Source organism: Pseudochaenichthys georgianus, chromosome 11, assembly GCF_902827115.2.
Source record: "Pseudochaenichthys georgianus chromosome 11, fPseGeo1.2, whole genome shotgun sequence".
Taxonomy (NCBI): Eukaryota; Metazoa; Chordata; class Actinopteri; order Perciformes; family Channichthyidae; genus Pseudochaenichthys; species Pseudochaenichthys georgianus.
The window spans coordinates 18,115,653-18,230,360 of record NC_047513.1 but is presented as its reverse complement, the minus strand read 5'-3'; the positions used below and the strand labels follow the sequence as shown (position 1 = coordinate 18,230,360).

Below are 114,708 nucleotides of genomic sequence, written 5' to 3'. Positions count from 1 at the left end.
TATTTTAGCCGGGCCAACTAAAATGATTGGTCATGCTTTTTACAGTACTACAGCTTCCACAGATGACATTTTTATGGATTTTTTGTCAAAGCACTTAAGATATTCATTGCTATCGGGATGTTAAGAGCATTCCATGGAATATAACAAAAAGTGTATCTCGAGCCGGTTTCTCAAACTTACCTACCCCACCTTTAACTTCTAGCTTTTTAGGGTTTGTTGGTCCATTTACTTTTACTGCCAGTTCAATATTTACAGTCCATTAAAATTGACCACATTGTTCTGCTCCTCCGCTCACATAGTGTAACTTCATTTTTCTTCCCAATTTGTAATTTGTAGCCTTTATTTAACCAGGTGAAAGCCCCTTGAGATCAAAAGATCTCTTTTTCAAGGGTGACCTGCAGGACATTAGTTATACATGTAACATAAAAACAACAGAACAACAATAAGGATGACATACAACATAATGTACAGTTTACAAAACTCTATTTACAGTGACAGGTACCATGAGTATCAAACAGCATGTCACCCAGTTGAGTTTTAAAATGATGCAGGGGAACCAAAGTGCTCAGTTTTAAACAGGTTTGCAGACTGTTCCAAGTTAGTGGAGCTGCACATCTAAAAGCTTTCTTCCCTAAGACAGTCCTAGCACTTGGCACATTTAATAAAACAACATGAGATCTCAGGCAATTCGTCGAGAGATCAGAGAGCAGATATAAAAAGGTAGTTTACCCAACATGGCTTTATAAATGAACATGTACCAATGACTGAGCCTCCGTACAGTTAGTGAAGGCAGACCTGCCTTGGCATACAGGATACAGTGATGAGTAAGTGCAATATGTCAGTGTGTAGTCGTTCTTGGACATCAGCTGCAGTCACCTCTAAATATGCAATCATTTATGAAGAATGATAGATAATAGTATTCATAATATTGCGTTAAGCCATCGGTAGGAAAAAGGTAATTGACATCTGACTTGGAAGTCATGCCAGGTGGCCAATCTACTCTAATGTGCCGATTTTTGTCATCTTGCCTTTTTAGGAAAACATTACACTGCGGGTACTTTTCTCTCGGGTAAATTGCAAAAATCTGAATTTGATGTTGGATCATCATAAAAAGCTTGAACCTTCATTTGCAGGAATAATCTTACACCATACTATAATTGAAGCATCTTGTTGATGGCTACTATAAATGTAAACCTTTTTCAAAATGAAAACATTACTTGATGCAAAAGTAGCAACGCTAAATCTGAAATATGGTTTCAAGTTGTTATGCGATGGAAACAAACTGTCATAAAAGCTTTGCATCATCTGCTGCTGTCAACATGAAATGACTTGAACTGCACCACATTATAATTAGCTAAATCAATTAATGCTGTGTGAACCGATAAGTAATTTCAGCTGCTGAAAATATTGTCTTCGACTCTTTTTCTTCACAAGCATTCATTTCCTCCGATCTCCTTTTTCCAGGTGACAGATGCTTCAGTTCAGCTCTGACTGTGACTGTAAATGTGGGATGTGTTGTCCCACTGTACACAAATAATGAACTGCAGCATTGCATTCACTGGTGTTACCCGCATGCCTTGTATTCACAATGTCTGAGTCTGAGAAATAACGTTGTTTTCCTGTTTAATCTGAGTATTCAGAAGAACAGAGAAAAAAACCAGTGCCATGCTGCATGTTTTTCAGTGAGTGGCTCACCCAAATGAGTCATCAGTCTGTCAACATAACCTTCATTTATTAAAAAAAAAAATGAGGGTTGACAGACTACACCTAGCAATTATGGTCATTATCGATTAATATATGAGTCAAAAAGAAATGATTGTTAATTTAATGTGTAATCTTATGTGATGTATTTACTATGCCAATAGTGCGTGCAAGGAGTTCTCAGTTTTAAATCAAATAGTCTTAGAAAGTATTTTTTAGGTTATTTTTCCTTTGTGATCAAAGAAACACCAACTTCAAAGTGAACACGTATAGATATAATCTCTAAAGAGAGACCGTTTCCATAGTAACTGCTAACATTTAGACACTGTACGGTAGATGGGGAAAGATCATTTTTGATTTGCATTATTGTTTTGTCCCCTAAATTAGATCAATAACATAACAAATTCAGTTTTTGGAATGTTTATAAAAGATGGAGCCACACGTGACATGACTTAGCAAAAAATAACCTACATGATTCTTCTTGACGTTTTTTTACATAATAATAATAATAATAATAATAAATAATAATTTATCATTTGTAAAAAAAAACACAACTGAATTTCGTCTAGTATTTTTTTAGCAGCACGTCAAACGCTGTTTAGGTTTTTTTTTTTTTTTACTTCATACAACAATATTTAAAACCTTGTAGATTTACAAGAGATATATAAGACCGTAACAAATAGTAGCCTATGTTCTAAACTATTCCTACAGTAATATGGGAATTAGAATAACATAAGATTGTTGGAAACTTAATTAAAACATAAAAGATCCACCGACTGTTTCCATGGCTTTACATTTTTTGCCTCTAAATGTGGTTGCCCGAGCAACCTGAGTCTGACGTCATCGTCCCAGACCGTGCTGCTGTGTCTTTGATTGGAGGGAAACCCCGTGGACGAGCGGGAGTGATCATCAGCTGTGCGGCGGGGAATCAGGAACAACATCATCTAACTCCACTCGCAGGTTAGTTCTCCTATTTACTCCTCATTATCGCTGCTATTATGAAGATAAGAATTTTAAGATAAGTTATTTTGTACGCCGTGAGCTTAGACAGCTCTTTAAATGTAGCTTGAATCGTTGCTACTGTGGACTGTAAGAGGAAACCAGTGATGCTCCGCTTACTCAGTCATTGTTCGCCGCTTAACGTACTGAATGTGGAGTCTTACTGCAGTTGTAACCCATCTATGTATTTTACACACTGTGTTTAGAAGGCTGATTTTGAGTGTACCCCATTCTCTTTTTACAAAATGAAGCAAGCCGACATTAATGTATAATGCTCGCTGAAATCATTTGCTCTGGGTGTTTTCCGGGAAGCGAAAAAGGGCGTTCACTTTGGACTGAAATAAGCAAAGCTCCTTTCATTCCGGTTAAACCGAGTCTGTCACACCATTATTGGGGTTTATTTGCATATTGTAAAAATATTTAGAATAGTTTGTGTGCGTGGGTGTGTGTGTGTGTGTGTGTGTGTGTGTGTGTGTGTGTGTGTGTGTGTGTGTGTGTGTGTGTGTGTGTGTGTGTGTGTGTGTGTGTGTGTGTGTGTGTGCCGCCGACATTCCTCTGAAGGGTGCAGGTGTCTGCTGGTAAATCTGACTCACTGATCGTGGGATTTTTGAAAAATTAGTCTCCTGCGAATTTCACATGGAGATAATAAATGTTAAGCGATAATTAGCAAATGATGTACTTATTTCTATGCAGTTTACAGCCCTGTAGTTATGGTAAATGTGTTACAACTATTACTAATACTTATGTCCTATCAATGGACAGAACATACATTTGTAAGTAAAGTTATAAGATGTTTGTCATGTCATGTTATTAAGCAAAAATGAAGAACACACTGGTTTCGGCTTTAGTTTTATAACCATATCCTGTTTGTTTTTTTGTTAAACACATGCATGATGATTTCCGAAATGATTTAGAGTTTTTCACTCTGACATAACATTTTATGGACAAATTGACTAATATTTATGAAGGATATACTAATTGATACTTGTGCCATGGGAATCTTGTTTTACAATTAACATGTCAAACAACTAATCTAGAGAGAATCTCCAGATTAATCAAATATATAAGTGGCTCTTTCAAATAGAGGCAGCCTGAAAATTGGACGGATAAGGAAAACAATTATGTTGCAATGGCACTTTCAATATAGTTGCCCTACTATAACCACCTTTTTATTTTATTTGATATATCATACTATCTTTTCAAATTTCTGTTTCTTAATCCATTCTGATGTAAAACCCCTGTACATTATACCCTTCTCTTGTGGAATTTGTAACAACTTCGATGCCAATTCAACTTAGTTACCAGACTGAGTGCAGATAAACAAAGCTGGGTGAGATCCAACAGCTATTTAAAAAATCTGGTGTGTGTGCACACACCCTGAACATGTGAGAAATCCAAGCAGTGCGAGAAACGCTATAATAATATTACTTGAATAATGTCAGGTGATACAATCTTTCAACAAAGTGGAATTTGTGCCATAGACTGCGTGTTATATTCTCCAATTATATCAGAGATCACTTTTTAGTGCTATTCAGTGCATGGAAATCTCTTAAGCTTGTGTTAACCAGAAGCATCTAACCAGAACCCATTCAAAAAACCATTCACTTTGACACAGGGAAACTGTTAGTGGTAAAATGCAAATTGATTTCCTGGTTTAAGACTTGTTCCTTCAGCACACTTCCTTTCAACTGATTGCTATTTTGGTATCTCCAAATGTGTGTTTGCATGCATGCCAGAGAACAGGTTTCTTTAAAAAAAAACTTGATGACACAGGAAGGACAGTGTGTTTACATGTACTGTAGTCATCTGTCATTCAAGTTTAAGGATCATATCCCTCCCCCTTCTCACCGTGTTGCTCCCCTCTCTCTCTCCTTGTTCCTGCCCTCCCCCCAACTCTCTGTCTTCCTAATCCATCTCCTGTCCTCTTTGTGTTGTCCTTCCCGACCCCCTCTCCTCTGGCCTTCCTTCCTCAGCCTAGACAGGAGCCATGGCAAACCATGAGGAGAATGTACAGCAAGCCAAACTGTCGGAGCAGGCCGAGCGCTACGATGACATGGCTAAAGCTATGAAGGCTGTGACAGAGGAGTGCGAGGAGCTCAGCAACGAGGAGCGCAACCTGCTCTCTGTGGCCTACAAGAATGTGGTGGGGGCTCGGAGGTCCTCCTGGAGGGTGGTGTCCAGCATGGAGCACAAGACTGAGGACACCAAGAAATCTGCACAAGCCAAAGTGTACAGAGAGGCCATAGAGAAAGAGCTGAACGACATCTGCCAAGAAGTGCTGGTAAGCTGCAGAGATCATGTAGAGGTGCAAATGGGGTGAAAGGAAATGGAGAGCAAATGCTTGAACCGAGATTTACAGATGGGAAGCAAACAAATAAATCGGCTGTTTTTCTAGTGAGAACTTTAAGTGTTACAACACAGAATGAGTGAGGGACTGTATTTGGTTTTCCTGTCCATGACAACTGTATGCGACACCAGTCAAATGCACCTAACAGATGTATTTATTTCCAAGGTTGCTTGCTTTGATATAAACATTATAGCTATAACGCAGCGTCCACACGATGGCGTGTGTTGAAGCTTGCCGGTGGGCGTGTCTGAAACTCGACCAACAACCAATCACATGAATCTCCCGTCCCGGACACACAAGCATGCGGTTTGATTGGCTAGAGCTTATATTGGCATAGGATTTGAATGGCTGACGCTTCCGTCGAACGAAGCTTCAAAAGTAGAACATTGCTCTACTTTTGAAGCGAGCAAAGCGAAGCGACGGAACCACAATGCAGTTCGGCAAAGCGTGACGTCACCCCATTCAAAGTGAATGGGCAGAAGCGTTGAAGCTTCAACGCATGCCGCTGTGTGGATGGGACGTAAGGCCAATAATGAGTTTAATTTGGTTACTGCCTGTATGGGCTGGGGGTCACGTCAGTAAGAGCTACAACGTGTAGTCATGTGTTTCTGGATACGTCATATTTAGGAAAAAAAAGTTGGAATCAAATATTAAAGTATAGTGGACATAGTTAATGTGTAGGAGCCTTCACAACATGTATATTAGACTAGTTTGAGTCTCATGTTTTAAATCATTCTACCAAGATATGTTTCAAGCTAATGGAGGCTTCTCGCTGCCGCTCTAGATGTTCAGATAGCAGACAAACCGGTGAACTGTCAGTCTTGTAGATTTAGTTTTTGAAATGACGCCTCATTCACTGCGATTTAATTTTCTACAATTTGAACAAAAGGCTGTAATGTTTTGTATAGGAGTGAGATAATATAATTTTGTATGTGCCAATATGCTCTGTTTAATGTTTCCCATCAGTTTTATGATATCTTTCGTCCTGACTTTCTTGATTGTTTTTGTATAAGCTAATGAATGCAAGAAATGAGCAAATTTCAACAGTGAGGATGAGGTTATCCTTTAAAGCAAATTCATGACCATTGGTTAAAATGTTCAGGTTAAATACACCACTCAAAATTCTGTTAAGTTATTATCTTATTTCAAACTGCTTGTGCATTTGTTTGAGTTTCAAGATGCATTTCAACAATAATGTTGCACACCTTCATTGCAGGACCTGCTAGACAAACATCTGATCCCCAAAGCTACGCCTGCTGACAGCAAAGTCTTCTACCTGAAGATGAAGGGAGACTACTTCCGTTACCTGGCTGAGGTGGCAACCGGAGACAAAAAGCAGGGTGAGGAAAGCAGTAAAGCATTTTGAGGTTTTTTTTGGTCATCATACTTGCCATTAGCCTCTCCATTAACCCCGGTATTCACCCGGGACAGGGGAGTTATTATTAAGGTTTATGAGAAGTGCGTGAAACGTTGTTTTTTTTTCACATGATTCCACCTTTTGCTAAATACAAACATGTGTACTGATAAACAGTCCTTTAATTATTATGTTATATTACACATATTCTGTTAATTTACACATTCACATTTCGTATCCTTTAGCCTAGAATATGACCATGGCCTTAATCATGGCCTTAATCTTCCTCGTATGTGTGTAATATTATTTGACGATTAGTGCACCAAGCTTCGATTAGTTAGATGGTGCTTTTACACAAGGTGATCTTTTATCTCAAACTTTTTACAAGGTGTGCAGCATAAGATACCATGATGATCTACCCTGCTGGGAAATAACCAGAAGAGTTAACCCTGAAATGACCTTGCTGAACCCAAATCCTGCTTGTGGCCACTGGCTTGCCTCAGGTGTTGTTTGTGGCCAGAATACTTAAGACCATCCCCGTCTTTGACCTACAATTGTCAGCCGAAATACACACGAGGTCTGCTGCTTGGTTATCATGCCAACAGGAGCCTCACCATGTCGTTTGCTGCTACTGTTGAAGAAATATTTTTGAGTTTAGTTGTTTTTCCCTTAGTATTTATCCTTTTTCCTTCAATTTGTGATGAGCATTTTATAGCCTTTGTGGTTGGTGGGTCCAGGCCCGTCCCTCCCTACAGATCGATCATGCAGATTGCCTGGGGCCTCACCTTGCGGAGGGGGCCTCAACTCAGCTGAAAATGCGGCGCGCTTATGCGGCGCACCTATGCGCTTATGCGGCGCACCTATGCGCTTATGCGGCGCACCTATGCGCTTATGCGGCGCAATTAGTGTGGCGCTCGCGAAACAGAGGGCCTCAACAGATAACTTTGCGTGGGGCCTCATGTTGGCCAGGGACGGGGTGGGTCACATTGCTGAACTCTTTCTTTACTGTAAAATGCTGACCAGAGCCCAGTGTCTTTGCTAAGAGCTCAAATATCTGAAACTAGGGATGCTCCGATCGCCAATTTTGGGGCCGATCACTGATCGGCGAAATCAGTATTGGCCGATCCGATCGAGTGGGCGGGGCCTATGGGGATCTTCCATTTAAAGTGATGTTTAAAACTCAGTTAATGGGGCTCATTCACTGGCGCTTCCACAAACAACAACCAACATCATTATTACATTCAAATGAAGTACATTATTCAAGTTTACATTAACTTTGGATAATAACACGGGAGAAATGAGCGGAAGCGCTCTCTTTTTTTAACTAGTTTAGCTTGTTCCAGAGGTTGATAAAATAGCTAAGTGTGTTAGGTCTAACTCTTACGCCCCGTCTACACTACAGGCATCGGAAAATGCTTTCAACGCTTCGCCCATTCATTTGAATGGGGTGACGTAGAAGATTTTGAATCTTCGCCGAACTGCATTGTGGGGAGCATGGCTTTGCAAGCATCGTGAGCATCAAAAGTTGAGCAATGTTCAACTTTTGATGCTCCCGATGCTTTCGAAGCTGGCATCAGCCAATCAAATGCCGTTTATGCAAATCCCGCCAGTACAAGCACTAGCCAATCAAACTGCGTGCAAGCTGGGAGAGCCAGACCGCAGTTCATTTCCTCATATTCCAAACGAGAAATACGGTAGCAAATCACCCGGTTCTTTACGACCAGAACTATTTACCGGGATACAAACCGGAGGAACCAGGCATGGAGGGAGGTGGCAGAGACAGTGGGTGAAACTGGTAGGTTTTCGCCTGTTTGGGGAGTTTATATCCAGTTTACTTCGTTTTAACATTGCTATTATGCCGGGGGCGGGCGGGAGATTCCTGATTGGTTGTTGGTCGCCTTGGGCGCGAGAAATCGCCAAGCCTCAGACACGCCCAGCTTCAAGATTTTGATGCCTGTAGTGTAGACGGGCCGTTAGTGTGTGTGTTGCTCCGCTCACCGGTCCGTCACAGCGGGCGGAGCTGCAGGATTTCTGCTTCACACACGTTGCATACCGCTATTTGATTGTCCTTTTCGGACACCTTAAAATACTGCCAGACTGGTGAAGCCATTTTGGCGAGCTTGTTTTGCCGCGCACTGAGAAAAGTGTCATGTATTTTACGTCAGAATTCTTAGAGAGCACCGATCGATCGGTAGAGAGTGAGTATCGGCCGATATCGATCGGCGGCCGATTGATTGGAGCATCCCTAGCTGAAACAATTAACAAATGAGTTGATCAACATATTTATTACATTCTGTGGACCGAAATAATTATTTTCTGGAGGAAATAATCAGCAGGTTACTGGATAGTCATAAACAGCCCATCAATGTTTGCATAAGAAGGGCTTAGGTGACGTATCTATGAGTTTAACTGCAAACTTAATGATTAAATATTGGCATATGTGGGAGGCTGTGGCTCAGTGGTTAGTGCGCTGAACTTCAAATCAGGAGGTAGTAAGTTCGAGTCCCACTGCAGTCAGCATGTCGTTGTGTCCCTGGGCAAGACACCTCACCCCAAATTGCTCCTGTGGGGATTGCCCACAGTACTGTATGTAAGTCACTTTGGATAAAAGCGTCTAACAAGTGAAATGTAATATAATGATTGCCTGAAATACATTTTAGAAGCAGGAACATGCACCATCTTGCACATACAGATTCTGAACAAAGGAATGTACTCTTGTCCGGCAGTCAGCTATTAATGTGAACAAACCTCAACAGATAGCTCTTTCCCATTCAGTAAAATCTGCTAACTGATTGATCTCTCTTTCTATGTACAGCAACCATTACTAATTCACAAGAGGCCTACCAAAAAGCCTTTGATATCAGCATTGAAGAAATGCCGGCTACCCATCCCATCCGCCTAGGCCTCGCTCTCAACTTCTCTGTCTTCTTCTACGAGATCGTCAACTCGCCTGATAAAGCCTGCAAGCTGGCCAAGGAAGTAAGAACTGCCATTTTCTCATAACGGTTTCATTTCAACTTTTTTTATCTTGTGAAAAGCATTATATGATGTTAATGTGCGTTTGTGATTCTGTAACAAATTAGTTAAATTAAAAGCGGAAGTGTTTTTCCTGATGTTTGAATACAAAGGGACTTTTCACCTTTACTAATTCTAACTTGTCACAGGAAGACAAGTTTAAGTGACGAACAGGTGCATTATCACAAGTTTTTCGACAATTTTCAAACCTTGCATTGTTGTTTTCTGCCACAAGCTGTCATGAATCGACTTTTATTCAGACTTTAGCCGCATGTTTTCAAGACCCTTTTTGAATTTTTTTTGTTTTTAAATGCATGTTTTTACTGGCTCCCGGTACAAATAGAAAACAATGAAGTCATTCTAAATGGTAGAATCTGGCTGCAATGATAAACTACCATGGGCCGCTTCGCTGTTTGCTGTTAGTGTTCTGATTGATCCCCAAGCGATAGTAGGTACTTATTGTGTACATAATGAGCATTAGTACATCAGTCTTACACCATAACAAAAACCATAAAATACCTTGGTTTTTACTAATTTTCCGATGTACAGTTGTTGTTGGACAGAAATACATCATGTTAGCCCGTACCTTTGACACTGATGGCTGTCTGTGTCTCCTCCAGGCATTTGAACAAGCCCTTCCACAGCTGGACTCCCTCAACGCTGACTCCTACAAAGACTCCACCTTGATCATGCAGCTGCTCCGTGACAATCTGACAGTAAGTGTGTCATCTTCATTTCTGTGTCCTAAAATGTCACTTTCTGATCTCACTTATCTCTGCACTGGTTTGGTTGATTTTGACTTATAAGTCATCTAACTCTACTAAATGTTTGAAATATTGAATTGTTTCCCATGATTCTTAGTTTGCACTAATCTCAATATCACTTGCTCTATTGCAGCTGTGGCAGTCAGACGCCCAGGCTGAAGAGCAGGAGCAGGAGGAGGGGGACAAGGAGAAGGATGACAAAAAAGAAGAAGAAGAAGATAAGAAGGAGGATACAACTGAGTAAAACTAATCTTCAGAAGAAGAAAAAAAGCAAGAAAAACACACATGTTTTACCTCTCACCAGCCTAAGTTGTGTGTGTGTGTGTGTGTGTGTGTGTGTGTGTGTGTGTGTGTGTGTGTGTGTGTGGCTGTGTATGCACAGATATGTATGTTTACACTCCACTCACAATGTGTAAAGTACAGGATGTGTATGCAGATACACTGACGTGTATGTGTGTTACTTGTATGAGCACCTCCACAGAGAAAAGAATGGAATAGATCTATACTTGTTGTGTCAAACAGTGGATGTTTATTTTTTTGCTCATTGTTTAGTCCAAATGATGTCCCTTCGTTTAGATCCAAATCTGCCCCATGTTCTTTAACCTTATCACCGTAGCAAACTGCTGCTGTTGCAGGAAAACACAAACAAAAAAACCTCTAAGTGTAATTTTGATAATTTGTATGTTTTTACTTGAACTCAATATTTACAATCATTGTGACACGTGAGTCTAAAAAAATCCTTTGAAGCATATACACTGTTAAAATAAATTAAATTAAAAAAATATATATTGTTACAGCAATCAGAAGTCACTAAATTTAAGATCTCGTTTGAAAAAGCAGTGATCATATGATGGAGGGGTTTACCTTGGTAAAGGTCTAACCATATTGGCTGTATCCATCCCGCCCTGTCGGTGTAGCAGATGGTGTATTGATGGATGGTACACTTGTCATTGCTCTTTGTGCATTTGGGCATAGGAAAGGTTTTCTGTATGAATGGCCACTTGGGAATACTGTATTTAAACTTTGGTTTGGTTGAGGGTTACATTCCATTTTACTGACATCAATTTCAAACTCGGTGAAATGTGTACACTATAATTTCCTGCTGTTCTCAATAACACATGACAAGGTATGGAAAGCCTAAGATTGAGTGAACAACTTGACAAAAAGGTACAATACTGTAACTTTTGATATTTTATCTGTTCAGCAGTGCAGATGATACTTTTGCCATGTGCTCTCATGTGGCTTTCTACTCTTTTTCTATTCAGGTGTTTTGTATTTTCTTTTTGTGTATTTTATTCCCTTGAATATTGATTTGACTCCTGGAATGTATGTGGTTCTCAGTAGTATGGTGTGAGGGTTAGCCGTGCTTTGAAACTGGCAGTTTCTGCTTAGGATTTAGCTTGAACCAGGTGGTTTACAGTAACATTTACCTTCCTTGAAAGTACATTGTGAAAAACTAAAACATGCCTAAAATCAACTGATTATTAAAGTAACTTGGTAGGAAGCTGCGTTATGACAATTTAGTAGTAACAAAGTAGTGCCAGTTTCTTATAATTAACAGTATCTTGGTTTTAAAAAGATGGGATGCAGGATTCAGAATTAACACTGAGTATGTTATGTGCTTTCATGTAAGTGGAATTAAAACATTAAATCAAGTGTGCTGCGTTTGCTCTTTGTACATGTGGAATGACTTTTACAATGTATTAATGCAAATGATAAGCTGTGTGTCAAGTTTTACCATGCCAAGACATCCGAGTCTTGGCATGGTTCATACAACAACAACATGGGTTATCTTAGAATAACCCATGTAAAGGCATATTCCATCCAAAAAGGATAATTTCTCGCATGACTCCATTGTGAGCAAATAGCCAAAAAGTGGAGAAAAGTCAAGAAACATTGAAAAGAAGGACACCATTTTTATTTTTACATGGGGACATGAAAGAACAAACAGTTCAACTGAGTAATTGAAACAAATTGACATTTTGTGGGTGAAATGTTTCCAATAAAGCATTATACTTAGGTGATATAGCCGCTTGCAACGTCCTCTAAAAGCACACAGACCGCCTTCATTGAACAGTGGCTGATTTAATGTTAGAACTCTTATCTAACAAATCTAGACAGAACACTACTTTTGATTTCAAAGGATGAAAAGGCTTTATTTGTAATAATGCACAATAGCTGCTGTGTAGTTTTAGCAACAATGCGACATATAATAAACTAAAGACAAAATGATTCAAGTAAGTCGCCAGAACAGCAAAGAAAATAGAATAAGACAAGAACAGAATATACAATTAAGCTGATGCGAGGCCAATGGGACACTAAGGTACACTGATGAAAGACCTGTGAAATTAAAACATTATGAAGCTAATATCATTTTTTTTTTTATTCCATTACCTCCCTTGGTTCTGGTGAATTAAAACATAATCAGTAGAAAAGCACAATGGAAAAGGCAGCAGAGCTCTGGTTTGATTTCAGATGGATACTAGCTTTTCACTGACAACACTGCCCTCTGCAGATGGATATGGCTTTGTGGGCCATGTTGTGGTGCATGTATGGATGTCATTTTGTTCAAATTAAGCTTGACTCACTTTTTTAATCTGCAGTTCCCTGTCAGTGTTAAACTATGTGTTATTATGTTGCATTAGACTGCTGTAAATGTTGAAATGTGTGCTCTTTTTTACATGTTGGTATACGTTGAATCTACAGCAAAGCATAATTTTCTCTAGGATCATCATGCATCCCTAAAAAGTAAACTTGTCATGTGCTCAAAAAAGCATGTTTTGCACAAAAGGCACAAATTCAATGTTCAGGTTCACAAAAACGTATAGTCATCACATCTAGATGTTTTTCACTGCAGCAAGCCTCTGAAACATAGTATTATAAACATATATTCAAATAAGTGCAGAGTATATGTATTTATTCTACCATACTATAAAATATCAAGGGTTAAGTTTTCAATCAGTAGGCCCATTTCAGTGACATTTGTGAGCTAATCAGCTCAGATCAATGGCCAGAAACAGATATAGTGAAGTGAGTAATGTAGCTCTGTCTTCATTTTCACTCTGATAGCAGCTGATAACGCCATAAGAGTTACACCCCAACATATGATGTATGAAGGCTGAAGAAAGCATATGTTTATAATGGGAAGGATTTGTATAAGACAAAATAAAAACAGCACAGCTATTCATATAGGTAAACCTTTCAACTACATGGATATGAAATACACCTTTCACACATGACTCTTATTTGCACATAATAAGTGTACTCAATAATACACACATGGTGTGGCATTGTATAGGATCATGTAAAAAAGGAATATAAATGTCCAAGCATGAAATTGCAGGAAATAGTCTGTCACACGTGGTGGATGATGGTGTCAGAGACAAAAGCAATGTTATATATGCTTGGAAATCATGTGATGTAGTCTTGCACGATATCATATTTGCTAAATGCCCATGCACACGTTACGTATCAAATGCGGAATACCGTGTTGCGGTAAAAATCTCATAAGGCACGACAGGCCCATTACATCCTGACTGTAGCCTACTGTCTATATACTAGCGGGGATTTAGTTTCGCCTGTCGATCCTCTCAAATGCAGGGGGTTTCACGTCGCCCCCATGCAGCACCACTGAACAATGGCCTATTGTGGTCAACACAATAAGTCAATTTCACCCTTTAACAATTCGTTTTTACTTGATTTCATCATCATGCGTACAGTTGTGGTTCACGCCCCCTTGTTAACTTGTTTTACAAATATACTGGAACATGATTGGTCCGTTGCGGTGACGCGTCCTCTGGTATATATATAAACTCTTCCCGGTGTGTCCTCCCCCTCTACCCCGGCTGTTAGCGCTGTGTGAGTGCGTGTGTGCTCCTGAGCCCGCTCGGCACACGTTCTATAAAAAATAAAAAAAAAACAAAAAAAACTCAAAACATAAAATATACAAAAAATCATTTTTATTTCTTTTTGTAACAACGGTGAAGCTGGAGTAGACCCTGCGCATTGGACGGTAACGTATAAGATCGAGCTAGCTAACGTTTAAACCGAAGACATTTTTGTTTCAGTCGACGTCGTACCAGCTCCGAAGCGAGGCCTTAAGTCACGTTTATTCGCTTTTAACATCGCGTGTCGCATTGAGTTACAGTTTAAATTCATTAAGAAGCGGACATAGTTCGATTTTAAACGTATTTTGTTTACTCAAAAGGCGTAACACGCCAACGGTTGTAAACGTCTACCATCAGCATTCTGCTTAACTGACGTGACTTGTAGCAACCGTTGGAGAACCACACGTTCGAACAGACGACAAAAACTTTTGTCCGGTTATAAAATCTACAAAAATCAGTCTTCGTCCAAAAGAACTCCGCTAGACCATGAACCCCAGCGCTCCCAGCTACCCCATGGCATCCCTGTATGTCGGGGATCTGCACCAAGATGTGACCGAGGCCATGCTGTACGAGAAATTTAGCCCAGCCGGAGCTATCCTATCCATCAGGGTCTGCAGGGACATGATAACCCGGCGGTCCCTTGGATACGCCTATGTCAACTTCCAACAGCCAGCGGACGGTGAGTAATTTATTAAAATGCCGAATAAAATGTGTGAAAAAATGTCTGTTTTAACATGCCATGCGGTGATAAGCGAGAGCTAGCCTCCTTTTTTTTTTTTGCTACACGTGACTGCGGCCGACATGTTGTCGGTATAGGCAGGGTCTCCTCATGTGAACCTCCCAGCAGTGGCGTAGCAGAGAAGAACCCGGCCCTGTCCACCATAGTAATGTAGCAGCGTGCTGCTGAGAACTAAATGCCTCTTTATCTTTGTTCTGTAAGGACGACACCCAAACTGTTCGGCCTAAAGTGCTGCCTAAACCGTTTATTTAATCCTCCCTGAATGCTAACCGGTTAGCTTTGTTGTGGTATGAAAATTCAACTCTATTTCAAACGTTGTCGGTTAGTTGTTAGAATTTCAGACCTGCACACCCTCCAACATCGATGCATTCCCCCTTCAGAATTAATTAATTTCCCACGCACTGGGGATATTTACGGCATTAAAACAGCAGAAGTATAGTGCAGATAAAGGGAAGAACAAACACTTTGTAGTTGTTTAAAAAAAAAAAAAGGGAGGCTTAAAAAAACTAATTGCGGATAAGTTCACCATGGTCAAAAAGTAGCAGCACATTTGATTTATAAAGTGACCATATGAAATTGGCAAATAATAAAGTGTAAAATGCACCAGGGTAGATTCCAGTGTTATTGCAAATTATGGGTATTGCAGTCTATGTGGGTGGTGCATAGTTTATTTAGATTTTCCGAAATATAATCTGTGGAGGCTTTTGCACAACAACCCTTTTTAATACAGGAAGTATTAGGGTGGTGACTGTAGATCTAGCCCTTTCTAATGCATATGAAATAAACATATCCTGTTAATTTTTAATGTATCTGCAACTAACGGTTATTGTTTGTCGATGAAAAAAAAGCCCAATTTATTTCTAAAGAAAAAGGTTTTTACACTTGAACAAACAATGAAATGAGCATTAACATAATAATTTTATTTGAAACCCCCTTAGATGTACTGAATAATGTAACACGTGCTAATTGTGCTTCTCCCCTCAGCCGAGCGTGCACTGGACACCATGAACTTTGACGTGATCAAGGGGCGGCCTGTGCGCATCATGTGGTCGCAGCGCGATCCGTCACTGAGAAAGAGCGGTGTGGGAAACATCTTCATCAAGAATCTTGACAAGTCTATCGACAACAAGGCTCTATATGACACCTTCTCTGCTTTCGGCAACATCTTGTCATGCAAGGTAAAGGACAAGTGACCGACTCCGCCCCTTTTTGTTTCCAACCTGAAATATGGGGGTGCTCATGCAGAAGTCATTGTTATGCCAAAGTGGTCATTTGCATGTGTGTGCTATGTAAATGTACTAGAGTTTTTTTCATTGTAAAATACTTGCCCCCACTTTTTACCCCTCAACTGTCAGTTTCTGTTGCCTTCTGCCCATCAACCGAGCACTACATTTGTATGTAGATTAATATTAGATCAACTTTATATATTTTCCCATAGCAACCAAGCTACGAACCAAATTCATGCAACATTGTGGAAACAATTGAGATGTATAACAGCAACAGTCATTTACTGTTAATCAATTGTTGACTAAATGATTTACTTGTTCCTGAATACAAGGCATGCCACATGAAAAGACAGTATTATATAAAAATCTAATATTTGAAGTGTGGTTGAATTTACTGCATGCGTGTGTGGATTTTAAAAACAGCATGTGTTTTCTTTCTCTAAGGTGGTTTGTGACGAGAATGGCTCTAAAGGCTACGGGTTTGTGCATTTTGAGACTCAAGAGGCAGCTGAACGAGCCATTGAGAAAATGAATGGCATGCTCCTCAATGATCGAAAAGTGTAAGTTAAGGTTTAACACATTTAAAACCGTCGTGCATACTAATGTATGAAATGGGGAAACTTGAGTCTGTTCAATGAATGATGCTTGAGCAGTTTCAGTCGGGAATTCTTTGCAAAAGTGAGTTAATACATAGGTTTGGTAGATTAAGACGCAATAAAAAACAAAACAAATTATGATGCTTAACGTATGCAATTTGCATTACTATTTTGATGAGCAATATTTTGTCTTATTACTGTAGTGCAAGTGTTTTAATATGTTGCTAAATGTCCATTTGCAGATTCGTGGGGCGTTTCAAATCCCGCAAAGAGCGCGAGGCGGAGTTGGGTGCCCGCGCAAGAGAGTTTACAAACGTCTATGTTAAGAACTTTGGTGAAGACATGGATGAGGAGAAGCTGAGGGACGTCTTCAGTAAATACGGTCAGTCAGGGTGTCCATGTTTCAAAAATATTGATTCCTGTTCAAATTAATAGTGTTTTTATCCTCTGCAGTATAACATGGGGCAACTTTATAGTCCTTAAAGATCTTTTCTATGTTGTCTAGGGCAAGCCATGAGTATCCGAGTCATGACAGATGAGAGCGGAAAATCTCGAGGCTTCGGGTTTGTCAGCTTTGACAGGCATGAGGACGCCCAGCAGGTAAGAGTTGTGCCGACCCCCTCGATATATACATGCATGCGAATGAACGATAGTTTTAACAGAGTTGACTAAGTTTTCTTGTTTTTTCACAGGCAGTGGATGAGATGAACGGGAAAGAGTATAATGGCAAGCTCATCTACGTTGGCCGTGCCCAGAAAAAGATGGAGCGACAGACAGAGCTCAAGCGCAAGTTCGAGCAAATGAAACAAGACCGCATGACTCGCTACCAGGTCAGTTTCCTTTTCAAATTATGCATTTTATTCAAAGCTGCTTCTTATAAATCCCTTCTGTAATATTGTTTGGTCAAGCTTGTTGAAAGAATGCAGCTTTGTCAAATTCGGTGCTCTCTCATTAGTAGGTTGCACTGGCCAAAACAGCTGCAACAGTGACTGTAGTTCATGGGCCCCACATTTCTTCACCATGGATTTTGGGGATAAATATGTATTACAGACAAATACCTTTTTTAAATAAACAGTAAAAAAATGTCTTTCAGTCCATTGGCATTAGATAAAGCTTTTGTAATGAGTCATATTCTCAAAGTTAAAACTACTTTGTCTTTTTTTTTCAGGGTGTCAATCTGTACGTGAAGAACCTTGATGATGGACTTGACGACGAACGTCTGCGAAAGGAGTTCACACCGTTTGGCACAATAACCAGTGCCAAGGTAATGCCTCAGCTATTGGCTTATACTATATCATTTATAGATTTACCAGTGTCCAATTTCACTCATCTTTTCTTTCTTTTTTTGACACTCAGGTCATGATGGAAGGCGGACGCAGCAAAGGTTTCGGCTTTGTCTGCTTCTCGTCCCCGGAGGAGGCCACCAAAGCGGTGACAGAAATGAATGGACGCATCGTAGCCACCAAGCCATTGTATGTTGCCCTGGCACAGCGGAAAGAGGAGCGTCAAGCTCACTTGACCAACCAGTACATGCAGCGCATGGCCACTGTGCGCGCAGTGCCAAACCCAGTCATCAATCCCTACCAGCCAGCCCCGCCGTCTGGCTATTTCATGGCAGCCATACCTCAGGCCCAGAACCGTGCTGCTTACTACCCAGCTGCTGGGCAGATGGCCCAGATCCGCCCGAGTCCCCGCTGGGCCACACAAGGGGTCCGGCCACAACGTAAGTATCTCACACTTCCTCACATGTCTGTTCATTGTGTGTATTCACTGTAACAAAATAAGTTGTTTGTCTCGTGTATGGTACCATTGTGCTTTTGTGCTCATAGATTTCCAGAACATGCCAGGTGCGATGCGTCCCTCAGCACCACGCCCTCAGACCTTCGGTGCCATGCGGCCGTCCTCCCAGATGCCCCGCATGATGTCCACCCAGCGTGTTGGTAGGTCACCTATACCAAGTCAATATTCCATCCAACTAAACACAAAATAAAGCTTACCTGTATGGCTGCTGCTTTTGTCTTATGCGTTATTTTTCTGTCCCTCTTGCTGTAGCTCAGCCCATGGGCCCCCGGCCAGCTGCTGCAGCCGCAGTTCCTGTGCGCGGAGTCCCTCAGTACAAATATGCTCCAGGAGTCCGCAATCCCCAGCAGCACATGCCTGCGCAGCAACAAGTTGCCATGCAGCAGGTACGAATGCACATTTTTCAAAAGGCCACACTGACTGACCCATGCATCCCTGCACATTAGAAAAAGTTCAGTATGGACCCAAATGTTTTTGTTTATCTGACTTTTAATCCCTCCCATCAGCCTGCTGTCCATGTTCAGGGACAGGAGCCTCTGACATCCTCCATGCTGGCCGCCGCTCCCCCGCAGGAGCAGAAGCAGATGCTGGGTAAGTGTCACCAACAGCTCTACACAAACACATACTATGTTAGCCTGCCTTCAGCTCTCTGTCCTTATTCTTCCATCTCTGACTCTATCCCCCACTTTACCTTCTTCGCTGTATTAAATACATATGTATATAACATGTATTTTACGTGTTGTCTCTCTTAACGGGTCCTTGGTGAGTAGTTTCCTCTGTATTAAATCATTGTCTGTCACACCTCTAGGTGAGCGTTTGTTCCCAATGATCCAGAACATGCACCTAGGTTTGGCCGGGAAGATCACTGGCATGTTGCTGGAAATTGACAACTCAGAGCTGCTCCACATGCTGGAGTCCCCAGAGTCTCTCCGCTCAAAGGTAAGAACTTGAGGAACATTTCCACCAAAGGATGAGTTTATTAAGTTTAAGAATGCATCTTGCCTAGTTTGCACTTTTTAAGATGCAGGAAAGATCTTGTGGCAAACGGAGCACTTTAGAGATGACCCCATGATGTTTTGCTAACAATCTACAACCGTATCTTTGCAGGTGGATGAGGCGGTGGCTGTGCTTCAGGCCCACCAGGCTAAGGAAGCCACCCAGAAGCCTGTGCCAACCCCAGCTGGAGTCGCTACTGCCTAAAACCATGGTAGGACTACCTTTCCAAAGAAGGAAATGACTTCTCATCTCTCATTTCTGTCACTTGTGTACTTGACGAGTTATTCGTATCACTGATTGTATTTTTGTGTTTTCACAGGTGTTGGACATCTTGAGACTAGCTTCACCGATGGACAAAATAAATAAACAATGAAAAAAATGAAAATACACAAAACAAAGTAAAAATAAGTGAAATGATATAATAAAAAATGCCTATGGTAACAAGTCTCCAACCAGGCCTAGATGAACAAACACCAGGCCTGGTTTGTTGAGTTAAAATGAGAAAATAAACAAAAAATGGAAAAAGTTAAAATCAAAAACTACCAGTTCATGGAGGGTTTTAGAAGAGAATTCTGTGACATTGAATCATTCCTTTCTGCCATTTTATCCCTTTTAAATGTTTGGATGTGTGGGCTTTAGAAGCCTTTTATTGTGAAATGTCTTATGACCTTTGCTTGCTTCAATAAATCTTGGAAAAATATTCAGTGTGTCTGTCATCCTTCTGATGTGAAACTACAGAAAAATACCATAAGCCAGGTGTGAAATATATTTACATTTGCCATTCCTGGTAAGAGTTTTAATAGAATTGGAGGATGAAACTCAGTTTGTCACTCATACATGCACACAGTGAAATGTGGTCTCTGCATTTAACCCATCTCAGTACTAAGAGTTGTGGGGTGGGGGCTTTGCTCAAGGGCACCCCAGGAGGTGAACTGGGACCTCTGCAAGTAGCAGTCCACACTCCATATTTAGGTCTGATCGGGGACTTGAACCGGCAACCCTATGGCTCACAGTCCACAGCCCCTACTGAGCCAATGCTGGAAATGTTGGCATATTCACAACTCCAATTATACTAGATCAGGGGTCAGCAACAGGCGGACCGCGGTCCGGATCCGGACCCAGACGCCGACCTATACGGACCCGGAGCTATAATCAATACATTAATAGGGGATTTTTCGGCGCCTCCCTCTTTTTTAACGCTGATTTGGGTGACTTGTGTAATTCGTTGAGAACCGAAGAGTTTTCGTTTTGGGGGAGGGAGTCCGTCAGTCCGACTGACGGACAACTTCTCACTTCACAAAAGAAGAAGAAATACAGACCGCAAAAATAATTAAGCGAGTAGTGTTTTTCCTGGCCAAGGACAGGTTCATTGAACACAACACGAGCGTAACGTGTCTTCCGTGTATTCACGTGGTTTGTCTCGTCTGAAAGGAGTGCTGAGCACCGGAACGCCGCTCCAGCCCTTAAAATATTGCATATAAGGATAATAATCCATAAGGAGCCGTACACATGCCGCAGTGTTTGCGTGGCTGTGTCTTTAGTTGTAAACACAGTGGCGATCTGTTATTCGCATCTGGTTAGCTAGCTATGCTAACAATGTTTTCTTTTCTACAACCAGGTGGAAGAGAGCTAGATGTTGAGGCTTAAATAACCTCAGCTCAGTGAGGTTAAGGCACACCTTGATATGATCATTATAGTTATTAATGAGACTAAAGGAAAAACTGGTATAAAATACTATATGACAGTAACAAAAAAGTTGTTAAAAATAACAAGAATAGAGTTTAAAAGGGGAGTGATTTGTAAAATATCCAAAAAGAAAAATATGCTTACAGTTCTGTTTCATATGGATGTTGAGAGATGTATCCATAGATCTCTTAATGTTGCTCTCAAAGTGTACCAGATTGATGCTTTTAACTTCAATATTTTAAGCAAAGGTTGAGTTCAATCATTTGTACGACCCTCGGAGGATGTTGTAAAAATTGAAAGGAAAAAGGTTCCCCACCCCTGCTGTAAATAATAATAAAAACCCTTGATTTTTAACTTAAAGGTGGGGTAGGTAAGTTTCAGAAACCGGCTCGAGATACACTTTTTGTTATAATCCATGGAATGCTCTTAACATCCCGATAGCAATGAATATCTGAAGTGCTTTGACAAAAAATCCATAAAAAAATGTCCTCTGTAGAAGCCGTAATACTGTAAAAAGTACAACTTGACTCGATGATCAGCCCAGATTTACAAACTCCTGGCAGGAAAAGCTCCAGCTCAATTCTCACACTGAATTTAAAAAAAGTGAGCGGGGGACTGCAATATAAGAGAGAAAGAAAGAGAAACTTTGAAACTGTTAAATTGTTATGATGTGTAAAGACTGATATTGTTCTATAATCGGCTGAAACTGTTAAGTCATGATGTGAAATGGGTAACAAAGAAAAAGGGAAACTCAAGCTGCTGCTACACTTTATTTGATTTATCTAAAATTAAGCACTTTTAAGATGTACATATTTTCAAAAGCTATTTTATTTATTTTCTCTATTTTATTTGTAAATGCAGCCCAAGAGGAACATTACACATATCCACAGTATTCAATGTTAATTGACAATAAATATTGTTGTACTTTCTTTATTTGATTGGCAGTCAGTTGTTGATTATGCAGACGTTGATAAAGCTACAGGTCACTTCAATATATATCACACTAATTCATGAAGTAACTTAGACATTTTGATGTTCCGGACCTTTGCATGGGGACATTTTCTCTAACTGGACCTCGTTGAATTTTAGTTGAAGACCCCTGTACTAGATGCTAAAGTGGTCTAAAAACACGCACCCATCATACACACGCACACAATAATGAAGTGGACAAAGTGCAGTTGCGTTTCAAGATTTTATTGTGCTTTGGGACAGATGATGTCAACGATCACTGAAACACTTGTATTTCTGCCTGCATCCAATGCACGGTGCTGGTGTGGCACATCTGCATCTTTAAGGAGCACTGATCAGTTAGTTGGAGATGGGTGCGGCAGGCCTGGTCAGCTGCTGGATGATTTCCGCCACCCGCTGCTGGAAGCTATCGATCTGGGGCTGGAACTGAGCCTTCACGTTGGCGGCCAGGGGCTTGATCTGGGCCTCGGCGTTGGAGGCCACGGTCTGCAGCTGCTCCTGGATTTGAGCCACCAGGGGCTGCAGCTGAGTCTTCTTCTCATTCACGAAGCTCCTGTGGGGTACAACATGAGCACCATGAGACAAAAGCATACATACTAGAATACAAAAAACAATCTGACCTGCATATTACACAACTGGTTAAATAAACAAGTGCTGTACTTATACAATTAGTGTGTCCTTTATGAGTATTTGCAATATTTTATCTGAATTGTATAATGCATTTGTGGTGCTTTTTACTTAATATATAAAGCTCTAATTACTTGGCAGTAGATATTTATATATATATGCACCCTAAAATTGAAAGTTAGAAATTATGATTTATTCAGTGGTGGAAAAAGTAGGAGAAATAAAAGTAAAAAAAACATGCATCAATATATACTTAAGTACTCCTTATACAACATTTCAGAATTATATTATTTCACTGGATTATAATTAGAGATATATTTGTCTTCAGCACTTGTTTATACCTCCTTATACTGTTCATAGTGTAAATACTTCAGTTGTTTATATCTGTCGGATGCATGTATTTATAGTATACAATGAATTACACTGCATTACTAACAGCATGTCGTTGTTTCAGTGCTTTCTAATCTGTCTAAGTGTACATTAAAATAATCCCTTATGTCATCATATATTGTAATGTATTACATATTAATGTAGCAATAATCTTAATCTCCAAAGTGATTTACTAAAGCTGCATGACAGCCAGTAGATGTTCAGCCCTCTGAGGAGTGACTGAACTCTCATTTATTTGGATGTCTGCCTGTACTCACGTAGCCTGGTTGGCCAGGTCGTGGGTCTGTATGATCTCGGTCAGGTCCTGAATCATCTTGTTCTTCATTTCTTCAAGGTACTGACCGAGCTTTTCAAGATCGACAGCATCTTGGGCAAAGCTTCCTGTGGGTTTAAGGAAAGTCAATGTTAAGAATGTTTTTCTGCCCAACAGAATACATGCACTGTCAAATTTGAAGAAAGTAAAATGTAAAGATCATACCTTGTGCCAGAGCAAGCAGAACAACGGCTGCGATGAGGGAGAATTTCATGGCTGCTGAGTGGAGGAGACCTACAAAAACAAATATACTCAATTATTATCCATGTTTGATATTATCTGGGGCCAGAGTGCTGTGTGTTCCTCTCTCTATTATTTCTGTTTTTGCAATAAAACCAAAATGAAAATAATAATAATACATTTAATTTCAAAGCGCTTTTTCAGGTGCTCAAAGACGCTTTACAGTGGTTTGATAAAACATGATAAAATAGAAAAAAGCATCAAGATGAGTCATTAAGTTGTTTTCTGAAGTTGAATCGATATTTGTTTCTCAATCAGATGACTCACTGATGAAAGTTCTCACATTTTCCAGGAATCAGTCGGTCTTCTGGTAATAAAATAAATATTTTCTAGTTTGTCCAAACGCTCACATGTCAACTTGTAAACTTGATCTGGCTTATCAGGGATGTCCTGTCAACACTAATAGGTGAACCTTGACTTTGGAGTAATTTACCACAACAATGTGTTCCCAAGATCACAAAGTTAACCTTCATGTTTTGGAGCAACAAAACAAGATTTATTTAGTATTAATACATCTGTTGTGAATTTAGAATAAGATATGTTTAAGGAGAAAGAATATTTTCATACCGTTGTAGCCCACATTTATTCACCCAATTTAAAGTGCCTAAAATTCATTTTTTTTAACCAAGTTATCGCATAGTTTTTCCTCTTCTCTTACACTATGCTTCTCACACCTCAGTGGTGAATACTACTTTGGGTCATTTATTTATTATTTTAAACTTTTAATCAAGCTTAACATCTGATTGGCCATACTTGGCCTGATTCCATACTATTGTCACAGTTAAGTTAAACATCAATGAAATATTGAAAGTAATTTTAGATAACAAAAGTACTTCAGAACCAGAAAATGGACTTCAACAAGTTTCAGAATTTGGTTGTTAACTGAACAGAAGACGTTTAGATGATTTTACTCATGTTAACCATAGTATACTTTATACTACCCTGATATAGAGTCAAACATGATTTGTATATCTCATTTAGACATCATTTTCAGTCAGAGTATCAAAATAGAGAAACAGGTTTGCTTCTTAAAAACAGCTGTTGTAGATGAGAAATCTAAACCAACATAAAACGTTTTTTCACAAACTAATAAAACTGAATCAACTAAATTCAAAGAAATAGATTGAAAGGGATCATGCCATAACTTTATATAAACGTATGACATTGAAGACTTCAGGAGCAAATGCTACCCATATTTAGCTATTTTAAGACATGTCTTTCTTTAGTTCAAATTCACCCCATCCTATTGTCATTATTAACACCTGCTCTCTCTTCAAATCTCTAAGAGACACCACATTTGACTTTCAAAGCGTTACATTTCAGTCATAAGTTTGTGGACTTGTCTCTATAGTTAAAGCCCATAAGCAAATGATATGAACACATTCAGACTCACCTGTACTGCAGGAGAAAACTAGACTGGATGGTGCCTTCCTGCTAGACTCCCACACCTCTTATAGTCACACATGCTGATGCAGCGCCGTCCTCCTGTGAATCTGATTGGACAAGATAAAGCAACAAAACATTATTGGATGTTTGGGACAGCGAGGGGATCACAGCGCCGACCCTTGCTGCTCGTCTGCCACCTGGGCAAACAAAAGCAAAGTCCCTCTGCTGACTGTCCAACACCAGAGTGCATCTTATCATAGTGATTAAATAAAACGCTCAATTACTGAGAACAGCATCACCACGATGATGTTGAGGCCAAACTTTGTTATTGCCACATCAGCTGCAAAATATATGATAAGATATAAGACAACTGAAAGGCTGTCCTGTTTTATCCCTGTTGATTTCATTTTTGTTTTAACATACCCTGATTAATTTATAATTATTTTACAATTGTTCACAGATTTTGTTACTTTTGTCAATAATGGCACCCTAAACTAAGCTTTTAATTGTATTTACTCAACTTTACTTCAATTACGGTTGTCATCGGATCATGATTCAATCATTTACATTTAAAATAAGGGATGAGTCATAAATGACCATTCCTTAGCTTTCATGGTATTTTTTTAAGGCACTGATGAACTGTGATTGATTGATGGATGTTGTGCTACAATTCTTGGAGCATTGAACTGAAAACACAATGAGTACACGGAAATTGATGTCAGGTTTTGGCCGGAGAATTGACAATGTTGACAGAATTACTCACAGTTGTGACAGTACTTTCTGCCCAAACCAATTATTCTCTTCCCCTGCTCTTAGAAGCATAATCAAGCGTCTTTGGGTTCGAGAAAAGCACTATAAAAATACAATTTATTATTATTATTATTATTACTATAATCAACATTACATTACAAGACGCTGCAAGTCCTGTCCCCGGCCGGGTCACACTATCCTGTTACTGTCTGAAAAATAGATTGTTTTATCTTCATGTCTAAGACACAGCTGTAGTTGAAACTCAAGCACAAAGAAAGTCCAGCCTCATCAAACTGGTAGAAACCGCTTCCCCAAGGCTGGAAAGAGAGCAGTTTAAATGATCAGAACATAGACTAAAGGGCCCTGTGAATAATTTCCTATAAGAAATGATCTGTGAAGTTTTCATGTTGAGCGGTGTGTTGCCATGACATTTGGGACAGAATCACATTCCCTTGAATCAAAGGCTAACATTTCAATTAGTCCTGTACAGATCTGCAAAACGAATTACGTTCCCATCAGCCTTAGCTGTGCTCTGTGTTAGTTAGCAAAGGTTAGCATGTTAAAACTAAGATGTCATGTTGGGATGTAGCTCATTTCAACACTGTGCTTAAGTATTGCCTCACAGAGTTGCTATTGTGGTTGTGAACATACTATTTATTTACCAGGGTTGGGGAGTTGTTGTTAGGGAGGAAACGGAATTTTGCAGTAGCTTGCTGGTAGTTCAACCACTTTTATATTTTCATCAATGATAACAGTGATTCAATAGTCGATTAGAAATGTTTTGCCTTTTAGTTGTTTCCAACCTTTTATTTTGGGTTCGAAAGGAATGCTTTTTATTTTATTTTCCACTGTAATAACCCCCTTTTGACCAAACAGACCACGTTTTCTTTCATGCATTTAGCCATCCCAAGACACTTGACCTTTATGTAGTGCCTGGATGACCTTATGTGAAGACTGTTTTAGTTATTAAGATTGTGAAAGTCAGATGTTACAATACTCACAAGTAAACAACAACTTTGTTATTTTAAAGTAAGTAATACAATGTGATCCTTATTTCTCTAGTGGTATTGAGGTTATATCTCAGACGTGAACATGGTGGCACAAAGAAAACAGAACAATGAAATACCATTTTAATTTGGCATGTGACTCTTTTGTTTAAGACTTTTCTACAATATATATCACATATATACAGTATATGGTCAATCTAATCTAATTGTTTTACTATTTAAACAAACTTTTTCTAAGTACCTTTAGTTAACCAAACTGAATTCCTACTTAGAGTAGCTCTGCTGAATAGTTCAACTTCTTCCTTTGTGACAAAGTTGGTGGCTTGCAAATCTATGGTTTTAAAGTAGCTTTCCTAACACTGTTATTTAATATATATATCATGAACTCTGATTATGTGCTTTTACTAAATGTCTACTTGACAGGTAGGGAATGAGTTCAAGTTCAGTGTGCTGTTTGGGAGTGAATACAAAACCTTACATTTTAGAGTTACAAAACACTGTAGTCTTTTAAAATGTCAGCTGCTCTTTCGGGCAACATATGACATTCGTTATTGCGGATGAAAACCTTCTACCTTTGGTTTACATCCAACAGGGTGTTACTGCTACCAGTTTATCTTTATAGCTGTTGTAAAATAATTACTTCTCAACCCCGAATCCACCCCCAGCCATAAACCAGTCAACACGGGGGAAATTAGGAATACAGGGGAATTATGTGAGAAGTGAACATAAACAACGGGAGCTGTTTAATAAAACTTGAACAACAATCCTTTGAGTCTCTTTTCATGTACTGGAAAAACCCTTTCACTGGAGTTTTAAAAATCAGGTTTTCACTTTAAAGCTTGATGGAAACCAGATGTGGGAATCTCTCTGTCCAGAGTGTGTTCACGGCGGGCCTGGACTCCCCGGGTGGAAACGGCTTTAGGTTGTTTACGTCTCCCAACCCATCCTCTAAAATAAAAACAAATCTGGTATGCAAGGCATGCAGGGAAGACACTGACCTGAGTCTAAACGCTGCACAGCAGGAGGAGGTGGAACTGTTTGATAGAAAGTGGAGTAATGTGTGTAATTTCGCTGAACATAAACTCAGAAAAACCTTGAAAGAGAGACAGAAGAACATTTCCTAAATAATATTTTAGGGGTTCTTTCTCTTGTGGCAGTAAATGCAGCATTATGATGTTTTATAGCGTTGGTTGTTTCATTTACATTAACAATGTCTAATATCTAATGTTGATAAAAGGACTCAACCTTGACCTGAGTAAAACCTTAAAAAACATAGTCTAAAAATAAAAAGCAACAGTCCTGAACACAAAAAGTGAGTATTATCATCAAAATGAACTCCAAGTATAAAAAGTATACTTTTCATTAAGCAGAATGGTCTTTCAAAGAGTTATATTATTATAGCATCAGTTCTTCCCACACGTTTTTTTATGTAAGATCCTTTTAATGTTGTATCTGTGGATACTTCGTATAGTACTAGATTGATAATATGTTACTCCATCTTATCCTGCTTACTTGTTACATGTTAAAATGATCAACACCTTAAAGATCAACGTAGTAAAGTAAAAAAGCAATACTTTTCTCTAAGATGCAGTGGTGTAGGGTGAAAGTCTAAAGTATGCTTAATAACTAAAGTAAAAGTAAAAATTGTACTGGAATACTTTCACATTCCACCACTCATATCTTATGAGCTAATATAATGATTTTTATTATAAAGTACACTATTCAGTACTGATATATAAGTAACATTATTGTATATATATATGTTTGATCAGATTCTGTGTTCATCCCCTTCATAGATAAAGTAAAGCAGTATTATCAGGGAAATGACCTCAGAGTTACTGTCTCTGTAAGATAGGAATGTGACTGATACAGTATCATATGATTAGATTGTTACCGATGCATCAATGAGTAATCAGGACTTTACTGTTGTAGCTGGTTGAGGTGGAGCGAGTTTAAAGTACTTTATTAGCTGCAGTTCACTGTTTCCCAACTTATAGGGGTCAGGGCCTACTTCAAAGGGTCACAGGATAAATGTGATGGGTCTAAGCATGAGATGATTAATGAAACTGTAGAGAAGACAAAAAACAAAGTTCTGAAAAATACTATTTATAATCATTGTTTGGAAATTGCTATAATCGTTGCTTTTGTTCATCAATCATTGGAGCATTGTACTTCTTATGGTTTTAAACTAATGTAACTGAAACAATATGAGAGGTTAAGAGGGGATAATAATATTTCATTATTTAATGTAGTGTATGTAAAGTAGCATAATATACAAAACCTCAAAGTACATTTATTTTCCACCACTGGATTTTTGACATGTAAGCTTACTTCAATAAACACACAATGTTCAGGCCAGTGGTTTGTTATAAGGATATTGATTCAATCAACAGTCAGAGAAAGAACTGATAACAAGAAGTGGTCAAAAAAGGTAAACGGCCCTGCCGAGACGACGCTGAAGTTGGCTTCCGATTCAGAGCATCCGATTAGGCAGTTAAGGGGAAAGTTAAGGAACATTTAATTTACAGCGCTGAGCGAACAATCCTCCGTGTTTGAACCTCTTAAATCGCTGCATAGCCGATTTATTTGGACTGGATTATCCTAGAGAGGCTAAAGAGTCTTTATAACACAGTTTCAGATTTGTGAAACCTTCATTCTATTTGTGGAAAATACAAACAAGGGAGATTTCAGTGCTTTTTTCACATGTAGACCACATTAGACCAGGTCCTGATCTAAAACCACTAGACCTACACTCATGAAATCTGGACTGGATTATCCCAGAGGGTCTAAAGATTCTTTATAACCCAGTTTCAGATTTGTGAAACCTTAATTATATTTGTGAAAATACAAACAAGGGAGATTTCAGTGCTTTTTTTTTTTTACATGTAGACCACATTAGACCAGGTCCTGATCTAAAACCACTAGACCTAGACTCATCAAATCTGGACTGTATTATCCCAGAGGGTCTAAAGATTCTTTATAACACAGTTTCAGATTTGTGAAACCTTCATTCTATTTGTGGAAAATACAAAAAGGGAGATTTCAGTGCTTTTTTCACATGTAGACCACATTAGACCAGGTCCTGATCTAAAACCACTAGACCAAGACTCATCAAATCTGGACTGGATTATCCCAGAGGGTCTAAAGATTCTTTATAACACAGTTTCAGATTTGTGAAACCTTAATTCTATTTGTAAAAATACAAACAAGGGAGATTTCAATGCTTTTTTCGCATCCTGACCACATTAGACCAGGTCCTGATCTAAAACCACTAGACCTACACTCATGAAATCTGAACTGGATTATCCCACGGAGGCTAAAGATTCTTTATAACACAGTTTCAGATTTGTGAAACCTTAATTCTATTTGTGAAAATACAAACAAGGGAGATTTCAGTGCTTTTTTTACATGTAGACCACATTAGACCAGGTCCTGATCTGAAACCACTAGACCTACACTCATCAAATCGGGTAAGTTTGGACAGCTAATTAAGGAAGAATAAAGTCTTTACTTCTCAAATTTATTATAATTTTTTGTTGCAAATAAAAATTCAACAGATAAGTAGGTATACTTATATAAACTTACAGTAATGTATTTACAGTTGCAGGCAAAACATTTCAACAGGAAATTAAATATAGTCTATAACTAGCATTGTTCAAGTTTACTTTAAGCAACAAGCTTTGTTTGCCTAATTACAGTATGTCCTCTTGAGTACTTGCTTGGAATGTGAAAAACATTGCAAGATTAGAAAATAACACTTTGGTAACAATGGTATGAGACAGTTGGTTCATTGTAATCCTGTCTTCTCTCAGAAAAATAATTGCTATTCATATGTTGCTTTAGGACAAAGCAGCAGAAGCTGTTCAAAATGGATGAAAGACTGAAGGTTAGCCTTTTTCTTTATCTCATGAACCTGAATTCCTTTCATTTTTTTGTTTGCTATGAAACAGTATTTAAGATACGAAAACGTTGTAGCTAAAGAATTATCACCTAAATGAGGAGTATACACTTATTTTTATTTATTTATTCATTTGTTTAACAGGGACAGTGCACATTAATTAACATTCCTGTAAATGTGCCAGAGTTAGCCAAGAGGCTATTTTTCATCTGTTGTCCCTGGACAGATTTTATAAGTGAACCTAAAACAAATTTCATTTAAACAAGTGCAACATACATTACTGGAATACTTAAATACAAAGACAATAAAACAAAAACAAAAGAACATGTTGTGACGACCCCTCCCCCCTTCTGCCTGTCTGTGCTCCTTGCCTTGCTGTCCTCTGGCAGGTACTGGGAGGGAGTGTCGTCCTGTTTGTGCCCTGTCCTGCCCCCCGCTGGGAGGTTCACTTTCTGATCCTGATCTGCAGCAACCTCAGCCTTCCACCTGTGTTTGTATTTTCACAAATAAAATAAAGATTTCACAAATCTGAAACTGTGTTATAAAGAATCTTTAGACCCTCTGGGATAATCCAGTCCAGATTTGATGAGTCTTGGTCTAGTGGTTTCAGATCAGGACCTGGTCTAATGTGGTCTACATGTAAAAAAAAGCACTGAAATCTCCCTTTTTTGTATTTTCACAAATAGAATAAAGGTTTCACAAATGTCCAACTGGGTTATAAAGAATCTTTAGACCCTCTGGGATCATCCAGTCCAAATAAATCCAACCTGATCTCACCAGAATGCGTGACTCCACCACGACTCCTTAACACCGCATTGCGTGGTGGAGTCACGAACTTTGTTACATTTACGTGTCTGCACCACGCAAACAACCCCAATGTAAAGTGAATGAGGCTCCTTTGTCGTGGTGCACACACGCATTTCTACCACATCCCGCAGTGAGCTTTTATTCTATAAAACGTTTTTTAAAATATACTTTATAGCTTGTAGTAACTCACGGGAGGCTTCTTTTATTTTATTTGTATTCATAATAATTTTTATTCTTCGTCAGAATGTATTATGGTGCATTAGTTACGAATTTTTGGTCTAAAAAAACAGTGCATTGTGTGTAATACAACTGTGATTTTTATTACATTAGTTTGTTTTTAAGGCAAGAGCTTCAGCTGTGTCAAATAGATTGTTCCCTTTAGTTGACGTTTTTTAAAAGAACATTATATTCCGATTTGATCATGTCCCCTTTATTGTATAGAGAGGCGAAGTCACGCCCATCTACTTCCGGCCCATGGGACCCCGGAAGCGAAACATTTACATTGAATTCAATGGAGAGAGAAAACGTATATTTTGATCCCGTTTGAATTGTGCCACGAACTACACATATGATGTTTGTCAATCTTAAACAATAAGTTCCATGTCAAAAAAGTCAAATTTTGTCGTAAAACTGTTGAAATATAAGACTATTAAAAAATACGCGACTACAAAGACTACAAATCCCAAATCCCATTCTGGCTCGCGTAAGTGATGTCACAGGCGATAATGCTCCAAGTGGTTGTGACTCGTAATTAAAGCGAAGAAGAAGAAGAAGATCTCATAACTGATTTAGAGATTGCTAAAAATAAATTCACTTTTACAAGATGCCTGTGTGCTTTGTACCAGGTTGTAATCACATAAGTGATCATACCACTTGCTCGTTCTATCGATTCCCGTCTGATGAAAGGACCAGGAGTCGCCGGATCAGACATCACATGTTGTGCATGGAACACAGTCAAGTTAGCTACCTAGCTAGTAGCGACGAGTAGCGAGCACGTTAGTTAGCATTACATTACTTTAGTAATGGTAGCCTTACCATGAAATTATTATTTTATTACATGAAGTAAACTAAAGCAAACAGATATTGTTTCTAAACTGTATTAAAGTAAACAGGTATTATCTATGAACTGTATTGAAGTGAAACATGTATTATTTGGGACTGTTTTAAAGTAATCCTATATATATAAACCTTCTTACATACACTTTCCCAGACAACCCTGACACACACCACACACACACACACACACCACACACACACCACACACACACAAACACACACACCACACCACACACACACCACACACACACACACACACACACAACACCACACACACACACACACACACACACACACACACACACACACACACACACACACACACACACACACACACACACCACACACAACACACACACACACAACACACACACACACACACACAACACACACACAACATTACACTCCCTGACCAAGATATCAAACACACACACACACACTTTCCCAGACACCCTGACCACACAATACACTCCCGGACCAACACACACACACACACACACACACACACACACACACACACACACACACACACACACACACACACACACACACACACACACACACACACACCACACACACACACACACACACACACACACACCACACACACACACACACACACACACACACACACACACACACACACGTCCTTTTCAAGGTTCTTTTTGGGGCCAATATAATCTCAAGTACTGATAGCTTTGCATGACATTCTTCTGGACGTGTTTCATTGTGATGACAGTAAGGGTGAGTCAATCTGTTTGTTGGAAAGACAGTAGTTGAGTGATTACTGAGAGAAAATTATTAGAAGAGATAATTATTTAAAGTGTTGTTACTTTAAAGTGTTGTTACTGACCTTTTTCTCTTTTATTTTCTTTCCCTCACCTGTACCTGCTGAGACCCTGAGGAACATGCACACTGACCTGCCCTGGCAACCTGATTTCCACTGTACGTAATAGTATTTGGTTATGGTATATTATTTATATACATCAAAGGCACAATGCACCCCCCAGAGACACACATGTATTGAGTGTGATATTGTGCATAGGTCAAGTGAAATCATCTTTACACACTAGAAAACTGTAGGAGCGGCAACTTGTTTTGAAATTGAATTTGTAATATCCGATAATAAAGTTGTTCTGTTTTCTTTATTCTTCTCTCTTCCCAGCTCCATCCATCACCGTGCTCTGTTCCTGCAGGTCCTGCTTGCTAATCAATGCTTAATTTTTTTACACAATTACAAATAACGTCAATGTATTGTATGACATGAAGTTGTGCTTCATTCGGAGTCAATAATAATAATTTCATTCTGAAGGTTGTTTTTAAGTTTACTAAAATCTATCGTTTCAACTGTTTCACTTTATAAAAAGGAACAGGTGAGTAGAGCATCATTGAGTTTCTTATTCTGTCAGTCAACCCTAAACAAATTGATTGTACCTTTTTAATAATTACCTTACATGGTCGCCAAAGTTAAATTAACTTCAGAAAATCAAATGAATTAATTTCTCCAACAGTCAACTATTTTCATAAAGAATATATATATTTTTCAAAGTCAACTTTATTGTCAATCTTACTCAGTTTGTGTTATAGACAGAGAGATCAAAAAGACTTTTAAATAAAATAAATTATACAATTTACAGATATGTATACAAATATATATATATATCCTATATACACCATCATGTATAATGATGGTGGACACTTCACTGTCTGGATGGCAGCTTGCTGGTCTCTGCTCAGTCGCATTGAGGCAAGCATTGCCCCCATGCCCCTTCACCAGCTCCGGCACGGTGACAATGGCCTGATGTTGAGGCCGCGGCTCTGGCTCAGGTGACAAAAGCCATGCCATGCCACACTGTGCGCCCCTCAGTGCAGACCTGAACCAGTCTACATCCTGAGTGGCGATGTCTCTGGCCAGTGGGTTGTATGTCTCCTCTCACTGTTGGTAAAGTTGAGACACCGGCTGGACTACTTTGGAAGTGCCAGGCTTCCTCCACTGGCACTCAACATCTGTGGAGCTGATCTGCCACATGGCACATATTGCCAATGCTGCAGCGTGGCTGCATTTGTACATCCCCCGTGCACAATCACAGACAGCGCTCTGCATCGCGCCATCGTTCTCCCATGCAGATCTGTACAAATAAAGTAAGTACCATGTTTGTTAGCATGCTATAATAGATTGAATGAGCAATAATACAAGGATGGTCCGGATCTGGGGGTGGGAGGGGTTATTTTTCCATAGTTTTGTCCTCTTGTCTGATTGTTGTTATTGTTTGTTTTTTCTGTATTTTTTGTAATTTGTGTTGTACTGGTTGTGATTGTACATTGTATTTTTCTAAATGTGTATGAATATATTTTTGAAAAACATTTGATCAACAATAAAAAAGGACTTGGTCAGGATCTAGACTCAGTGTGTAGTTAATTAATTAATCAATGCTCTCTACATTAGGAAAACACATACCAGTGTACCAGAGGGAGTCACACACAGCTGTGCCTGGATAACCAAACAAATTGACAAGATAACCAAAACCCTTGAATCTACACACAGCAAATAAACTCAAATGACACAACGAGATGTAAAAGGAGATCACACATACAGTATAGTCGATATAAAACTGGCCGCTTCAATCTGAAGAGCAACTAAAACAAAACACGGGAGTTTACCTTGTTCTTGTGAACACTAATGTTATCCACAGCATACACAGAGACCACAAAGTTCTTTAGGAGAAAACTAGTTCCTGAAACAAAACACGTTAGTGTACCTTGTTAGCTAATGTTAGCTAGCTGACATTGACATTACACATTGCACTCATATTACTCACCGAAACCTTTGTAAAGCCGGTCCCGCTGCTCTTACAGAACCGACTAACTCCCCTTTCGTGTATGTACAGCTCTCAACGTGTCCAGATTTTGTAGTGATGTTCACCTCGTTTTATACTTTATTCTCATTCTGAAAGAAACAGGTGCAATTTTGCTAACGTGACGGCCGTCTTTGTGATGGTGACGCGTATTGTGCGAGACCAGAGACCTGTAGTTCACTCAGCGGTTTCACACAAAAAATATGTAACTTCACAGTTTTACGACACATTTTTATTTTTTTGACTTGCAAAATATTCTTTTAAATTGACAAACATCATTATGTGTCATTCGTGGCACAATTTCAAACGGGATCAAAAGATAACCTTTCTCTCTCCATTGACTTCAATGTATAATTTTACGCTTCCGGGGTCCCATGGAGGCTCCCGGAAATGGAGGGACTTCGCCTCTCTATTACGGAGAGCAATGTGAGCATCCATTCCCATTGGATAACGCAGGATTTTACACCCGGAAGTAAGTATACCTCTTTACTGTCGATTGATTTACAGTGATATCTGCATTACTGATCAACTTAAAATCACCAGATTATTCTTGTTGATTACACAACATTGGTTGGTTTAAATGGTGTACAATGCTTTTGTAATTTTTCCCCTTCGATTCGGAGAAACAACATTTGTTCAGTTTAGGATGGCCGAAGACACTACACTACCCAGAATCCTCAGCTATCGTTTGGGACTACACCATGTGCTTTGCTTGACAAACCCCGTGGTTTGTCCTCAAGCTCTGTGATTGGATGTTGGATGTTGAAGTTGACGCTGAGTGACAAACAGTATTTTGAAATGGAATGAAACCCATCGATGGCGCACTATTCAAAACAGGAATCGAACGTGTCCTAACCCCCCCCCCCCCCCCCCCCCCACCCACCCCCCCCCCCCCCCCCCACTTAGGTCACAGGCTCCTCCAAACAGTGCAACACAATAAAAGAGATACACAGAAAAATAGTGCAAGTCAATACAAAAAGAAAAATAGTAAAAAGTGAAATAGTGCAATAAGAGTCTATACAAGTGATTGGAATATATGATTATTAGACACATCATTTCTAAGTAGCAGCCAGATGAATATTACGGATGTTATTTCAAAGTTCAGGTGTTTAATAGTCTTATGGCCTGTGGGATGAAACTGTCCCTGAGTCTGATGGTTTTAGTCCGGATGTAAGATAAGATAAGATAAGATGGTACTTTATTGATCCCAATTTGAGACATTGTTTTTGTTGCAACAGCATAAAAGACAAGGCATTTTACAATAAACAAAACCACAAATAAACAAGAATAGAAGAAAAGAAAAGAAAATAGAAAATATAAGTGTTGAAATAGAAAACATAGATGTAGATATTATATATGCAAATATACATATTCAAAATATATGACAATGGAATATGGAATATCAAATATTGAACAGATTATATATGTGTACAATGTTACAGCGAGGTTGTATTAGAGAAACTATGGAGCAGAGAGTTCTCTTCCAGCCCAGAGGTGATTTATTGTACAGAGTTATTGCAGTGGGCAGGAATGTGTTCCTGTATGGGTCCTTGTGACAGTGGAGCTGCAGCAGTCTGTTGCAGAACTCCGTTGACTGTCCAGCTGCAGGTGGAGAGGATGGGTGGGGTTATCCATCATGGACAACAGCCTGTTCAGTGTCCTCCTCTCCACCACAGCTTCAAAGGGGTCCAGCTTGATGCCGATGACAGACCCAGCTTTCCGGATCACTTTATTGATCCTGCTGGTGTCACCGGCTCTGATGCTGCCCCCCCCAGCAGACCGCAGCAAAGAAGAGTGCACTGGCCACAACAGACTAGAAGATCTCCAGCATCTTGCTGCACACGTGGAAGGATCTCAGCTTCCTCAGAAAATAGAGTCTGTTCATCCCCTTCTTGTACACAGCGTCATCGTTGATCCTCCAGTTCAGCCCATAAGTGCACTCCCAGGTACTTGTAGTCCTCCACAACAGCCACATCCTCTCCTAGAATGCGGCTGTTGTGCCAGATGGCAGCAGACAGAACAGTTTGTGGCTGGGGCGGGGGGGTCTTTTATAATCCTGAGGGCTTTCTTTAAGGTTAACCTGGTTATTTTTACTCCACTACATCTATTTTAGTTACTTTACAGATTCTGATTAATGATGTGAAATATAAACAACCCTTAAAGCAGACTTTAGTTACACCTGAGTAAAATTCAGGGAAGGTGATTGTTCAAGTGCCAACAATCAGGAGAGATATTTAATTGGAGGACTGGCTTATCTAAAAGCCAGTTGAGTAGCACTTGAAATGTTTTGGCTCTATGAAACCTGATGTACTTTATGATTCTGTTTTCTTCAAGGTTGTTTTTGTTGGTCGAATGCACTTATTGTAAGACGCTTTGGATAAAAGCGTCAGCTAAATGCAATGTAATGTAATGTAATGATTGTTGGTGCTTGAGAAGACTAAATATGTATCTGCAGATCCCTATAAAGTATATACATTACTCGTTATTCTCTACAGATTAAAAACTGTATATAATTGCTATTTTGGACATCCCTTTTCAAGATGTCAATATTACTCTAAACGTGTAATAACGTGCTTTTAACCAGTAGGTGGTTTGGGTTTAAAAAGCTGTCAAGTTTACAGTGTTAACAAAATAAAATATACTGCTGTTTCTGGTTTAGTTTACGACCGGATATTGTTATTGTTTTGATATTTGTAACACAAAAGTGATGGAAAAAAACCCACAGCAACACATAAAAGATGGTCTTAACATGATCCAGCGTCCTAGTAGTTAATAAAAAACAATAATATCAAAACAAATTATTACTACTAACTTTATTGTGAAATTAAAACAGAACGGTAAAAGAATAGTTTTCCGGTCTATTCTGAGCCGATCTCTGTAGATAAATACAAATACAGAACGACGACATATGTGTAAATCTTTATTGCAGCCAAACCATTTATTACAATGCATTCATGTGAAGACTTTCAAAGAGTAAAGCAAGCACTGCTGAATAAAGTATGATTTATCTTTTACGAAACGTTTTTTTTTATATGGAATGCAGTCAACCAATCACAGAGCTTGAGGAAACGCAGAACAATAGCTGAGGATTCTGAGTAGTGTAGTGTCTTCGGCCATCCTAAACTGAACAAATGTTTGTTTCTCCGAATCGAAGGGGAAAATTACAAAGCATGTGAAACAATTTAAACCAATCAATGTTTGTGTAATCAACAAGGATAATCTGGTGTTTTTGAGTTGATGAGTCGTGCAGATATCACTGTAAAATCAATCGACAGTAAAGAGTATACTTAACTTCCGGGTGTTAAAATCCTGCGTTATCCAATGGGAATGGATGCTCACATTGCTCTCCGTAATACAATAAAGGGGACATGATCAAATCGGAATATAATGTTCTTTTTAAAAAAACGTTAACTAAAGGGAACAATCTATTTGACACAGCTGAAGCTCTGGCCTTCCTTAAAAACAAACTAATGTAATAAAAATCACAGTTGTATTACACACAATGCACTGTTTTTTTAGACCAAAATTCGTAACTAATGCACCATAAAATAAAAATTATTATGAATACAAATAAAATAAAAGAAGCCTCCCGTGAGTTACTACAAGCTATAAAGTATATTTAAAACGTTTTATAGAATAAAAGCTCACTGCAGGATGTGGTAGAAATGCGTGTGTGCACCACGACAAAGGAGCCTCATCACTTTACATTGGGGTTTGTTTGCGTGGTGCAGACACGTAAATGTAAACAAAGTTCGTGAATCCACCACGCAATGCGGTGTTTTAAGGAGTCGTGTGGAGTCACGCATTCTGGTGAGATCAGGTTGAATAAATCGGCTATGCAGCGATTTTAAGAGGTTCAAACACGGCTGTATATTAAATGTCCCTTAAAGGCCCTGACCACACAAGCAGTCACCAGAGGACTAGCCGACGCTGAAGTCGGCTGTTGCCTGGCCGGTGTTCTCCTGCGTTTTTGGCCATGTGTCGCACGGGAAACACACCGCCACCGACTTCAGTGCATGAGTGGCAAATAACTCTCCTTACCAGCAGGCGTGGCGGTGGTAGTGTGTATTCGTCATTCAAAGAGGCAACAACCGGAAGACAGAGAAGAAGAAAGAAGAAGAAGAAGAGATCTTTTCTCCGTATATATCATACAGAGCTGGCCTCTCCTGGATCAAGGTGATGAGCAGGTCTTCGTTTGCATCATTCCAGATCGCCATGATGAGATGAAAATGAATAGCAGTCTGTGTGTGCCTTCTTAAATCGTTTGTTTACGTCCCTCACTTCCGCTTCGCTTCTCATGCACTGATCTGCTAGCTGAACAGCCAATCAGAGTGATTATTTGGTCCGACTGCCAGACCCGATGCATGGCCGATTCAACATGTTGAATCGGCCATGCATCGGGTCTGGCAGTCCAAATAAGGCGTGTCACGGTCGACGGTGCGGGACACACCAACCTGACTACGGCGCCGCGAATGCCCGACAGCCTCTGACGGCCTCTGACTCCCAAAATCGGGTTGGTGTGTCAGGGCCTTAACTGCCGAATCGGATGCTCTGAATCGGAAGCCAACTTCAGCGTCGTCCTGCCGAGCAGCTTTAGAAAAGGACTGCAGAACAACATCAGTGTTGAATTGTCCCTGAGCTGCATAGCTGAGGTTACTGATGTAATGAAATGAGAGCACGCCCTCAAGTGAGCCAAACACTCATTACAGTTGTGATAAAGGATGGTTTGTTTTCCTTTGTGTTGTATGTGCACTTTAAGTAATCAATGCTACCAGGCCACGTCTCAGATGTTAGATTGATCTGAGATACGCAGTCGCTCACTCTACTAGATTTGTTAAAAATGTGTTTTGGCAAATTCAGATCTGAGAAAATTATGTATTCAAATGCTCCCCATCATCCTCCTCCACACTCCTCTGGCCTGACACCAGACCACAGAAAGAATGAGAATGTACACAGGCTCCAGAAAAGTCATAAAAAACCTTTAGTAAGCTCTAGAGGAGGACTCATTTCCTCCCCAAGTGGTCCACTAATTTAAAGTTTAACCCAGGTACTTCAGACTTTCATTGTCTGCTCCAGAGAAGCATCGTTATTGTTTTCAGCCTCTTATCGAGTAAACTGGGTTACTTCACTTTAGGGTTTAATCACATGCTTCAGGCTGCAGAGCCCACACTGTAGTTTTGCTCTGTTCGTCCCAGAGAACAGGGGAGGCTCAGATTTCTTGGCTGGATACCTCTTTGACTTTCCACTGCTGCATTCAGGTGCTTCAGTAAATGTCGTAATTATGAAAACATAATGCACATAACTGAACATTGCATAGAGAAAATTAGGATGTTATTCATGCTCAAGTCACCAAATGTTTCAATTAGATTTATTTTTATTTTAAAGCATTTCCATCTGTTTCCCGTTTGTGCCATTAGACCATTTATAGGGGAACTGTAAATGGTCCCCTATTTGATCCTATTATCAAATCTTTGTTTTAAATCTTGGTTCATAAAACATTACAAACACTGTTTAATGTCATTCAATCCAGCAAAACAACACCACTAATTATGGCGTCCACAATTATCATACAGCAGAATAAAAAATGTCTGACCTAAATTGTTTTCTGACAAAGCTCAAAATGTTTAACTTTACAAATTGGATTGTATTGATCCCTGAAGCTGTAACTGATAACATAGGGAATTAGTATCAAGGTCAAAGTTAAGAGAAAGTGTTTCTTTTAGATAACATTAATTTTATTTTTACATGGACAGAAAGCCTACATAGAGATACACAATTGCAACATTGGCACTATGGGTTTTTTACAATACTTTTCAAATGGCAAACTCTATTCTAAAACAGTACATTTGGATTAGAAAAATACACACAAACAAAAACAAAATAAACACTAAATATGCCTATAACCATACCATATTTAGCAAACACCCAACATCCATTACAAACTGTTAAGTAAGGTGTATATAATTTTAGAGAAATTAAGTGTATTTATCTTAATAATAATTAATGCATTAACACTGTGTACAGTGATGGATTCCCCAGCTCTAAGTGTTTAGAGAACGAGGGGTCCTTGAAGGCACCGGTTGACTGACATCCCCGCAGTCTAATCCACACAGTGAGGATGCACAGCAGCGGTGAAATGTGTCGAATAAACATCGGCTAACTACTTCTCTAGGCTGTGATTGACAAAACCCCGCTAACACTTTGTTCCTCCAGCCTACAGACCGTGTTTATTCCTAAAACCGTCGGGTACACATTTAACCCACACCGGGATTTCGCAGACGTTACGTCGGGACAATGGAATCTCACGTCCTCCCGGACAGTATCCGCCCTCAGCGGCTACAGCCAGGCATCGGATTCGGCTCAGGACCGACCGGGCCGCTCCGCTCCTCTCTCCGGCCCCGGGGTGTCGGTCCCCATCGCGCCGCTGCTGCCCTCCCCGGCCTCTCTGTCCGCCTCGTCCGGGCCTCCTCCGGCGCCTCCTCCGCTGCAGCTCCACAGCCTGTACGGCGGGCTGGGAGCGGGGCCGTGGCCGGGGGCAGGGCACTGTAACCCGGGGAACCCGGCGGTGCTGAAGGAGGCGGTGGAGGCTGTGGTACGGAGCTTCGCTAAACACACTCAGGGCTACGGCAGAGGTAACGGGGATAATGCTCTGTTATTGTGGAGACAAATGGTGTTAACATGTGGCATATAGACAGAGGTGGGAAAAGTAATCAGATCTTGTAGTCTACTTTAGTATAAGTATAACTACAAGAGTGTAGGAATACTCTGTTACTAGTACAAGTCCTGCATCCTGCACCAACAGTACTCATTATGCACATTGCCCCATTTCAGAACAATACATTGTTATGTTTTAATTATAATTATTGATGCATTAAAGTGTTATCAAAGCTGGTAAAGGTGCAGCTAGTTTTAATTACTTAGTATACTGCAGGATAGCTTGTGGATTACTCAAGGTGTAACTAAAGTATGATTTAAGTGTTGATTATATTTAATAATTCATATAATTAATATCATCCAAATCTGAATAATAACTAATGGTATTAAATAAATGTATTGGAGTAAAGGTACACTATTTACATCTGCAGTGGGGTAGAAGTACATAGTAGCAAAACATTGAAATAAGTAAAGTACAAGTATCTAAAAATTGTATTTATGTACAGTAGGCCTACTTGAGTAAATGTACTTAGTTATTTTTACAACCACTGCTGGCATATAGTTTAGTTTATACTTGGGGAGTTTTGAGGAGTAGAAAGCCACTTTGAGCTGCACCATTTGTTTGGATATGGATTAGCAACAGACACAATTGAAGCTACATTCCTTTATTATGTTTGGTTGCACACTGACAACTATACTGACATTATATTGTTTGTATTTTAGGATTGACCGTGTTCTTTTGGGTTGCAATGTCACCAAAATGTTTGTTTTTTTTAATTAAAGTGTTCCTCTAATATTTAGATAGCCATAACATTGGCTTCTATCCCTCCATTAAGGATTAAGACATAGCTGCAGGGGGTTACATTTACACACAATAAGCTTAATACCTATACATTAGCCTAATTAAATGTAACTTATTTTTAAATTGGACACGGTACACTACTGTCCTGTAATGTAGACAGTAAAACGTACTAACAACAAAGGAAAGGCAGGGACTTCACTTATTATCAGTATATCTAGTGGGTACATTTCGGTTATTCACATCTTTACTGATAAAAAAAACATCCGTATATTAATTATCAAAAATATGTTTGTGGATTATCCAGACTCTCTCATCGAGCTTTAACAGTGGTATGCAATTTGCACAACTGTTAACTTAAAAAAAAAATCTAAAGTCACGAGGTATAGTTTATTTATGCTTGTATCTGTTAATCATAGTTTAGACATTACACCAAAAGCTGCTGTCCTGTTGGCGGTGGAGCTTACACAAATGTTCCTCCCCGCTGCTAATAGGATTTATTTCCAAAAGATTGTCCCTCTGTGCTCTTGACTAACAGCCTCTTTCATCCTCTATCCCATTTAGGCAGCTTAACACCTTCAAATTTGGCAGCACCATAAAGACTACTGTTGGTATATTTGTCTAAATGTTACTCCAATTTCTGTATTTAACCTTGCGACAAAGGAGTTCTAGTTAAAGAAAATCATTTGTTATATTTTGGCATTTGGAGATAATAATTTCCCCTACAGTAATTTGGGGTTCCTATATTTTCTTTGTGGCATAGTTATTATTCAGCCATTATCAGAGAATGAAAATACCTTTATTTCTCTTAAGTGTATTAAGACTTGATTTGATATCAGCCAGGGTAAAATACTTGAGGGTCATTCTATCACTTTTTAAGTCTATTTATGTCTATTTTGTCTTTTCCATGTGATATATTTGTCAGTCATGTGCTGATTGAAATCAGGCCACTGCCTCCTAGTTTGTTTGAGTCTGGGCCAGCACCATTGTCACATGCCATCCTCCTCTATCTCTAAATATTTCCTGTCGTTCTATCTTATCACTGCACCAATCCCTGAGAGGCTCAAAAATAACTTGGTCAGGGTCTGAATGATTTGTTTTTTGTCTATTTCTGGTGGACTCAGTAATACATGTATATTCTGGGGGACTCATCATACATCTAGTACTAGCTTAAGTTAACTATTGGACGGATACATAGGAGAAATGTCTTTGTTATAAAAGTAATATAACGGAGAGCTACAGTACTTGCTTTGTTTATAATATTGAATTGACTGTTCTCAATAGCAAATTGTTGTTTACATGTTATTACTTTTTATTGGCAACCAGCAAGGGAATGTTTTTTAGAGAGCACAGTATTTGTCCCTTTTCACACAGTAAGAGCCTTTTTTGGATTGCAGTTTAGGGATTTATAAATCAAATGTCAGAATTTCGATCGAAGTGATCAGTCTCCAGATTTTAGAGCGATTGAAACAGCAAGAGCTCGGAAGCAAAGAGCTCAGAGAAAAGCAATGATGTTGGCTGCACTCACATTCCCTGCAGATCCAAACAGAAGTAATTCAGCCGCAAATCCTTTACTGCTTTTCTTTGTTGTTGTTTTCCTTTTGGAGGGCAGAGATGTAGCTTTGTCACATGAGCACATAAAGTGTAGAGTGTAGGGAGTGTTTTTCTTTAACCAGCTCTTCTGAGGTGACACAGAGTTTCCTCTCATCAGACACCACCTAAAGATTTCCAGGAAAAACCTCTGGCATCCCTTAAGATGACCTCCCCCCCCCTCCCTTCCCATCTTTGTGTTCAGAGAAGATGTCACAGTTAGAAAGTGTTGATCTACCACATTGTGACAAGGATTGTTATACTTACTGAAAGTACATTTTAATTATACACAGCTGCACTGTCAGGAAATTAAAATTAATATATATATTTGAAGTTCAGCAAACAAGCAACAACAGTTTATACATGGCATAATTACACAACATAGAGAGTAACTTACACAATATAAATCAATAAAAAACCCTGTAAAGAAACAGAAGCTTTTGCGAATTTCACAATGAAATCAGTACAGCAACCATATCCAATTGCTAGTCAAAATGTCAAGTTTGTCCGCATGAATCCCTTCTTAGTATGACTTCAATTTTCCACAATCCCCACGTGTGTGTGTGTGTGGTGTGTGTGTGTGGTGTGTGTGTGTGTGTGTGTGTGTGTGTGTGTGTGTGTGTGTGTGTGTGTGTGTGTGTGTGTGTGTGTGTGTGTGTGTGTGGTGTGTGTGTGTGTGTGTGTGGTGTGTGTGTGTGTGTGTGTGGGTGTGTGTGTGTGTGTGTGTGTGTGTGTGTGTGTGTGTTGTGTGTGTGTGGTGTGTGTGTGTGTGTGTGTGTGTGTGTGTGTGATATCTCCATCCTGTTTACAATCCGTCCAGCTCAAATGTGTTTTCCCTCCGTCATATTTTGATACATTGGAACTACTTATTCTCATGTTTCCTGCTTGTGATGAGGTTGCTTTCATCTCTGTGCCCTGCAGTAAACGTGGTGGAAGCTCTGCAAGAGTTCTGGCAGATGAAGCTGACCAGAGGCGCCGACCTGAGAAACGGAGCTCTAGTTGTTTATGAAATGGTCCCATCCAGCAACCCTCCTTATGTCTGCTACGTCAGCCTTCCCGGAGGCAGCTGCTTCGGGAGTTTCCAGGTACCTTGTGTTTCATTTCTTAGCATGCTTGTGAGAACATCATCACATCTTCTTTTGATTTTAAGAAAGTGCTTATTGGTGTTTTACAGTATGATTATATGTAACACAAAGTGGTCACTAATGTGCTATGTTAGTTACAAGCTTGAAACATTTCCAACATGAACCACTGGAGAGCTCAGTTGGAGCTGGTAGTATTAGGCAATGTCCTCCCATCTGTCTCTCCCTTTGAACACTGCATCTAAATTAAAAGCACTCTCTGGCTCAAAACATATCTTTAAAAGAAAAACCCCCACATGCTTGCAACCACAGCACACTAAATATGGATGCTCAGGACAGATACAAAGTTCTGTTCACATAAACACTGTAACAGTGATCGTATCTGACCGCTAATGCATGTTTCCTTCCCCGTTTGACAGTTCTGTCCCACCAAAGCCGAGGCACGGCGCAGCGCTGCCAAGATTGCCCTGATGAACTCTGTTTTCAATGAACATCCCTCCCGCCGCATCACAGACGACTTCATAGAGAAGAGCGTCAGTGAGGCGCTGGCCTCCTTCAATGTAAGTTATTTATAATAGATTACAGGAAGTCCTGTGCTCAAGTGATTCACTGTCAGAGAGGAGGAAGTCACAGTGTATCTGCACTGTGTTGTGCGGATATGCGAATGAAAGTTGTAGAAAATAAAGATTAAATAATGCATTAGTATTAGTTCATGTGGTACTGTTTTTTACACTCACACTACCTCACTGCATTTACATTTTATTTTAAAACTGTGACTACTTTGCAGATGTTATGCTTGATTTAGTTTTCTGAGTAGTAGGATAGTCCATTGCAGTGTATTCCAACGTATTCTGTATATTTTATATTGTGTGCTGTATGGATTATCTTTAGATTAATTCTTAATATGTATATGTTACTGTTTATTTTGTATTGATGTGCAATGCCTATTTTTACATCCCGCTGTACAAAACAATTTCCCAAATTGGGAACAAAAAGCATATTTTATCTAATTTTGAAAATCTCATGCAGTTAGAAACATGAACATGGCTATTTGTCCACCAATAAATGATACCTTGAAAAGGAAAACAAGGAATATTACTTTGCCATACATTTTTCAATCAACTTTCTTAAAAGAAAATCAGTTTAAAAACACACTCCTACAAAACATGTTTTGTATGCATACAACACACAGTTAGATGTCATGTCACCATACCTGTTGTTTGAGCCAACACAGCTGGGTGACATTAACTCGTTGTTGTTGTTGTTGTTTACAGGGAAACAGAGAAGAGGCTGACAACCCCAACACAGGAATTGGAGCATTTCGCTTCATGCTTGAGTCCAACAAAGGAAAATCCATGCTGGAGTTTCAGGTGTGGAAAATTCAGGAATGTCGTGTTAAGATGCATTTTCTGCCAGAGGATAGTGTGACGATAGAATTGCAACTAGCAGTGTGAAAGGTTTGAGCCTTGATGCCGTGTTAAGAGTGTTGTATGTGTTAAGTTTTAATGTGCATCTAATATAACAAAGATAGAGACCAGTTAAATGAAGTTTGTTTACTTCTAGATCTATTGAAAGGGTTAAAACACAGCAGTTTGAGCCGATTTGCGACCTCTTTATCTTTTAACACGGAGCTTGTAGCCAGAACATCACCACCCTATGTCTAATTGGTGAAAGGGAAACTGAGGGAAGTATTCTTGTTTTGCAACACCGAGTTGTTACACATTCAGTCTCTTGAGGCGAGTTTCATCCCTGATTTCTGCTGTTTTAAATGTGTTTCAGGAGCTGATGACTGTGTTCCAGCTGCTGCACTGGAATGGGAGTCTGAAAGCCATGAGAGAACGACAGTGTTCCCGACAGGTATCGTCTTTCATCCCACATGGGTTCAATTATCCAATCGCAGACGTGGTGTTCATCACTTTTAATTTAGTCTTCTAAGCAAACAGCCTCTGTGTCCCATCTTTCCCTCATGTCATAACTGATGCAGAGCATTACACACTTTTGAGAGCAGCGATGAGCTGGAAAATAACATTACTGCAGATAAACAAGCACTATAAATGCTAACAAATGCTGCCAAAAAGATTGAGTTAAAGAAATAATGTCTCTATAAGCTTCTTGGTTTGCAGCTGAATTGTGAAGTATGTTCAAATGATAGATCCAAGAAATTGTCTTTGACTTTCTTGATATCAGGTTTGATATCTCTACTCAGACTGACTCTCTTTTCACCATATACAGTGGGGCAAAAAAGTATTTAGTCAGCCACCAATTGTGCTAGTTCTCCCACTTAAAAAGATGAGAGAGGCCTGTAATTTTCATCCTAGGTACACTTCAACTATGAGAGACAGAATGGGGGGAAAGAATCCAGGAAATCACATTTAGGATTTAGGATTTGTAATGAATTAATTAGTAAATTCCTCGGTAAAATAAGTATTTGGTCACCTACAAACAAACAAGATTTCTGGCTCTCACAGACCTGTAACTTCTTCTTTAAGAGCCTCCTCTGTCCTCCACTCGTTAACTGTATTAATGGCACCCGTTTGAACTTGTTATCAGTATAAAAGACACCTGTCCACAACCTCAAACAGTCACACTCCAAACTCCACTATGGCCAAGACCAAAGAGCTGCCAAAGGACACCAGAAACAAAATTGTAGACCTGCACCAGGCTGGGAAGACTGAATCTGCAATAGGTAAGCAGCTTGGTGTGAAGAAATCAACTGTGGGAGCAATTATTAGAAAATGGAAGACATACAAGACCACTGATAATCTCCCTCGATCTGGGGCTCCACGCAAGATCTCACCCCGTGGGGTCAAAATGATCACAAGAACGGTGAGCAAAAATCCCAGAACCACACGGGGGGACCTAGTCAATGACCTGCAGAGAGCTGGGACCAAAGTAACAAAGGCTACCATCAGTAACACACCACGCCGCCAGGGACTCAAATCCTGCAGTGCCAGACGTGTCCCCCTGCTTAAGCCAGTACATGTCCAGGCCCGTCTGAAGTTTGCTAGAGAGCATTTAGATGATCCAGAAGAGGATTGGGAGAATGTCATATGGTCAGATGAAACCAAAATAGAACTTTTTGGTAAAAACGAATGCTGAGTTGCATCCAAAGAACACCATACCTACTGTGAAACATGGGGGTGGAAACATCATGATTTGGGGCTGTTTTTCTGCAAAGGGACCAGGACGACTGATCCGTGTAAAGGAAAGAATGAATGGGGCCATGTATCGGGAGATTTTGAGTGACAACCTCCTTCCATCAGCAAGGGCATTGAAGATGAAACGTGGCTGGGTCTTTCAGCATGACAATGATCCCAAACACACCGCCCGGGCAACGAAGGAGTGGCTTCGTAAGAAGCATTTCAAGGTCCTGGAGTGGCCTAGCCAGTCTCCAAATCTCAACCCCATAGAAAATCTTTGGAGGGAGTTGAAAATCCGTGTTGCCCAGCGACAGCCCCAAAACATCACTGCTCTAGAGGAGATCTGCATGGAGGAATGGGCCAAAATACCGGCAACAGTGTGTGACAACCTTGTGAAGACTTACGGAAAACGTTTGACCTCTGTCATTGCCAACAAAGGGTATATAACAAAGTATTGAGATGAACTTTTGTTATTGACAAAATACTTATTTTCCACCATAATTTGCAAATAAATTCTTTAAAAATCAGACAATGTGATTTTCTGGATTTTTCTTTCTTCTCATTTTGTCTCTCATAGTTGAGGTATACCTAGGATGAAAATTACAGGCCTCTCATCTTTTTAAGTGGGAGAACTTGCACAATTGGTGGCTGACTAAATACTTTTTTGCCCCACTGTATAAGCTAACATAAGGCAAGCCAATGTGTATGTTTAAAGACAAGATGCTTAAGAACAAAGACAAAGTGTATATAAAAAAGACAGATTCAGAGTTCTCAGAAAGCAGAACCAGGCATCATAAGATTAAACCGTTTAATGATGGTTAAATACAGTGATTTGTTTCATTGAGAGATGTTCGGCCAAGAAATTGAGCCATTGTGATGTTTTTATATTATGTCTGTATTTCAAGTTGGGCAATATTGTCTTTTGTGAAAATGTCATGGTTATACTTATTTGTGTATGTGAGGTACAAACTAACTGTGCAGTACATTGCTAGAAAAATAATGCAACTGATAGCACAAACACAACATTTTAGAATGATTAACAAAGAGTATCAATCGTGTCCGTCTGAATAAGATCATTATCTCCTTATATCATTTGAAATATAACGCTTGCTTTACGCACAGGCAGAGATTTACTGAAGTCTGACCACATTTAACCTTGGAAGTCCACTTAGCTTCCTCTGTCTCATTTTATGTGCAGGAAGTGCTGGCTCACTACTCCAACCGGGCTCTGGATGATGACATGCGCACTCAGATGGCGGCCGACTGGGTGAACCGGGAGCAGAGTGTGGCGAGCACTATCGCGCAGGAGATGGCGTCGACGGAGCGAGAACTGGAGGACGCGAGGCTGGCGGGAAGAGAACTGCGTTTTTACAAAGAGAAGAAGGACATCCTGATGATCGCTGTGGGCCAACTCAACGCAGCCAACACTGCCACGCTGCCCTCGCACTAAACCTGCCTCCATCGTGGAAAAATATGCCTTCACTCTCCCGGTAACAGTACTGATTACATCATACATGTAAAGGTGCTTCATCTGAAAGGGTTTGTATCTTGTGTTTTGAATACCATGAGGACCAGGTAATCAGGCCTTGATTTACAGTATGCACAACCGTCCATAAAACCAACCCTTGCCATTATAGCCGTTGCCTCTATGTGCCTAGTGATTACAGGATAACAGTGCTTTAAAAAAGATACCTGTAAACTTGCTGGGCTTTTTCAACTGACTTGGGGTTAACATGTTTTTTATTATTTCATACTTTATTTGAGTCAAAGTAGACGAAACACACCCTGCCTTTCATCACTGAATGTACGGGACGTACGTTTATATACCACCAAACCAAACCTTTTTTTTTAGGTTTGTATCATTCTTAATCTTTTTTATTTCCTTTATTTGGCTATGTTTACTCTGATAGTATTTTGGACACCAGCAAGTGAAGATGAAAAAATGTATGGGTCCTTAAATCTAAATGGTAAGTACCCTGTGTACATAAATAATCTAAATATTTTTGTAACACACAAAAACCGCAAGGGGGTAAAAGATTCCAACTAACTATCGGTATCGTCAGATAGAGGCTTTAAAATGAAATATAGGAATCAGCCAGGAGTAAACATTTCCTCGGAAACAAAAATGCTGATATGTTACATAAAAAAAATATGACTTGTTTTACATGTTGCCTTAGTTAAAGTAGTGTTTCTTATTATGCTTAGTCAATGTTCACATTTCTTCAAAATGTCTGCATATGCCAGAAGGCCATCGGGACAACAGTAGGCATAATGATATGTAAATAATTCCACTACAGGAGAGGCTTTATGTTTCCTGCAATATGATGGATACAAAATATGTGCATATTGGTTTCCACATTGGCAATCGGCCACATGTGGAAACAGAATATGGTTACAGAATATCGGTATATCAAATATCTGCAAATACCATATCGTACATCCCTAAACCCTCCATAATGGTTACAAGAGTGTGTTCTGCCTGTTGTAATGAAAACAAAGTGTATATATGTGGCAATTGAAATGAATTCAAGACAGCATTGAAGCACACTCATATAAGAATTTGTAGGTTCTTTGTTTAAATATCAGCATTTGACTGATTGCTCAGGTTTTTGAAAAAGAAATCAGATAATAAACCGTCACTATGTATTTCTTTTTTATTGGTTGGCTTCTTACTATTTTAGTGTTCATTGTGTGCTTGGTGACTATGACAGTAGCTGAATATATATTTTCAGTGTGCTATCAACTAAGGATCTGCAAAGCAATGCTGTTTAACATTTAGACGACTGAATTGTTATTGTGATGCAGGATGGGTTTGTCATGTGCTTCATTTAGAGAACAGAGTTTAGTAGACTCAAATGTAGGTCATGATCTCATCGAGTCAAAGAACAGTGTTGATTGGAGTCTAAATGTGAAGGCCAAAAAAACAAATTGAGGGATCTTTTGTGTTTGAACAAGCGGTTTGTTTGTTAGCAGTGCTAGTGTATGTCAATGGGCTAAAAACAGTGTATATGAGTCGCACTTATCAAATGTTTTCATGTTGAAGGACCTAATTTAGTTCATGCTGAATATGTGATATCTTCATATTTCTCCATGTATCTAAAATGTATTGAATACATAATACGGATAAAGTCATGTTGGTGGGTAGCCTTTTAAAGACCCCATGTAATGGAAGTGAGAGTTTAATGGATAATGTGTTGCTCTTGTTAGATGTAGTGTGGGCAGTGAGTTATGCAAGTTTAACAGCAGGAGCGCTCATTCTCACTGCTAAATGCTGGATTATCAACAGCAGAAACCGATTACTCTAAATTTGGGGAGTCTGCAAATAAAAAGCAAAGAAGCAGAGATGGAGTATGATTAAAGCCAGATTTAATTGTATTACTTCACTGCTGCATCTCTTTTCCCTGAATCATTGTGCCTTTTTTAAATTGGTTACACATGTAAAAAACCTAAATATTTCATTTCCTTTAATGTGGTCTTTAAAGGATGCTTTACTCTGTTTAAAATGTTTTTGTTATTTCATGTAAAGCTAAATATTACATGCTATATTATTGTTACTTATAGAAGATGTTTGGCATTTTGAGAAATGTGCTTATTCCATTTCTGAAATAGAGTTACTAATCTCTTATTAGTCCATTTTAAATGTGGCTTCAGTTTAGCTTAAAGGCTGATTATCTGAATTGTTACAGTAGAGACGTGAATCTTGCTACCTGAAGATGAATAAGCAAATTTCTCCAAATGTTGAAATATTAAAATGTTACATGATATAAGTTTATGAAGGATTTATTAAATCTTGTTACCTTTGGTATACATTTATAATCATTATATATTGTTTGTTTGGTACTCAGCTTGCAAAATATGTGTGCAGCACAACCAGGAAGATATTTCTGAGTAAGTTTTGTCTCTGCAGCAATCTTCAGTCAATACTGAAAAGTCAAAATAGACATTTGAACTGAAACAACGAACACTTAAACCTCACAACTCTGCTGCTCGAACTCTGCAAATCTTACATTTTTCTTTCACTTTGGTTTTCTCCTGCTTCCAGATCTTCATCTGCAGAGATGAACTATTTGAATTATCTTTTTACAGGAATGATGCTCGAGATCTTAAATTGTGTGTTTATTTTTTATTTTTCTTGTTACTTGGATGCTTTTTCTGTGTGGGATTTTTGACTACAAGCCATTCATGTTCGAGCTCTCTTCTTAAAAATGCCTTTTATCTTTCTTTGTGATCATTATCAATGAAGGCTTTTTTAAACAATATATTTTTTTGGTATCCATTTTATAAAAAAACGTGGGCTTTTTATCTTTTATGCATGTTGTGTTGTTTAAGTTTGTTTTTAATGTTTCATATTCCATACAGTATTGTTTTATGATAGTGTTTCTGAAGGCTCTTATTGTATGTATTTTATATGAATATTTTGTATTCCATGTTTATACTTTTATTAGATTTATATAATGTAATAAAATGGCTCATACAAAAGTGTATTAAATGGTCTTGTTACTTGTTTCAATCACAACTAGTATAAAAAGGTAATTATTAGTAATGTTTTATTGGTATGTGATGTGTATAATTTACACAAAGAAAATAGCTTTTCAAAAACATTTTAGAATGTTTCATACAAAAGCATAGTGTGCTCCACACATGGACCTTTGCTCTAAACGGGCTAGGAAGGAAATGGGCTATAAAGTGATAAGCGCTTTTAGAGTCTTTGATAAAGCGCTATAATAAATATAAGGATTATTATTATATTGCTTATTGTACAGGCAATATAGATTGTTTCAATGTTATGTCTGCAGGAATTCCCGGTTCCTCTTTAATACATCTTTAATGTTTAGTAAAATGCAGATAAACACTGACGTAATGCAACTGATGTATCAAAGACGGGCTTCTAGTTTAAGCTAATTTGCAGTCCTTGTGAATTTGCATGTGTTTCATAGATTAGAATAGAAATCATAGAAAAGTAATTTGCCAAAAATGGTAGGAACCCTGCCTTTGATCAAAGTGGGTTAGCATTATGATAAAACAACAACAAGGCCTGTCAATTGACATTCACAACATTGCTCACTGTTGTAAAAATAAATAACTGTTAAAGATTCTTTAAAAACGAATGCGTAAAAATGCTTTAAAAAAAAAAGTATTTTGTTTCACTTCCGCACAGACAGGAAGAGGCGGGGCCTCAGTTCAGGACGCTTGCCTGGCGTTGCTCTTTCAACATGGCAGCGGGACCAATTTCAGAAAGAAACCAAGGTAAATACCTCTTTATTAACTCTGTTTCAGACTTTTCTTTAAGTCATCTTTGAATCTGCATGTGGATTACATGTCATACTGCTTTCCTCATGTGTATGAGCGCCGGTTTAGCTCATAGTTAGTGGTAAACATCCGCCGGTGCATCACATGGAAGTGTTCATTTGTTAGCTTAGCTTGCTGCTGCTTTATCCATTCAATGAAGTTTAATATACTCTTAATGTATTTCATATTTTATGCGTTATGATAACGTTGGTGCAGTGTTGATTATGTATTAATTTGAAGTATTGCTGCGGCTGTTGTGAGTAATTTAGAAGCAGGGGTACATTCTGTTAGCTAACAGCTAAAGTTAGCCTAGCAAGCTCACCATGTTGAGTAGCTAAACAAGAAATGACTTCACATTTTTCTAAATATGTTTTTGAAACCTTTGATAGGATAGTAATGTGTTCTGTGGAAATTAATATTATAATTACGCTGAAAATATAACTAAACTGTTAGGATATAAACCTATTGGTCTTCTCTTCAGTTAGAACTGTCTATGAAAGTTATAAAGAGGTATTTGAGAGTATTATTGGCTACGTTGCAGCCTTATCAAGGTGGACTTCTTTTTAACTGCATTTCTTCAGTTTCTGCTTAACTGTTCAATGGTTTTTTTGAAACTTCTATTATCCTAAATATATATATTCAAGTTTGCAAACACATTTTTGCTCTTATTAAACATATTTGGAAGAAACGTCATTATATTTTTTAATGATTGTGTATTATATATATATATATATATATATATATATATTTTTTTTTTAAATTGATCTCATGTCCTCCAGTTGTAATCTCACAACATTATTTTATTATATTTTCCAAATGACTTAAAGGCCACATGCATATCTTGAGAATGTTTCCTTTTGAAATCCATTTAAAGTTCAATGCATTTTTGGACATCCAGTTAATTTCCCTCTCACATTTATTTAAAATTGTAATTAATGTTTTCAGATGCCACTGTATATGTCGGCGGCTTGGATGAGAAAGTATCAGAGCCGTTACTATGGGAGCTTTTCCTGCAGGCCGGCCCTGTTGTCAACACGCACATGCCAAAAGACAGGGTGACCGGCCAACATCAAGGTGAGTAACCGCTAAGTGCAACTCTTGTTACTCAAGAAAAAAACGTGCTTCTTTTTGTATCCAGAAAAATGCATGTAGCAACCTTTTTTTTATTATCTTCTCAGGTTATGGCTTTGTGGAGTTCCTTAGTGAAGAAGATGCTGACTATGCCATCAAAATCATGAATATGATAAAGCTCTATGGCAAACCCATTAGAGTAAATAAGGCTTCTGCGCACAACAAAAACCTGGATGTGGGTGCCAACATCTTCATTGGTAATCTGGACCCTGAGATTGACGAGAAACTGCTCTACGACACATTCAGTGCCTTCGGCGTGATCCTCCAAACGCCGAAGATCATGCGAGACCCAGACACCGGCAACTCCAAGGGTTATGCTTTCATCAATTTTGCGAGCTTCGACGCATCAGATGCCGCCATTGAAGCCATGAACGGCCAGTACCTCTGTAACAGGCCCATTACTGTGTCCTATGCCTTCAAGAAGGACTCCAAAGGAGAGCGACATGGCTCTGCCGCAGAGCGACTCCTGGCTGCACAAAACCCTCTCTCCCAGGCAGACAGGCCTCATCAGCTGTTTGCAGATGCTCCACCGCCAGCGAGTGCCCCAACGCCGGTTCTCACTGCTATGGGGAGTGGGATGCCAATGCCAGGTATGACAAAAATACTGTGGTTACATGTAGGGTGTTCAGTGGCTCGCCTCTTTTCAATTTGACATTGTTTACAACTACTAATCATCATGAAAGATCCCAGTAATAGTAACTTAATATACTCATAGAGAACATATTGTAGTTTGACATGCAGGGAAGATGGTGTTTGTACCCCTGGCCCTGCACCATAACTGATCATACCCATATAACGTCAAACAAAGTTAACACTACATTGGGTCAAAAAAGTACTTTTTATTTGCATTTAAACTCAAGTTTTCCCAATTTAATAGTTCACATACTGCAAAAAAAAATTGTTTTGTTATCAGGTCATAGTTCACCCTCCATTATCTCTTAGCTTTGAAGACATCTCTATCAAACAACTATATTTATTTAAGTTTCTCTCCAAAAACTACATTTTACATAATTGCATTTGAACATATCACAATAATATTATAACTCTCCTTCCCACATAAGCCTGAATAGAGTTTAAACATATACAGTCTATAGCTTTAAAGTGTCATAATGTAGAGTCAATGGTACCTTGTAATGTTGCCTTTTGCTGTCAGCTGTTGCTCCCCACAGACCTCGGGGTGGGCTCAAAACTAACGATCCCATCTATAGATAATGCATTTGGGGAAACAGTGATTTCCATTGCAGAGCTTTTTTAAGTGAGCAGCAGAAATGTAAAAAACCTATCTGACAAAAGATCATCTCAAACCGATGCTGTGTTGGGATATTTAGGACATTCCAATAGAAATTGGTCGTTGCTCAGGTCTCATTCTGTTAAACACTGTTACACTATAATTTCATTGAGAGGCAATCTAATTCCCAGGAGAGACCTGATGTAACACACGGGGATGCATGTAGATATTTGGTGGCCACAGTTAGTTAGTACAATTTTACAGCCATGGGGCATCAGGCGATGGTTAGTGCTTTAGGCTTTCAACTAGCAATACCCAATCATATTCCATTTACAGCAGCTGCCTCTAATTAACGATTATTTATCGAGTAGTGAAAACGCTGTAAGCGCTCTGAGAGCAGATAACAGGTTTCATTACCAACAGAGATATACAGTAAACCCAGTAGGAAATGCAAGAGTTGTCTCTTGTGTGGGTAAGTGATAATTACATCGATATGTTTAATCTTGGGTGATGTCTGGAATTAAGAGTGAATCATAACAGCTAACAAATTAGCCTCTTTAATGACAGTTTTAAATATTCAACAAATACTTAGAGAGGACCATATAATATTTAGCAAAGACACTGTGCATTAGTACAATATAATAACTTGTAAATACAACTTGTTTCTGTGCAGGCATGCCACCTCCTGGTTTCCCTAATGTTCCTCCTCCTGGATCGATGCCTCCATCAATCCCCCATTCAATGAACATGCCTCCGAATGCAGGTGGCCAACAGGGCGGGGGGCTTCCACCCGGACCCCCACCCTTCCCTGGCGGCATGCATCCAGGTACTAGTTTGTCAAAGATTAAGTATACACATTGGCTGCAAGTATGTATATAGGGCAATGTATACTGACAGTTACCACAGGTGCTAAAAACAAGTGAGCTTTATACAGGTGTTTTCAAGGTTGTGTAGAGCTTAGTTATATATTAATAATATATATATATTAACATCATCATATCAATAGTGTGAGATTTCGATTTTTTTATGTTTTTAAAGGCTGCAATAAAGTAAAGTGATATTTTTTTACTTTACCCTCTTGTTTATGTTGTCCAAATTACTGAATAATATTTGTCTAAATTCTCAGTGTAATGAGTTTCTGATAAAAGCATCAATGGCCAGCCCTACAACATCGTCCCCCTATAACAAAATCCAGGTCTTTGGTTAAATATTGTAATAATATATTTTTTATATTACTCAGCCCTAATTAAAATGCTTTAAATAGACTTTGAAAGGGTTGTAAAAAGCCTGGTTTAAACATTGAATAGATCTGTGTCCTTAAAACAGTTTGTTCATGTTAACGAGTGTTTTCAAAGACAAAGGAAGCATTGAGCATTAACACTTCAACTGTTTCTGCAACGTAGGTATGCCTCAGATGTCCATGCCTCCTGGTCCTCCAGGCATGGTGCCTCCCCCCCCGGCCCCCCCAGGATCAAACCAGTCCCGGGCCCCGCTACCACCCGGCATGCCTCCTCCGCCCATGGGCATGCCACCCAGAACGCCATATGGACATCCCATGGGTAAGCACTGGAGCTACTCCTCAAATATTTGTTATCAAATGAACGTGTTTTCAGCTTTAAAAAAAATAACATCTCTGTCGCGTAGAAAACTCCAATAAAGAGCAACTGAAATGGGGATAACCTCACTTCTACTGGGTGGTTAAGCGGAAACATTGATTAATGATTTGTAGTATTGACAGATACCCACGTTGCCAAGACTACCATGACAATTAAGCTGTTATAGGCAGGTGGGCTATTGATCAACCACATTTCTGTCTTGGTCGTCTTATCACAATCCATTTTTAAAGGACACCTTCGCCATAGTCCACGTCTTGAACTGAAAAGAACAGTGGGCTATAATGAGAAAAATGTGGTAAAGTGTTACGCCTTCTATAAAAAGAGTCTCATAGATTGGACAAGAGATGAAATTCATTACACCTTTAGTCATGCCTGAAAATGTATATCATATAGATCAGATTTTGTTAGATCGCTCTCACACACTGTGGCGTGCAGTGGACTAGTTGGATTGCCTTGCTGGCACAGTGTATGGCCCTTTCACACATGAGTTTCACGCTGATCTGTAGGTGTGTTGATGGAAAGAAATACCTGATAATCATTCATATTGGTTAGAGGTTTGCTGTACAAATGATTGTATTACTGGTATGATACTATTTTATAAGCTATGCCTCCGAGCTTGAATCGGTTCACAACGTTTCTGGAATAATCTGTGCTAAATCTGGTGGAATCACAAGCAGTTCTTAAAGGTCACCTATTATGCAAAATCCACTTTTTCATGTCTTTTATAAACATGTGTCCCCTCTGTGTAAAGAAATGCTGAAAGTTTCAGGAACAAGATTCACTCACTTTTTGTCCTGATCCATTTATATAAAAACCTGTCTGAAAATGAGCTGAATAGATTTTGGCCACTTTGTGATGTTTTGGGTTGTGTAACCATTAGCCAATCACCAACCAAGGTAACACCCCCCCACCTTATCACCTGAATCCCCTCCTAGAGCATGAAAAACAGTATAATAGGAGACCTTTTGTGTTTTGTTTTAGGGAACATTTTTTTCCAAAAAAAGTTAGTAACACAAAAGTGTGATTAAAATTGTGGCCGTTTAAAATAAAAAGGGAGCATGAAGTTAATTTCCAACACTGCTACAGTAACACGGAGTACAGCTTGTCCTCCATACTATCCATTAGGGGTGTTGAAAATAATCGTTTCTACGATGCATTGCGATGCGGACGTGGACGATTCGGTCTCGATGCAGTGACGGAAGATAATCGGTTATAGAGTAGTAACGTTGCTTCCTGATTTTCCGGCCGCGGCTTTACTATAACATTTTTTCTGTCACTTTAATATCAAATCGGTCGGTGACGCAGAGATCAGGGAACAGACGTGACAGCGGCACAGCAACACGGCAACAAGTCTGCTTTATCCACCAACACAAGAACACCAGTCCAGAACCGACAGCAGAAGGACCCGCTCTCAATCACTCCGTGTCAGAGACACAGGGTCCCTGTGTCTCTGAGCCGCAGCAACACGGAGTGTGTGACAGGGATTTATGTTTTTCAAAAATAATCGCGTTACAATCATGTCAGATTTAATTAAGTCTTGGATTGCAAAGTATGAATGTCCTCTACCAATTTTCAGACGATATATACGTGTGTAAAGTTTGTGAAGGCAGGAGGAAAAAAGCTTCCGCGATCACCGTCTCCCCTCCGTTCCTCCAAGCCCCGCCCCCTCCCTGAAAAATAATGAGTGACAGGCTGATAGTGACCCGATAGAAACTTTATTATTCTCTTAATCACTGAGATATAATGCAGCTAATTTAATCTCAAACATTCATGGGATTTATGTAACAGTAAGACAGAGAATGTAAGTGTGCACCCACATGCACTATTTTTGTTTGTATATGCTGTTGTAAATACTCCTGTTGTCTGCTGTGTTCAGACTCAAGTCATGTATGTGATGCCTCATTCAGGACATTCAGTGTCCTTTCTTAACAGAAGACTGTTGCTAGAAGCTGCAGCTAGACTGCAGAAGCATTAGCTTTTTGTTTTTGAGGATGGAACAACTTCACACACGGAGGCTAGACCTATACAATTCATTTATTTTGGTTTATAAATTAATGTCAAGACATTTATGTTATTGATTTCTGAAGCACTTTCTAATTAATAAAAAGAGAGTTCATATGTATTTACTGCATGTATGCATTGATGAAAAATAAGCCATGTGCAGTAATATAGAAAATTGAGGATGCAACGCATTGGTATGAATCGTGATGCACCGTGATGCACCGGGATATCGAACCGAATCGAATCGTTGACAGGATAATCGTAATCGAATCGAATCGTGAGACCAGTGAAGATGCACATCCCTACTATCCATGTGCTAGGGGATGCAGCTATATTCTGGAAGGTGTATTGCTCAGGACCAAAGGAAGTGCCGTGTCAAGTGTGACATTGTTAGCATTAGCATTTCTCGAGAATACCTACATGGAGCAATAGGCCAAACAGTCCGGTTCAGTCCTGTCTGGTTTCCTAGATTGGAAGGGGCTAAAAGCTGTTATAATGATGGTTTTGAAAACTGTTTTGCCCCATGGGTCAAACTGTTCATTATCCACCATAGTGCAAAACCTCTGCATTTAATGATGCTAACAAATATTGTTAACTGTGGTTACCGTTGGCTTTGGTGAGAGTGCAAAAGTTGTGAAAAATAGAGACGAACAACTTCTGTCATTGACTACACAATGTATTGTTTATTTACCGGCTAATAATAATACCTGGACTATGGATTGCTATACGACCATAGTAACACACTGACCCTGTCCAACTGTTACTGTGAGAAGATAAAACATAGAAAGGCACATTCATTGTTTGCTAGTGTTTAACCACAGACAATGATGAATTATGTCCTTAGTCTGCTATAGTAGCATATAATCAGAGATGAATATTTTACCATGTTATGACCCTCCCTCTTCTTCTCCCAGGTCACCCGGTGCCTCCAGGGATGAGAGGCCCTCCTCCCATGCCTCCACCAGGCTACGGCGCTGGCCTTCCTCCTCGTCCTCCTTTTGGCTTCCAGAGAGGACCCCCGATGCCCCCGAGGCCCCCCGGTGTCCCGCCCCGCGTTCCTATGAGAGCACCAATGCCACCATAATCCATTACAGGCTGCAGAAACGGGCTCTCATTTTGATTTTTTTAATACCTCTTAAGATCTACTCAAGTTTGTAATAGTGAGAATAATTTAACCCCGTGTATGTATTTTTTTTTTTGTGGTCATTGTACAGATGAAGACCTTCAATGAATAAATTTTTTTAGTACACATTTTGAAAAGTAGTTTTTTAACCCATGAATATGAACATCTTGGTCTGCGTGGTTAATATCATAATAAAAGGCTTCTTCATAGCAGCCATTTTGACACGCCGTGCCATGTGTCCCTGTCTGCTTGGTGGCATTTCCTCTCGTGACTCTTAAGGGTTGAAACCAAAGTAATGTTGGGTTCCATTTATATTTTTCCTGCCCTATACTGAGTGAAAATGTCCGCTGTTGTATCAATCAATCAATCAATGTTTATTTATATAGCCCAATATCACAAATGTTACATTTGTCTCAGTGGTCTTCACAGTGTTTACAGAATATCAGTATGACAATACGACACCCTCTGTCCTTAGACCCTCACATCGTACAAGGAAAAACTTCCGAAGAAAACCCAGTTTAAAGGGAAAAATGGGAGAAACCTCAGGGAGAGCAGAGGGGGGGATCCCTCTCCCAGGACGGACAGACGTGCAATAGATGCCGTGTGTAAATTGAAAAGATAATACATTTGCAACATAGGTAGTCCAAATGTTTGGAAATGCATGCGTGTATAATAGGAAGATGAATCCACGAGGATATCCATCCAGGACCGATGATCCAGGACCACAGCCACGACTCAAGATCCAGGACACAGGACCGCAGGATCATCCATGACTCCGGATCCCAGCGTATATAGACACCAAAAGAAAGAAATGTGGGGAAGCTGGGTTAATCGGAACATGAGAGTACACAGGTACAGACAGAGAGAAGGAAGAAGTAAGATGTCCCGACAAACAGCCTATATCAGCAAAACTAGGGGCTGAATCTAATCAGCCCTAACTATAAGCTTTATCAAAAAGGAAGGTCTTATGTATAAGGCAATTACATTTACAAATATCCCTCTGTCTTGGTTCCAAGAACTGACACATATGACTAACATATATGACACGTGTCAGTTTTGATCTGATGGTGGCTATAAAGAACGGTTCGGGGCAACCATAATTAAAAGTAATACCACTTTGCATATAATGACTAATTATGTCAAATGTATATAATATCCAACTTAGATCGGCTAAAATATTATATAATCCGCACACACAAGACTGCATCAATTCCAGATAATGAAAAAATAAGAAATGTGTCAGGAGGATCAAGACGCTATGGGCTTTTACTGACCTTGCCTCAACTTCAGGAGCAAGCAAACAAACAAAAAGACAGAAGAGAATAGAATGAAAATACAATAAATGTCAACATGAAGAAAAAAAGAATGTAAAACAATTCAATAAAAGCTAAGATATCCATTGAATGCTGATAAAATGTTAAGTGTTCAACATTATGCTATTTATAACCTAAAATGTGCCCTTTATCGTGGTGATTCTTTATAATGCATAAGTTGTACTATTTTAACTGTATTAGTAGTATGAATGCTGTTTACATTATTTTTGCTTTCCATTACTTGCTATTAGGGATGACTAGGCCCATCCAATATATATCATTTTAATGAAGTGAATTTTTTTCAAATCAAGTTTTATTTATATAGCACATTTATAAACGATTTTTGGTCGAGCCAAAGTGCTGTACATATAATAGAAATAGCCTACAGTAGAGACACTTTACAGCAAATACAATAGCACAGATTGTTCAGAATATCAGTATGAGAAATACGACACCCTCTGTCCTTAGACCCTCACATCGTACAAGGAAAAACTTCCAGAGAAAAATCCACAGTTTAAAGGGAAAATGGGAGAAACCACAGGGAGAGCAACAGAGTCTGTCCCAGGACGGACAGACGTGCAATAGATGCCGTGTGTAAATCGAAGAGATAATACATTTTTCAGCATATAGACCGAATGTTAGGAAATGTATGTGTCTGTAATAAGATGTTTAAGGGTATTCTGATTACCACCCTTGTACGACTGTGGCTCAGTCAATAGGGGCTTGGACTGGGAGCTGTAGGGTCGCCGGTTCAAGTCCCCGACCAGACCTAAAGTATGGAGTGTGAACTGCTATTTGGAGAGGTCCCAGTTCACCTCTTGCCCTGCCGTAGTGCCCTTGAGCACACCGGACACCCCCCTCGATCCCCGGACGCTGTGCAATAGCTGCCCACAGCTCCTAGTACCAGGATGGGTTAAACGCAGAGGCCAAATGTTTGTGTGGGCTGTGTGCTCTGCATGTGACCATTAAAGAGGGTTTCATCCCTCCGATTATATTATATTCATGACCCAAAACCATTGAGGATAACCAGCTTTAATGTCGTAAGACAAGTCAAATCTTTTTCTTATACCAGAACCTTCTTGATCCGTTTCAAGGCAGGCCACTCTACAGTAACTGCTCTCCTTGCTGTCTCTGAGGAACTGCACACTGCTAAAGCAGCCTCCCTCTCCTCTGTCATCATCCTTCTGGACCTGTCTGCTGCATTCGACACAGTGAATCATCAGATCCTCCTTCGCACTCTCCAAGAACTTGGAGTTTCATGCTCTGCACTTTCCCTCCTCACCTCCTACCTCAAAGACCGCACCTAGAGGGTAACTTGGAGAGGGTCCGAGTCCGACCCTTGTCAATTATCTATAGGGGTCCCTCCGGGCTCTGTCCTCGGTCCCCTCCTCTTCTCTCTGTACACAAACTCGCTCGGATCAGTCATTAGCCCGCATGGTTTTTCATACCACTGCTACGCTGACGACACTCAATTAATTTGGTCTTTTCCCCGTTCTGAAACCCAGGTTGTCGCACGCATCTCTGCTTGTCTAGCTGACATCTCTCAGTGGATGTCTGCTCACCACCTCAAGTCAACCTTGACAAGACTGAACTGCTAGGAATCTGACTGGGTGTGACCCTAAGAAATCTGTACTTCACTGAAAAATCGCTGCAACAACCCGCTGCTGCAGATACACTCTTTACAACATCAGGAGGATACGTCCCCTCCTGACCCAGAAAGTGACGCGGGTTCTGGTCCAGGCTCTCGTCATCTCACGCTACTGCATTTCCCTCCTGGCTGGTCTACCTGTATGCGCCATCTGACCTCTGCAGCTCATCCAGAATGCAGCAGCTCGTCTGGTCTTCAACCTTCCTACATTTTCCCACACCACTCCGCTCCTCCGCTCCCTTCACTGGCTTCCAGTAACTGCTAGAATCCACTTCAAGACACTGGTACTTGCGTACCATGCTGTGAATGGTTCTGGCCCTTCCTACATCCAGGACATGGTTATACACCCCAGCACGTGCACTCCGCTCTGGATCAGCCAAACGGCTCGCTGCACCCTCACTGCGAGGGGGACTCAAGTTCCCATCCGCAAAAACACGTGGGATTGCTATCCTGGCTCCAAAATGGTGGAATGAGCTCCCCATAGACATAGCAGCAAATAGCTTGCACATCTTCCGGCACAGACTAAAAACTCATCGCTTTCGACTCCACTTCGAGCAATAAAATGACTAACAAAGCACTCGTATACTAACTAAGCACTTATACTAACAAAGGACTGGCTTATCTAAAGCCAGTTGAGTACTTAACATGGTGTGGCTCTATGAAACCTAATGTACTTATATGATTCTGTTTTCTTCAAGTTTGTATCTTCTTGGTCGAATGCACTTATTGTAAGTTGCTCTGGATAAAAGTGTCAGCTAAATGCAATGTAATAAACAGAAATTAGAAATGTCAAATTACTTTATCCTTAAACTTTCAACCTAATCTAAATTAACGGAAGCATTTTAAGACTCCACGGCTGGTTATTATTCTGTCCTGCTGCACATTGCACAGCCTGAGGAATGTGACAAATACAAACAACTACAAATAAATATCTCACATCGATGGAGACATTTTATTTGAATGGGGATGACTGTCTGTGTGGAAAGCTCACGTTTCTTCACGAGCAGGTCTTCGTGCAGTAGAAAGGATCAAGAAAATGGCAAGTGGTTGGCATGGCAACAGGAGTCAGGTGTGCCTGCACGTGTGTATATAGTCTGTGCACACAATTTGATCTTCATGCGTACAGACAATCATCTATTTGTAAAACAGATGCATGGAAATAGGGCACGCATGCGTGCCAGGGTGCACATGCAGTGTGTTTAATACTGATCTAGTGTTTCCTAACATGGTACACACAGACACATAAGATAAAATGAAAACAATGGCACCATCTTAAAGGGGCAATGGCTGGAGGGAAGTGGAGGAAATGTGCGCAGATTGTGTGCAGATATGCGCCAAACCCCTCCAGATATGAAGGCGTTAATGTGCTCGTAAAGGGTTTGCATGGGGGAGGGGACCCCTGCACATCACTGAGTGTGTGTGGATGCCTGGCGTGGGCTTCTCTCTCCTCCAACCCGCACAGCATCATCACCATCACTCCGTCCACGGAAACAGACTCGTACGCACCATCATCCTCACCCTCCTCCTCCTCCTCCTCCTCCTCCTCCTCCTCCTCTTCCACATCTCCGGCTGAAGAGGCTCCACATCGCAGGAATAAAGGTGAGCGGGATTGATAATTAGCTGTTAGCGGCCAATGTCGTGTTAAAGCGTTTTATATGTTTTATTTTTTGGCGTTAAGACATCCTCGGTAAAAGACGATGGGCGTGATCTGCAACCGTTTGCTTCACACAGCAGTTAAAGATCGATTTTGTGAATCGAGTCGCGGCCCTATAATCTAATCCAAATCGTGACGAGATGTCGGCACCGTGCTTTCTAAGAATGAGCACAGATGTCAGGATGCAAGACAATCGGCTGCTATTTATAATTTAATCCGGTCGTATTTGTGGGCTGTATAAATTGGCCTGTTAGCGACAAGGCCTTTTTCCCCTTCTTCTTTACATCAATGATTATGACTGGAGTGGAGGCTCAAATTGGCTCATATTTGATCACACTTTGGAATCCACATTCTTGCTGCCCCTTCTGTGTCATTTCTGCTTCTGAAAAACACATTAAAACAGACATTAAAACAGCACAAATATGATCATTTCATAAAAAGACATGCAAGATCATTTTATTTGGAGAACGATTTGTGTTATAAATGTCGTTATAATGTTATCTTCATGTCCAAATTAATCATTAGGCCTACGACGTTTCTTGGGATAGAAAGCCCTCTAGCTTGCATGCATGTGAAAGGATGGCTATCTGCTCTGCTTGGCCTCACTAAGGAAGTGGTCAAATTATGCTGATCGATTTTTTAATGGGGGAGAAAGTAAGGACACAAAAATCAGAGGGTAGCTTAGCTCCACCTTCCTCACCCTCTCCCTGCTCTTCATCACAGACAGAGCTGCATGGGGCTGTGGAGATGCTGTCAACTTGACAACAGGGCCGAGAGGAGAAAAGTGGCTTTAAAGCGTTTATTCGGATCTGACTAGATAGTGTTCGCCTTTGCACTTTAGTGTCTTTGTGAAGAGGAAATAACAAGGGTTATGAGAAGAGTGCATTTGTAGGTGACCTGTTGCATAAAGGATTCAGTACTTTGTATAGAGTGCATCTATCTATCTATCTATCTTTCTACTGTACGTCTGTGCACATTATATGAATGTAAAGAGATGTTGTTAATACACATACAGAGAATGATTGTTTTAGCTGGTGCTCTGTCCTCTGGTGATTAATATAGATATACTCCATATTGGGCAAAAACTGTCCTGTACTCATGCAGTTGATTTCAATTATACTTGCTAGACTAAACCCCATCTATATAATAATGGGAAAGGAGTACAAAAAAAGAAGAAGGAGGGGAAAGAAAGAAGATTCAAACTAATATCTTTCTTTTGTTCCATTATGTTTACTTCAAAGCATTTCATGTTAGCAGTCAAATTAAAGTAGAGAAAATAAAGACTGATATCTGAATGGTTTGAATCTGTATATTGGTTATATTGTAGTACCCTTATCTTAATGTTAATAGTAACACCTAAGCTTTTCTTATTGCCTACAGACATGCATGCTGTGTGAAAGGCCCAGCAGAGCTCTGTTTGTGTGGGGCAGTTATTACAGGCCTGTAAGTGCACAAGTCTGAGTCATTATTAGGTTAGTGTCCGACAGTTTATCCGGGCTGACCAGGCCTGTGGGCTGCTTTTGGTCTGTGCCAGTAAATACGCTCATCATGCGGACGGGGAAGGATCTGTGACTACTAGAGATGATGTTTGAATTTAATTTAACATAAACAAATCAAACCTTTGTGCGTTGACCAAGATGCAGATGCATCTTTTTAAACCTACTATTATAATGTCTGCCTTTGCAGGAACTATAATTTGAACCGCTAAACAGGCAATACATTATTTTCTCAGTATGATCAAACACAATCATCAACAAACAGGCAATTATTTAGCAAAACCCAGGAGCTGTCACTGAGGACATTGATTTCATGCATTCGGTATCGGTTTATGTTCATTGTTTCAACAACGAACAGTTATGTCATTCTGTATAGCTCATACTGTGTTTGAAAGGTCGATTCAAATGTTTTTTTCTCCAAACATAATTTACGTTTATGTTTTTTAGTTTCAAGAATATTGAAATTATAAAAAATATGATGGGATTTACTCTTTCATCATTATATTGTATACAGTGGGAATGTTGAGAAAGGCTTTAAAGTAGAGTTTAGACAAGCACATCAGGAGATACCAGAACATCTTTATAGGTTTCTCTTTGTGGATGACCTCTGGCTTCAGTATTTATGAGACCCTGTTGCCGGCCCTGTATATACTTTATGCCTGGCAGACCTCATTTTTTAAACAGGGGTCAAAGTGAGCCCCTCATTCTTGGTCTGTTGTTTCCCTGCACCGCAATATCAAAATGACATGTTGTTTTATCGCACGTCGACCCTTGGTTCACAGCATTCTCATACAGCAGCATATGGATGTGGTTATTGTCAGTGAACTACACGAGTCAGTGGCTTATTTTATTCAAAATGAGATGTGATACTGCAGCAGACAATTAAAATGGGCATCAGATTTCCGGCTCCTTTTTTCAATTTCAAGGCTAATTTGTTTCAGCATACAGCTTCTCTAAATCCTCCGTTGTTCCCTTTTTGAATTAAGAAATGCCTTTATTTGATTAATCTAAATATCTAAATATACCTATTGGTTTTTCTTCAACATGGTTAATGCATTTTCTATTTCTAAGTAATTAAAACACTCACATTTCAGGGCAGGATTTTTTAGCAGTCTTAAGGACAAATAAAGGAGAGGTGTTAATATGTGTTGATCTGTCAGGCCTTCATTGATCATTTGAGCATTATATTTGGTGCATTGCATTTGAGTCACAGTCACGTACTGTAGCTCTTATTCATTAATGTCCTCACCAACCGAAATCCATTAAAAATCACTCTGACCATTCAGGGCTTGATGTCTCGACCCGTTATTACCATCAGTGACTCAGCAGTAAACACATGCTGGGCAGATATGGAAATGCAACAGGTGTAGTCTGGAAGCACGGCATCAAAGGCTGATTAGGTGGTTTGGTTATCTCAATGAATAAAGAAGAACCATCAGTTCAAAGAGAAAGACATGTCTGGACAGTAATAGGCATAAACCAACTACAAAACAAAACAACTACAAACAACACATGTTTGTTTAATTTTACTCGTGTTAGTTTTGCTTTTCTTTGTAGTCATGTTGTAGCTCTTATCAATTTGCATGTCTTTTTACCTATCTTGCTTCTATTTTTTGTCTTTTGCATCCTTTTCCAGTCACTTTGTGTTTCTTTGTGTTGTTTGAAGAAATGCTATTTCATTTCAATAGCTGCCGCAGGTATGCTTAATTTGTGTGGGCCTGGAAATTAGCTTCGCCCCTTGTTCCCTCTTCAAAACAAAGAGATATTTCCATTGGGTTTTGGATATTGCAGATATACTTTTTTTCACGTAATTTTAACGTAACCACCACTAAGCTCAAGGCTGACCAGTGTTCAGAGCAATTTCGTTTAATGTCCTTAAAAATCTCTTACATCTCATTTAACCCCTTGTTAGCAAATGCCTTTTTGAAGATATGAAAATGCCAACCCGATATCACGGCAAGACGTGAACATGTGACGATTTACCATGCTGGGAGACGTGAAGATGTCACGATTTCATCCCTTCAAACGTGACAGTTACACGTTATTGTTAACCCATGTTAACCATTGGAGAAATAACCGGAAATGCCAAGCAAATGCTACCCCGACGGTCGGTTGTTATTGTCAATATTAATATAATAATGATTTATTTTTTAATAGTCACACTCGATTACGCCAATTTTCTTGTTACCCCAGCTGGTCGACACCTCTTTTAGCAGAAACAAAGGCTACATTAATGTAGTAAATCGATGTTAATCCATGCGTGTAGATCTGGTGTGGATGTGGAATTAACAGACGTGACGTTGTGCGATTGAGTTGCCAGGCAACAGCTTCGGTTCATGTTAATTTACAAACTCTTCAACTACAACCGTAGTTATATTTAAAAACATGTTGGAAGGCCTCACGAAATACTTTAATGCAAATTAAAATGTAAATGTGAAGGAATGTGTGTATAACAAAATACATCGGTGATAAATGAAACCGGAAACTGACGTAGGCAAGATCCTCAGCTCGATGATTGGATGGTTTAGCCGCAATGCGGACGGGTGGCACAGTGGTCTGTGCATCCGATCATCAGATCAAGGGGGAGTGCTGGGGAACTCCAGTTCGAAACCCGCTCCCGCCCCCACTGCGTCAGGCCGTTGTGTCCTTGGGCAAGACACTTCACCCGGATTTGCTCCTGTGGGTATTGTCCACAGTACATGTATAATACCAATGTATACTTGTAAAAGCGCCTCGATGACCCCGAGGCGTGAAGATGGACGGTGTGGCGCAGTGCGCTGTGCAATGATCATCAGATCAAGGGGTGAAACCCGCCGCTGCTGCGTCTGTAAAGCCGGTGTGTCCTTGGGCAAGACACTTCACCTGAACTTGCTCCTGTGGGTATTGTCCACAGTATCTGACATGTATGATATATGTGTAATGTGTGTATATGTAAAGCGCTTTGAGTCATTGATAAAGCGCTGTAAGGAATTAATTAATTAATTAATTAATGCATGCTGGGATTTGGGGTTTATGTGATGTGAAATCTGAAAACGTTTTTTAAAAACAAAATAAAACTTTATTCCGAGTGTGCTTGCTTTTCTCTTTGAAAGTCATCACATAACAGCATTGTAATACATGGTTCGGCTGCATTAAGTATTACATATCTGCCGTAGTTCTCTATGTATAGAGCCCTGGTGAGAAGACTTCTAGACAAGCAGGAAGCACGTGACGTGGATCATAAATATATAAGCAATTAAACAACATCTTACATTTCTTTTCACACAATGCGTCTCCTTGCAGTATCAACACTAATTCGACTGACTTTTATATTTGATCCAATTGGTAGATAGGCTGTATTTACACCATAACGGTGCAGAGCTGATAGAAAGGGACACCTGGTGGGTAAAGCACGTTATTGAATTTTATTATTAGATATTAATAGGAGGATGTGCAAAACAGACAAACTAATAAGGCTTAATTCAAATATTAAAGAGTACTTTAGGTTAAGGTCTTCTTTTGAATAAGAAAAAAGCTTTGGGGGTATAGAAGAAGAATATGGAGGGATGAAACCCTCTTTAATGGTCACACATGCAGAGCACACAGCACACACAGTGACATTTGTATCTACAGATACATATTAAGCCTGACAAAGTACTTAATATAATTGCTTTCCTGCAATGTTAACTATGTTTAAGCACTTATTTGTTTATTATTTGTTTATTATTAAACTGATATTATACTGTATTATACTCTTATAACATGTATGTAGATAGTATAAGAAATGTGCAGAATGACAGTTTAATGGTGGAGGTATACACACAATATTGATAGATGTCTTGTAATGCACTGTTGAGGAACCTGCGACCCAAATGTTTCATTCATTGCATAACTACACCGTAGTTGTGTATAATATGTCAATAAACCTTAGCTTAGAAAATCTTTAAAGGGGTGTGGAAACTAGTCATTATATACAGTCTGTTGTGACAACACAGTCTTTAATTAACTATTAGTAGAGAATAACGAGTAATGAATATACTTTATAGGGATCCTATTAATATCTAATAATAAAATAATAAAATTCAATAACGTGCTTTAACCACCATGTGTCCCTTTCTATCAGCTCTGCACCGTTATGGTGTAAATACAGCCTATCTACCAATTGGATCAAATATAAAAGTCAGCCGAATTAGTGTTGATACTGCAAGGAGACGTATTGTGTGAAAAGAAATATAAGATGTTGTTTAATTGCTTATATATTTATGATCCACGTCACGTTTTCAGTTTTGGCGGCAGTTCTTCCTGTTTGTCTAGAAGTCTTCTCAGCAGGGCTCTATACATAGAGAACTACGGCAGATATGTAATACTTAATGCAGCCGAACCGTGTATTACAATGCTGTTATGTGATGACTTTCAAAGAGAAAAGCAAGCACACTCGGAATAAAGTTTTATTTTGTTTTTAAAAAACATTTTCAGATTTCACATCACATAAACCCCAAATCCCAGCATGCATTACGGCTAAACCATCCAATCATCGAGCTGAGGATCTTGCCTACGTCAGTTTCCGGTTTCATTTATCACCGATGTATTTTGTTATACACACATTCCTTCACATTTACATTTTAATTTGCATTAAAGTATTTCGTGAGGCCTTCTAACATGTTTTTAAATATAACTACGGTTGTAGAGTTTGTAAATTAACATGAACCGAAGCTGTTGCCTGGCAACTCAATCGCACAACGTCACGTCCACACGCATGGATTAACATCGATTTAATACATTAATGTAGCCTTTGTTTCTGCTAAAAGAGGTGTCGACCAGCTGGGGCAACAAGAAACTTGGCGTAATCGAGTGTGAATATTAAAAAATAAATCATTATTATATTAATATTGACAATAACAACCGACCGTCGGGGTAGCATTTGCTTGGCATTTCCGGTTATTTCTCCAATGGTTAACATGGGTTAACAATACCGTGTAACTGTCACGTTTGAAGGGACGAAATCGTGACATCGTCTCCCAGCATGGTAAATCGTCACATGTTCACGTCTTGCCGTGATATCGGGTTGGAAAATGCTTCACAAGTCAATATTTGGGTTTTTACTGACATATTCATGTTGTATAAGAAACGTCAAAATCTCTTTAGCTTGTATAGATCAGTGCTTCTCAAAGTCCGCGGACCACTGGTGGTCCGTGAGCGCCCCCTAGTGGTACGTGAGTATATTGGTAACATTTCACATTTAAAATAAGTTAATTTAAGTTTTCCGCACTCTCGCGGGAATATCTCCGCAATGGAGCGAGGTTAAGTTTCACTTTCGATTGCATGATATAGCCCAGCGCAACACCTTCGTCACACATGTTGCCACCTGTTTGTACCATTTTCAGGCTATTTGTAATCTGTTCTAGAAAAACGATGTGTTTTTGGATATTTGTGGAGTTAGGTGGTCCGCGAGTGTTTTTTTATTGGTTAAGTGGTCCTTGGTATGAAAAAGTTTGAGAAACACTGGTATGGATCACAAACCAAATTTCTGGCATCTTACCAAAACCCGCAACAAAAAAACATTTATTTCGACATAAGGGACTAATAGTGCAACAATTATAACTGATATTTGGGTTTGGAGACTCATTCCTGAACCACTCTATTGACACTTTAACCAATCCCATGGCCCATATACTAGCCCCTATACTTTATAGTGGCTCACCAGAAATGTGAAGTTTGTAATGCCATGCCTTGATAACAAAGTGCCTTTAATGAAACTACTACTACATGCCCGAATGAAAGTAATATAAGACTTTCCATTTTCTCCCCAGACAAAACAAGAGCCTGTGGTCAGTCCAGTGACTGACAACACATCTGTGAGGTGTATCCTGAACACACAGAAGCTTCAGGTGGCTTCTCCCCTAAATCCTTGACCGCTTTTTCATCTTCTGATCCTCTTTAAAATGGAGGAGGGTTACCAAAACCGGACTGCCTTCATAAAAGGCGCCAAAGACATTGCCAAAGAGGTCAAGCGGCAAGCATCCAAGAAGGTTGGCCGCTCAGTGGATAAGGTGACCGACGAGTACAGCAAGCGCTCCTACAGCCGGTTTGAAGAGGATGATGATGATGACTACCCCCAGCAGGGGAGCCAGGACGGAGGCTATTACCGTGGAGACAGCCAGGCAGCCAATGACGAGGAGGGCGGCCACAGTGACTCCACAGAGGGTCACGATGAGGATGATGAGATCTATGAGGGCGAGTACCAAGGAATCCCTCGGGCTGAATCTGGCAAAGGCAGCCTGGCTGGAGGACCGGGCTCGGTGAGTGCCGGCGCTCAGCAGTTAGGAGACATCGGAGTGTCCGAGGCCGAGAGGAGGAAGGACCAGGAGGAGCTGGCTCAACAGTACGAGACCATTTTACAAGAGTGTGGTCACGGGAAGTTCCAATGGACCCTGTACTTTGTGCTGGGGCTGGCACTCATGGCAGACGGCGTGGAGATCTTTGTGGTGGGGTTCGTCCTGCCCAGTGCTGAGAAGGACATGTGCTTGTCTGAACCCAACAAGAGCATGCTAGGTAAGACTCTTCTCCCTATGGTGCACAGGCTCTGGATTGGCTGTCACAATTTTTTGTTTTTATGTTGCTATAAGTACAACTGTACTAATGAATATTGGCTTAGTATACTAACGAATATTGGCTGTGAATCCACATTGTATTCTTCTGGTCTTTGAGCGCTTCATTGCTCTCCAAAAACGTTTAAAAACACATCAGCGAGCCACACTGTTACACTGGGGAATTTTTGCATCATTACCATTAACATGAGCACTTTGAGGCGATGTACACCATCCTGCTACTGGAAAAACCTAATACAGCACCGGGAAATAGTCCCCAACAAATACACTATTTACTGATGCTTGAGTAGTGTTTGCTAAAAACCTTTAACATTCGTGCTTTCAGTAGAGAACAGGCCTGTGTCTTGGAGATTATTGTTGGATTTTGTGTTTTCATGAGATTGATTGACCATAAAAATATAGCCGTCAAGAATAACGACTGATATTATAAAAAGAGGAGATTTGTATATATATATTTGAACTGCACTCTTGAGAGAGCCTGAAAAGCCCATAATAATATGACAGCAATAAGAAGACAGGGTAGACTTACATCTGTTACTCTAATACAGGGATGGGCAACTTTGATGGTGGTGGGGGCCACATAATTGATGTACTGGCCACCAGGGGGCCGCAAATTCACTTGGAACACACACACACACAAATTCCATTGTATGCAATTATTAACAAATATACTAAGTCTGACATCTTCATCGAGATTTTACGATCTTTCAGGGAACATCCTCTAATAAGCTCACTAAACAAATATCAGTTCACAGAAATGTTATTTAATTTGTACAAGTGGCATGTTTGTATTGAACAGGTTACTTAAAGGTGGGGTAGGTAAGTTTGAGAAACCGGCTCGAGATACACTTTTTGTTATATTCCATGGAATGCTCTTAACATCCTCTAACCCTAACCCTAACATCATCTGTAGAAGCCGTAATACTGTAAAAAGCCGTAATACTGTAAAAAGTACAACCGACCATCGATTGGTTGGCCTACCTGCCTGTCAGCCTTCCATCTGTGCACAAGCTTATCTCGTGCCCTCATTGGTCATGTGCGCGTTCGTGTGTGTTGGAGGAGGGGCTCTGTATGGAAGTGGCAGATTTCTTCCGGCTGTGTATTTTCAAATTCTAGCGCACTCGAGCTGGTTTCTCCAAAATTACCTACCCCACCTTTAACAGTGGAATACAACCATTTTAAACTATGGGAAAGCACGGAAAATGTGTGTGCATTGAGATTAACCATTAAGATGACATAAACATGAAGTCATGAACACTAACCCAGACATTAGTTGTCTAACTTGAACCTAGCTAAGACACTTGTAGCCTGTCTCTGCATTCCCCTTATTCCACAATAAGGGGAATGTCAACACAGGCACCGGTCAACCCGCACTCTGCTGTTCCTCAGCACCGCTCCTCCTCCCTCCCACTGAAATTATGAATGAAAAGCGTATAGTAATCATAGATAACACGGCAGGGTCCGTGACAGTTTGTTTTCATCTGATTTCAAATAAACTATAAAGTCTTGGTTTTTAGAATATTAAACTTGTTTCACCAAATTCAGATTATAAATACAACTTTTAAGCTTGTAAAAAAGGCCTAATTACAGTCATAGCAGGCATAGCAACAGCTGGTGTTTCTTGTGAGTGTTTCCCCGGGAAACAAACACAATACACACAAACGTGTCACAGATTATTTCGCGGTATTTGGCTGCTGAACGAAATCATGTACGCAGTTTGCGACGTAACTAACTAGGAGTCTAGTGGACGGTATCAGTACCACAAGTACAAAAATAAAAATAAAATTAATAATTTTTTTATTAATTACATTGTTTATAAATTAATCTGAGGGCCACAAAAAGAGGAGATGGGGGCCGCCATTTGCCCATCCCTGCTCTAATAGTTTAATTTCCTCTGCTCTCTCCACAGGACTGATTGTATATTTTGGGATGATGGTCGGGGCCTTCCTCTGGGGGGCTATGGCTGACCGGATAGGCCGCCGCCAGTCTCTTCTCATCTGTCTCTCTATCAACAGTGTATTCTCCTTCTTCTCCTCCTTCGTCCAGGGATACAGCACCTTTCTGTTCTGCCGACTCCTCTCGGGTGTTGGGTAAATTAAGAAATACTGTATTCATATTTTCTTATTCTGATGTGATCTTTCCGTTATGAAAGCCCATTTCTGCCAATGTGATGAAAAAAGTCCCTTGATATAATGAATTAGTATTTCAAAAATAATTTTGACATACCATGTTTTTTTTAAAGAAAGTTTCTCCTTATTTTGAGGTACTTCATAAATGTTTTTGGAAAGCTTTTAATAATTTAGAAATTTGACCTCATATTTTAAAATGCTCCCTACTTTTCTTGAGGTACTCACTCATTATTTGGGGATATTTGTGACACTACCTAATTATTTTTGACACACTATACCTTACTCTAACTTACTTTTTTTTAAGGGAAAATGAGTTTCCCTGTGTGAGTGTTTAAGACACCTAACTGCTTCTTTGGATATGTTGATATATGATATGTGTTTTTCTTCTAAAATTCGCATATTTAGTTGCTAGAATCATTTTAATTTGTAGTTTAATCAGTGCTTCTCCATTATGATGCACTAACGGAAACATATAAACCATAATACAGTTAACTAAAAGGAAATAAGTGAAAGAATAGGTGTGAGCCGTAATTGTATTTCAGGACATCTCATATCAAATAATTTAACGTCTTCTTTCTTATTACAAATGCTGTTAATCCTTCAACCTAAACTGTGTGTTTGAACTCTTAAACAACAGGACTGTTCAACTCAGTCTGTTTCTGATCTTTGTAGGATTGGTGGCTCTATTCCCATCGTGTTTTCCTACTACTCTGAGTTCCTGTCCCAGGAGAAACGTGGAGAGCACCTCAGTTGGCTCTGCATGTTCTGGATGATTGGCGGGATATACGCATCTGCCATGGCCTGGGCTATTATCCCACATTACGGTGATTATTCACATGACACGACATGTCATTACATGTTCCACCGGAATATAGGAGTATTGTTAGCTGCCTCTGCTAATGTTCAAGTTAGATGATCGTCCTAACTTTGATAAACACTTTAAGCACAAGTTAACGATTTTAGGGAATATACCCATTTGCTTTCTCACAGTTACATGAAAAGAACGATACCACTCATATATGTCCATTACATACTATATGAGGTTATAACGACGAGTTAGCTTAGCACAGACTGCAAAAAGGGGGAAACAGCTAGCCTGGCTCTGTTCAAGTGTAACAAAATCTACCCAACACATACATTTAAGCTTCCTAAATTACTCAATATACCTCTAGTTGGTTTGGACTTCTCATTTTCTCTGAGGAATTATTAATGTTATTTTCTTTGAAAATAGCTGTTTCCAATTTGATTGCTAAGCTAATGTATCTGGCTGCTGATTTTAGCTTTATATGTGGCGGACAAACATGAGAGTTGTTTTCATCATATCATCTAGTTCTTAAATGTAGATATTTGTGCAGTAAGGAAACTGTTGACACACAATTTGGAGCCTCAGTTTTAGCTGGTAAAATCCTGCTGGTTTAAGCTTTTTTGCTAGCAAGCATCTTTCCAGAAACGCTGCACTACGGCTGACCTCTGACTCCCCTGGAGGCAGGACAAATAAGAACATAGTTCATTCAGTGTCACACCAAATTAAATATATTCCAGCCTGTGCCTTATAAAGACTTGGTGTTCAACCTCATCTGATGCCCTTTACTGTACAATTGTAGGGCAAAGTGTAAGGTTTGACTATTATTAGCAAATATCTTTTGTCTTTTCAGGATGGAGTTTCCAGATGGGCTCGGCCTATCAGTTCCATAGCTGGCGTGTGTTTGTGTTAGTGTGCGCGTTTCCCGCTGTCGCTGCCATCGCTGCCCTCAGTGCCATGCCAGAGAGCCCACGCTTCTACTTAGAGGTGAGCAGATGTGCTGATTGACGGTCTGACAGTATGAGATGGATACTACAAATGTGAAATAACCTGAGTAAAGATAATTATTTCTTGTAATGTTTAAACTAATGTGGTTACTAAAATAACAGAAATATATACACAGTATGACGTTTATATTTATTTTAAACAGAACGGCAAACATGACGAAGGCTGGATGATTTTGAAGCAAGTTCACGACACTAACATGCGAGCAAAGGGACACCCAGAGAAAGTGTTTTCTGTGAGTATCCCTGACATTTTTTGTTTTATGCCTTTATGAGATATCCGACAGCAAAAGAAGAAAGGTTAGTCGGAGAAGGAAGAGATTGGGAAGGATGTACTAAAGGTCACTGATCGTTTTTATTCTTTGCTGCAGTTTTTAAAATGTACTCTCTAGTGCAGGGGTTCCCAACCTTTTATCCCAAGAGCCCCCCCAAATGACTCCTGCTGGAAGTTGCGCCCCCCCCCCCCCCCCCTTGTGTGTGTGGGGGGGGGGGGTGCAACTTCCATGCAACTTCCAGCAGGAGTCATTTGGGGGGGATCTTGCGCCCCAAATGACGCAACAGCGGTAATTAAAGTTTAAAAGTCTCAAAAATGCTACAACTACTGTCACAAACTGGATGAATGTGAAGTATTTTGTTAAAGGAGGATGAAAGCGTAATTAAGGAGCACTATGATGGTTATTGGACTCAGGATTAATTCATTTGGATTCCCGCTATATGAAGAAATGAAAGGAAGGCGCAAGTGGAAACAATTCACAAAGGGATTAAACTGTTTAAAACACCTGCTCAAAGTAAGCCGGATTTTGCTGATGTCTTTATGTGGATTCAAAAGTCATAAATAATCTACAAAATGGAGGAGACCGATCTGATCGGAGCAACTGTGACAAATAATCCAATTGAAACCGGCATGGACAATGACTATGTTTTAAAAATGCGCTTATCCAGAAAAGCCTGGTTTGGACACTTTATGGGCAGAAGAAACATTTCTATTAAAGAAAGAATTATACATTTCTGTCTTTTTATGCCTTTATTAGCTACTAACTTGAATTTTTATTAAAATTAATCAATTATTTTTTATATTTTATTGTAATGTAGAGACAATGCTTTTAGTGACAATCATGTATTGCGTTACAATTATACAGTATGTAAAAAAAAAAAGTCTAAATATGATATTTGGCCTCAAATCATCTGAGGCCTGGCGCTCCCCCTGCGATCTTTGGCGCCCCCCAGGTTGGGAACCACTGCTCTAGTGGACAGCTTGAAACATTTTCACAGTCTTATCACTTGTCTGACATATATTCAAACGATAAATTAGCTGTGCTTTAATGCAAATTAAACATAGATTTCATTAAACAAATACTCAGGTGCATATAAATAGTTTCCTTTTTAATAATAAAAAAAAGGATAAATAAGGTCCATCTGTTTCTATGTTTCTTCTCTACTGTTCAGTGTGTTGACCTAAAGACAGTTACACTCTTTAAAGAAAACAACAACCACACGTTTTTAAATGTCCAAAATGTAGCATTTTTCAAAGATATTCTAGTGATCCTTTTGTACAGACAGAAAGATAGCTCCCAATTAAAATAACAGAGCAACTTTTCCACGTCTCAGTCATCAGATTGACAGGGCGTGAAGGAGGTCTGCACACAGTACTTCACATAATAAATGATTTATTCCTCTCTATAGCAATGTTTCAATCTGCAAAATCGTCTTTAGACTTTGTGTCCTGTCAAGGATATTTGTTGACCTTCACCTGACTATTTATGACTAAATGTGCTCACACTTGTTCCCTTTTCACCAGGTTTTAAATCAACAATAAATGTGCAACACGTGTTTAGTATAAATTAATGGTAATGCATTCTAATCACAAGGGAACATTTACATTTGCATTATCCTTTTTGTCTCACTGTGTTATCGTTTCTTCATGGAAAACTCAAAGCTGCAGGAGGAAGAAATGCCATTTGTAATTAGAAAATGTTACCATCATAATTCATGTTAAGACATTTGGCTGAAGGACTTGCGTCTCTGTTTTCTAAGGTCACCACAATTAAGACGGTGAAACAGATGGATGAGTTGTCGGACATTGGCACCGACACTCCGGTCTGGCAGCGCTACAGGCTGAAGATCGTGAGCCTCTCCCATCAGGTCAGTGAAGGAGACGACATGTTTTGCACAAGTTCTGAACCAAAACTGTTAACAACTTTTAAAAGCATGACATAAAAAGACCCCTGAGATAATTTCTGTATGAGGCTGTGGCCTTTTACAGCTCGAGGCTGGCTGTAAAAGGCATCGGTGGAAACAAACATTGTGGAGGAAGGCGTGGGTGGCAGCAAGTCCAAGAGTAGCTAAAGGTTGAAGATGCCATCTTTTCCCTTTTAATTAGTTTCTTCACCACAGTCTGATTTTGTGAACTATTTAGACTTAAAATTCACAAATTATTACATATTCAGACATATTCACATTCAGACTTTATTTTCTGCCTTTTGTTTCCTACTTTTAAATGTAGTGATAATTTGTTGAATCTGTTACTAAATGACTTTTTCTTGTTTAAACTTGTGCTTTTCTTGTGTTGCACATTATTGCAGCACCACTGCTTCAGGCAGAAACTTTACCAACAAGATTTTAATTTGCATTCAGCCTACGTTCTGCTACACGCCTACACCCTCCATCTTTTACAAAATCTACTACTGCACCACCTGCTTAATGCCCACTACAAAAAGTCTCATCTCTTAATGTTGAAGCTGTAACTAAGTAGTTCTCATTCATAACACTCCGTTCGATGTCTCACTATGGGATGCGCCTCATCGCGGAGCAAACAGAAGCATCAATCTCATTACGCCAATCCTGATTGGCTGGTGATCTTGACGTCAGCGTCAGGGGAAATCACCCCCTATAAGTAGCTTGCGCCACAACGCATGCGTCATTCAAACACCTCTTCTCGCTTCAGAGCACATCTCACAGTAGCCGGGCAAGCTTCACTGTCCACAGACTGAACCCAAATACCCATTTCGGTCGACGGGCGCTCGCCGGCTACTCCTTCTGCTTCGCAGGAAGACGGTAGTACTAACGCCGTTAGTACTTAAAAATCGACCTCGCCCTTCTCTACGAGAAAGTAAGGTAGGTCCGATTTTTTCAAGCTAGCAGCACACCTGTTGCTAGCTCGCTCCCTCTCTACCGACACCACGGTAGCGAGGAAGTTTTTCTTTTCTCTTCCCCACGGAGGGGAAAAGGATTAAAAAAGGAGCATACTGCCACACCAGTCAGTATTCTCCGGGAATAAAAGACCCACACCGTCCTTTTTCTCCGGATTAAGGACAAGGTGGTAATACCTTTTTTCCCGTCCCACCTGTCGAGAGCGGGCCCTCTCCACGCCACGAGGCGACAAAGATGGACGCCCCTCTCCCTCACACCAGAGGAGTCAGGGACTCGGTGGCTCGACTCTGCGGCTGCAGGTTGAAGATCTCGGGCACAGACACACCAGGTCTGTTCGTCCTGCCTCGGGCTGGAACACGCCCGAGGCGCTATCGACAACCCCGGCTCATGCGGACATTGTTGGCAAGTTGGCCGAGAAAATCTCCGGTTCCGGCTGCAGCTCAGGCTCAGCCAACCCAGAATTTCGGCCAGCAGTCAAGGAAGAAGAAGCGAGCGGCGTGACAGCCCCTCCTTCTCCCCTCTGTGAATGTGTTCCCGCCGCCTCGAGAGATGCCTAAACACCATCCTCAAGTCCGCACAAACACATGTCACACGTTGGTTGATTCCTCTGTCATTAAACATTTGCAGCTGACGCATCCAGGCTTCAGGCCGAGGGCGCAGCTCAAAAAAATGAAAAGAAAATCAATGAAGCCAAAAAACAGCCTGTCAATTGTTCCCCTTCTGAGAGCAGCTACGGCATCTCTCAAAAGGCGGATTATTGGCGGGTCTGTGAAGGCACCACCGCCACGCGCATGCGCAGTGCCGGCTGGAGCTGTAAACGCGACATCTCAGCTGGCTCTAAGGAGCATGCAGCAGGAGATACTCACGACATCTGCCTGGGCTTCTCAAAACAGTTACACTTTATCTGTTTTCACAAGCCCAGAGAGAGTCAACCCATGTTCTGGAGAGAGAGGTTCTCTCTCTCCTAGAAAGAAGGGTTTTATCTATAATGCCCGCCGAGCAGAGTCAGATTACGCAGACAAATGTCCTCGTAAAGCACCCGCTCAACATGGGTCTCATAATAAAACTAAACCCCGTGCGCCACGGCGTGCGGAGAGTATTGGTTATTATGTAATGCGTAGTGGCACTACACCCGACTTTTCTAGTACGGGACGCACCTACGGGTGCTGTCCTTTCACGGAAGGTGGTCACCACGGACGCATGTCAGACAGGCTGATAGGGTATTTACGAAGGTCGCCCGGTGAGAGGTCTCTAGAGCAGAGACCTCCAGCGGGCGCACGTAAATTACCCGGAGCTTTTAGCGGTGTTCCCCACCCTAAAACGCTTCCTGCCTTCTCTCAGAGGACACCATGTCCTCGTGAGGACAGACAACACGATATCGTGTATGAACCGCCAAGGGAGGTTGCGTTGTCTCCAGTCACACACACTGGCACACAAACTGATCCCTTGGAGCGGCAGACGTCTCCTCTCTCTGAGAGCGACACAGGTACCGGGAGTGATGCACCTCGGGACAGAACTACTGTCCAGAGGTGCACCACTCTATGCAGACTGGACTCCTCATCCAAGGATCGTGAGTCTGCTGTGGGCGGAGCCGCGTTAAATCTGTTCGCATAAAGAGAAAATGCTCAATGACAGCTGTTCTCTTTAATGCACGATTTAAACGCACTGTTAGGCGGGGACGCACTCGTACACGATTGACCTCTGGGTCCTCTGTACGCGTTCCCACCCCTGGTTCTGTTACCCTTAACTCTGGCCAGAGTGAAGGAGCAATGCCACACACATATTCTGATGTTTCCGCCCTAGCCCAAAACGTACGGGCTGGCGGAGAAATATCAGCTGTTGTGCGGGCAGCCATGGCAGCCCCCACCACGCAGGGACAGATTGTCTCAGGCGGGGGGGCACTATGGGCCTGACCCGTGAGTGGTACAATCTGAATACAGTGGGACTCCCTCAGAAGGTGATAAACACTATTCAGAGTGCGAGAGCTTCCTCCACCAGGTCTCTTTACGACTGTAAGTGGAGGGTGTTTGAGGAGTGGTGCCTTCAAGAAGGACACATCTCTTTTCAATGTCCTGTCGGGGTGATTTTATCATTCCTACAGGACTTGATCGATAAACACAGAGCTTTCTCCACGATCAAGGTGTACCTGGCTGCTATTGCTGCATGCCATGTGGGCTTTGAGGGTAAGACGGCTAGCCAACATCCTTTGGTCTGCCGTTTTATGAAGGGAGCTCGCAGGCTCCTCCCTGTCTCCAGGTCGCTGGTGCCCTTATGGGACCTGGCAGTGGTTTTGAATGGGCTCACTCGACCTCCATTTGAACCCCTGGAAGGAGCTGACATGAAACATCTGTCACTCAAGACAGTGCTGTTACTGGCCCTGGCATCCGCCAAGCGGGTCAGCGATATCCATGCACTGTCTGTACATCCCTCATGCACTCAGTTCGCCCCAGGGCAAACGAGAGTGTTGTTGAAGCCCAACCCTGCCTTTACACCAAAGGTGGTTGGTTCGTGTACCCCAATTGACATTGAGGCATTTCCTCCGCAGCTGGTTTCCTCCGGGGAGCAGCAGCAGGATCTGTTGTGTCCAGTCCGGGCTGTACACACATATATGGACAGATCAAAAGAGCTTCGTCTTAATGACCAACTCTTCGTGTCCTGGGCTAACCCTCACAAGGGCAAGTCTGTTACTAAGCAACGGCTCTCACACTGGATTGTGGAGGCAATTGCTTTGGCCTATACGAGTCAGAATCTGCAAGCACCTTCGGGTCTGCGGGCTCACTCGACTCGGGGCCTGGCTACATCCTGGGCTTTGTTCAAGGGTGTTTCCATCCAAGACATCTGTGCAGCGGCAAGCTGGTCCTCGCCGCTCACTTTTGTCCGCTTTTACAGGCTAGACGTCTCCGCGCGAAGCGTGGCCCGAGCAGTGCTGGGCACCTTGTTGAGTCGGGACTCCACCTGTTAAATTCTGGTTGATCGGTGATTTTCGAGATAAGCTCGTCTGGCAATACGGGAGCTACAATATCCCATAGTGAGACATCGAACGGAGTTTTATGAATGAGAACTATAGGTTACTTACGTAACCCCAGGGCTCAGAGTAACATGAAGTGAGATGTCTCACCAGACGGCCCTCCTTGCTATGGTGAAGCGAGAAGAGGTGCTTATTTTGAATGACGCATGCGTTGTGGCGCAAGCTACTTATAGGGTGTGATTTCCCCTGACGCTGACGTCAAGATCACCAGCCAATCAGGATTGGCGTAATGAGATTGATGCTTCTGTTTGCTCCGCGATGAGGCGCATCCCATAGTGAGCCATCTCACTTCATGTTACTCTGAGCCCTGGGGTTACGTAAGTAACCTATAGTTTCATGTGGAAGACAACAGATATCACCAGAAGGGGGAAAACAAGCCTGTCTGTGTTCAAGTTTTAGGTCCAATTCATAAAGTTAATTCTTTGTAAATTGAACATTACTGCTCAGGAATATCAGTCGAAATATCACCACATTATCAGATTAAACTAAGATCATACACATGTGTCTTCTGAGGGGTTTAAAAAGCAAGTTGTGTGTTTTCCTCTTTACGTGTTGCAGATTAGGAACAACATCCTTGCCTGCTTCAGCCCAGAATATAAACGGACCACTTTCATGCTCATGGCTGTTTGGTTTACCATGTCTTTCAGGTAGAGTATAGACTTATACAACATTTTCTAAGTGGGGATTCTTGTTCACTTCTTAGGTTTATTTAATCGTTTTACTTAACATCGTTCAAAATTCAACATTTTGCAGCTACTACGGTCTGACAGTGTGGTTCCCAGACATGATCAAGTACATCCAGAGGCAAGAATATGACTCACGCACAAAGACCTTCACTAAGGAGCGAATGGATCACGCCACTTTGAACTTCACCATGGAAAACCAAGTGCATCGCCAAGGACACTTTTTCAATGACAAGTGAGTGTTTTGTGAGCTGCTGTTTTATTCAGATTTATGTTCTAATGATCAACAATAAAGCACAACAATAAAACTGCAGAACAGAAAAGTTTAAGCTTTGAAGTGTTCATTAGGTTCCTGAACCTGAAGATGAAGTCCATGGTGTTTGAAGACTCAGTGTTTGAGGAGTGCTACTTTGAGGACATCACCTCCACACACACCTTCTTCAGAAACTGCACCTTCATTGCAAGTTTGTTCTACAACACAGGTAAATATTAACAGACATGTTTCAGTGTGTTCAATAGTCAGGCACGAAGATGAACAATCAGGGGGTTTAGCTTCTCCTGCAGCTAAATAATATTCATGAGCAGTGAGAGTTTAAGACATTAAACACTCTGTTAAATGTGCTTTAGTGTTTTGGTTAACAAAACATATTAACAAGTGCCTCTTTAAATATTGTTAAACAGAGAAAAACACATCTCATTATGTCAGTACTCATTTTAATTACATCGCAGGTTAACAGTGATGATCACTTTTATGTTATAACACAGCTGCTGAGGAAAAACACCCATCGGAGTGTGCAGGGGTTTTTACTGCCGCCTGAAGTAAAAATAGAGACAAGATAAAACACAGATGTTCAGCAGAACTGTAGCCATGGAAACATTCTGTTGCTAGTATCCCTAGGTTACTGCAGCAGAACTGTTACCTTAGCAACGTAAACAAATCACAGACTGTTTGACAGCAGAGTGACGAGACTCCTGACAGCTCTCCATGATTAGAAACAACAGATGCAAGAACGTGTTCAATGGATAATTAGAACCAACACATCCTCTGAGATAAATCTTCAGATCATATCTTATTTCTTCATTCTTTTTAATTGATTTGTCTCTTTATTAATCAGCCTGTGTTTTCTGATCTTTGCTTTTTATTCAACCAGGAAAAGAGTGTCAATAACTAGGAAATAATGTCATTTAGATTTAAAGGTGGGGTAGGTAATTTTGGAGAAACCAGCTCGAGTGCGCTAGAATATGAAAATACACAGCCGGAAATAATCTGCCACTTCCTTACAGAGCCCCTCCTCCAACACACACGAACGCGCACATGACCAATGAGGGCAGGAGATAAGTTTGTGCACAGATGGAAGGCTGACAGGCAGGTAGGCCATCCAGTTATTTTAGCCGGGCCGGCTAAAATGATTGGTCGTGCTTTTTACAGCGCCACGGCTTCCACAGATGACATTTTTTTATGGATTTTTTGTCAAAGCACTTAAGATATTCATTGCTATCGGGATGTTAAGAGCATTCCATGGAATATAACAAAAAGCGTATCTCGAGCCGGTTTTTCAAACTTACCTATCCCACTTAATGTGTCCTGGGACAGACAGCATTGAAAATGAACAATGTTGCAGACACACAAACTACACATGAATGAAAACAGAGAATTATAATCATGAAAAATAAGTCATCAACACACTCAATCAAAACAACACAACAATGTGTCTCCCTACAAGTCATGCAAGAGTCTCGACTCAGCAGATTTATGTCTAAATGAAACAAAAAAAGAGGGAGCAGCAAATTTACAATACAATTTTTCCCAATTCAGTCGTGGCTTTAGGAACATTAAGTAGCAAAGACAATACATTTCCATACGTTTCCAAAGGATGTTGAGATAAAGGTAAGATTGCCTTACAAAGAAGAATATGCCAATGGCCATTGGTAGAAAATGCAGGCTGTCCAACTCGACCATGCAAAGAACAATATTGTGCTTTCAGTCAACGTGTCAGATTCATCCAGAGAAAACAGAGGAGCTGCTTCTTAAATCCCACAGAAAGCGCCTCAGCAGCTTTTACAGCAGCAACAGTATCTTCGCTTCCCTGAAGACAACAATACATTCCTTTATGTTCATGTCATTCGGACATCTAAAACTTTATGATCCTTCAGCACTCTTATGCCTGACTGCCTTTAATAAAATGTTGGCTATTGGTATGAGAGCAGTTTCAGCGGTGTCATCAAAACATCTAATAATGTGCTTTTGTGCAGCTGTAGGTATCAAAGTATAACCACAGAACAACATAACAGGCCTCCCAACCTTTTGTGACCTTTTCTGTTGTTCCCCCTGTTATTTTGTTTTAAACAGTTTATAGCGAGGGATGCTGTTTATCATGTTTAATTGCTGCCTGGAAGGGATTTCAATTAGAAACAGCTGCTGGCAGGGTGCCGGTTGTGTGGTGGCTTGGAAAATGTCCCCATTTATTTTGCTGAGATTCGTTATTTTCAGGCGAGTTTGTACACAACTAAGGTTTCAGAAAGGAAAAACATTCTTCAAAATCATAGTATAAAAAACATCTATTAGCCTTAGTCAAGTTTAATTGATAGAGGAGTAAATATGTAAATGTCTGCCCTACAATCTTTGCTATGAAGAGCACTGTCCTTATCTGTGGTTAATGTTACTTCTAGCATCTTTAAGAAGAAGATACATTGTAAATACAGTTGGTTAGATCTTAAACATTGCTTAATTCAACTTGGAAAACATGAAGGGGAGGCCGAAGTACATTTTCCAGCACTGAGGATTATCTCCAATCCTTTAGTCAGGCTGCATACAACCGTGACTTCCTCCATTAATAAGCCTGCATGAGAGGATTTAGTTGAGCAATTATCAATGTTTTTAGTTTCAAACACATATTCAAACACAAACTGTAAAAGTTAGGGGTGCTATATTTTTCCTTTCCAACATAATTTATGTACACACTTCATTGCACTTGATTGGATTAAAAAATTAAACCTATCCCAGTCATTATTGCTCGTAAAGTAAAATGTATGTCAATTAATTCCTTCATAAATATCAGAGCATCATCACTTCTCTCTCTCTCTCCCTTTTCTCTTTCATCAGATTTATTCAAGTACAGGTTTGTGGACTGTAAACTACTCAACAGCACCTTCCTCCACAACAAAGAGGGCTGCATACTGGACTTCAGCGACGACTTCAACAATGCCTATATGATTTACTTTGTCAATTTCCTCGGCACGTTGGCGGTGTTGCCTGGCAACATCGTGTCAGCTCTATTAATGGACAAAATTGGGCGTTTAAGGATGCTGGGTATGACAATCTAATCAATGGCGATAATTCACTTTAGGCTATACAGGCTATTTAAATTAATGTAATTCTGTTTCCTCTGTCTGTCTCTCTCTCATCAGCGGGATCCAGTGTCATATCTTGTATCAGCTGTTTCTTCCTGATGTTCGGCAACAGTGAGTCGGGGATGATCGCCCTCTTGTGCCTGTTTGGTGGCATCAGCATCGCCTCGTGGAACGCCCTGGATGTGATCACAGTGGAGCTCTACCCCTCGGACAAAAGGTAACATGGTGGATGATGATGATGATGATGATGATGATGATGATGATGATGATGGTGACGTTTTTTAAGGTTGATTCCCTGATGTGAGCTTGTGGGGATTCAGAAAGAGACAGTTGTGGGAAATAACTAAGTACATTTACTCTGCAGTACACTTTTAAGGTGCTTTTACTTTACTTAAGTATTTCCGTTTTATGCTTCAGTGATTGGCCCTTTGAGATAAGTAATTTGAATGGCCATTTGAAACAAGTTCTCTGATTGGCCAATTGAAATGAGACCTCTGATCTTCAAATTGAAACAGGCCCTCTGATTGGCTTATTAAAACAAAGCCTCTGGTAGAAACCAGATAAACCTTAAATGGGTTTGAGATTTGGTGGTAGGCAGATTTCGTTACATTTGGTGAAAGTACACATATTTTGCCAAAATATTAAAATATTTCTTAAAAGTCCCTTTTAAATCCGGTTTGTAAACTTTATTTGATTTAATCTTAATTGTACTTACTTAGATTAAGATCTCTTAAGGGTTAGTATAAACCAGATATCCTAACTGGAGTGGCTCGTAAAAAGTCACGATGAAGAACAAGTTACCAAATCAAAGCTCTGTGTGTGCATGGTCATGTTCAATTACATTTCATTAGTTTTCAGGTTAATGTGAAAAATACCTTTTCTGCAATACAATTTACCTTAAACTCTACTTTTAGGTAAAATATGCTTTGATGACTCCCATTTTTGTAATAGTTGCATTTTTGTTGCATTGTGTTGAGAAACTATTCAATGTGGAGTCGATGTTGAACAACTTCATCTGACAAATGTTGTCACACCACTGCAGCATGATTTCTGGTGTCTAATGTCTTATAGGTTGAGGAATTGTATGTGCATGATACAACCAACAACTATTATTACTAGCATTACAAGGGGAAATACAACAAAATATTGTACATGTAAGATTTGGTGCTCACGTCAGTTCTTAAAGCCTCACTGTGATCGTGTTTCTCCCTCTCTGCTTGTTCAGGTGCACAGCGTTTGGCTTCCTGAACGCCCTCTGTAAGCTGGCGGCGGTCCTGGGCATCAGCATCTTCCAGTCATTCGTCGGCATCACCAAGGCCGTACCCATCATATTCGCTGCAGGCGCCCTCGCTGCAGGTAGTTTCCTTGCGACAAAGTTGCCTGAAACGCGAGGCCAAGTGTTGCAGTAAAACAAATGACCAGCAGTTGGCAGCAGAGCACAGCTGGAGTGTGTGTTTGACAACAAAAGGCCCGAACATCCCAGAGAGCTGTCGCCACACACCAACAGAGCAGACTGCCATCCCCATTGTAAGCCCAGAATCCTTTGAAACACGGACTGCATCATTTAAAGTCTAGAGAGCGATAAAGAGTAGAGCACACAGATGTAGAAATACATTCCTATGTCATGATAACACGTCTAAATCTGTATGATAACACTTTCAGCTGAGGACAGAGATGTTAAACGAAGAGATGAGACTAGAAAAAAGCCATTCATGGGGAACGTGAAAATATTTAGTCCATGAATGTGGTAGGTTTTAACATATGAATACAATGTTTTACTTTCCTGTCTGTCCTTGGCATCAGTGACTGGCTTTCAGTGCTGCTTTTTCCTATCACTGCTTTTACAATTTACTCCACATTTCCATTGAGGCTAGTGCTTTGATAGATGTTTTCTTTGGAAAGATCTCACTATGAATTTCAGGGCGATTATATTTTCTCTGAAATGGCCCATGACACTTGATCACTGCCATCTAAAACCAGAACAGTTTTTACCAAATTATATAAAAACATTCCAGTGAGACTTCATTTATTCAGAATTCCTTATCCCTGCAGTCCTCGACTGAAAGGTGAAACGCAGACAGGCGAAGATGCATTTCACAGGATTCTGGGTTGTAAATGGGAATGGTTTGATCCAGCTTCTCTCGTGTTTTCCCCTCCCTGTTGTTGAAGCATGCAGCTGTGGCAGTGTGATGTCTGCAACACAGAAACGCATTTTGGTCAAGTGCTTGATGTTGAGAGAAGATACTTTAGTGTAATTTTTGTAAATTAGTAGTGTGAGTGTGCATGTGTGTCGTTATGAAAGTGTTTCATGTGTTTCAGTGCAGCCATGGAGAGCATCTCTTACTGATCCAACAGCAGGATGTACGGAGCAGCAGTCACACATCCATTTATATCAAATACAAGTCACGCAGTAGCTCAGGTGTGGTGAAATGTTTAGGCCACTTTTACAGCTGGTGTTATGTTTAAGCAACAATTCACCAATTTATTGTACATGCTGGATAGTTCTCTTATTTAAAAAAATCCTTTTATTTGCCTTGATATGAAAACAAGTCATAAATGAATGGAAAAGTTTGTTCCATGGAAACACGAAATTGACAAAACTATAAATATTTTTTTCAGTAGTTATTGTCAGAATGAAACTCTGGAAAAGTAACGAAAAATGACCGTAATATAATTTTGTTATAACTGTATTTGGTTGTTTTATATTTTCCTGTATGACCTTAAACAAACAATGCAGTATCCTTCCCTAACTTGTGTTAACGCCCTAAGGAGTCATGATGTGACTTCATTATTCTCATAAGCACAAATTAAATCTGAAGTCCTATTTATCAGGCAGCATGGCACATAAGGGTCGAATTTCATTTTAAGGGCTTCTGATCCTGCCAGAATACATATGTGCCACAAAAAGTGAAATCCCTCACTGTGTTGCTACATGATTCTGCTTAATCGAGAAGTACACAAATACACAAGAGCATAGCTTATTGTGACTGTTCTAAATTGGACACAATTTCTCCAAAGTAAAGCTAACTGAGTACCATTATATATACATATCATTACTTAGTCGATAATTTCTCCAAAAGTGTACATCAACATGTGTGCTGACAATCAGTGAGTGTATGTAGGTGCTGCTGCCCAGTAGAGCATGTTGTTTGACCTGAAGACGTCCTCTGGATTGTGTGTGTGTGTGTGTGTGTGTGTGTGTGTGTGTGTGTGTGTGTGTGTGTGTGTGTGTGTGTGTGTGTGTGTGTGTGCGTGTGTATTTGTGTGTATGCAAGTTCAGGAGGTTTGAGGCTTTGGCATTTTCTGTGAGTGAAGAAACACACACTTCATAAAAATAGCAGATATAAGCTCAGCTATCGGAGTTTGTCTGACCTCTTGAACTGTATATGTGTGTGTGTGTGTGTGTGTGTGTGTGTGTGTGTGTGTGTGTGTGTGTGTGTGTGTGTGAGAGAGAGAGAGACTATAAAAGAATACTTCAACATTTTAAGTAAGCTATTCACTTGACTGCAGAAAGTCAGATGACAAGATCCATACCACTCTCAAGTTAAGTATGTGGGCAGCGAGGAGGTGTTAGCTTAGCATAAAGACTTCAAACAGGAGTGTGTAGAAGCATTTCCTAAAGTGTCAAAAATATTCCTTTAATCTAGAGGATGAAATCTCTGAAATCTCTCCTTTTTTGTCTTGTGTCTATATGATGACAAACGTGTCCCGTCTTGTTCATGTTGGAGAGACTGTTAGGATATGTCGTTCTGTTCATGTGTGTATTGATGTGTGGTCGAGTGTGTGTGTGTGTGTGTGTGTGTGTGTGTGTGTGTGTGTGTGTGTGTGTGTGTGTGTGTGTGTGTAAGCTGACTCTAAATCGTCTGTCACATATTTTTCTACTTTTTTCTGTTGCGGTGTTTTCATCCCTGCGATGAATGCAGCTCAGTTGGGGACCATGAAAATATATTTACACTAAAGAGAAGAAAAAACAACAATATATGCAGTGTAGAATTGTATGTGCTGTTCTTCATGATAGACTCGGGTGCTCTTTTGCTGATTACAATTCAGTCTTTGAAAACCAACCCCATCAAAGATAGCCAGTCTAATAGATGTCTGTTCTCGGTTTAGAAATATGGAAAAGGATCAAATCTTAAACGAACAAAAACAACTTTGCCCTCTAATCCTTCTGTATTCAATCGTGACGCATGTTTGTATCGTATTGTCTCACTTCTTGGACGTCTTGTATGCCAGCTGTTTTTGTCTAAAGCAAGAACTAGTGTTTTCATTGTTGTATGATGACATAGATGTGTTGCTTGCAGTGATTGTTCTTAATCAAAGTGGGGTTTAAAATTGGTGAAACTTGAGTATGTGTTCTGAAAGTAAGTTAGTGGTGACTGTGCTCCTTGTTTACCTTGGACCCAGATAACTCTTTTTTTAAATAAATATATATATATATAAATATGCCTAAAGTTCAGCAGAGAATGCTTGTAACTGTGCAATTCATCTTGTCAAAGAGGTACAAGATATGGCCAGAAAATGGCAATATGCTTAGTGAGAATGGAGCCAGAATAAGTCCAATTCGACATTCACATGTTTGTCCATTTGAAACTATTTTGAAAAGCGGAAGTGTGAGCAATAACGTGGAGGCTTTCACTAAATCTGAGGAAACAGGAAGTCTGTGTTAAATCCAAGAGGACCACCAAAAGATTTATCAACTCATCAAAAGAGCTCCCTGTCAAATTGAAGCTCCTTTCCAAAATGTAAAAGTTTACTATTTAATGTTACTATGTGTAGAATTTGCATTCTATATAAATATATATGTATAAACTATCAAAAGGGTCACTGGTTTGAGTTTTCTCTATGACGGCAGTGATATGGGATGTGTTAGCAAACACCTGCCTGAAGACTTCCATTAATGATGGCGGTCTGATAAAGGGATGGAGGTCTTTTTATGGCATGGTTTCTGTTTCCTGAAGAGCACACGGATCAGTTCTGAATGAGTCCTGAAAAAAAAGGGCCGACCCATGCCAGAAAACAACTCCATCTGTAAAAGAACTGCAAGAATCCTTCACTGTAGTTTGGACTTTGGGAATTTATGTTTGTGTTTTCTTTAGTTTGACTCGGAGCTGTTTATTAAATGATAAAAGTTCTACTCTTAATGTGAGTTCAATTCTGAAAAATCAATGTACTGTGTGTAGAAACTGTAGATGTTTGTACGTGCAAGTTTGGAATTTGTGGAACAAAAGATCAATGAAAACAATTCCAAAAAAGTTCAATATGACACAAAAATCTATCGTGTGTTGTCTTTGTTTTGTAAATGACTGAAAATCTTGGTACATTCAGTATTTATTACTTCTGGATATTGAGAATATTTTAGTGATGCTGAAAAGGTGCTGTATTTATTTTACGTGAGAGTTGTTCATTATTCCAGGATTGGCCCTTTATCCAGTTCTTTGAAGAAAATCATAATGGAAATAAAACCTGAAAGAAAACCCATTGTGAGTTTGCATTACACAGCATGAAATCAATTCAAGTTTAAATCAGTAATACTATTATCTCTACACCGACTACTTTATGTAAAGGTGCAGTTATGTGGTTGCTTTCCACTCCGATCCAGGAACAGTTTCAGTGTCTTGGCCAAGACGACTTCAGGTGCTCCATCCACGGGAATGAGTCCTCAAGAACAAAGGTTTCTGGTTTAATCGCAATGCTTACAATTTCTGCAGGTATGTGACAGAGGAGGCATGGCAACACTTTGCCATTTCGTCAGTCAAGGAAAGGATACAGTTACCCAAGTCCTTAAAAGGTCCCCTATTATACAGTTGTATCAATATATTATAAGTCTCAGATATATCAGCCCCAAAAAACCCAAAATGGTGCTCTAGGAGGAGATTCAGGTGATGGGGGAGAGGGCTTACCTTGGTTGGTTATTGGCTAATGGTTACACAAGCCAAAACATCGTTATGACATCATAAAGTGGCCAAAATCTGATCAGCTCATTTTCAGACAGGGTTTTATATAAATGGATCAGGACAAAAATCAGAATCTCTTTACACAGAGGGGACGTGTTTATGTATAAGAAACATGAACAAGTGGATTTTGCATAATAGGTGACCCTTAAAGGGGCCCTATTATGCTCAATTTCAGTTTCATATTTTGTGCTTCTATGACCATCCATGTTCAATGTTCCAAAAGTGCTTTATTTTTCCTCATACTGCAGCACCTTTTTTCACCCTCCGTCTGTAACCAGAGCCCAGTCTGCTCTGGTTAGCTAGGTGGCTCTGTTAACCACCTGGAGATGTCCTGCCATATAGCCCATCATGTTCAACGTGTTCAACGTGTTGGAGCGCTAGCCAATAGAACTGCAAGTGTTACGTAGTGATGTCACGGAAATAAACACAAACCCACTACAGGAAAAACACAAGTTAAGGATCAAACTGTTTATTAAATTAAAACTCCGTGTAAAAACATACATTTAAATATCAGGACATCTGCTGATCACATGATGGGGTAACAAGCGTAGAGAGCGATCCCACACTGGTTACGTCTGTTTCGAGCCATCTTGATGTAGCCTTCCTCTCCATAGGTTACACCCCAGCTACAATTGAAGAACATTTAGATTATAAAACAGAAATAAAGTTTTATACATTCCCATTCAACGCTAAAATCTCATACTCACCTATTCTTGACCAGCCAGTAGTCGTCTCCATTCTCGGTGCCATAGCCCACAGCCAGCACGCCATGGTTCACATTGTGGGTGCAGCTGTGGTCCCTGTAGACTCCTGTAGGGTCACACAACAGGTAAAGACTTCAGGAAAACATTCAAAGATCCCAACATTTTTTTATGTAAACTTACAACCAAGGTTAAACTTGTCATTTAAGAGGTATTAAGCATCTTCTCACCATGACGGTAAAAGACAAACTTGGGCCTGGAGGAATCGATTGCTACAGAGATAGGGCCAATTTTAGCTAGAGCTGCCTTCAATGCAAACTCATCGCCCTTTGCGATAAAGGCGTAGCTTGAGCAGTTGGCGATGCGGTACTTTGGGCTATACTTGCAATTACCACGCTGTAAAGAAAGCAATGTTCAGGGGAGTTACAGTAGGGTTAAACTTTGAATATTAAACACATTCATTGCTTAGGAATCTCACCCAGCCAACGTAGGGGTAAGCTGCGTCTGAATTTATGCCTTTGTTTTGAATGACGTATTGGAAGGCGTTTGCCATGAAGCCACCGTGGCACCCACGGTTTCCGTACACAAGGGAGCAATCCACCAGATTCTGAGGACCGAGGGACGTCAGGGCACCGTTTTTCTTCTTAAGTTGCCCTTCAAGAGCTCCAACTGCGCTGAAGGCCCAACAAGAGCCACAGGAACCCTTGAAGAGAGAAAAGTTGATTAAACATGGGTCCAAATTGGCACACTAGTACCAGAAATCCTTTATTGGTCCCACAGTTTGGAAATTGTAATTGTTACAGCCAGTGGATTTAAAAAGGCAAATACAATAAGTACATTCTAATAAAGAGGCAAGCGCACCGTAATTAAGATAAATAACGATCCATGGTAGAATATAAAATATTTAAAAGCTGATTTAATAAACACAAACAGCCGAGTGCAAGTACAGTTTGATTCGATTAGCACAGTGGTCCACCTTTAAGTCCTTGTGAATTATCCTTGACATATTCCCTTCAAGAGGTTTTTCCTCGAGGTCAAGGAAAAGTGGATGTGATTTTTTTCCTTTAGTCGACTGCAGTCTTTGTCTTAAGCTACAAAACCCAATCAAGTCCTAATGTTCTTTGTTGATATGAACTGATTATTTAAAAAGGTATCCCTCACCTGCTGTTTGACCTCAGTTACCAGGCCTTCTTTCCTCCAGTCCAGTGTTGGCGGTAGAGAGACGTTGACTGCGAAAGAGTTGGGAGGACCCCTGGTCAGGTCAGAGGGCACGACGGTGCCCATCAGAGTGCCTAAGACCTCCTCAGTGGTCTACAAAAAAAAAAGATTGCAAGTCAGTTTGTCCATTTGTCTAGGTAAGAAACAGTTTCAAAGAATACATAATGAACATAGGTATGGTGTTTCAATCCAATAATAGTTTACTTACCAGGTCCCCCCCAAGTGGTTCATGGCCAGCTCATAGGTGTGCAGGCCCAGGGAGGTTTCCAGGTTGTGTACATTAATCATTTCCAAGTTGGATTCCCAGATCCGCCTGCGCCCCAGCTCCTCAATCTGGAAACACAGCACAGTAACTACATAAGATACGAGTAAAATCCTCCGGACTGAAATTACCAAGAGGTGAAGACTTATACGATTGATAGGCATTTCCCTTGTAAAAAAGAGAAATGGTTACAATTTTAGAATTAATGCAATAAGGAGATGACCACTTAAATTGGCTTTCATGCCTAAATCCCAAACTCCACACATTATTAAAGTCTTAAGATAACTTTATGATGACTTTAGTTTTACCTCGTGTTCATTTTGACGCATCTTCTTCCATAACACCCAGTGTCGATCCAGTTCTGAACTGAGAATGGCCGATGCATATCCACACATGATGGTGAGAAGCAGGCTTCGAAACATCTCTGGATTTGGCTTTGATTAGACAGCTGCAGCAACCTTCACTGAAGCACCACCAGCTGATAGCAATTCACATTTAGAATCAGTTGAAATAAAATATAAATCCATGCATTAGTAAAGTGTATCTTTTAAAGAAACGTGTACATGCTGGTTATATTTATGGAAGGCAAAAAGTAGATAGAAGAAAAGTGATTTACCAAGATAAAAAGGCAATTACCAATACATCATGCACTTATTGGAGAGAAACAACAAAAGTAAGCATTGAAAATAAACGTCAATCATGCTTATTGGAGATCAGAGATGCTAAAATATGACCAACCTGAGGAGATCACTGGGGGAAACTGCAGGGAGAAGCTCAGGGTTTTTATAAGCCACCATGCCCACTGCACACCTGCAGCTCATTAAACCTGCAACACGTGGTTTCTCCACTTGGGGGCAGCACTAAAAAGAACATAACACTGACACATAATTTCCATGGATCTTTGCCTTTTTTAGGCTGTTAGTAAAGCAGCTATGGGGCAGTATTTCATTGATCTGGAGTCGTGTTTCTAATGAATGTAAGTCCAATCTTATTATTATTTCAGCTTTGAAGGAAGTATCTGCCCCTTTAGCCGCAAAATGCTCCAACAATGTTCCCTAGCTGTTTGGTGCTGGGCAGACTCCTTCTCTTTGTAGTCTGCTGCTTTCAGTTGAGTGATTAGCACATTTAGATACATTAATTAAAACAAACTTTTTCTGTTCATTATGCTCAATGTGGTTTAATGTTTCAAACAAGAAAGGCCTACAGTTTGGAAAATGGTATAAAGTCTAAGGAAGAACGGCAAGGGGAGGAAGATACATGTGTCACACAAAAATTAAGTTAAACATCTCTACAGTATATTGTTCACCAAAACCAATAAAGATTCCAGAAGAAGAAGTTTATTAACAACACCCGGCCATAATTAGGCCTTAATAAAAATAACTGTATAATACTTTATCTAAATATGACAACAGTAATAATATTTTCTTCCCGTGCCACCCTTCATAACAGGCAGAACACCGATATTTAGTTTATTCAGAGTTTAATTAAATCCAAAAAGTATTTAAATACAAACATTTAAATAAACACATTGATAACATGAAGAGAACTCTATCTTCAAAATGAACTTTAAGAAAGGAAACACAGGCATGTTTTATTTGTTGTATCCACCAGTTTTACTTCCAGGGTATCAGTGTCAGTGTTACAGGTAAAAAACAAAGAACAATGTCTTTGTTATCTAATAAATAACAGCGTGGGGTAGACTGCAAAACTGGCAATACCACAGAGGTTGTTCTTGTTTCTTGCAATTCGAATGAAGCCTTCTTCTCCCCACGCGGTGCCCCAACTGCAAACACAAAAACATTCACATGTAATATTTAATATAGGTCATACACTTCACATGTGGGATAAAAACAATTGTCAAATCCTGTGACACTTTTTAGCCAGAAGAGACAAACTCACCTGTTCTTCACGAGCCAGAAGTCTTGTCCTGCGTCTGCCGTAACCCACGACCAGCACTGCATGATTTATGAACTTTGCGTTGCAGTTTGGTACATTATATAAACCTGAAACATGCATAAGGTTTATAAAAGTGGTTAAGAACATTTTAAATATTGATATGCTCTAAACTCTCTCCTGTCCAGCCACACAACCTATATGGATATTGTAAAGATAACACATTAATATCACTAAACACAAAATGGGCCTGTTAGCATGAATAAAACATCTGATTCATAACTGTTAATAGAGTAAGAAGAAATTAAAAACATTTTCATTTAAGACAACACTGGACCAATACAACTATAAGATACAGGACTTAACACCTGAGAAAATAACACTTAATGTAAGTGCACCACCAAGCTGTCTTTGTATCCCTCTAAATATCTAATATAATTAAATATGAAAGTGATTTTGTTTTTATGACTGTAACTGAACCAATATTTGATGAAAAGACCAAAGTTTATTAGGACAAATTCTAGTTTTGTGAAGTATTCCAATGGTGGCTTGATAATATCAACAGAGCAAAATATACATAGCTGCAGAGTTGGGCCTTTTAAACAATTTCTGAGAAAACGATGTTTAGAAGATTAGAAGCAAAAGGGAGACATACTACTTTAAGCATTTGATTTCACCCCTTAAAGAACCTTTAAAATGGTCATAAGATTAATGGAGCAGGAAATGACTGCAAAGCCTGTTCTGTTTTCATCAACCAAAGTATAAAAGATACCATACTGCACATCCAATGTTTAAATGTCCATGAAGCCTCACCTCCTCTGTAGAGATGGAAGGATTTCAGCATGGCGTTCAGGGCCACAGCGACCGGCCCCTCTGACGCCACGGCAGCCTGCAGAGCCCCCTCATCCCCCCCAGGGAGGATGTGGAAATCAGAGCAGTAGCCGGCCTTTCCTCTGACTGAATACCGACACTTCCCGTTCTACAAACACATGTGAGATGTACTAATTATAATATGTATCTATCTATTTAATCAACCTGTTAAATATGTTGTAAGTTTTATTCTCTTAAACCACTTGTGTGGAAGTGTATCTTGATTTTGTTCTAAGGGTGAATATACATAAAACAACAACACAGTGTATTATTTGTATTAAAGGTGGGGTAGGTAATTTTGGAGAAACCAGCTCGAGTGCGCTAGAATTTGAAAATACACAGCCGGAACAAATCTGCTACTTCCTTACAGAGCCCCTCCTCCAACACACACAAACACGCACATGACCAATGAGGGCACGAGATAAGTTTGTGCACAGATGGAAGGCTGACAGGCAGGTAGGCCATCCAGTCATTTTAGCCGGGCCTTTTTACAGTACTACGGCTTCCACAGCTGAATTTTTTTTAATGGATTTTGTGTCAAAGCACTTAAGATATTCATTGCTATCGGGATGTTAAGAGCATTCCATGGAATATAACAAAAAGTGTATCTCGAGCCGGTTTCTCAAACTTACCTACCCCACCTTTAAGTATGCAGAGTGATTACAATGCATGTATACAGCGTAAATATTAATATACAAATCTACATTTCTCATATCACCTCAGCTAAGAAACAGAGTTTCATTCTGTATTCAACACATCTGTCAAAACACAAATCCAGCTCTGAAATATAATTATAATTAAAATTAATGTTTCATACATAGAACAGACTACATAAGTATTTAGGAAATATATTTGGCATGATGGTTTGTCTGTTTATCAGAAATTCTCTTGATGGCGGGTTGATTTGGCAAGTAAACTGACTAAATGCAAAATATAGAAAAAAACAAGAAGAAACTACAAAACTGTAAAACAATACTTTAATACGATAATTCTTAATATAACAACCTTGACAGTTAATTCCTTGTAATAACCTGGTGTTCGTAGGGGTAAAACTTCTCTGAGTCCACGCCTCGGTTGCGGATGACATAGCTGAAGGATTTGGAGATGTATCCTCCTCTGCAGCCGTGGTTCCCGTCGCTGGTGCTGCAGTCCACCAGGTTCTGAGGACTCAGGGGAACCAGGACTCCTGTTCTCCTCTTCATCTGACCCTCGAGAGCCCCCAGAGAGCTGAAGGCCCAGCAGGACCCGCACATCGCCTTCCAGAAAGATAAATGATTGCCACTGGTTGTTTATTAGCTCTTGTTCCCTCAATTTAAAATGGCTGATCTAAAATGATTGCTCACCTGGTTTTGGACCGGACTGACCAGGCCGTGCTTCCTCCAGTCGACATTCTGAGGCGTCGCTGAGCCTCTCGGTTCCTTTGAAAGTGACATTTCTGAAATCAGCCGACTCCTCCAGCCTTCAGCTTCTCATTGACTTCCTCAGCTGTCTTGAGAGAAAAGAGGGCTGATAGATACAGTGGGGCAAAAAAGTATTTAGTCAGCCACCAATTGTGCAAGTTCTCCCACTTAAAAAGATGAGAGAGGCCTGTAATTTTCATCCTAGGTACACTTCAACTATGGGAGACAGAATGGGGGGAAAGAATCCAGGAAATCACATTGTAGGATTTTTAATGAATTAATTGGTAAATTCCTCGATAAAATAAGTATTTGGTCACCTACAAACAAACAAGATTTCTGGCTCTCACAGACCTGTAACTTCTTCTTTAAGAGCCTCCTCTGTCCTCCATTCGTTAACTGTATTAATGGCACTTGTTTGAACTCGTTATCAGTATAAAAGACACCTGTACACAACCTCAAACAGTCACACTCCAAACTCCACTATGGCCAAGACCAAAGAGCTGTCAAAGGACACCAGAAACAAAATTGTAGATCTGCACCAGGCTGGGAAGACTGAATCTGGAATAGGTAAGCAGCTTGGTGTGAAGAAATCAACTGTGGGAGCAATTATTAGAAAATGGAAGACATACAAGACCACTGATAATCTCCCTCGATCTGGGGCTCCACGCAAGACCTCACCCCGTGGGGTCAAAATGATCACAAGATCGGTGAGCAAAAATCCCAGAACCACACGGGGGGACCTAGCCAATGACCTGCAGAGAGCTGGGACCAAAGTAACAAAGGCTACCATCGGTAACACACTACGCCGCCAGGGACTCAAATCCTGCCGTGCCAGACGTGTCCCCCTGCTTAAGCCAGTACATGTCCAGGCCCGTCTGAAGTTTGCTAGAGAGCATTTAGATGATCCAGAAGAGGATTGGGAGAATGTTATATGGTCAGATGAAACCAAAATAGAACTTTTTGGTAAAAACTCAACTAGACGTGTTTGGAGGAGAAAGAATGCTGAGTTGCATCCAAAGAACACCATACCTACTGTGAAACATAGGGGTGGAAACATGATTTGGGGCTGTTTTTATGCAAAGGGACCAGGACGACTGATCCGTGTAAAGGAAAGAATGAATGGGGCCATGTAACGTGAGATTTTGAGTGACAACCTCCTTCCATCAGCAAGGGCAAGGAAGATGAAACGTGGCTGGGTCTTTCAGCATGACAATGATCCCAAACACACCGCCCGGGCAACGAAGGAGTGGCTTCGTAAGAAGCATTTCAAGGTCCTGGAGTGGCCTAGCCTGTCTCCAGATCTCAACCCCATAGAAAATCTTTGGAGGGAGTTGAAAGTCTGTGTTGCCCAGCGACAGCCCCAAAACATCACTGCTCTAGAGGAGATCTGCATGGAGGAATGGGCCAAAATACCAGCAAGAGTGTGTGAAAACCTTGTGATTTCCTGGATTTTTATTTTTCTCATTTTGTCTCTCATAGTTGAAGTGTACCTAGGATGAAAATTACAGGCCTCTCTCATCTTTTTAAGTGGGAGAACTTGCACAATTGGTGGCTGACTAAATACTTTTTTGCCCCACTGAATATGCCATGCACATACAGTACATTTAACAATTTCAGCAGCAGTTTGAGGACATGATGAAATATATATCAGCGTATATCAGCGTATATCAAATTCCTCTTTTTCTCCCAAAAGTTTCTCTCCAAACTTTTCATCCTCGAATCTCCAACTATAGCCCTCTTTTGAAATATTTATTTTAGAATCACAGATCTGCAAAGGAAGTTTGTATTTGTGCATGTAGTGTCCCTCAGACACCAGCAGGCAATCATAAAACTAACCACAAGTTCCTCTGATTGAAGTTTACACTTCTGCCTTTAGGAAAAAGAGAACAAAATAGACCACACTATACTATGTAATTTTAATTTGAACTAAAAAAAGCACCACGCCAGGTCAAGCCTTTAACTCGCCCCCCATTTTTAGCTGTGTTCTTTTGTGTGGGCTTCAGATTTGACTAGTTTTCTCGCATCAGCACAACAACTCTGTAAAAACGATAAGAACATTTTAGCCTTCCCCACATACGTCCTTCACGTGTTCATCATCAAAGTAAAACATTTCTTTATTACCTTCCAACACAGCCTACAAAATGCCCTTAGTCTCTAGGTTTTAACTCTACAAACCTTTATCAATACTTCACTGAGCATAATGATTAATGTCCTATTCAAGTAGTGTTTCGCATGTACACCAACCCTTTATGTAACTTTATTAGCCCTCCCAGATGCACTTTACTTAATAATGGTCCAGAATGAATGTCCAGATTGGCCCAGCCATACTGGATTAAATTAATCAGATTGTATAAAGCGAGATTAGTGCTGTTCTATAGGTTAGGATTTAGTTCAGCCATGCAGGGTGCAGGTTTAATGCAGATTACCAGTGTTGGTCAGTGACATAAGTCGCGTGCCAGCAGATGTCAATGAGTGTGAACCAGCTTTAATGTCCAGCAGCGAGAGGAGTCAGTGAAGGGACATCATGTTCAGGGTGAGATATCTGCCTGTTTACTGTCTCTAATCGCTCTGATACATTTCTCTCTTAAATAATGATGACATGTTCAAAAATGTTGAGCACTGAATGCGTGCTTCGGTTTGGCAGTAAAATATCTTGTTGAATATATTCAGACTTGAAAGATACAAAGAGGTCTTTTATGGTTGATTCAAGGCTACTTCAGTAAGCTATACATTCAATAATTGCTTGTTAATTTGAATTAGATAAGATTAGATTACATTTTACTGTTGACTTTCTCCAGACTAAGAGTCGAGACGTTTCTGTTTTGTGAAGGATCCAGTGCTAAGAAGTTTACACAACCTGTTTTCTGAGCAGTAGACTGAGAAGCAGTTTTCCTACCATGTCAGAGAGATGATTGAGTCCCATGGTGAAGCTGTGGTTTCCTGCTGAGGCCTCCTGGTTGTGTCTCAACACTAACATCATGTTCTTCTCCCACACAGCTCTCCTGAACTCCATCTCAGTCTGAAACCAAGACACAGGCTAAATGATCTGATAAAGTGTGTGAAAATGTGTGTGTATGATTCTGACATTCTTACCTTATTATCATAAACCTTGCGATGTTCAATTTGCCATTCCTCCCACACTTTATTTAAGGCAGACGAAGAGTGGGTGAGGATCACAAACGGCAAAAGCAACACGGCACAAAGTATATGCATCCTGCAGAGGGAGAAGCAAAACTATTCATAATATAAGAGCAGATTATCCCTTTTTTATTGTAACTAGAACACATTTTTTGTTATTTAAACAGAATTTCTTTAGGTCTTTTACTCTTAACGTCGCTTTGAGTTCTGCATCAACAATCGGAACACTTATTTTCTGATATCTTATTGCAATAAAAATATCAACATCTAAACTTTGACATATCTTAGTTGTTCATGTGCACTGTGCTCGTCGAGTCTAAAGAGAAGACAAACACAACTTTAAAACAACCAGAGAAAATCCGGTGCTGCACAACTTTGATTCAGGAAATGCAGCAGAAGGTTTTTAGCTCAAATCAGTCTCACTGTAATCTTTGAGCTTCTTTCTCAGCTAAACTTTTGCTCTTACATCATTAGCTTTTGATATCTACTCAGAATATCAGTAAAACGGTCTCAATGCATTAGCATTACAAAGAAGATTTAGCATTTACCATTTTGCAGAATTATCCGCAGGGGAGAACGTGAACAAAGAAAGTTTGTAACGGACCAGAAAGCCTTTCTCCCTTTTAGAAAGAGGAAGTATAGCTTCCTCCTGCGCTCTGTTGCTTGTTTTTTGCTCGGTCCTTCAGTTCATCTGCTCTCCAACTTGTCATTTGAATCTAATTTACAACCAGCTGCAGAGGCCCACAATACCTTTCCACTACCAGAGGCGGAAGTTATAAAAGTTACATGATAGTAATATATAACAATAATAATAATTTGTTATCTAAAATTTGTTATCAGGGTGCGCTGCCAGAAGGGTGGCAGTGAAAGCGGAGGGTCTCGACGGACCAGACCCGGGCGGCAGAAGCTGGCTTTGGGGACGTGGAACGTCACCTCTCTGGGGGGGAAGGAGCCGGAGCTTGTGCGGGAGGTGGAGCGGTACCAGTTGGATCTGGTTGGGCTCACCTCTACGCACAGTGTCGGCTCTGGAACCTTACTTCTGGATAGGGGTTGGATTCTATTCTTCTCCGGAGTTGCTCAAGGTGTGAGGCGCCGGGCGGGTGTGGGGATACTCACAAGTCCCCGGTTAGGTGCTTCGTTGTTGGAGTTTACCCCAGTGGACGAGAGGGTCGCCTCCCTACGCCTGCGGGTTATGGGGGGGAAAACTCTGACTGTTGTGTGTGCTTATGCACCCAACAGCAGTTCAGAGTATACGGCCTTCTTGGAGACCCTGGAAAGAGTCCTGTATGGGGCTCCTGAAGGGGACTCTTTAATCTTGCTGGGAGACTTCAACGCACATGTGGGCAATGATGGAGACACTTGGAGGGGCGTGATTGGGAGGAACGGCCCCCCTGATCTGAACCGGAGTGGTGGTTTGTTACTGGACTTCTGTGCTAGTCATGGATTGGCCATAACAAACACCATCAGGGATTTGTTATCCCGGGGGACTCCCGAGGCAGTTGCAAGGTACCGACAGGCCCGAAGGGCAGCAGCCTGATCCGTGGCCGAGGCAAAGCAGCGGGTGTAGGAGAAGTTCGGAGAAGACATGGAGAAGGACTTTCGGGCGGCACCAAAGTTGTTCTGGAAAACTGTCCGACACCTCAGGAGGGGGAAGCAGGGGACCATCCAAGCTGTGTACAGTAAGGATGGGACGTTGTTGACCTCAACTGATGGAGTGTTAGGGCGTTGGAAGGAACACTTTGAGGAACTCCTGAACCCGACAACTCCGCCCTCTATGTTAGAGGCAGAGCTGGAGTATGACGGGGGATCAACACCAATCTCCCGGGGGGAGGTCACTGAGGTCGTCAAACAACTCCACAGTGGCAAAGCCCCGGGGGTGGATGAGATCCGCCCGGAAATGCTGAAGGCTCTGGGTGTTGAGGGACTGTCATGGTTGACACGTCTCATCAACGTTGCGTGGAAGTCGGAAACAGTACCGAAGGAGTGGCAGACCGGGGTGGTGGTCCCCCTTTTCAAAAAGGGGGATCAGAGGGTGTGTGCCAATTACAGAGGCATCACACTACTCAGCCTCCCCGGGAAAGTTTACTCCAAGGTACTCGAAAGGAGGGTCAGGCCGATTGTCGAACCTCAGATTGAGGAGGAACAATGCGGATTCCGTCCTGGTCGTGGAACGACGGATCAGCTTTTTACTCTCGCAAGGATCCTGGAGGGGGCCTGGGAGTACGCTTATCCGGTCTACATGTGTTTTGTAGACTTGGAGAAGGCGTATGACCGAGTTCTCAGGGAGTTACTGTGGGAGGTGCTGCGGGAGTATGGGGTGAGGGGGTCTTTACTCAGGGCCATCCAATCTCTGTACTCCCAAAGCGAGAGCTGTGTCCGGGTCCTCGGTAGTAAGTCGGACCCATTTCCGGTGAGGGTTGGCCTCCGCCAGGGCTGTGCTTTGTCACCAATCCTGTTTGTAATATACATGGATCGGATTTCGAGGCGTAGTCGTGGGGGGGGGGGGTCTGCAGTTCGGTGGACTAAGGATTGCACCACTGCTTTTTGCAGATGATGTGGTTCTAATGGCTTCATCGGTCTGCGACCTTCAGCACTCACTGGATCGGTTCGCAACCGAGTGTGAAGCGGCTGGGATGAGGATCAGCACCTCCGAATCTGAGGCCATGGTTCTCAGCAGGAAACCGATGGACTGTCCACTCCAAGTAGGGAATGAGTCCTTACCCCAAGTGAAGGAGTTCAAGTATCTCGGGGTTTTGTTCTCGAGTGAGGGAACAATGGAGCGTGAGATGGGCCGGAGAATCGGAGCAGCGGGAGCGGTACTGCAGTCGCTTTACCGCACCGTTGTGACGAAAAGGGAGCTGAGCCAGAAGGCAAAGCTCTCTGTCTACCGGGCCATTTTTGTTCCTACCCTCACCTATGGTCATGAAGGATGGGTCATGACCGAAAGAACGAGATCGCGGATACAAGCGGCCGAGATGGGTTTCCTCCGCCGGGTGGCTGGTGTCTCCCTTAGAGATAAGGTGAGAAGTTCGGTCATCAGGGAGGGACTCGGAGTTGAGCCGCTCCTCCTTCGCGTCGAAAGAAGCCAGTTGAGGTGGTTCGGGCACCTAGTTAGGATGCCACCTGGGCGCCTCCCTAGGGAGGTGTTCCAGGCACGTCCAGCTGGGAAGAGACCAAGGGGTAGACCCAGGACCAGGTGGAGGGATTATATCTCTTCGCTGGCCTGGGAGCGCCTTGGGATCCCCCAGTCAGAGCTGGTTGATGTCGCCAGGGAAAAGAAAGTGTGGGGCTCTCTGCTGGAACTGCTACCCCCGCGACCCGACCACGGATAAGCGGGAGAAGATGGATGTTATCTAAAAAATAACTGTAATAGATTGATAGAAAGAGATAGGCCACATATTTTTCACCATTTTCTGGTTCATTATTAAACAACACATATCATTGAGTTTGTCATTTACACATGAGAAAAACAAATTATTTGGCAGAAAAACAACAATAAAAACACAATACACATTCAGTTTGAACTTTCTCTGCACAAGAAACCATCAAGTCACTTAATATCGGAAGAACTGCAGTTATTAATTGGGACTAAAAGTTCATGCACGCGCCTAAAAATGGTCAAGCAATTTACCACTGTAAAACCACAACTATGTGTTGTTTTCTTCTTAGATTCTTTTCTCAGATTTAAAAAAATACATAGTGTTTTGATTTGTGAACTTGAACGGTGATGGTAGGCACGTTTTGATGCATGCCACTGCCACTTATTTTCAGTCACTATGCTAAGCTAACTAGCTGCTGGCTGTATTGGTGGCTATGCTGGTTTAATTATGTGGTATCTTCTGATGTAACTCTGTAGTAAATACAATTGGTCTATAATATTTTTTCTATAAAGATGCTGACCATGTCATTTGCAATGTCGCTGGGTAAAACTTGGCTGAAGACATTTGTTGCAAATCATCTCTGTAATCCCCCTTTTCTATTATCTGTGTACTGTACTCTGTCTAATAAACAGGAGGGAATAACCTATAGACATCACAGCAGTCACCATCACAGGGAGTAGCAGTGACGAAGCAAAATAATGATAAAAATACATTGTGATATAGGAGCTTTAGGAGCTCTGATTTGTCCAAGACTGTTGCTTTCGTCACTGATTTTCCCTTCCGATGTTGGACAGAGACTTCGCTGATGAAGGCAGATTCCCCGGGGTACCAGATGGTATGTGACTGACTCAGCACCGTCTCTTCTTCTGTGGTGATCGTGCACCTTTTGTTTCAATACACACCTCATAATCCTTCAGAGCAGAAAGTCAGGCAAATCTGTGTTATTTTTCTATCGCTTATTGAAGGGAGTGTTGGCATATCCAATTGAGAAGTGGAGCAGTGTTGGTGTAGCTCTATCATAAATGTAAGAAGGAAATTATGTATTTTTGGGTTAAGTTTGACCTGTCCCCACCTTCCAGCACTACAAATCAACAGTTATGTCTTCATCGAAAGGCTTTAATAGACCAGAAATCTGAAAAAGATCTGTATTTCTAAGTGTCGGTGCTTGAATTAATTCCCATCTGGTGTTTGTGCCCAAATCTCTTCATTTGGCTGACCTGTGTGCTACCTCCTGTCATCCAGTAGAGTGAGTTGGATGCAGCCCAGGAGCTAGTGTATATAATCCCTCAGCATGCACCTAGCACACACACACACACGTCCATGAGCCAGGTTTGTGTTGCCATGAGTACAGCGAAGCAACAGGGGAACAGAACTGCAGTAACACGCTTCCTCCGGAGCTGAATAATTCAGAATGGGAGGATAAGGCTTTCTCGTTATGATATGTCTGTCTCTTTCTCTCACACTGCAGGTTTCATTTGGATGTATTTCTGAGGTGGACCCGAGAAGACCAAAACGATTTACCCTGCTCTGAGAGTTATCATTCTTTGTGTGCATGTTTACAGAGACAATAATAGCATTTTTTTTTTTGCAAAATGGTTCTACCTTTTGATCACAAAATTGTTAAAATGGAGCTATCACAATGACAAGCCCTCCAGACTGAAGAGACGGTGAGTTACAATGTTTGATTTTCTCACTCTTACATCACTTCGTGTACCTTACATTGTTCTTGAGCTCTCTAAAATGTTAGCACCCAGTAAATAACTGTGATTTCACCTTTGTACACTGTTTTCACTCTCAAGCATGTATACGCTCTCGGAGGAGTTCAGGAGGTGTCAGTCTTCATCACTCACTGCTCTGGGGAGCGCCTACAGTATTCCCCAGCTCTATACCCATAACTGTGTCTAAAATAAAGTAAAATGTTTAGTGAGCTCTTTGAAATGCAAAAGTTAAATATAATGTTAATGTTAAAATAAAAATATTTACACAAAATCCTCTTTTGCCTTAGTGAACATGCTTACCTATTTTTTCCTATTTTATTTTTATTTAAACACGGCTCTTTTGGAAAATAATTTATGTATATAAGAAATATTACTACTAAATGCAGTCTTTGTCTCTCTGTCCCTCTTGTCACATGTTCTATAGTGTTGTGTTGTTTAATACAACATGTGAAAAGATCTGAGGTGGCATCACACTTTTTTTCCAGCACTCTCTTGGCAATCTAAATAACACATTTCAGTCACACATTTTGTTTGATGAACTGATTCTGTTGAATTGCTACCTAGCATTCTCGTTTCCATTTTTAAAGGAATGATGTCTGTTTATATATCATGTCAACATACATTTTTGCATGAATTATTTGAGGAGATATAGTGTAATTACTGATATCTATTTTACAGTAACTGACACTTTTATCCCAGTTATCGAGCAGTGTTATAGAACCATTGGGACTGGACATCCTGTACAGAAATATATTTTTGCTTTTACTGCGCCATAGTGGTTGATTTACTATTGGTTCATATAAAGAGAGAGCAACTTCTCACATAATTCTGGATCTGAATATCAAGAAAATACCTCATGTGAAGCCTAAACGTTTTAATAATCATTATTTTGAGTACTATTTTATGTTTTGCAAAACGCTCCCTATTTTCAATGATGTATCCTTCTCACTCTTTTATCAGCTGCCTCTCTCTCTAACACACAGGCCACCAGATGTTTGAGGGGATTGCCGTCCACCAATGGCTGTGCTGTGGAGCTCTCTTCCAGTTGGCAGCGGGGGTGGCCTTCTTCTCTGAAACCCGCCGGTCGTGTCCACAGCCCTGCCGCTGCAACACCGTGCTGCAGGAGGTCAACTGCTCCGATGGACAACTCACTACAGTGCCCAACATTCTCCCGCAGAACACTAAAATACTAAACTTGACACATAATAAGATCAAGTCTCTGGTGCAGCAGCAGTTCCAGACTTTGACACAACTTTTAGACTTAGATTTGAATGACAATATCATGGTTTTAATTGAGGTGGAAGCATTTATCGGCTTGCAAAGTCTAATAACTCTGCGTCTTGCTCGCAACCACCTAAAGATTATCCATGTGGGGGCGTTTGATGGTTTGCCAAAACTAAAGTTACTGGACATAAGCAGAAATGAGATCCTTGTTTTTCTCGATTTGACTTTCCGTGACTTAACTGCCCTTCAATTTATTATAGCAGCAGATAATGACGTAGTTTTTATTTCTCGTAGAGCTTTCACTGGCTTACCCAGTTTGCAAGAGCTGCATCTCGATGGCTGCAACCTCACTGCCGTGCCGACAGAGGCGCTCACTCAGCTTGGCGAGCTGAGGAGTCTTCATTTTCACAGATTGGGCCTCACAACGCTGCCAAACTACGCTTTCCGTCAGCTAGAGCATCTCAAGGAACTTGTCATTTCTCAATGCTGTCTGGAGAATCTGTCAGGAAACAGTCTTTTTGGACTAAATCTTACATCCCTGACTATTAGAAACTGCAACCTCAGTGCTGTCCCCTACACCCCTTTGCATCATCTTGTATATCTTGTATTCTTAGACCTTTCTTTTAACCCAATTACATTCATTTATGGGAACCTTTTTGGAGAGTTGCTCCGGCTCCAGGAACTCCATTTGGTGGGGGGATCATTGCTGCATATCGATATTGGAGCATTCAGAGGTTTGGCTCATTTCAGACTTCTGAATGTATCCAGAAACCTTCTAACCACACTTGAGGTGGGAGCCTTCCATTCAGTGGACACCCTGAGAAATCTGGGACTAGACAACAACCCACTAGCATGCGACTGCCGCCTGCTGTGGGTGGTGCGAAGGCAACCATATCTGGAGTTTGGCGGAAATCCACCGACTTGCAGAACCTCAGTGCAGTTGCAGGGTTGGTATTTTCTGGACTTTACTGAAGCTGAACTCCCAGGTCTGCTCACATGTCGGCAGCCTCGTATTCTGAACCGCAAACCTCAAAAAGTGAGAGTAGATCAAGGACACACAGTGGTGTTTGAATGCAATGCAGAAGGTGACCCTGTGCCATCGGTCACCTGGATAAGCCCACAGCTAAAACCTCTATCGCCCATTGGCAGAATACGGGCTCTCTCTAATGGCTCGCTGGAGGTTCGCTATGCCCAACCTATGGACAGTGGTGCTTATTTCTGTGTGGCATCTAACGCGGCAGGAAATGACAGCATGCCCGTCAGCCTTCATGTCCGAGCCTTTCCAGCATCTTCCAAAAAGAACCTCCGTCTTAAAGGCTGGTTTGCCTTTCCGTCCGCCTCGCCAGGTGTGAGTGGAGACCAGAATATCTCATTTGATGTAAAGACGTTACTGGTAGCTGCAACCATTGGATTTCTTTCATTCTTCAGCTCTGTGAGCGTATGTTTCATCTTCATGCTCCTCTGGAGTAAGAGTAAAGGGCAAATAAAGAACACAGCCACAATAGCATACGTGCCACGAAGTGCTGAGTCAAGTAATAACGGAGGGAAAGGCAACTATATGGAGACAAGCAGGTTCACCATGAAACTAATATGAGTCAATAAAAGGTTTTTTATTTTGCTTGATTAGCTTACGTTTTAATTAATTTAATTTCAAAGCATGCAAATGTATGTCCAACACACACTGAATTAATCTGTAAGCATGTAAGCTAGAGCTGCAAAAGGGAAAAAAGTAAAATGTGCTGGCATGATTCTTTATGTTAATAAGAGTCTAAATAACGTTTTAGGAACATCTAACCACATCAGTTCCTGTCTGTCTCTGACACAAAAGCTCCACTATAACAAACCTTGAATGTAAACCAACCAAAGTAAGAAAGATGTAATTTGCATATTGCATTTGCTGTAGAGATGTTGATTATTCAGTTAATTGCATGTTGATTATATTGCTTTGTTGATGTTTATGTATGGCAACAATTTACAAATGTTAGTTTTGTTCATTTGATTTTCGAAGAACAAGCGATATGGTTTCTAACGAACAAGTGAAATAATTATGATGGACGTCAGATGTACACAATACTTTCATCTATATTGCCTGCCATTCAAACTCAATTTGGTTATATACTGTGCTGGTATTCTAATATTGTCACATTTACTGCTGTACTCATTATTAATAGATGTATATCCCACACATATATTAAAGTATTCTTTAAATTCCCAAAATAAAGCACACATTAAATTATTGTGCTGATTTTTGTTGTGGTTATTCAATGGTTATTTGTCAAAATGTACAAAGGAATTATCAGATGCCTAAAGCATCATGTTTGCTTTGTACAATTCTTAATAAACAAAACATGAATGTAAAAAAAATACAATTTTTATGTTGAGTAAGGTAAAACATGAGGGCTCTCCAGGTATAACAAATCACACCAACTCAATATGAAATAAAGCATGACTATGGTGAGTGATATTTCCAGAATGTTCGTATACATTTATAAGAGGCAGATTCTTAAAGGGCTTATGCTATGGGACGGCCAGGACCATCGAGGAGTTCGAGCTTCTGTCCTTAGGATGTCATAATAGGCCCCCAACAGGAGAACAAAGAAATGATACATCTCCTCTCCCTGTGCTGTTTCATCCTTAGTGATTTTAATTTGCTTAATAGCATATGTACCCTGGCTGCAGTCCTTGCACTTCCCTTGCACACTTGTACATTTGCATTATTTGTATTTGTACTTTTATGAATTTCCATTTCCCAGCTTTAGCTCTGCACTTTATTGTGTTGATGTGTCACTGATGTTGTGCTTTCAAACAGAATAAATTATAACACCAATGGGTGGCTGTGCCTGTAGCCCTGTCTAGGCTTTAATCGGAGGGTTGTTGGTTCGATCCCTGGTTGCCTGGTCCCTGCTATACATGTAACATCCTTTGGCAGGTTATTAAACCCCAAATGGCTCTGTTTGCGTTTGAATGTTTATCCTTCCTAATAAGGTGTCACCTTGGGATTTAGCCTTTACCACCAGTGTACTGTATGATTGTGAGTTGGAATTGAGTGGTGTGCTAATACTAGAAGAGTGCTATGGACTGTGTATGCAGTGAGCACACAACAAATTGTATTTTTATTTTGTTGAAACGAGCCGAATACCAAGACTATTCACAACTGCCACAGTGAAGTTCATATAATGCTGTTGCTATGGCAATAGATTACCTTTCTGCTGGCTCCATGACAACAGTATCTAACATACATAGGATGTGTCCACCATTCTAAATGTACCGGAGCCAAATTGTTCTGTGAATGAAATAAATAGATATAAAATCAATATAAGATCAAATTGTACACAAACGAAGGTACCAATTGTATGGAATTAGGAGGAGTTTTATTTTTTATTGTAGCCCGGAAGTGCATCAACTGCACCGGATGTATTGGTTAGGTATTCCTAGTGGTTAGCATTAGCTGTGTTCTTAGCTTGTTTTACTACAGGTCAGTAATAACGAACACTTTTTAGGCCTATTAGCGTGAAATAAAGCGTATTTATAACTCAAACAAATATGGGTACTAACAGATAATTGAGTAAGCCAAAGGTAAAAGCGGTCCTCTAAAAACAGCCTATACCGATAGTTATCTCAACATTAGCTAGCTAGATACCGAAGCGTGTTTTGCCATTGTTTATACATCACAGTCATGACTCTCGCGGTGGACCGGGAGCAGAGGAAGACTGCGGGGAACCGCTTGTCAAAATTACTGGATGCTGAAGAAGAGGATGATTTCTACAAGACCACGTATGGAGGGTTTGCCGATGTGAGTAACAAAAACTGACTGGTACAGATTAAACCAGCTAACTGTAACACGTTAGCATCGCCTCTTGGCTAGCTTGGTCCCTTGAATAGCTGGTCAAAATACTCCGCTCTATTACATTTTCATTTACATTATCGCCCTAAATGTACATATTGTCAGATTAAATCATATTAGGCTGTTACTGTCTACAAGTATGCAACGTTACTAAATGTATTTGTTTTGTTTTGTTGTTTGCAAGAATTAGCATCATAATATACTTTATGTACCAAAAGGGAAAGTGTTCATTATGCAGATTGGACCATTTCAGAATAATATATATTGTATGTTTTGATTAGAATTATGAATGTGTTTATCACAGCTGGTAAAGGTGCAGCTAGTTTTAATGACTTTGTATACTGCAGGGTAGCTTGTGAATTTACTCCAGGTGTAACTAAAGTATTATTTAAGTGTTGATTATATTTCACATTATTAATCCAAATCTGTAATGTAAATAAAGGTATAAAATAAATGTAGTGGAGTAAAAGTACACTTTTTACCTTTTGAATTGTAGTTGAGTAGAAGTACAAAGTAGCAATAAATTATAATGCTCAAGTAAAGTACAAGTATTTCAAAAATAGTAGGCGTGTGGATTAGTGCGTTGGTGTTCGGATCAGGGGAGCACAGGTTCAAACCCCACTGCAGTCAGCATGTTGTTGTGTCCCGGGGCAAGACACTTCACCCCAAATTGCTCCTGTGGGGATTGTCCACAGTATTGAGTATGTAAGTCACTTTGGATAAAAGCGTCTAAAATGTAATGTAATGTAGTACTTAAGTACAGTAGTTGAGTGAATGTACTTAGTTACTTTACACCACTGCTAGTACCCATCTTCTACAATGATTTAAATTGGAAACCATTCTGTTGAAGGGTTAAGTAGGATAGGTAGACACCGTAGGTAGAGCTAATTTGATTGAGGTGTCTTATATTTAGTCTTCTCTTGTTGACACATTTGGATGAATATACAAATACACTCCAACAGACCCATTATATGGTACTGCTGCTGATTTAACCTTAATACATTACTCTGTTGAACAGTTTGAGGATTTTAATGATGTGTTATCTTCATGGACGTAGCATTTATTGCAAGGCTGTTGTATAACCTCTAGCTCGACAGTCAGCCTATATTTAAGAAAATCATGACTTCAGCAGGTGTTGTTCAGTGGAACAAAACCCGTTAGGTGTTTCTCATGTCTTTTAGTTCAAGTGTACTTGAAGCC

The 114,708-nt window shown here is 40.3% G+C and overlaps 8 protein-coding genes, 1 non-coding gene and 2 pseudogenes across 11 annotated transcripts in view; 8 read left to right on the top strand and 3 right to left on the bottom strand.

Moving 5' to 3' along the window:
* The first annotated feature begins 2,549 nt into the window (after positions 1 to 2,549).
* ywhaz (tyrosine 3-monooxygenase/tryptophan 5-monooxygenase activation protein, zeta polypeptide) lies at positions 2,550 to 11,835 on the top strand. The gene is made up of 6 exons (XM_034094486.2): positions 2,550 to 2,661; positions 4,674 to 4,981; positions 6,264 to 6,387; positions 9,217 to 9,380; positions 10,037 to 10,132; positions 10,314 to 11,835. The coding sequence occupies exons 2-6, from the start codon at positions 4,688 to 4,690 to the stop codon at positions 10,422 to 10,424; spliced, it is 789 nt and encodes a 262-aa protein (XP_033950377.1). The 5' UTR covers positions 2,550 to 2,661; positions 4,674 to 4,687; the 3' UTR covers positions 10,425 to 11,835.
* A 2,179-nt stretch (positions 11,836 to 14,014) lies between these two features.
* On the top strand, positions 14,015 to 20,124 carry pabpc1b (poly A binding protein, cytoplasmic 1 b). Its single transcript, XM_034094322.1, has 14 exons — positions 14,015 to 14,746; positions 15,791 to 15,984; positions 16,477 to 16,592; positions 16,871 to 17,010; positions 17,134 to 17,228; positions 17,321 to 17,458; positions 17,797 to 17,892; positions 17,985 to 18,351; positions 18,458 to 18,568; positions 18,681 to 18,814; positions 18,935 to 19,019; positions 19,237 to 19,367; positions 19,536 to 19,635; positions 19,744 to 20,124. The coding sequence occupies exons 1-13, from the start codon at positions 14,554 to 14,556 to the stop codon at positions 19,626 to 19,628; spliced, it is 1,893 nt and encodes a 630-aa protein (XP_033950213.1). The 5' UTR covers positions 14,015 to 14,553; the 3' UTR covers positions 19,629 to 19,635; positions 19,744 to 20,124.
* LOC117455701 (small nucleolar RNA SNORA5) lies at positions 17,550 to 17,684 on the top strand. The gene has a single exon (XR_004553144.1). It is a non-coding gene; the product is annotated as a small nucleolar RNA SNORA5 (small nucleolar RNA).
* A 2,164-nt stretch (positions 20,125 to 22,288) lies between the features above and the next one.
* On the bottom strand, positions 22,289 to 25,092 carry LOC117454764 (type-4 ice-structuring protein LS-12-like). Its single transcript, XM_034093927.2, has 4 exons — positions 25,043 to 25,092; positions 23,575 to 23,643; positions 23,354 to 23,477; positions 22,289 to 22,632 (listed from the first exon to the last, which is right to left on the bottom strand). Exons 2-4 carry the CDS (start codon positions 23,621 to 23,623, stop codon positions 22,419 to 22,421), a joined length of 387 nt encoding a protein of 128 aa, XP_033949818.1. The 5' UTR covers positions 23,624 to 23,643; positions 25,043 to 25,092; the 3' UTR covers positions 22,289 to 22,418.
* A 14,804-nt stretch (positions 25,093 to 39,896) lies between these two features.
* Positions 39,897 to 51,662, top strand: lix1l (limb and CNS expressed 1 like). The gene is given in 8 exon segments (XM_071204833.1): positions 39,897 to 40,095; positions 41,433 to 41,804; positions 41,806 to 42,040; positions 45,373 to 45,536; positions 45,953 to 46,093; positions 46,808 to 46,903; positions 47,313 to 47,390; positions 49,872 to 51,662. Coding segments are annotated over 7 exon segments (1,068 nt in total). The 5' UTR covers positions 39,897 to 40,095; positions 41,433 to 41,702; the 3' UTR covers positions 50,124 to 51,662.
* Positions 51,663 to 53,840: 2,178 nt separating this feature from the next.
* On the top strand, positions 53,841 to 61,285 carry sf3b4 (splicing factor 3b, subunit 4). Its single transcript, XM_034094497.1, has 6 exons — positions 53,841 to 53,920; positions 54,908 to 55,036; positions 55,141 to 55,683; positions 56,995 to 57,147; positions 57,725 to 57,880; positions 60,853 to 61,285. The coding sequence occupies exons 1-6, from the start codon at positions 53,887 to 53,889 to the stop codon at positions 61,020 to 61,022; spliced, it is 1,185 nt and encodes a 394-aa protein (XP_033950388.1). The 5' UTR covers positions 53,841 to 53,886; the 3' UTR covers positions 61,023 to 61,285.
* A 4,148-nt stretch (positions 61,286 to 65,433) lies between these two features.
* Positions 65,434 to 93,384, top strand: LOC117455488 (synaptic vesicle glycoprotein 2A-like). The gene is made up of 13 exons (XM_034095002.2): positions 65,434 to 65,621; positions 72,962 to 73,703; positions 75,669 to 75,849; positions 76,561 to 76,712; positions 77,544 to 77,677; positions 77,841 to 77,930; positions 79,729 to 79,836; positions 84,431 to 84,519; positions 84,626 to 84,790; positions 84,904 to 85,037; positions 87,659 to 87,865; positions 87,964 to 88,123; positions 89,132 to 93,384. Exons 2-13 carry the CDS (start codon positions 73,094 to 73,096, stop codon positions 89,313 to 89,315), a joined length of 2,214 nt encoding a protein of 737 aa, XP_033950893.1. The 5' UTR covers positions 65,434 to 65,621; positions 72,962 to 73,093; the 3' UTR covers positions 89,316 to 93,384.
* A 929-nt stretch (positions 93,385 to 94,313) lies between these two features.
* Positions 94,314 to 96,750, bottom strand: LOC139432875 (cathepsin S-like; annotated as a pseudogene).
* A 500-nt stretch (positions 96,751 to 97,250) lies between these two features.
* On the bottom strand, positions 97,251 to 104,058 carry LOC117454882 (cathepsin K-like; annotated as a pseudogene).
* A 3,968-nt stretch (positions 104,059 to 108,026) lies between these two features.
* Positions 108,027 to 112,811, top strand: LOC117454790 (leucine-rich repeat and immunoglobulin-like domain-containing nogo receptor-interacting protein 1). Of its 2 annotated transcripts, none has more exons than XM_034093979.2 (2): positions 108,027 to 108,389; positions 109,424 to 112,811. In XM_034093979.2, exon 2 carries the CDS (start codon positions 109,432 to 109,434, stop codon positions 111,256 to 111,258), a length of 1,827 nt encoding a protein of 608 aa, XP_033949870.1. In that variant the 5' UTR covers positions 108,027 to 108,389; positions 109,424 to 109,431; the 3' UTR covers positions 111,259 to 112,811. The 2 variants fall into 2 exon arrangements, with proteins under 2 accessions (XP_033949870.1, XP_033949871.1); XM_034093980.2 differs by having other exon boundaries at positions 109,401 to 112,811.
* A 237-nt stretch (positions 112,812 to 113,048) lies between these two features.
* The window catches only part of vps72a (vacuolar protein sorting 72 homolog a), a 7,104-nt gene continuing 5,444 nt past the window's right edge, over positions 113,049 to 114,708 (top strand). For both annotated transcript variants that reach the window (XM_034094442.1, XM_034094441.1), the window contains exon 1: positions 113,049 to 113,457. In XM_034094442.1, coding sequence (XP_033950333.1) covers positions 113,341 to 113,457 — 117 coding nt within the window. In that variant the 5' untranslated portion in view covers positions 113,049 to 113,340. The remainder of the gene's footprint in view (positions 113,458 to 114,708) is intronic.

What these genes read in the sequence shown, in the direction of transcription:
- ywhaz (XM_034094486.2), top strand. Translation starts at nt 4,688, where the DNA reads ATGGCAAACCATGAGGAGAATGTACAGCAAGCCAAACTGTCGGAGCAG. An exon ending in CCTGCAAGCTGGCCAAGGAA is followed by an intron (nt 9,381 to 10,036) that starts GTAAGAACTGCC and finishes TGTCTCCTCCAG; the next exon opens with GCATTTGAACAAGCCCTTCC. An exon ending in TGCTCCGTGACAATCTGACA is followed by an intron (nt 10,133 to 10,313) that starts GTAAGTGTGTCA and finishes GCTCTATTGCAG; the next exon opens with CTGTGGCAGTCAGACGCCCA.
- pabpc1b (XM_034094322.1), top strand. Translation starts at nt 14,554, where the DNA reads ATGAACCCCAGCGCTCCCAGCTACCCCATGGCATCCCTGTATGTCGGG. An exon ending in GGACGTCTTCAGTAAATACG is followed by an intron (nt 17,011 to 17,133) that starts GTCAGTCAGGGT and finishes TATGTTGTCTAG; the next exon opens with GGCAAGCCATGAGTATCCGA. An exon ending in GATGTCCACCCAGCGTGTTG is followed by an intron (nt 18,569 to 18,680) that starts GTAGGTCACCTA and finishes CTCTTGCTGTAG; the next exon opens with CTCAGCCCATGGGCCCCCGG.
- LOC117454764 (XM_034093927.2), bottom strand. Translation starts at nt 23,623, where the DNA reads ATGAAATTCTCCCTCATCGCAGCCGTTGTTCTGCTTGCTCTGGCACAA. An exon ending in TCTGCTTGCTCTGGCACAAG is followed by an intron (nt 23,478 to 23,574) that starts GTATGATCTTTA and finishes TTAAACCCACAG; the next exon opens with GAAGCTTTGCCCAAGATGCT. An exon ending in GACCTGGCCAACCAGGCTAC is followed by an intron (nt 22,633 to 23,353) that starts GTGAGTACAGGC and finishes TGTACCCCACAG; the next exon opens with GAGCTTCGTGAATGAGAAGA.
- sf3b4 (XM_034094497.1), top strand. Translation starts at nt 53,887, where the DNA reads ATGGCAGCGGGACCAATTTCAGAAAGAAACCAAG. An exon ending in GGTGACCGGCCAACATCAAG is followed by an intron (nt 55,037 to 55,140) that starts GTGAGTAACCGC and finishes TTATCTTCTCAG; the next exon opens with GTTATGGCTTTGTGGAGTTC. An exon ending in GAGTGGGATGCCAATGCCAG is followed by an intron (nt 55,684 to 56,994) that starts GTATGACAAAAA and finishes GTTTCTGTGCAG; the next exon opens with GCATGCCACCTCCTGGTTTC.
- LOC117455488 (XM_034095002.2), top strand. Translation starts at nt 73,094, where the DNA reads ATGGAGGAGGGTTACCAAAACCGGACTGCCTTCATAAAAGGCGCCAAA. An exon ending in ACCCAGAGAAAGTGTTTTCT is followed by an intron (nt 77,931 to 79,728) that starts GTGAGTATCCCT and finishes CTGTTTTCTAAG; the next exon opens with GTCACCACAATTAAGACGGT. An exon ending in GGACACTTTTTCAATGACAA is followed by an intron (nt 84,791 to 84,903) that starts GTGAGTGTTTTG and finishes AGTGTTCATTAG; the next exon opens with GTTCCTGAACCTGAAGATGA.
- LOC117454790 (XM_034093979.2), top strand. Translation starts at nt 109,432, where the DNA reads ATGTTTGAGGGGATTGCCGTCCACCAATGGCTGTGCTGTGGAGCTCTC.